At 40.9% G+C, this 144,179-nt stretch overlaps 2 protein-coding genes across 3 annotated transcripts; one reads left to right on the forward strand and one right to left on the reverse strand.

Annotated features, from left to right (window-relative positions):
• Positions 1-7,251: 7,251 nt before the first annotated feature.
• UGT8 (UDP glycosyltransferase 8) lies at positions 7,252-85,365 on the forward strand. 2 transcript variants are annotated; one of them, XM_045017242.1, is made up of 6 exons: positions 7,252-7,380; positions 38,719-39,542; positions 65,208-65,350; positions 75,158-75,234; positions 79,378-79,597; positions 83,094-85,365. In XM_045017242.1, the coding sequence occupies exons 2-6, from the start codon at positions 38,721-38,723 to the stop codon at positions 83,455-83,457; spliced, it is 1,626 nt and encodes a 541-aa protein (XP_044873177.1). In that variant the 5' UTR covers positions 7,252-7,380; positions 38,719-38,720; the 3' UTR covers positions 83,458-85,365. The 2 variants fall into 2 exon arrangements, with proteins under 2 accessions (XP_044873177.1, XP_044873176.1); XM_045017241.1 differs by lacking the exon at positions 7,252-7,380 and adding an exon at positions 23,734-23,798.
• Positions 85,366-90,517: 5,152 nt separating this feature from the next.
• On the reverse strand, positions 90,518-143,757 carry LOC123371835. Its single transcript, XM_045019696.1, has 11 exons — positions 143,306-143,757; positions 132,292-132,470; positions 116,633-116,697; positions 115,425-115,535; positions 114,696-114,797; positions 106,692-106,865; positions 103,120-103,209; positions 98,940-99,117; positions 97,730-97,846; positions 94,263-94,439; positions 90,518-90,838 (listed from the first exon to the last, which is right to left on the reverse strand). The coding sequence occupies exons 1-11, from the start codon at positions 143,407-143,409 to the stop codon at positions 90,834-90,836; spliced, it is 1,302 nt and encodes a 433-aa protein (XP_044875631.1). The 5' UTR covers positions 143,410-143,757; the 3' UTR covers positions 90,518-90,833.
• Between the last annotated feature and the right edge of the window lie 422 nt (positions 143,758-144,179).

Consider the following 144,179-nt stretch of genomic DNA (forward strand, 5'->3'; position numbering starts at 1 on the left):
CAAAACTTCTGGAAGAGTAATTTTGGGATGCACATGCATCATAACCTTTTCCTGAACTATAGGTAAAGAGTTATTGACCAACAAATTGATGTACTGGGGGTCAGTTTCCCTTCCAGTCATTTCACTGGACTTCCAAGCTGTACATAACCTGTTATGAAATTTGTGTGGGGATTATGCCTCACACTGCCTCGTGTTGGCTAGCAACATAACCCCTTCCTATCCTGGATGTATATTTTGCTCTAACAGGTGTACAGTGTTCTTAAATGGTTTTTCCCTGGCCTGAAATTCTGGTGGTAATGTATTCCACAAAGCTCTATCAACAGTTAACTGTAAAATCCTAACTAAATCCTCTTAGAATCATAGAATCATAGACCGAAGGGACCGTTATGATTGTCTAGTCTGATCTCCTGCACAACACAGGCCACAGAATCTCATCCAGGCACTTCTGTATCAAATCCCTAACCTATGTCTGAGCTATTGAAGTCCTCAAATCGTGGTTTAAAGACTTCAAGGTGCAGAGAATCCTCCAGCAAGTGATCCGTGCCCCATGCTGCAGAGGAAGACAAAAATCTCCCAGGGCCTCTGCCAATCTGCCCTGGAGGAAAATCCCTTCTCAACCCCAAATATAGCAATCAGCTACACCCTGAGCATGTGGGCAAGACTCACCAACCAGACACCCAGGAAAGAATTCTCTGTAGTAACTCAGATCCCACCCCATCTAACATCACAGGCCATTGGGCATATTGACCGCTAATAGTCAAAGACCAATTAATTGCCAAAATTAGGCTATCCCATCATAGCATCCCCTCCATAAACTTATCAAGATTAGTCTTAAAGCCAGATGTGTCTTTTGCCCCCACTGCTCCCCTTGGAAGGCTGTTCCAGAGCTTCACTCCTCTGATGGTTAGAAACCTTTGTCTAATTTCAAGTCTAAACTTCCTGATGGCCAGTTTATATCCATTTGTTCTTGTGTCCACATTGGTACTGAGCTTAAATAATTCCTCTCCCTCCTTGGTATTTATCCCTCTGATATATTTATAGAGAGCAATCATATCTCCCCTCAGCCTTCTTTTGGTTAGGCTAAACAAGCCGAGCTCTTTGAGTCTCCTTTCATAAGACAGGTTTTCCATTCCTTGGATCATCCTGGTAGCACTTCTCTGTACCTGTTCCAGTTTGAATTCATCCTTCTTAAACATGGGAGACCAGAACTGTACACAGTATTCCAGATGAGGGCTCACCGGTGCCTTGTATAACGCTACTAGCACCTCCTTATCTCTACTGGAAATACCTCGCCTGATGCATCCCAAGACAGCATTAGCTTTTTCACAGCCATATCACATTGGCAGCTCATAGTCATCCTGTGATCAACCAATACTCCAAGGTCCTTCTCTTCCTCTATTGCTTCCAACTGATGCGTCCCCAGCTTATAACAAAAATTAATGTAACCGAAACAATCTTAGTACTATTTCTAAACGTCCTGCACGTGGTGCACTGGATCTCCTTTTTTCATTGGCCCTGCCATCTTTGCAATGGCATCTAGCGTTTTTAAATTTGTTATTAGCACTTGTGTCGGAAAGGCATCACTATCTGATCCTGACGATTCCAGTTTCAAAATTGATTTTCTTTCTTGCTCTAAAAATTCTAATTCTTCCTTCTTTAAGGTTACAATGGGGATCTTCTGTTCCTCCTTCTTCAAAAGAACTTGTATCTCCAAAGTTTGGACAGCTGTTACAGTGGACTGAGGAATCCAATTTTAATCTTGAAAACTTCTTTTTACATGTTAAAGGGGTAGATGCTTGAACCTTTGAAGGCATGGAGTTGGTAGGTGGATATTCCATTCCTGTCCAGGCCTCCTGATTTAAAATGGCCATATGGGAATCAGAATGAAGTATGCCACTTGTTCTCTTCATAACTGATTCTGAATCAAGTGGCTTACATTGTAATCATCTGTTGGGGTTACAAGTTGCAAGGCCTCTCATGGGATGCATCTATATTTAAGATTGCCTTCCTGAATGTACCTGCATCAAGTTTTTTAATTCCCTGGGTTTCTTTTAATAAGTGACACAATTTAGGATGGGCATGCAGCACTTCCTGAGTTTTCCTCCTTTGGTGAACTTCCTGTAACTGAAATTCTCTGTCTTTTCCATATTCTGTTCCAACCATTCAACATACAACTCCTCATCTGACCTTTCACTGAAACTGCCTGCCTATTTTCCTTTTTCCCGTTCTTTAGCCCTGACAACCTCTTCAAATCCACCCTGTTCTCCCCTGAAATCGTCTGTGCCTAGCAGTTCCTCTTTTTCTGACTCTCCAGAGTGTTCACTAGTCCCTTTCTGTTCTCTTCCTGTCTGTGTCTAGCCCTGGACCAGGTAAGTGGGGGTGAGGGTCTATGTCCTAATGCTGGCTGGTCTTTCCCAGATCCCACCATAGCTACAGGAGTATAGGAAGTTGGATCATCTGATACTATATTAACAAAATATATAGGGGGTGGCTGCATATCTGTACACATATCTTCCTCACTCTCCATCTCTGGGACATCTTGGGCTTCCTGTCCTGTCTCACCCTCTATTTTTACTACCTGAAAATACGTGCTCTCCAGAATATCACAGGTTTGTTCCAACTCTTCAGGTCTTGGAACTAGTTCTGCAATTTTCACTTGCCCAAACATTCCTGGCCCACTGTTGCTTGATTTCTCCACACTGTAATCTCATCACTGTAGAGTCCCATCAGGGTTGCCATTATGTACTCTTTTATTTTATTTAAAGTAAATTTAGTGATGTTATATTACACCACTCTGGGTTCGGCTCCGGTTTCTACAGTTTCAAACTTAACAGAATGAAACTGCCTCTGGTGCTTTTCATAAATAGCTCTTTGTAATTGCTGCTTGCAGCATGTCAGTTCTTTTGCAAGACCATCTCTCTGATAAATAAGCATGGAATTCACTTCCAGTGTCTGAATAAGCTGCTCTCTCATTGCCTCACTAATCCTTTTCTCCCGGGATAAGGCTTGTTGTGCCTGATCCAGCTGGTCTATTTTCCTTCTCAGTTTTCTTCCTAAAATGTTACATGCAATATGTTCACAACCTATTGATATTCCCTTCACCTCCTGAAGTTTTCTCTTTAATGTTTCTTTCTTAAAAATGGAACAACTTAAGTTCCATGGATCTGGGTGGTCTTTGAGGTTTTGATTATTTGGAATTTTTGCTAACCCTCCATGATAAGTTTCAGTGTAGTCCCACGCAGAGGTCTCAAGGGGTTTCTGTGGGGCCACTGGGGCAACTGCCTGAACTGGCACCTGACCTTGTTCAATGACTGTCTTAGGAGTCCTCTATTAGGAAGGCGTCCCTCCCTTTCTCCCTATTGTCACTAAATATTCTCTGACTGAGAAGTGCATGTGGGGCTTTCTTCCCCTTCAACTGTTAGCAGCTGCATTACAGAATACACGGAGAGGAGGGGCGGAGATGAAGGTAACCCCACAATTTTTTTCTTCTACCCATATGCAAGTGCTGGCTCTCTCACACACAAGATCTATTTATCTATTTGATGATAATCTTCCCTCTTAAACATTACTCATCAGTAAGACATCTTAATCAATTTCAATAACTGCAGTATCAATGAGAGGATACTTCCTCTTTACATTTTACCTTGAACTCAGTTTTTACAATATCACATAGACAGATAAACGAAACCACATAGTAATGCAATAGAAAGCGCACAAAAAACAGGAACAAGCAAAACAGGAAGTTCCCTCTGTTAGTTACTGTGATCATGATATGATTCTCTTACCTGCATGAAATGATTCTTTTCAATTGATTTTTCACAAGTAGGGATACACAAACCATTCCCCTATTATCAAAGGTGGTCTTTTCTCTGTCTTCTCTTCTCTGTATTCACTAGAGTCCCATCAGGGTTGCCATTATGTACTCTTTTATTTTATTTAAAGTAAATTTAGTGATGTTATATTACACCACTCTGGGTTTGGCTCCGGTTTCTACAGTTTCAAACTTAACAGAATGAAACTGCCTCTGGTGCTTTTCTCAAATTTGGGGGTTCTAGGTACACATGAAGTCTAAGAACAATGACCACAGAAACAATCACAAGTACTAAGTCTTATCTGCATGATACGTTTTATTAAAGGAATAAGTACACTTTCTATGCATATAGAAATCCTACAAAAACAATGCAATAATTATAACTGTGGTCATACTCACCTCCTCAAAGATATTTTAGGGTCCTAAGGACCTATCGCCAATTTATCATGAGTAGAAGGATAGTTCCTGCTGGAGTTTTTCCTGTGGGTATTCCCACTTTTACTCAACCAGGGAACTCTTTATATATTGCAATTCTAACCATGCCTAACACCTTATGCAGAAGATGTCTGCCTGCTGTCCCTGATCTGTACTTTTACATCCCATGAATATTGGGCTGCCCCATTTTTTGTAGTTCCTCATTCTCATTAGCATCTACGCATGACAGGTACTCTGCAGTCAAGACAGACATTCAAAGCTGTTATAATCAGGTGTGTCATGGTCTCAGACAATTCATTGTGGTCTATTGCAATCCCCCAATGGCACATCTTTACAGTAATCTTGTGACCTTTGGTGCATAGAGTTATTACTAGGTGACCCATGCAGGTTAAGCATTCTTAAGCCTATGGCCTATTAGGGTTAAGCTAAAATCTTACAGGCCTATAGGCCTTGTGTTACATGGTAATTTTTAGTAATTGTTGTTCTCTTCTGGACCATTATAGCAATTTTCTTTAAAAAATAAAGGAAAAGAGATATCATGAATTAAAAAATTAGTATTTTTTAAATCTTGTAATTTTAAAACATTTTGGGTTATGACTTTTATGAGGTTTGCTACAAAAATAGTTTTGAAATAACATTAACATTTTCAAATGCTATTGCTGCCTCTGCACCTGCTGATCTGAAACAAAAAATTAAAACAAAAAGTATTCACTGCAGGTGATTGAGAAGACACGAGGAACTCTTTAAAAAAGGAATTACTAAGTATTTATTTAGACTTTTACTGCTCTACAATTAATGAGCTCCATCCATCGGTCGCTTGGTGGTGGTGGTGTCTGTAGATGTAGGTGGAAGAGAGAGAGCATGGCAAAATGTCTTTCCCTTTTATCATGTCCTTTCTTTTCTCTTTGCTTTGCCCCCCCCCCACTTTCAGAGTCAGGTGAGCATTACCTCATCTTAGTCCCAAACTGACCAAAAGAAGGGGGTGACTCCCTCGAGGGTCTAACACAGTAGTTCTCAAACTTTTGTACCAGTGATCCCATTCACATAGCAATCCTCTGAGTGCAACCGTCACTTATAAATTAAAAATACTTTTTAATATATTTAATGCCATTATAAATGCTGGAAGCAAAGCGGTGTTTGGGGTGGAGGCTGACAGCTTGCGACCCTCCATGTTACAACCTTGCGATCCCCTGAGGGGTCTCGACCGCCAGTTTGAGAGCCCCTTGTCTAACAGGTTCTTTTGTTGCTGCCTAAGCCAGTGTCCCTTGTTCCTGTGAGGCTGGGCTGGGTTTGACCCATCCATGCCTTGATGAAGTGTGAACTGCCTCTCTGTTCTTAGAAAGTTTTTGCATGGGCTTGCTTTAAGCCATGAGGATACATTTTCAGCCTCATAACTATATACATGAAATTATAACCTATAACCTTACTGTAACAATTGCTATACCATCACTATAACAACCATACTCAGTGGATTATGAGCCTTCCGAAGACACCTAACTTGACAAACTTTGCACTGGATACCACACAGTCATTTTAGAAAGATGAACATGGGGGTGTAGGGTGTTCTGAGGTACAGAGCAGCACACCATGGTACCTTACCTACCAATTCTCTTATTGTTTTTAAAGTCCATTATCCTTATTTTGCTGTGCTCTCTTCTTCCTTAGTTAAAGTCCCCCATTACAACTAGGTTTTGTGTTTTGGATATTTCTTTTATTTTGTCTAGAAATGTCCCATTCACCTTATTATCCTTATCTTGAAAATACCCACAGCTAAATCAGATGTATAAAAATTGATTCTAATAAACTTTCATGCTTCAGGACATAAGCCACCTACTAACTCAAGGTGCTAGGAAGAAACTTCCTCTACATCCATTATTCGGTGATTGTTCACTATAAGGTTTCTTGGATCTCTGCAGAATCTGATCCTAGCCAATATTGAAGACAAGTACTGGAGTAGATGTACTACTGGTCAGATTCAGACTAGTAATTCCTCTGTTCCTATCTACATTCCTAACTTTTAAAAAAACTTACATGTTTAACCATCAGTACTTTGGAGCACAATGCAACCAGCACAACAGCGCCATGAAACAACATGGTCCAGCAGCCAATTGGTTCTGTATCCTAAGATTCAGATAATTCTGGTGCACTAGGACTTGGAATTTTGGGTTGTGGGAGCTGGGGAGGGGAGGATCCAAAAATTGTCCAGCTCCATCAGGATGCAGGTGAAGGAGCCCTGTTTTTTCATCACTGCTGCACAAGAGTGCGTAGGGGGTCTAGGGTTTTTTTTTGTTTTTTTTTTAATATCCTAATTGGTTAGGCTTGTTCATGCAGGAAGTGGAATTTTGGGGACTGGGCTTTATCCCAGAGTAGCAACTGAAAGTCCAGCAGCAATTCTACTCTCCCTTTCAAGTCTTGTTTTCCTAACATAAAAGTTTCCTCCATGTGGCTGATACCTACCTCCTTTTGCTCCAGAGGGCTGCTGAGGGAACGGACAGGCTGATTGGAGAGAGGGAGAGCCGGTCCCGCCTGCTGGAGGCGGGGATAAGGGACTGCCCTGTTGTATTGGGAGTCTGGGCAGTGTATGGAATTGGAAGGCGCTTGATTTGGAGAGCAGATCTCAGAGTGGGGGAAGAGGGTAAAACATACTCGATTTGGCTGACAGAACGACCTGGTAGTTGCATCAGCTTCCCCCTCCCGGGAGCTGCTCAGTGTGTCAACGTGGAGAGTGTGGACATAGGCTCTAGAGGACATATGTCATTATCAGTCCATGTGCACAGCGTGTGTCAGGGTGGCTGGGGCACAGCGCTGAAGGGAGAGGCGTGGAGGAGGCAGAAGGACCTGATGAGGAGTTGAGGGGGGCTGAGTTTGGGTCCCCTTCCCGATCCCCAGATTTCAGAGCCAGCAGAGTCCCGCAGGAGACTGAGAGGAGGGGGCAGCCGGGCTCTGCCTGTCCTGGGGAGCAGCCGCGGGCTTTCGGAAGAAAACCCAATTTGTATCAGGCACGGAAGAGGCCTGGGACGAGTCAGACAACCCACCTCCCCGAGCCCGTTGTTATTCCGTGTGACAACAGCGGCAGCGGGGAACACCCGCCGCTGTCTCCCGCCCAGCGGCCGGAGGCGCAGTCCCGAAGCAAGGTAAGGGGCGGAGGGGCAGGGCTGCGGGAAGACCTGGGTTATGCAGGACCTCTGTTCGGGGTGTCCGCGGGGCACGGTGGGAGTGCGGGTGGGCTGGAGGGGGGCACACGGGAGGATAGGGGCTTGCAGGGCAAGGCTCGGACGGGGTGTGGTGGGACTGAGGGGCAGGTGCGAGGAGGGGAAGGGGAAGAACGGGAGAGGGGCTGGGGAGGGCTCACGGGGCTGGTTAGCCGGGAGGGGGGGGGGGGATGCGCTCGCGCCTCGTCCGGTGCGTCTCTGCAGCCCGCACAACTTCGCTCCGGAGTCCCGCCGGAGCAGCGGGGCAGGAGAGCGGGGGTGGCTTCGGTGCGCGCCGGGGATGCGCTCGGCCCTGCAGCAGCGGCTGGTCACCGAGGTGCGGCGATTTACTGCAGGTTCAGCGACGGGTATTGGCCCCGAAGCGAGCTGCGAGGGGTAGAGGCAGGAGGCTTTTATCCTTCCTTGCGGACATGCAACCCCCTCAGCCATCATATGGTACGGAGCGGGCGGGGGCACAAAGCCCCTCACCGAGGGCCATGGGCAAGCGAAGAAGGTGACTGGGCTGGGGCCAGTGGCCCATTGGCGCCGGCAGGCAGAGGAGGGGCACGGTGGCTCTGGGAGGTGTGCAGATCTGAAACGGGGATTTTCCTGCTGCTGGGTGACTTGTCTCAGCAGAATAAGGGGGTAGGATGGAAACTGAAACTGACTTTATTGGCGCCAGTGGACTCCCCACTGGAGGATAGGGGGCTGCGCTGGGTGTCTGCACTGGACTCTTGGGGAAGATGCTGGTGAATGCATCTGTGTTGGTCTTGGGGAACCCACAGCAGTGTTAATACAAAGGCAGGTGCCAGCTTGCTCCAGGGTGGCTAGGCCTGGAGAGCTTGGGGAATAAAGCCTGGGCTAGAAGTAGCTAAGGGGAAAGAAAGGTTCTGCCGCTGTCCCTGACTATGCCTGTTTTATGGCTGCAATAGGGGCCTCCCCTTCATCCTAGTCTTACCCACTAAGGAACAGTGTGCATTAGATGAGATTGTGGAGTAGGTCTAGGTTTATAGGAGCTTCAGTTTTATGTGATAAAATGTCCCTAATGAGACAATCATGCTCAGTTTGCATTTTAAATTAACGTTTGCAGAGGTGGTTTGGCCAGTCACTTTGACAATAAAGGCCAACTATTCCTGCTTGATTACATAAAATTAGGCAGCTTAAATCCTTATTTGGGGGTCTACCACAAATATTTAAATGCCTAAACAGATTTAGGTGCCTTAATGTACCTACAGTTGAACATTTGGCCCTCAGAGAGCGTCTCCTACGTGTGCTGCCCTTTCACTGAATGATAAATTCAGTTTAATCAAAATTGCCTTGCTGTTTAATAGAGTTCCAAACAATTATTTGATTCCTACCTGCCCTACGGCTAAGAAGGTAGTTGAATCTTAGGCTAGGTCTACACTGTGGGGGAGGAGAGTGTTTTGACCTAAGATACGCAACTTCAGCTACGTAAATAGCGTAGCTGAAGTCGGTGTATCTTAGGTCGATTTACCTGGCCGTGAGGACAGCGGTGAGTCGACCGCTGCCGCTTCCCCATCGACTCCGCTTCCGCCTCTCGCCGCGGTGGAGGTCCAGAGTTGACGGCAGAGCGATCGGGGATCGATTTTATTGCATATACACTAGATGTGATAAATCAATCCCCAATAGATCGATTGCTACCCGCCGATCTGGCAGGTAGTGTAGACTTACCCTTAGATTGGGAAGGAAAGGTTTTAATGAGTTTTGGTGTCTTAATTTGTATTAGCCAGGATCTTACTTCAGGGCTTAATTGCTTGTTGTGTAAAATGACTAACATTTAAATGTTGAGATTTAATTAAATATAATTTAATCCACGTGTCTTTGTCAATGTGTTTGGGGGGTGCAAATCTAGAGCAGTGAGGGGGTATTTTCCCACCTTTCCTGCAACCCTGGGTGCCTTACAATGCCTTGCTACTATAGCTCCCAGTCTGAGATGCTCACAGTTAGCAAGAAGCATGCAGGTCACACCCGAGTGTCTGTGTGCTTAAATAGCCCTGGTTCAGAAGCTCTAACCCCACCAACCTGTCTACAACCCCTCTTTGGCTTCCACCAGCCTTAGTTACAACCAGCATTCCAGCAAGATGATTCCAACACATCCCCAATCCTGACTTTCTCCAAAACTGTGTGCCCTGAGTATCCAGCCCTTTCTTGGACAGCTCAGAGAAATAATAAAGTTTGTTGATTCTCTAAAGAGGCAAAACAACATCACAAGTTTTCAGTTTAACTGGGACTAAATACACCCTTCCCTTTAACCACAGCACTGAGTTCGTTTATAGTAAAATGAAAAGTTTATTTACAAAATAAACATAAGATTAAGTGAGTTCAAGTATAAGGAATGAAGATAGAAATAATCACAAGTAAAACCAAAACAAAATAGTCTTTATAAGTATAAAATTTAATCTAGCAAGATATAGGCTTTGTTCTCTCATCAGTCATTCTTCTTCCTAGCTATGGCTGACTTTCCCTCAATGTACAAAAGTACAAGGTGCTGCTTCCCTTTTCTTCTAATGTGAAAGATCTTTATGCTTGGAACATGCCACCATGCAACATGCCCCTTCGTGGCTGAGCATGATGTAGCAGATCTTTCCTCATCTGTAGCATATGCTGAGAGCTCCTCCAGCATATGCTACTCCAGCAGTCTCTCTTCTTGTGACTCAGCCAGGTCACTTGAAAGTCTCTCCCCTACTGAGGTATCAGTGTCCCAAACAGACAGCAACCTACATGACTCTAGTCCACTAGTATGATGCCTTCTGTCCCTCCAGGGTTCCTTTTCTGGCAGAGTAGTGGCCCAAGTTTTTTAACGAGTCTCAGTGAAACTGGAACTATTACAAAAACAACTTCCTCAGGCTTCAACCTTTAATCTATCCAGGGTCCTCCACTTCTCTATTCTTCTACAGGCTTAACTTGTTGGAGTCTTGCCTCTACTCTGTCTATCCCAAGGCTGTTGGCTGGCCTTTTCTCAGGGCTACTCCAGGAGTCTCCGTCACTCCTGCTGAACTATCCTATCAGGGCCCATCCCAAGATGTAAACTCCCTCCTGAAGCTCCTCTTCAGTTGAAAGCCTGCCTGGGCTTTTTTCCATGAGGCCCAGGTCCTGGCCTTTTGTCAGGCTCATCCCTGGACCATGTTCCACACCAGTAGCTTCTTTGTATCCCTCTGGCTTCCCTTTGCTACTACTCTGAGTACAACTAGTGAGTTCTTCCTTCTATCTTCACCCCCTTCTACTTTGGGCTTCCTCTCTTTACAGGAACTACTCAGCAGCTTCCCCATGGGACTCCTCTTTAATTAGACCTTCCCCACCTTCAGGGGCAGCTCTAGCCATTTCGCCGCCCCAAGCACGGCGGCATGCCGCGGGGGGCACTCTGCCGGTCGCCGGTCCCGCAGCTCCGGTGGACCTCCCACAGACGTGCTTGCGGAGGGTCCGCTGGTCCTGCGGCTCCGGTGGAACTCCCGCAGGTATGCCTGCGGATGCTTCACTGAAGCCGTGGGACCAGCGGACCCTCTGCAGGCACGCCTGTGGGAGGTCCACCAGAGCCGCCTGCCGCCCTCCCAGCGACCGGCAGAGCGCCCCCCGTGGCATGCCGCCCCAAGCACGTGCTTGGCATGCTAGGGCCTGGAGATGCCCCTGACCTCATCCTCCTGGTCTGGTGGTCTATAGCAGATGCCCATCACGACATCACCCTTGTTGCTCTTGCCTCTAAACTTAACCCAAAGACTCTCAGCAGGCTTTTCTCCAGTTTCATACTGGAGCTCTGAGCAATCATACTGTTCTCTTACATATAGTGCAACTCCTCCACCTTTTCTCCCCTGCCTGTCCTTTCTGAACAGCTTATACCCATCCATGACAGTGCTGTAGTCATGTGAGCTACCCCATCAAGTCTCTGTTATTCCAATCACATCACAGTTCATTGACTGTGCCAGGACTTCCAATTCTTCCTGCTTGCTGCTGAGGCTTCTTGGGTTCATATACAGGCACCTAAGATAACTAGTCGATTGCCCTGCTTTCTCAGTATGAATCAAGAGGCCTCCCTTGTTGCACCCTCCTTCTTGTGTTTCCTCCCAATATTCCACCTCCCCACTTAACTCAGGGCTTTGGTCTACATCCCCCAATGAACCTAGTTTAAAGCCCTCCTCACTAGGTTAGCAAGCCTGCCTGTGAAGATGCTCTTCCCTCTCTTCATTAAGTAGATCCCATCTGTGTCTAGCAATATTTCTTCCTGGAACAACATCCCATGATCGAAGAATCCAAAGCCCTCTCTCTGACACCGCCTGCATAACCACGTATTTATTTCCACAATTCGATGGTCCCTACCTGGGCCTTTTCCTTCAACAGGGAGGATGGACGAGAACATGACTTGCACCTCAAACTCCTTTATCCTTCTTCCCAGAGCTACATAGTCTACAGTGACCTGCTCAAGGTTATTCTTGGCAGTATCATTGGTGCCCACATGGAGAAGTAGGAAGGGGTAATTGTCAGAGGGCTTGATCAGTCTCAGCAGACACTGTCACATCCTGAATTCTAGCTCCAGGCAAGCAGCACACTTCTCGAGTTATGGCAGATGGATGACTCTGTCCCCTTTAGAAGGGAGTCCCCGACCACCATCATCCATCTCCTACTCTTGGAAGTGGTGGTCGAGGAAACCCCATCTCTAGGACAATGCATCCTATGCCTTGCAGTCGATAGGGTCTCCTTCTGATCCCTTCCCTCAAATGACTCTTCAAAACCATTCTCTGCCATAATACCTGTGCAGACAGCCTGAAAATGGTTTCTTACCTCTATCTGCATTGCGGGTACATGGGTTCTCCTCTTTCTTCTTCTGGAGGTCACCTGCTGCCAATTTTCTTCCCCATTCTGCACTGCCCTCTCTGATTCTTCATCATGCTGTGCCAGCAGTACCAAATGCTGACTTCTATCCAGAAAGTTTTGATTTTCTCTGATGCAATGCAGGGTTGATACTCAGGTCTCTAGTCCTTTAACCTTCTCTTCCAATATGGAGACCAGCTTGCACTTCCTACAGACGTACAGATGAAGTCCCTTCTATCCTCTGGGAGAAAGACAAACATAGCAAATCCTGTGCAGCAGCTGGTCACAACAGCTGATTGCTCACTATCCACATTGTCTTCCTTCTAAGAGCCTCTTAAAAAGTTGTATTTACTGCTCACAGAAGCCTGAAAGGCAACAACTCTGTGGGAACTCCTCCCAGACAAACTCCCTCTGTTTGCTTCTCCTCTGTTTCTCAATTAGACAGTTAGGCCCAGGTCCTGAAAACTTTTAACCACATACATAACTTTACTCATAAGTAGCCCCATTGACACCTATGGGCCTATTTACATGAATAGAGTTATGCACATGCTTAAATGTTTGCAGCACTGGGGCCTGAGACAATGTATTTAGTGTAGGTTAGATAAGTGCCAATTGCCAAAAATAATACAATTATACTGAAAAGTATAATTGGCTTGTCCATTAGTGGCCTTTAATGTGGAAGCATCAAGAACCTCATTAAGGAAATTGTATGGATTAGAAGAACACTTTCCTTTGTCTGTCAGTTAACACTCTGCGGTTCCTTTGCTTACCATGCAGCTGCACAAAAAACGCTTAACTTTGAAGATCATGTGTTCCCTTAAGAAGAACTTTCAGCTAGAGGAGTATCCCAGAGATAAAGCTCAAGGACTGGGGCAGAAGGAGAACATTGTTTATTAAGGAATTTCCATTTGTGTGAGACTACAGAGAGAAACAGAGGCCTATAACAGCTGCTTCTTGGGACAGGGCAAAGTGCTTTATCTAAAGTTTCTGCAAGAGGTTGTCTGCATGCAGTTTGTTATCCTCTCTGTTCAAGGAAGCATTTTGTAAATAAACAAATTATTCAAGGAAAATGTCTGATTCTGCAGCACAGACTTCTTCTCCACATGGAAAAATTATCTGCAAACCTCCAAAACATGCTACTGCTTGGCAAAGGGGTAACAATATTATACTGCAGCAGCTGCTATGTAATAAGAAGGCAATAGCTGTATAATAAGATATATATATATTAATTTAACACCATTTGATCATCTTGAATTCTACAAATAATAATCAAATGGTGGTTAATATGCTAAAGAGATCTTATTAATTCTTGAGATGCCTTTAGATACACAAGTTAATAAATTAAATACCAATTAGCTTTTAATATCTAAGATCCAGAAATTGTTTAATAGATGTTTAGATACATTACTTGCTGTACCTTGAAATTATTAATTAGGATTTAACATATACTATCATATTACATTTAAATTAAATCCTTACAAGAAGAAGCATGACTAATGGGGACAGCAAATCTGTTGTAGAAAGTGTTCATGAAAAGTCATAGTCCTGGATTAGAGACATCTTGCCCTTAGATGGTTAGAACAGAGAATGTACATAACATGCCGCTAATCAGAAAATCTATTATGTTTCATCCAACTTTCCCCTTTTGTTAGTTAGGGACCTGGATACATTCCCACTCACAACATTCAAATACACATAAACAACAAAAGTGTGCTTAATGTCTTCTAAATATGTTAAGGCAGTTTAATGCCCCAAAGTGCTGAAAATCTAAATGGACCAGGGTTAAAGATGAGAGGAAGGAGATGCAATGAATAAGCAAAAAGAAGGAGGTGATGTATAGTAGGCATCTTGTTGAGTCTACGACTTGTATTTTTCCCCCACCATCACACTCAACCATACACACCACCACCACTTCCCCATTTGGCCCAGTGACCTTGGTTTTTTTAAGGTGTTTCTGCTGGACATGTAGCAAAGATAGTTGCTCAGCTCTGTAAAACAGGGCCTGGGGCAGGGCCAGCTCCAGGTCTTTTGCTGCCCCAAGCAAAAAAAAAAAAAGCCAGAGTGCTGCCACCGAAGGGAAAAAAAAAAAAAAAGGAGTGCCGCCCCTTGAAAAGAGCCACTCCCAAAGGGCCGGAATGCCGCCCATTGAGAGTTGCTGCCCCAGGCACATGCTTGGAACGCTGGTGCCTAGAGCCGGCCCTGCCCACCTTCCAAGTCCAGTCAGGTATATTAGTTGACCTCGGGCGCACACTAACCTTTTCACCACCAGTATGTTATACCAATATAATAAAAACCAGCAGGATCTTATTAAGAGGGATAAGGCAAAGATGCCACATTTATTGTAACTACCATAACAAAACAAAAGACAATGTTTTCCTAATTGTTTCTGTTACTACTTATTCCTTATACAAACACACACACACACACACACATATATTCATCCACACAATCATTCATTCAGGTTCTGTACAGATGTTATAGTTACCAGCCTAGATGTTGCTCATGCCAAGTTACTGGCCAGGTATCTTGGTCATGAGGATGGAGCCGAGTCTGTGTCAGATGCATCTGATGCTCCTGGAGGCTGGCAGCAGAACCATAGACTCAAAGTCCTTATTCTTTAGAGTCCAGTTTTATAGGGATTTTCCCTATGTTAGTTCATAGGAGTTGCTTCATTCTGCTGTTGCTAAATCAATCAGCAGATGGCTGGCTCCATGTTATTAGATGTTTTGTTTTTCCTTCCTTTGAGGTGTGGTGGGTGGATTCCAGTTTGCCCTCTGGGGGTCATCTGGTTGATCCCACTTGACACCTTCTTCAGCCGACACTGAATTCTTCAGGCTGGTGACTCCCTAACCATTCAGGCTTTGGCTACACTTGCATTTCAAAGCGCTGCCGCGGCAGCGCTTTGAAGCACTAAGTGTAGTCAAAGCGCCAGCGCTGGGAGAAAACTCTCCCAGCGCTGTCTGTACTCCACCTCCCTGTGGGGAATAACGGACAGCGCTGGGAGCGCGGCTCCCAGCGCTGGGGCTTTGACTACACTGGCGCTTTGTAGCGCCGCAATTTGCAGCGCTGCAGAGGGTGTGTTTTCACACCCTGCTGCAGCGCTGCAAATTTGTAAGTGTAGCCAAGCCCTCAGTCACATACATTCTCTATCTTAATCACATCTATTTCACTGTCTCTTTACTTTTTGGGGTGTTACCAATTTATGTGAGACTCCCTGTCTTTTAACAATCAAAGATAAAGTGAGATGAAAACTTACAGAGGGTGGGGGTCTCTATTTATACACTATAACAGCTACTGTTTTGGCTTACTTAGAGTTAATTAATGTTTAACAAGTTTTATACAAAGTATTTCTTTGAGCAGGCTTCACACAGACACAGCTGGTGGCTTGCAGGTTAGAATCACAAATTTACTTTTAACATAAACCTTTAGTTATGAGGCATCAATTAACAATAAGTCATTTTTCATATAAACCATGTCTAATATAAACCTTCTTTAATATCCCTACAAGTACAGGGTAAACACCCCAGCACAGTCCCCTTCCGTGCTCCTCATCTTATTCCCATTTCCCTCTTGAATTCACTTCCCATCCACACAAGCTTACTATGCATAGTCCCCACTGTGGACTTGGAGCACTGGAAGGGCAGAGTGTTCTGAAAAGGCCATTTGTTTACCATGTGATCCCCATTTTCTCTTCTTGCCTCTCATGAATTCACTTACCCTCTTATTCCCTTGTCATTGTTAAAAGGAAAGGGGGAAGCCAGCATGAGGGCACATTCTTCCTGTACCAGAGAAGAAATGGTCAGGAGACTCCCTGATGGGATACCCTCTCTCTTAGCATGCATAGCTGTTCATCTGACTACAGTTGGGAAGGCATGGAACCCACCCACTTCAGATTCTCCTGCCTGATGAGGCCTCATTTAAATCAGCCATGGGGGAGAGAGAAAGAGCTCTGGAGAAACACAGTACCCCCACCATAGAAGAAGAAGCAGAAAAAAAAGGAAAGATGTGGGCAGAGGGGAGAATCTCTTCCACAGGGTAGTTTCACTCCTCTGAGTTTGACCCTAGCAGGTTCCTTTTATTTCCTGTTTGTGATTAGTTATAGTGGGATGCTCCTTCTGCCATAGTAATGCAGCTGGGCTCTGGATCAATTTGTTAGCCTTCCTGTGAATGCCAGGTGTATGTGGTTATCCCATTACTATAGCTCTCATAAAATCTCTCAGTGACTATATTCTGAAATGTTGTTTGTCACCCTGGAGCAACTTACCCCGCTCAGTGAACTTCACCTTACATAACATTGTGATTTTCCTCACACCTCATTCTGCATCTTGTTTATATTGTATTGCTCCTTGCATAGTAAAAAAAAGTCCAGATTTAGCATCATTCCACAAATGTGTGTTTAGCTGGGGAAGGCCTCTGTTTGCATTTACTACGCTCCCTTTTCTGTTCTTCCGGCTCCCCCCACACTCCTAGCAACTACATGCATTTTGAACTCTCATCACCAGTGGACGGTTACAGCATGTGAGTTGCATCCTGCTAGCACTCACAACTCTCCAGGTGAAGTAAGCCAAAGTAACCATTTACACTACTCATTAATTTTCCCATTTCTCCAAATTATACCTTAACTTACACTTCTGCAGTTCCATTCAAAGCACCAGTCTTCCGTGGGTGTAACAAAGCAGAATTTAGTCCAAAATTGGTGAAGAAAGAGGCTTAAAACTTCAGAATGCTCTACCAAAACTCCTTCAAATCCATCCTATGAAACGTTAGCAAATGTAAAGAGAACAGCAAACAAAATATTCAACTTGGGTGCTTAAATTAGACAACTAAATTCATATTTAGGTACATAAACAAGTGATTTTGAAAAGTGCTAAGTGCCCACAGCTGTCAGGGGCTTCAAACATTTCTTTACAGATGTAGGTATCTAACCTGAAGCACCCAAGTCTGAAAATGTTGGTCAGGAGCTCTATAAGAACACCATTAAACTAGTAGAATATTAGAATTGCAAGTATCTTTTCAAAAACCCACTCTATACATTAAGATAAAAACAAATAGAATGCTAAGAATATTCTGCATATAGTGCATAGGAGTTTCTAAGAAGCCCTGAGTTTCTAAAAAGGGCAATGTATATTTGTTTTATTTATTTTAATAGTTATAGTAAATGTTTTACCATGCTGGAAGGCAGAGAGAATGTGTGCTGAATAATCCTGCTGTGTTTGAGGTGTGAGCTAGGGTTCCAAGCAGCTTGGCATCATTATGACTTAAGTGGTTTTAAGAACATGAAGCTGGGGAAACTTTAAGCATCTAAGGAATCTAAGTGCTATAAGGTTAGGGGGCAGCTGAGCAGAGTTTTAAGAGTAAATATCTCCACTTAAAATCATTGTTGGTCATGTGTATTATTTACATTATGCAGGTATTCTAGGTATTTTCCAATACAAAGTGATGGTGACACTTTGTTCAGGTTTTACATCCAAGCTGTCCCCAGCAGCCTCCTGCCCTACCAGCTGCAAACTCAGTTATTCTCCTCTTTATATTGGCTCTCTATCCTTGATACAAAAACTTTGTTTTTTAAATAAGCACGCTACATTCATCTCCCCTACATTTTCCCTCAAAAATTAACCTCCCTGCATCTTCCCAGCCTCAGCATCCTTACATGAATCCCTCCCGACATTCCTCGTTGATCTTCATTCACTGCTGACATCATAGATTGGCAGGAAGTGTACTGGGGATGTGAAAACATGCTGCTACATCTCCATCAACAATTGGAGTCTTTCTCTTCTGATGTGCAAGCTCAGAAGGGGTACTGTTGGGGCTCCTACTTTATATGTCAGAGGGGTACTGTTGGGGCTCCTACTTTATATGTCATTCTGATGTGGGAGATGAGTCTCCTGGACCAAGTGCCCATGGGATTTACAGTTGCTTAGTCTAGAGTGGGTGAGCAGTAATTAATAATATTACTGTGGCACCCAGTAATTGACTACTGTGAACATGAGCTCAATACTGAAACTTGCAAGACAAGGACACAGGTTCAAAATGACATTTGAATGACAAAAGTCTTCCATTTTTTAAAAAAATATGCTGCTAGGCTCAGTAGATTTTTCCAGAATCCAATAATCTTTTCAGAAAAGAAATATTTAAAAATTCACACAGCCTTAGTCAGCACTGCATCAGTCTCTAAAGTCTGCTCTCTTGTCATGACGACCTAGTCAAGCTTGAAATTTCTATATTGCTGTTTATTATAACTAACATGAATGTGCAAACCATAACATATTATGTATTTCATATAACAAGTACTAACTTTTAGGTACTTCATGTTCATTAGTTTTCATATTTAATACAATACTTTTTTTTAATATATGTAGGCTTAGATGAAAACTAATGGACATGGTGTACCTTACAAATTAGTACTTGTTATATGAAATATATAATACACTGAGAAGCAATATTTATAGAGGCAGGAAAGCAGGTTTATTCTGAGTAAGGGGCAGTTTCAAATCCAAGCTCTGATAATCAGAAATAAAACTTACGGGAATCTTTTACTTTTACTCTGTCATAGGAAAGTGAAAAGGTGTAAAGTATTAAACTAGTTCTGTTGATTTTTATCCTTCATGCTAAGGAAAGTACCTTTAAGTGTATAAATTCTAAAACAAAGTCAAATCAAGGATGACCAAGCTATAAGATATATCATTTTGAAATGTCCTACAGGATCAATGATTTAAGGGTTGTGTGAACCAGTGCCCTTCAAAAATGGTCTTCTGGAAAAAAAGTAACTTAGACTCATAGACTTTAAGGTCAGAAGGGACCATTATGATCATCTAGTCTGACCTCCTGCACAATGCAGGCCACAGAATCCTACCCATCCACTTCTATAACAAACCCCTAGCCTATGTCTGAGTTATTGAAGTCTTCAAATTGTGGTTTGAAGACCTCAAGCTGCAGAGAATCCTTCAGCAAGTGACTCATGCCCAATGCTGCAGAGGAAGGCGAAAAACCTCCAGGGCCTCTGCCAATCTGCCCTGGAGGAAAATCCCTTCTCAACCCCAAATATGGCGATCAGTTAAACCCTGAGCATGTGGGCAAGACTCACTTGCCAGCACCCAGGAAAGAATTCTCTGCAGTAACTCAGATCCCATCCCATCTAACATCCCATCACAGACAACTGGGCATACTTACCTGCTGATAATCAAAGATCAATTGCCAAAATTAATTGCCAAAATTAGGCTCTCCCATCATACCATCCCTTCCATAAACTTATCAAGCTTAGTCTTAAAGCCAGATATGTCTTTTGCCCCCACTACTCCCCTTGGAAGGCTGTTCCAGAACTTCACTCCTCTAATGGTTAGAAACCTTCGTCTAATTTCAAGTCTAAACTTCCTAGTCTCCAGTTTATACCCATTTGTTCTTGTGTCCACATTGGTACTATGCTTAAATAATTCCTCTCCCGCCCTAATATTAATCCCTCTGATATATTTATAAAGAGCAATCATATCCCCTCTCAACCTTCTTTTGGTTAGGCTAAACAAGCCAAGCTCTTCGAGTCTCCTTTCATAAGACAGGTTTTACATTCCTCGGATCATCCTAGTAGCCCATCTCTGAACCTGTTCCAGTTTGAATTCATCCACAACTTACACAAACCTTAATAAATAAAGTTACTTTAATTGATCTGAATTGAACAAGCTTGCCAGCAAGCATAATTAAAACATGTATTTTAATAAAGTTTTATTTCCACTACAGTATTTGACATACCTGATATATCTTACTTTGCAATTTTAATCATGTGATTTAGTAAAGTTTGGTCACTTGTTGTAGAATGAAGCAAAACAAAATAATTCTTTATTGCCCATTTAATGCTTCTAGATGCTTGGCTGTCATATTGTTGGGGACTCTGGTACCCCAAACGGCAAAGTTCATTGTCTGACCGCGAGAGACAGGCAACACCAGCAAAGTTCAAATATAATGCTCTTTATTGAAGTGTGCACACGACAATAGAGAGCGAGCTCGTCTCCAAAGAGAACCAGCTAACTTCTTTGCAAAATTACCTAGGTTTATATAGACAGCTCCGTCGCATCATCATAATTGCAATTAACTAGTTAAGTAGCCACCCCCCTTCTTTTGAAACTAGAAACTGTTACCATACATTCTTTTTTATGTTCTACAAGATTAAATGTTTTACATGATTTATGATACCTTAACAAGCATATTTTAAGTCCGTATAAATGTTAACCCTTTTCCCTTTAGCATGAGGGCAGGCTGCGGAGAGGGCTTTTAACTCTGCAGCTTGGGCACTCACCCCGGGAGAAAGAGCTTCCCTTATTGATACAGTCTGCCTATCAGTAACTGCATATCCAGAGTGTCTGATTTCTTCACGAACAAATGCAGATCCATTTACAAACAACTTTTCTTTTTCAATGTCCTTCTGCACCACAATAATGACAACCACTACTTCTAACTTCTTCTTTACGTCCTCCGCCTCTTGCTGCTTTTTCTTTTTTCCATTCATTCCATCCACCTCTGTTCCATCCGTGAACTTTTCCCCTTCCCCCGGTCATTGCTGCTGCCAACAGTGACACTTGCTCCTTAATATCCTTCTGCCTTTCCTTCCTTTTCTCTTTTTTTTTTCTCCTCTCTCTTATTAAATATTCTAGTAGCAACACTAACTACTTTAGACAAACTTTTCCCTGCATACCATCTGGATGCTCTCTAAATCTCTGCACATTGTGACATGGAAACCATTTTAACCATCTCCTTTCCATGATCAGTTTCAGGATTCAAATTACCATGCTTTCTAATTTTACAAATCAGTCGAGCACAAAAGTCAGAGGGGTGCTCGTCTGGACGCTGAACACAAGCAGTCACCTTGCTCCAATTTGGAGCAATCTCCCCTGCATTTCTAATGCCATTTAAAACAGCTTTCAAAAATTTATCCAACTTTGTCTTTTGAACTGGATTGTTGGGATTCCAATTAGGATCAGTAATTGGCCAAGGTGCATTCAAATGACCTGCAGATTTTTCTTTTACTTTTTGTCTTTCATCTTCTGTCATGAGAATATCTATTTACTGATTTACATTTGCCCAAGTGGGCACATGAGTGAAAAGGATTGTGCAGAACATTTGTTCCACTGCCTCAGGATTGTTTCATAAGTGAGGCATAGTGCACAGCCAGTTAAACAAATCTGAAGTTGCAAACAGGGTAAAACCATCTCATGTCCCCCAGCAACCAGTGGAACCGGATAAGTTCTCCACGGGACTTGTAATATCAGGGGTGTCTCAGAAACATTCTTCCTCATGGAGTTAAGTAACCTAGTGGGGGTCCACAAGGGCGAGGACGAGGGTTGCTGTAATATTGGGAGTGTTTGAGAGGCAGCCCCTGGCCAAGTTTGCAAAAGGCTGGCTGGAAGCTGCACAGAGGGAGTGGGGCTGCCTGATTCCTCTGAAGATGAGGGAACATCACTCTGAGCTCCCCCTTGATTCTCCTCTGTCCCTGAACTGTCCCTAACCTGCTTTTGAATCCTTGCACTCCATTTTCACAAGAGCTCTCCATACAAACAGCTTCAAAAACTACCCATCCCTCCATGGGTTTATAATTATACCATACAAACAAATAATTCATTTGTCCCGGGCTAAGATCAACCAAAATATTCCTTAAGGAGTTCATTCTATCTGTGGAAAAGGTTCCACACTCCGGCCAATCTTTAGTCGGGGACAAATGAGTGGTGAAAGAAGGCCATTGTATTTGACATAAATTTCTCATTTTAGATTTACCCAAACCAGCTGTCCCCGAGATTTCCTTCCAATCTCTGAGTATCAGAGACAACGGGGTGTCCCCCGGGCACTTACTGCCAAATTGTCCCATTTGGTGAAAGAAAGGGACTGTAACCCCTCTTTCCCCGCGTCGAGCGCTCGCTTACCTCTCCAGGGGACTCGAACACCTGGACTGGGACTCAAACCCTGGCTGAGACTCTAACCCAGACAACTTGGATCCTGTGCAAACCTGGACTGGGACTCTAACCCAGACCTGGACTGGGACTCTAACCCAGACCTAAGTTGTCAGAGATTCGAACCCCGGCAACCTGCACTGGGACTCAAACCCAGGCAACCTTGACCCTACTCAACGGGTAGGTGGACGTTGCTGGATTTCTACGAGCTTCAGCTGGTTCACAGAACTCGCCTTATCGCCAACGCAGAGATCAGATCACCAGGCAAAGCTCTTCTAAACCAGAAGATGCGCGCTGCGTTGCCTCAGTGTCCAATCCCCCGCTGGAGAGTCAGACGAGTCCCGGCGGAGTCGCCAAAAGTTGTTGGGGACTCTGGTACCCCAAACGGCAAAGTTCGTTGTCTGACCGCGAGAGACAGGCAACACCAGCAAAGTTCAAATATAATGCTCTTTATTGAAGAGTGCACACGACAATAGAGAGCGAGCTCGTCTCCAAAGAGAACCAGCTAACTTCTTTGCAAAATTACCTAGGTTTATATAGACAACTCCGTCGCATCATCATAATTGCAATTAACTAGTTAAGTAGCCACCCCCCTTCTTTTGAAACTAGAAACTGTTACCATACATTCTTTTTTATGTTCTACAAGATTAAATGTTTTACATGATTTATGATACCTTAACAATCACTAATCAATCTAAAATGTAATTGTTAGGAATAGACATAGAACAGAAACAGGGAGTACTGCACAGGGAGTCTGGAAGTTTGGAATCTTGGCTTCTTATGAGTTCTTTAAACAAATTGTTTTTACCTCTGTACGTTTGGTACCCTGCTAGGAATACAGTCCCTTTCTTATCTCATGGTTGCTTAACTTTGTGAGAGACAGACCTGCAACTCCCTGGGACTTTCCACTTATGAATTACCCATAAACCTCTGTTAGGCTGTTAGCTTGACTTTGTTCAGGTTGACACAACTAGCTTTGGGTTACATTTTATTTAGGCCTAACAATATGATGGTGTGAAATGGGGATAGCTTGTACCATGCTGGAGCTAGCTATATTAGAAACAAAATACCAGGGCATCACTTCTCCCCCTAAATGGTTTATTTTAAAATTAAACCTCAGTCTGAGTAAAATAAAATAATTATTGTTTTTTATCAAACCACTGCTGTTTCAAACTCTGTTGTTGATCCTTTCGGTCAAATTCTGCACTATGACCCGTAGAATCCTACTGAAGTATCCAAGAGCACATAGCCTGCATTCTTCTCAGCCCTCTCAAAGACGTAAACAAGCCTTTTAAAATACATCTACTGTTCATCATATTGCACTGTAACTTCTCTCCTCTGCCACTTCCCACAGAGTAGTGCTGCCATGGAAAGACCTATAATTGATGGAAATGTTTTAAATAAACTGCAACTTTTGATACTTAAGAAAAAGTTCCTAATTTTATACTGTCATATGCTAGTCTACAGGCTTCAGACATGTTTCCTCCCTCCCACCAGAGGGAGACAAAATACTGAGGCTTTAATACAGTATCATCTTCATTACACATGCCACTTTGGTTGTCAGCCTCCGCCAGATGAAGGTCCGTGTAACCCGTGGGAGTTTAGGTAGGCCTGGTACCCTCTAAGGCTGTGGGGTTTGCCATCTACCCTTGGATTTCCCTATGCTCCCCTTGTGCCTACAGCACAGGCTGCTGGTTCTTTACTTCCCTCTGTGCTTCTGCCTGCGTGGGCCAGGAGTGACTGGGATTGAGCTGCTTCTGTGTGCTCCGCCCCCCCCAGACTCCAGGAGTGGCTCAGAGATCTTTGGTTAGAAGTCTCTTCTACCTCTCACTGTTTCCTGATACGGTACTGAGTGTAATACACACACTCTCTCTGCAGGTAAAAGGCTTTCCTCTCGTCCCCCTCATTTACTCTCATTCCTCCACTTTACCCGGGTGTCTGATAAGCAAATGGTGGTTAATGGCGACTGACTTGTGTGCTCTGTTCGGTTATTAAATTATATTGGTTATATTTTTGGTAGTAGCGAAGCTTCACAAGAAAAATATTTTGCATGAAGGTGAATATGTTTTGGCATTATTAAGATAGTGGACACCTGATATTATAATAAACTCATTAGCCCTGAACCTGTGATCCTCAGTTTCATAAATCGTCCATTGACTTGATTATTAGTTTTACCCTGTGTGAACAGATCCAACTTTAGTAGAACACACCTTTAATCTTTTTGATAGCAGTAGTAGCCCATCTAGGCTGTTCCAACATTGTCTTCATTTCCTGTAATTCTAGAGCATGAAGTCTCATTTTAAGCATCTGTTTCGGAGAGTTACTGGTATTATGCTAGCAGAAATTATGTATCTCAATTATTATTAAACATTTGTATATTAGGACTATATCATGCTTTAGAAAATTTTGATTCTAAAGTATTTTTAAGGACTTTTCTTAAAACAATGTTTTAGATTACACCAGCACTTTTGGATGCAATTATCCAAGAGAGCTGCATGTTAGAAGTAAGCCTGACAGTTTTGGAAGAGAAAGAGAAGTTTGTCCCTCTAAGAATAATAATGTCACCACTGGCATGTCCCATCATGGCTGGACATGGTATAACAAGCTCTCCTTGACTACAGCACCCTGTTGCAGCTGCTCTAGTCCTTTAGTGATCTGCCTCATCTCATGACTTGGCCCTCCAGCCAATTCACTTTTTACCCATTGCAGGGTTATAGAGTCCAGTGCCCTTGCATCAGGTATTCAGCCACAGCTCTGGGCCCCAACATCTTTACACTCATGCATCTCAGGGTTTTCTAGTGTCCTTATCCTTCTGTGTGTGTGGGGGCGGGGGTGGGGAAGGGGGGCCTCACGCCACCTTCTCACAAGGCTGATAGAGAAACCTAGGCCTTCCCACTATAGTGCATCCCAGCCTAAAGACCCTTTGATAGGCAGGTAAAGTCTATCTACTCAGACCTGCTCCCGACCCTGTCACTTATACCTGTTACCAGGCATCCCCCACAGCCTCTCTACATTCACCCCTCCGCCAGGGGTGGGACTCGTGTGTCTCCCTTAGAATCCCTCAACAAATCCCAAACCCAAAATACAAACAAACTAACTCTGCCCTCCTTGAGGTTGACCTTTTATCTCTGTTAAGCATCCCCCTTTCTGTTCAAGGTCTCGGTCTCTTTAGAAGTCCAGATTCTTCCCTTTTACCTAGGCTCCTATTCTCAATGGACTACAGAGTTTCTTCCTATTGTCCATCTAGTCTGGGCATTGTCTCTTTATTCTAATCATACACCTCCTTACCCAGCTGGGGCTCCTCTTTATTTGTCCCTGGCCTATCTCCCAGGAGCAATCAGGTGCCTTAATTGACTCTCCAGTTCCAGTTAACCTTTTCATTATTATGAATGCTACATACTCCATTATAGCCCCTTTTAAGTAAGGTGCATTTAATACTGATTCTTCTTCATTATTTTCTTCTTCAATGTAAAAGTTTGTTTAATCTACCTCTAAATTTGTATTAGATGAAGTCAGGTAAAATTGGGTATATAAACAGCTGTCTACCCCCAAAAACTGCCATAAGTTGTCCGGCAAGCATCTCAAATCTTTATACAAAATCAGCTGACTCTCCCAGTAAACCCCCCTGGCAGTCAGAACAAACCGATCAGTGCTTTGACTGAAGCCATCAGATCTGTTCTCCACTTCCCACCTAGCAGATGTAATATTTTTATATCATGCTCTCAAACCCTGTATGCTGCTTCAATGGATGGATTGGGGGTGCAGCAGTTATTATTCAAAATGAGATGAATAAAGAGTAAATGCAATATTCTGTCTTCAGCTGTATGTGCAGGGCTCCCATTGACTTCTTAAAAGGCTCATTCAGTGACTTGAATAGGAGCCCATACCTGCAGCCAAGGCCAAAGTTTGTACCTATTCATTTTCATACCTAAAAAATTACAAGACAGAATAATACCCTGTTTCAGTGATCCACAACAAGATACATGATATGAAAACCTTAATATAAATCAATATGTCTGCTGTAGTTGCTGTAGGATCTTTCTCCCCCACACTGCACAATGCATTATTTCTACACTCCAAGGTTTTGTGGGTCTGTAGACCTTTGGTACCGTCATCCCTGTTAGAACTCCACTGGCTGCAGTAGAATGACATGAGAGTGGCCCATTTTCTTTACACTTCCGTAGCAAGTTTGTTTCTTACCCCAAATTGCAGATTCCTAACTTTCTCTTTAAAGCCCACTCTCAGTGGTTCTGAGTGAATTTAGTGCTCACAAAAAATACTGGAGTGACTAGACTGATTTACCTGTAGAACATGTAGAACACAGACAGCATCATTACAAACATAGGTTTCAAACCTGCAGATGATAGCTTGCAGGTGGAGCAGTCCAGCTGCACTTGCTCAGTTGCAGTATCTTGCCTTCCCTCATATCTGACCTGGTGGGACCACCTTTAATGGCAAGACAGTAAGTCAGTCTCCCTGTTCATTCAGTCATTTTCCTTTCTTCTAAGACTGATGATATGTGGTCTAATTAATGCTAATTTGGTGGCATTGCCTTGTAACACTCCCAATATGAGTGCTGCATGACTGACATTAAAACTAACCCTCCCCCCAAACATACTGTACAATTCTTTAATTTTTTCCCCCAAAGGTATTTTGTTTGGAATAAAATTGGAAAGTAAGTCCTTTTCTTCTTTTCTGTTCATTCCCCTCTTTTTGATGTCCTCTGCATGATGTATATGGCTTGTAACCTTCTGAAATGTCACCTGCTTTCTGTTTGACTACTGCACCTAACCTTTGGTTTGGAATGCAGGCATATGATTTCCTTAAGTGCCTTTATAAAGCCATTCTATCAGTAATATAGCAGAGAATTCAGGGTGTGTCAGAATCATTGTCCAATAAAATTTACACCACACAAACTCTTGAGACCAACTTCAAACCAGGATATAAGTGGGTGCACCTCTGCTTAAGTCAGTGGAATTGGGCCAAGTCTGAACTTGGCCCCTCACCCACAATCCTAAGGTATTTGAGGTACGATAAAATGACTGGCATCCTGCCCTTACTTCAGTTCAGCAGTTTTAACTATAGTAATGACCTTCAGTAATGACCTTCACATTGTTTCTGATGTTTAAAAATACAAAAGAAAACACATTTTTAAAACATATAAGCCCATAATGGCCTGACCTGTATTTCCTTAATAAAGTGGTGCTTAATGAGAGTTTAGCCTAATTTGCCTCATTCAGCCAAAATTCCTGTTGACATCTGTGGGAGTTTGACCAGAGTAGAGAGAGTGTAGAATTGGGCCTTTGACAAAACTTGTGACATTGAAATCCACTTCATCCTTTTTTAAAATTTCTTGTTCTACTACTCTGTTTAAAACTGATTTCTGTATTCATCTCCCTGTCTCATTTTTTAATTCATTGATTTGTTTTGTTTTCATTTCTTTTTCCATTTTCAAATTTTAACTCTAGCAGTATAAATATTATTATTACTAGTAGTCATAATAACAAGAATAATCCCTACCTCTTATATAGCACTTTTCATCAGTGCTTTCCGAAAGAGGTCAGTAGCATTCTCATCAACATTATTAGCAACTTTCAGTCCCTAGCTGAACATTTCACCTATGATCTGTTTTATAGTGTGATAAATATGCTCTAGTATATAGTACTTCCCTAAGCAGCATTTGCTGTCATTGGTCATAGAAAGTGAGTCTGCCAGTAGTGATGACATCGTACTGCTTACAGTTTTGTTTTTCGTAGCATGAAGGGTGACCTCTGATGGCAGCACTAACAGATACATTTACTGATGTTGATTCTGATTGTGTGTGCCCCTTGGGTAATACAAAACAGTCTGACCTGCAATACTCCAGCCCTGGGCCGGTCTTAAGCAAATGTTATAACACATACCAAATTATATGATGAAGATCCACTCTCCATGTTTGGAAATTACAGATTTACAATCTTGTAATGATATGTATATATGTGGTTGAGAAAAACACAAGTCTAATAAACACATTAATGATTAACCCAGTTGCCCATCAATACTATTTGTCCCTTCCGATCTGCTCCAAATCAGGGAATATAATTTGATTTCATTCCAGTTTAATATTTTAAATAAAAAGCCCCAAAAGATTTTAACAGCTCCACAAACACAATTTATATTCCTTGCTCTGAAGTTTTGATTTTATTTAGGAGATTATAGGGTAATGAGAAAAAACAACATTGCAGGTGGGTGTAAAGATTCAAATAGTTAAATCTCTCAGAGCTTTTCCAAAGCAGTGGCTGTAATTTGCAGCCTACCTAAATCTCCATTTTTTCTGTTTTATAACTGAATAGTATCTTGTGATACATGTCCACCAGCTTTGAGAAGAGTCTAATTCATTGTTAATCAGGATTTGAATTCAGATCTCTAGGGGTGAAAATCTAGTTTATTAATCTGATGCTTTTCTGAGCTCCTTTATATGCTCTGGTATTTGTTAAGTTGTAGCAAGTAACTCAAAATCTTTTTGTAGGGTGATGAGAGATCTAGGGCTAGAAAGATTGCTCGTTTGCTGCCATTGCATCCCTGCTGCTTAATATGAAGGGCACCTTTTAATCCATAGTTTCACTTCTTGCTGGCTAGATTTAAAAAATAAACAAAAAAATTAGTGTGTTTTGAAGAGTGAATATGAGTGGATAGAAGGTAGTGGCATTAATATTAACAATGCTTTCCCTGTTTTGCCTGCTGGTAAAAATTACAAGCAGGCCACTTTTAGTTCAGTCAAGACACTGCTTTTTTTGCCCTATTAACTTCTCTGGGAGTTTACCCGGAAGTGCAAGAACAGGATCTAAAGTCTAGATTTTGCAAGATGCTCTACGAAGCTGGACCTCTGGGATGATGTCAAGCCTGACTGATTTCAGTGGGGCTCTACACAGGTGAAAGGGGCCTCTGTGGATCAAGCTGTAAGTCTGGAGGTTGAGTTTGATTTCAAGTGGATCGAAGAACAGTGAAATTGTTATTGCAATACTAGCTGCTGCTTTATCCGTTTTGGGAAGGGGAGAGGTTTGGAGTAGTGTGTTTTGGGTTTTTGTTTTTTGTTTTTTTATAATTTCAAAAATTCATTGTTTTTAGCATTTTGTTATAAAGGAAATGTATTCAGAAATCCAGGAATTCTTCTGGTCTACAGAAAAAATGTGTTCATCTACCGGTCGTCTATGCTTGTGCTTAGTTTGCTTTAGCAGACCATTAAGATCTTCACATTCTTTATGTGTAGTAGTTAGAATGGGTTTAATGTTTAACCTTTTGATTATTCCAATATTTAACTTTCTGTTCCCACACCCCCTTATGCAAAGCACTTAGTTACAAATACTACTCCAATTTAAAAAAAACCCCAAAACTATTGGTTTCTTGCTTCCTTTTGGCTCAGGGCAGTAAGGGTTTAAATGCAGTGCTAGGTTTCTGAATAACTTTAATTTAAAAAACAACAACTATCAATCTTCTGGTTTACAGGGATATTGACAATCTGTTTAGGCCCACACATTTTCCTTATTTTATTGAAAGCAAATTCTAGGAAAAATCTTGGAAAGGAAATCTTTTATTTTAAATAATTATAAAAATGAATTTGAAGAAAAATGTGTTTGCCTTCATGGCCTTTTAATTAAGAGCAGAAATATTAGTGACTTGTTTGGGTTTATTTGTGTGTGCCTATTTTCTGCTGTATTCAGCAGCCTAGCATAACAGCCTGTTGACATTTAGATCAAATCTGCTTTGTTGGTCAGATAAGTTAACTTTTGAGAAAGAGGCATAGGCTAATGGCCTGAGGATGATAGGGTTGCCAGGCATCTGGTTTTCGACTGGAATGCCTGGTTGAAAAGGGACGCTGGTGGTTCCAGTCAGCACAGCTAACCAGGCCACTAAAAATCTCAATCTCATTGGCTCCGTGCGGCTCCTGGAAGTGGCCAGCCTGTCCCTCCAGCTCCTAGGTGCAGGGGCGGTCAGCCCACAGCACAGGCGTGTCCTGAGCACCAGCTCTACAGCTCTCATTGGCTGGGAACTGCAGCCAATGGGAGCTGTGGGAGCAGTGCCTGTGGACAGGGACAGTATGCGGAGCCCCCTGGCCACCACTGCGCCTAGGAAACAGAGGGAAATGCCAGCCGCTTCCGGGAGCCGCCTGAGGTAAGCGCCGACTGGAGCCCGCACCCCCTCCCGCACCCCAACCCCTCACTCTGAACCCCTTGGCCTGAGCCAAGAGCCCCCTCCTGCACCTCAAACCCCTCATTCCTGGCCCTACCCAGAGCCCACACTCCAGCTGGAGTCCTCATCCCCCCCACCCCAACCCCTTGGCCCAGCCTGGAGCCTCCTCCCACACTCCAAACTCCTTGGCCTGACCCCTCCAGCCCAGAGCCCCCTCTTGCACCCCAAACCCATTATCCCTGGCCCCACTCCAGAGCCTGCACCCCCAGCCGGAGCCCTCACCCCCCTCCTGCACCCCAACCCCTTGCTCCAGCCCAGTGAAAATGAGCGAGTGAGCAAAGGTGGGGAGAGTGAGTGTTGGAGGGAGGGAGTATGGAGTGAGTGGGGGTGGGGCCTCAGAGAAGTGGCGGGGCAAGAGTGTTTGGTTTTCTGAAATCAGAAAGTTGGCAACCCTAGAGTTGGAGCTAGAAGCTCCTAGATACTGTTTCTAATTCTGCTACTGACTAGCTGAGCTTGACATGTCCTGATGGAATCACTGCAGCAAACACAACTACGATTAGCCCTTGGGCTGCTGTAAGTTACATCAAAGGATAGAATTCTGCTTTCATGTACACCTGTGTAACCCCAGTGTCTATCCTTAGGCCCTGGCAGATACTGAACATCTCCAGTTAGGTGCTGAAATCCGTCAAAGACTCCCATCAAAGTCAGCGGGTATCAAGGGCTCTGAGGAACTTCCTGGAAATGCCCAGCATGTTCCAAAACTGGTTTCTCACAGAACACTAATGATACAAATAGCTTGAAGAGAAGCAGCATGGTCTAATGGATTAAGCATGGGACTGAAAACTGGGTTTAACTCAATTTTATCAATGGTTTGGTGTTTTGTTGCCTTAAATAAATCACTTAACCCCTCTGTCTCAATTTCTCGCATCTGTAAAATGGGAATAATAATATTTAACAGTGATGTTGTGAGGATTGATTAGTATGCAAACTGCTAAGTGTTAATTCATGTCTTGGGGCAGCTCCTTAGCTGTTCCAGAGTGTAATCCTTTCCAGTCCCCTAATCCTGAGCTGGCTCTGGGCTGAAATGGCCTCTATTGTAATTTAAGGAATCCAAGAGCTGATATTAGTAGCGTTTGCTGGAACAGTCTTATTAGGACATCTGTGCTGTCAGGAGATCAGACAGAGCCCTTTGTGCTCTGACATGGGTCTGGTACACTCTGTGCTACCTGAGGATTCCCCTCTGTTGGGGGAAATCATCACCAACCTCAATAAGGCATCTCTTTGGGATCAAGAGTATAGCCCTTTATGTCTAATATAGTTTCTGTTAGGGATTATGTATGTATTGTTGTTGGCAAACAAAGCTCATCAGTTGCAATGGGAGTTTTTGTAATACATTTTGAAACATTGTATAGGTACTGAAAAGAAGCACTACGGTAATAGTGAGGGGATTGTGTTTCTTCTGCATTTGTATTGACTGGATAATGGTTTCAAAGGAGGAATATTGTGTCATTGCTGCAATATTAATGTGCATTGCTAAAAAATGTGAATGAGCAATCTGTGGATATTTATTACATTTTATTTTATTTTTCATTGATTCTTTTTATGCTGCAACAGCAATATAACACTATTTGTAGTAAACAAAGCATAAGAATTAAGGTACTCTACATTGCACATATTAACACTGCAGTTTCATTGAGGAGTTCTGGTGACATTGTGTTACCATAACCCTCAGATGGAATTACAGCCTTAATTTATGTAGCTTTTGGGGGTACGTACGTAACATAATACATGGAAAAATACTCCCTTTGGTTACGTAGTGTACTTACTTCTTCACTGAGATTAGAGGGGATCTCTTTAGAACACTCCCAGCCTGTGCCAGCCCGTTTCTTTCATATTGATGTTAAGAATGTAAACACCTGTTTATTTCTCAATAAGAATATTATGCTGTCATGTATTATGTGTAATTTCATATTTGTTAACCAGACAAATTCAGATTGGAAATAGGGCTTACATTTTTAACAGTGAGGATAATTAACCTTCGGAACAATTTACCAAGGGTCATGGTGGATTCTCCATCACTGGTGATTACTATAAGAACGTTTATAGCCTGAGGAGATGTAGTTGCTAAATGTTTATAGTAATTTTATTAGATGCAGTGCAGTTAATCATTGATTTTATTATTGGCTATTTTATGGAAGAATTGATTAATAAATTTGTAGATTTCAAGACCAGAAGGGACCACTGTGATCATCTAGTCTGATCTCCTATATAACACAGGACACAGAACTCCCCCTCCCACCCCAAAATTCCTAGAGCAGATATTTTTAGAAAAAAAAATCCAATCTTGATTTTAAAATCACCAGTGATGGAGAATCCACCATGACCCTTGGTAAATTGTTCCGAAGGTTAATTATCCTCACTGTTAAAAATTTAAGCCCTATTTCCAATCTGAATTTGTCTGGGTTCAACTTCCAACCCTGGTATCACATTAAACCTTTCTCTGCTAGACTGAAGACTCTGTTATTAAATATTTGTATTTACAGACTGTAAACTAAATAGATTGAGCTCCTTGAATCGATCCCTAGAAGGAAGGTGTTCTAATTCTTTATTCATTCTTGTGGCCCTTCTCTGAATCCTCTCTAATTTATCAACATAACATCCTTCTTGAATTGTGGACAACAGACCTGGACACAGTGCAATTGCAAGACCAGGGTAGGCACATGTGCCCAATCCTAAACTACATCTTTGTCCTGGATTGCACCTGAGCAGCCACCAAAGTTTTGACATATCTATCTGTTCACACTGCAATTACATAGGTTTATCATCCGCACAGATAAACACAACCTCTCTTATACAGTCATGTGCTGATCTTGCAGTTAACAGAGGACACAGTAACCCTGTCAGCAGAATGATTCTTTGAGATTCAATCAGTGTGATCTCCCAAGTGATATCCAGTACCTTCTGCAGACCTTGGTATTATTTTTAGTCAAGATTGGGGCTCCAGAGAAAGTGAAATAATTCCTAATGTGTTAAGCAGAGGAACTGAGGTTGAAAGAAAAGTTTCCTCTACTTGTAGCCCAAAATATTACAGATTTATGGACAAGCAGAATTTGTGTGCAGCTGTTTATAGAAGAAGATCAGCTAATGACATGTTTAACAACTCAGTTTGTGCAAGCAAATTCACATTTGCAAGCATATGTAAAGGTGCTGTATGTCAGCTTTTAACAAAAACAAATTGTTTCTTTCAGTTTATGTATATTATACATTTTGGAAAATGTTTTCTGTTTATCTCCAGAGCAATAAAAAGGCAATGTGAGCACGATATCTGAATTAGATTGACTTTGACTCACCTTTGTGTGCGTAGCTTATTTAGTTAGTTTTACTGTGGTTGCATAAAATTGGGAGAAAAAACTGAAATATAAGACAATTAATATCCAAAAACATTTTAAAATATCCGAATTGTTCCTCTTTTCAGCACCAATAGTCATAATACTTGTACGTAAGTAGCTGCTGGTATATCTGATTTCAAAGAGATACTCTGAAGTATTTTTAAAGTTTTTAAATATAATATTTACATTGTTTGGAAGCTTGCAAATATAACTGTAGTTTTTTCTGATTTTGATGTGTTCAGTGAGATTTAAAGGTACTCTCTGAGACCAAAGGAAGTTAATGGAGCTTTTTCAAAACATGGATTAAAAATGATCCAGTTTAAATGGTTTTTAAAAAGTTTGCCTGGACATCATGGACTTGGCAGATCTAGTTTCAAACTGTATTTTAAAAATTGTTCTAGACTATAGACATGGGGCCAGCTAAGTAGCTGGTGTAACTTGGTGTAGTTCTATAAAGTCAGTGAAGCTACATCAATGTACACCAGCTGATCAAAAAGGCAAACTGTATTTAATATGGGTTAGCTGGAACTGTTGACAAATCTTTTTATAAAGTGGTTCCACTAACTCAGTTTAAAACCCAGTGCGTGATGGAACTTTCACTTTTTCCATAAAGCATAAAACTACATCTAAATATTTTTTTTTGCAGAATTCAGTCATATATTCACTTTGTTGCTTCTATACCAGAACCAATGATATTTAAACAGTGCTGGGAATAGGTTTTTCCAGTAAATTTGTGTTCGTTGTTCTAGCTGGAAGGTGGTGTAGCAGCAATGTGCAAAATGTTCTAGATCTTATAGTACATAAACAGAGTTTAAAATTTCTAGATGACAGATTGGTGGATGGACAGTTCAAATCAAATGGGAACATTTTTAAAAGAGCTCAAACTTAAGGCAGAAAACTGACAATCATCTGTATCACTCTCTTCCTGGGAAGCAGAGAGCAGGACTCAATATTTATTTAATCCCTGTGGAGCTAAGGTCCCATAGCAAGGAAAAAAGCTAACAAGCTTCTTGATATGGTTTACATTACTAGATGGTGTGGTGAGCGTATTTGTTTCTTCAAGCTAAAAGAAAACAAGAGGAAAAGATAAGTGCCTTAAATTTCCATTTCAGAAGCAGTTCTTGCAATTTACTCACTTTTTTTACATTTGTTTCTGTAATTGAATAGTAGAAAAAAAATCTTGTGTATCCATTTTTTGCTGGTGATAAATATTGTGTGAGGCTCTTTTCCTCTCATATTGGATACAAAGGCTACATGGATAGCAGTACAAAGCTTAGATTCCACCTAAAACTTCAAAACAGTGTTTAAATCAGAATTAAGTAGTGCATATGCCTTGTGCTAGTCTTCTGACTGTTGGAAGTTCCCCGACAAATTATGCTCACAATTTTTGAAAATCTTATTTAGGTGTGAGAAGGGAGAACTGGGTACCTTTCTTGATGCACAACATCATATTTTAGTGGCCCAAAGGCATTGCTATCTCATTTGTTGACCTGTATAACATTAAAAACAAATTAGCCTATGTTAAGGGAATTATAAGAACATAAGAACGGCCCTACTGGGTCAGACCAAAGGTCGATCTAGCCCAGTATCCTGTCTTCCGACAATGACAAAGCCAGGTGCCCCAGAGAGAATGAACAGAACAGGTAATCATCAAGTGATCCATCTCCTGTCACCCATCCCCAGCTTCTGGCCAACAGAGACTAGGGACACCATCCCTGCCCATCTTGGCTAATAGCCACTGATGGACCTATCCTCCATGAACTTATCTAGTTCTTTTGTGAACCCTGTTATAGTCTTGGCCTTCACACCATCCTTTGGCAAGGAGTTCCACAGGTTGACTGTTTGTTGTGTGAAAAAACACTTCCTTTTGTTTGTTTTAAGCCTGCTGCCTATTAATTTCATTTGGTGACCCCTGGTTCTTTTGTTATGAGAAGGAGTAAATAACACTTCCTTATTTACTTTCTCCACCCCAGTCATGATTTTATAGACTCTATTATATCCCCCCTTAGTCATCTCTTTTCCAAGTTGAAGACTCCCACTCTTATTAATCGCTCTTTATATGACAGCCATTCCATACCCTTAATAATTTTTGTTGCCCCTTTCTGAACCATTTCCAGTTCCAATATATTTCTTTTGAGATGGGGCGACCACATCTGCAAGCACTATTTAAGATGTGGGCATACCATGGATATATATAGAGGCAATCTGATATTTTCTGTCTTATTATCTATCCCTTTCTTAATGATTCCCAACATTCTGTTCACTTTTTTGACTGCCGCTGCAAATTGAATGGATGTTTTCAGAGAACTATCCACAGTGACTCCAAGATCTTTTTCCTGAGTGGTAAAAGCCAATTAAGATCCCATCATTTTATATGTATAGTTGGGATTACGTTTTCCAATGTGCATTACTTTGCATTTATCAACATTGAATTTCATCTGCCATTTTGTTGCCCAGTCACCAGTTTTGTGAGATCCTTTTTGTAGTTCTTTGCAGTTTGCTTGGGACTTAACTATCTTGAATAGTTGTGTGTCATCTGCAAATTTTGCTACCTCACTGTTTACCCCTCTTCCCAGATCATTTATGAATATGTTGAACAGGATTGGTCCAAATACAGACCCCAGGGGACACCACTATTTACCTCTCTCCATTCTGAAAACTGACCATTTATTCCTACCCTTTGTTTCTTATCTTTTAACCAGTTACCAATCCATGAGAGGACCTTCCCTCTTATCCCATGACAGCTTACTTTGCTTAAGAGCCTTTGGTGATGGACCATGTCGAAGGCTTTCTGAAAATCTAAGTACACTATATCCACTGAATCCCCCTTGTCCACATGCTTGTTGACCCCCTCAAAGAATTCTAGTAGATTGGTGAGGCATGATTTCCCTTTAAAAAAAACATGTTGATTCTTTCCCGACAAATTATGGTCATTATGTGTCTGACAATTTTGTTCTTTACTATCGTTTCAACCAGTTTACCTGGTACTGAAGTCAGGCTTACTAGCCTGTAATTGCTGTGATCACCTCTAGAGCCATTTTAAAAATGTGCATCATATTAGCTATCCTCCAGTCATTCGGTACAAAAGCTGATTTAAATGATAGGTTATAGACTACAGTTAGTAGTTCTTCAATTTCACATTTGAGTTTCTTCAGAACTCTTGGGTGAATACCATCTGGTCCTGGTGACTTATTACTGTTTAGTTTATCAATTTGTTCCAAAACCTCCTCTAATGATACTTCAATCTGGGACAGTTCCTCAGATTTGTCACTTAAAAAGAATGGCTCAGGTTTGGGAATCTCCCTTACATCCTCAGACATGAAGACAATGCAAAGAATTCATTTAGTTTCTCCGCAATGGCCTTATCGTCCTTGAGTGCTCTTTTAGCATCTCGATTGTCCATTGAGTAATATTACTCGCTGTTAAGCATTCAGAAGCCTTCTGCTAATAGAGGATCAAATGAATGGAGTGGCACACCCTCTCTCTGTCCTTCTCCATTTGTGACACCGTCTCTCTCACCTCCCTTATCCCCTGCATATATCAGAACTCAGGGGTTAGCTTTCTGCCTGCAAGAAACTCCTTTACACCCCAGGAATTTTCTATTGGCCACTTATGGCCAGAATCTGGCCCCTTTGTTCCATATGAAGTATATGGAACTTAAGCATTTGTTTAAATGCTGATCTGAATAAGGATGACTTAAGCACATGCTTATTGTCATACTTCGCACATGAGTACAATTGTTATGCTTGTTTGACATTTGCAGTAACATGCAGCGTGAAGTAATATGGGGAGTTGAGATGTGTTGAATCAAGGACTAAATTAGCAATGCAAACTTGCACATCTCAACTCCCTACGTTACTACAAATTTCGAACAAGCATAACAATTGTACTCATGCAAAGTATAACTTTCAAAGGCTCAGAATCCAGTCATATCAAAATCAGTTTTGCTGCAACACTCACAGGTACTTCTGTTTCAGGGAGGGCTATTGTTTGGACTATAACATTGTTTAAAAGATAACATTAATATATGTATGGAAAGTTTGTATGTGAGTTTTCATATTCTCCACCTACTGAGAAAAGCTTGAACCATTTTTGTCTCAGACTTAAAAACTAAAAAATATAAAGTCACCTTCACCAGAGGTCAGGCCTGGAAAATGCAGGAGAAAGTTTTTGAAGGCTATGGGCAGCTGTGACAACATGAGCTTACAATGGAAACACACACGAGGCACTGTTGCTCAACTGGTAATGAGTGCACATCCCAAAATCTGCCATCAGAACTGTTGGAATTCTCAACTGAGAGAGTCAGGAGTGCATTGGCAGAGATGGTGCTTCTAGATACAGAGTTGAGGCATGCTGGTGGGGAAGGTTGTAGTGCTAATACACAAGCTGTGCCTGTTATGTAGATAAACAGAGGAGTTTAGCCTCTAGGTCTTTGAATCCTTTATGAATATTAAATTCACTCAAAATACTTAACATGAACTGGCTGCAGTCATGCTAGTGCTCCAAAGCCTAGGACGATCTGGGTTTCAGAGGACACTAAGTTCTTGTTTCCCTTTGCTGTTGGATACCATGTATAATTCAGAAGCCGTGAACACAGTATCTTGCAGGAAGGTACCAGCTGCATTGTCCTCATCAGCTTTCCTGCCATATAATACAGGAGCTGTATCAGTATCAGAAGAAATTGCTTGCCCACCTGTATAACCAGATGGAAGGGGAGAAGGGAAAAGAGAGAGAGAAAAAAATTAAAGCCTAACAAGAAACTAAACACAACACTTGCTTCTTTTTTTAACTAAGTAGCTATCTTGTTCCCCGTGAATGCTACTAAAAAGACTTTGGGATAAAATGATAGTAAAGGTTATCATGGCAAACACTTGAAAATGTTATCAAGTAATGTTTGTTTATCAAACTTTAAACAACAGGTGGGATTGAAATCTGTTGAAATATTTTTTTTTCTTTTGTCATTTCAGCTATGAAGTCTTACACTCCAGTTTTCATTCTCCTGTGGGGCGCTGTCGGGATAGCAAGGGCTGCCAAAATCGTTGTTGTGCCGCCAATTATGTTTGAAAGCCATCTGTATATTTTCAAGGCCTTGGCCTCAGCCTTGCATGAGCAAGGTCACCAGACAGTGTTCCTCCTCTCTGAGGGCAGACACATCCCTCCATCTAATCACTATAGACTCCAACGTTACCCAGGGATCTTTAATAGCAGCACTTCGGATGATTTTCTTCAGTCCAAAATGAGGAGTATTTTCTCTGGAAGACTGACAGCACTGGAACTGTTTGACATCCTGGATCATTATTCTAAGAACTGTGACATGATTGTGGGCAACCAGAACCTAATGCATGTCTTGAAACAGGAAAAATTTGACCTGTTGCTAGTGGATCCTAATGAGATGTGTGGGTTTGTTATAGCTCATCTTTTAGGTGTTAAATATGCTGTTTTTTCCACTGGCCTTTGGTATCCAGCAGAAGTAGGCGCTCCGGCTCCTTTATCTTACGTTCCAGAATTTAACTCGCTTCTCACAGATCATATGAACCTTCTAGACAGGATTAAAAACACTGTTATTTATCTGGTTTCAAGATTTGGAGTCAATTTTTTGGTTCTGCCGAAATATGAAATGATAATGCAGAAACACAAAGTGCTGCCAGAGCGGTCGATGCATGATTTGGTTCATGACTCCAGCCTGTGGATGCTGTGTACAGATATAGCACTAGAATTTCCAAGACCCACGCTACCAAATGTTGTTTATGTGGGAGGAATCCTCACCAAACCGGCCAGTCCTCTACCAGAAGTAAGGTTTGCTGAGTTTTATGGTAATTTTTGTAATATCTGGATGAGTCTTATTTCTTAATGAATTTGAAATGTATTTAAGTTAAATGGTGACCTAATATCTTAAATTTTTAAAACTCATTTTTGTTGTTGTGTTAAATACACAATAACAATAATCGGAAATACTTTGTAGATAGAAACGCCAAGCATAAAAGCTGTTCTTTCATGTAGATGTTCTCTACTTTTCTTATGCTTGTTCCTGCTTTGAATTAGATGTTTCATGATCCAGCAGAGGGATCACAATGTATGATAGCTTGGCTGTTAGAAATTGAAGTCCTAGCTGAGTGCAAATGAATGTAGCAGAGAGATAAATGTGATCAGATGGACAATTTTACATACAGAGATTTCATTAATATTCTACCTCATCTTATTCCCAATTTCATGATGCTGGTATGTCATGTATTATAAATTATTCTGTTAGCTAGGGGAATAGAGGATGTCCTGTTTTATTTATTTATATATATATATATATATATATATATATATATATATATATATATATATATATATATATATGAGGTATGAATCAGAAAAGTTTGTAACAAGACAGAACAGCTAACCAAACAAGTGAGATTTGGTAACAGTGTAAAAGTTTAAAGTCTGAATAAAATAAAATACAGCCACAAAACACAGTAAAACTAAACTTCGTACAGAAACAGTGCCAGTGCTAGAGCTAGTATCATTTTTAGGAAACTGGCCACAGAGACCTGATAGTTCATAATGAAATTTAATTACTTGAGTGCATGATGTGCTCTTGACACATGATATCTAGGAATGTCTCTGTTTAGTAACACCATGATGACTGAAAGGCAGAACAAAATTTTTCAACAAGCTGTCGTTTATATAATGATTTACATATGCATTGTCACCTGTGGTTCAGGACTAATCCGTTCAATTAATGGATTCTGCTGGCTGGCCTGGAGAGAATATTGGACATGAGGAAGGATTCAGAATTGAGGTAGAGGAATTTAATGTACCTGTTAACACCCTCAGTTGCTTCTCCTATGGAACTAGTATATGGAAAGATGGGCTACAGAATAGGAAACTTGGTCAGGATTTCTAGATTGAAAATATTATATAATGATGAAGCCCTGCATCAAACAAACTATAATTGCGGGATATTGTGCAAACTAATGAAATAATAGTTTACGTTTTTAATATTGCTTCTAAGTTCATATATGTAAACTATTTTAACATTTCACATGATTGATATAAAGAGTCATTTTGAACTCCATTAGTAACTGTAAAAAGTAAAAGACTCCAGCACCTGCTAGGATTCACAAGAAAGGCAACCATCTTAAGAACTTGGGTACCTAAATTAAAGGTCTAAATCCTCTGTTGCAACTGAAATACATTCAGAGCAACAGCATAAAGGCCGGGGGCAGAGGTAGCTCCAATGACTAGGCTGGTTTCTAGTATAATTTACAGTAGCCTCAAAGCTTCTGTAGTATATACACAGATGCCCATAACTCCAAGGAGCCAGTCAGGCACCTGGGGAGTTGTTGGATATAGGAACTTCCTGGCCTTGCTCAATTTCTCCTAGAATGAACTCTTACATGGGATGTTGGGAAGGTAGTGGTGTAGAGCTGCTGCTTGGCTTTGTGCCACCTGTGATTCCTGAGGAATCCTCCAGGAGTCAGATACCTTATGTCAGCTTCCCAGTGGCTCTGGGGCATTAGAGTGGACCTGAGCGTTAGAGTCAGGATCCCAATAAGGGCAGTCAGGGGCAAGGGCAAACCTGAGGCCAGAAGTAGCAGAGGAATTCATTGTCAGGTCCAGGCCAGGGCCAATACTAAGGGTCTGCGTCTGAGTCAGGTTTCGGGGTCCAAGTCAGGAGGCAAAGTCCAAATCAAGCCAGGAGTTCAAGAGCAAAGAACAGTTATGGCAGCCCCAGAGATCCACACTGTATCCTGGACAGTTCCTGGAATGCTCCTTGGGTTTATGTCTGGCAGGGAGCCAATCTGGAGCCATGGGCTGTGTCCTCAGTGGATTCATGGGAAGTGGCATGCAAGCTAGTTACAGTTGCTGCTGGGTGATAGCCTAGAGATGTCAGCTGCTTGGTAGCACTACAGGTGTGGCTTCTAACCTGTGGGCCTTATAGTTGGGTCCAGTGTCCAAATTTGTGTTCTTAAAATAGGCACTTATATGCCCCCTCAAATGCCAATTTTAATGCTCAAGTGTAGATCCTAATTTAGACATACATATTTTGAACATTAGTTGAACAGCTGTAGGAAATTCAGTTGACAAGGTTTGTTTTATTAATAGTGGAAAGGTTGTATAGTGAAACCAACTCATTTGTGATCTGTTATATGGGAGAGCACTAAATTGTGAGCTCGGAACTTCATGCAGCAAAGAATAATACATGTGCATTACAGTCCTGATCATGTCATCTCACAGCCTCTGTGCTACTCAGAGGTACAGGAGGCCTAAAGGAACAGACCATTCATATGGATGCTACAGAATTCAACTGTCTGATGTTGAACCAGTCCTCAGTTAGAAAAATGGGCATGTTTGCACATAATATTGCAAGGGAGGGAAAGGGAGAGTTGTGAAACTTATTTAATTCAGCCAGAATTTTGAGATTTGTGTATCTAAAGGCAGCTATAGGCTTAATGTTGCCACATAAGTAATGTGGGCTTCGTTGGTATATTTAATAGACCTAGGATAATCCTCTTGCCCACTACAGGCATTGTGTCTAAGTCAATACAGTTGAGTTGGTCCCATCCCGCTGTGTGCAATAATGGTTTAAAAACTGAATGAATGGCCAATGTGAAAAGGTGACTTAGTGCCCAAAATTGGGTATATAAAAACAGCCCTACAAACAGTATGTGATTGATAATCACATATAGAACATCTTAAATGTAGGTCCGGATCCATTTGGTTCTAAAACTGAAGAAAAATATTAAGTCTATGAAGTGTGCAGTAAGTAAATGTTGCAATTGAGTTTATTCAGCTTGAACTTTTTTTGGAGGGTTGGGGGCATTAGTTAGATTTTGTTGAAGTGATTTGAATTTCTTTTCCACAACCAGTTGGTCCCCTGCACTCAAGGTAGGACTAAGTAATAACTTGACAGTTCCTGAAAAGTGTTTCTCTAACCTGTTCTTAAAAACCTCCAATGACGGAGATTCCACAACCTCTCTAGGTAATTTGTATGAGTGCTTAACTACTCTGACAGTTAGGAAGTTTTTCCTAATGTATAAACAACCTTTTATGTACTTGAAAACTGTTATATCCCCACTCAGTCTTTTCTTCTCCAGACTAAACAACCCCTTTTTTTTTTTCAATCTTTCCTCTGTACCTTGAATTAGCCCTCATCTATCACAGTGTCTGCCCCCCAGGTTTTGCCCAGTTCCCGTGGGAATCAGAGTAGTAGCTCTGTAGAGGCTGCTTTCCCCTCCTCTGCGTTACTACCTGCCATGCCTTACACTACATTATTCCCCTGTGCAGGAAAGGCCACTTTGGCCTTCACTGTGCTTAATTTGGTCTTTCATTTTACACATTATTAATATTAAAGATAGTAATTAAAAATAAATTGGCTGCAATGAAGCTGTGCTCATTTTTACTAGCTAGGGATGTGGGCCAGCATGTATAATAAAGGGTTAAACACTGAAGGCTAGATCTTGCAATCCTTATTCATGTGGGTGAGCACTTACTGACACAGCAGTCCCATTTAAGTCAATGAAACTGCCCACGTAAGTGACTGTTCACCTAGGTCAGTGATTTTCCACCTGTGGTCCACGGACCCCGGGGGTCCTCAGACTATGTCTAAGGAGTCCACAAAAGGTTGTCGTTATGATAGAACAGTGGTTTTCAACCTGCGGTGCATGTACCCCTGGGGATCCGCAGACTGTTTCTAAAATTCCCAAAATGTCACCTCCATTCGACATTTTTTAGGGGTCCACAAATGAAAAACGATTGAAAACCACTGACATAGGTGAGTGAAAGTTATATGATTCACCTGTGTGAATTACCAATTTAGAAATATAATAATGTGACTCAATGCCCGATGTCTGTACTGACAGCTCCATAAGTAATGCTGGGAGAGTCTGATTCATAGTTTTATTTACACCATCTTAAATATTGATCTCGATTTATTTGGATGAAAACTGAATGAAAATAGAAAAATCTATGTCACACAAAGTATTTCTTTGTAATTGTTGCAAATAGACATTTCAAAGGATTTTGAAACAGTTTTTGTCAATGCTTATCCATACAAAGAATTTTAATATCTGGAGTCCAGACTGTAGACTAAAGAAGATGTGCAATAGAGATAGGGTATTATCTGGGTTATACATTCTAAATGGTTCTTCTCCACTCGTGGTGTGTCTCCTTTTAAATATGTCTAGGAAATATCTAATTTGTAGCTACATATAGAATACCTGAGAAGGTATTGTTCAAAGAAAGTAGTAGTGTTCTGCCCTGGAAAAATTTCTAACAGCCCACAGTCCTTTGGCATCTCATCTTTTAAACATACTGTTTTCCTTTTGTGGAGTAAAGCTTTGTAGGTCATATATCCACAAAGACAACGATAATTCACGCACTGTGGCAAAGAACATTACAGTCCTTCTCTAAATTTGCAGAATAGTCCCTAGGTTGGGATTTTGTGAGATCTCCTGCTGAAATAAAAATGTCTTTGCCCCATACTAAGTTAGAAAGAATAATAGGGAAGTAGTATATTTCTTTGCTGCTTTGCAATGTGGAGCTGCTGATTTGAGTTTCTGTAAAATATAACCAGTTCTAAACATACTGAATTACAGACACCCATTTATAAAATCTCCAGTTTGAAGGTTGGAGGTTAACCCCTATGTTGACTATCTTAGGAGTCTCAACAAGCTGATTCTCTATCTCATTTTGTACCATATAAAATTGCTTCATATGCTATTTAGTTCTTTTTTTATAATAAACAGGTAGTGTAGTGGGATGACTCATTCATAAACTCACATTATCACATGTACAATACAATATCCTGTTGAGGGCAATGTGAGTAGATTCATTCTTAAATCATCACAGCTAAAGACAGAAAAAAAGTCCAGTCATTAAAGACATCACTGAATCAATAGGATCTGCACAGTATTACTCATATAGTGGTTCCGTGTTGCCAGTGGTAATAAAATTTAGCAAACTAACAGATAATATTCTCCCTTCCCTTTTTCTCACCCTTATTCTATTTCTCTCAGGGGGAACTTCTTAAGTTCAATAACATTGGTTAATATTAAATAAAATAAACAATGGAAAATTCTGAATTATGACATTCTTTTAAAACGGTTTGTGTTAGTTAGCCATTAATCAGCAAGATAAGATATGTCCTTGAATGAGTGTAGGAGCCTAAGTTTATCCCTCTTTAGTATTCTTAGTCAGGTATAAGGACCAATAATTAGAAGTATCAGATTCATAATGAAAGAAAAGGACATTGAGAATGATCAGGGAGCCTATCTACAGGTAAAGGATCATAATGGATTTCATATAAGCTCACTTAAGTGTACAGAGACGGTAGATTATGTGAAGAGTCTAGGCTTCTCTCAAGCAATACCCAAAATTTAGGTTTTCATATTATTAACATTATGAGATGAACTCTATTAACTAACATATAATCAGAAACTATTGTTATATATATCAATTTGCCATTTAATTATATAGCAGCATTAGTTTAACACAAAATAATGTTTTAAGGCATTTAGAGTTAAGATATTTTTAATCTGATTTTCCAAATTTTAAAGCTTCCTCAGAATTTTTAAACATAAAGCTTTGCATTTCTTCAAAGATCCTGAAGGTTCTTGAATCTAAAGTAATATATATATAACTATATAATATATATATTATATTATAGCTGATTTTGAAGTAGCTTTCTTGTTGGATTGAATGCAGTTATGTGCTGCTGTGAGAGGGAGGAAAAATCATAGAAAAATGAGAAGTTTTTATCCGAGTAAGTAAGATCTCTCCTTTCTGTTGTAGCTTATAAAACCGATTGTCTATCTACATTTCTGAAGGAGGATCACTACATATCAGGGGTGAAGGCTGTTTTGTGCCTAATAAGCTCTGTTATTTTAACATTCTTTTTACCTGTAGATCCAGTAGTTTTGGAATCCATTCAGAAAAAATATTTCGAGTACTTAACTATCCTTATAGTTATAAAGTTTTTCCTAAGATTTACTGTTCCAGTTAGATGGTCTAAGAAGGACAGCAGAGACTTTTTCATTTCTTGAGTCATTACTGTAGTCAAATTTAAGTTAACTTCCTGTATAATCTTGGAGGCCAGATCATTGGATTTTACATACTGCATAGCTCTGCCACCTTGACTCTTTTCCAGAGCTGTTCCCACTCTTTTAGAGTTGTTAGTTTTGATATTAATAGAAATGCCTTTCTGAATGCTCTAAGAGAAGGTTTAGCGAGATGTATATGTGATTTTCATTAGTTGAGGGGGAGGGGGGAATTAGTACTTGAAATAAGGATTTTTTAAGAATGCTGATGGAAGCTTATGGAGATATTGTAGGTGCTGTACTGCCTCATGTGACCCCCTATTACCTGCTCCTAAAATAAATTTCCATATAAAATATCTTCCCACCAATTGCCCCATTCTGACATGCTGCGCTCACTGGTTCTGTCTGTTGGTTTAATCTTCTTAGAACCCAGAACCTTAATATGATCACTTTCTTCCTGTCATAAATTCCATATTCCCATATATTCCTTTCTCACTTGCCATTTCAGAATAGCGTTCTCAAATTTTTGGATTTTGTGGGAAATCTGCATTTCAGCTACATTAGACTGTTTGTTTCACTGCTCTGCTAAGTCAGGCAATGTTCCATAGATCATCAATCCAACACCAGTCCAAATAACCTGTGGCCTAAAGAAAAAGTACCCTGAATTAGGCACCAGAAGTCTACCCAATCTGATATCAAATCTACTGACTGTGGTTTATATTTCAGTGCACTACATATACCTTATTATTGACAAGGCCTCAAGCTGTACCTGCAGAAGCAGTCAAATATCATTCCTCTCTTTTACAAATAAATTGACAGAGGATTCACAAGATTACTGCAAACAAAGCTGGCAATATATCCTGTATCTCTAATATGGCAGACTAATCTCTTGTCCTCTCAGCCACATTGCATCTCCAAGTGAATGCGTGAAATATGGGCTTGGCTATGATGGCTGCAGCTAATGCTCTAGCAAATAGACCACAATCCTCTGTGAAACCTTGGAACAGAATTTAAGATTCCTAATTTCTAATACTCTACTGCTGTCCAACAGATAGTCATGTGAGCCACTGGCAAATTTGTACGTAAAGTATCCCTCTGGTCCATAGGTATTAGCAGAAAACAGAATCTCCGTTAGCTCAAGAAGTATCTGTGCTGGGACCTGAAAATTTAAGGTTCAAACTTGCTGATGCTCAATGTGGGTAAAATTCATTATGGTTACACATGACAGAACTTGTTTTTTCCATTTTTTTTGTTTAAAAATGGTTTATTTAGTTGTGCAGCGAAAAACCATTTTTATAAACAGGTCCAGAGATTAAAAAAGTGAAATTAGGTTTTTTAAAAATCTTTTTTTACATTTTCAGTAAAACAGATATACAAATAAGAATTCATATTAAATAGTGATACATCTAAGATTAATATAGTGCAGTGGTTCTCAAACTTATTTGATTGAGCCCCCCCCCTTCTTTGTGTCAGTAGTCATTTACTGTCCTCCCTCAAGTACATATACTGCTACCCGGCTCTGAAGGCAGAGCAGAGAGCAGTGGCTGCTGGGCAGGGGCCTAGCTCTGAAGGTAGCGTCATGCTAGCAGCAGTGCAGAAGTACGGGAGACAATGTGAAAAGTGGTATTTGTCATCACTTTTCACAGCAGACTTAGTGCCACATTTGCTACCCTTACTTCTGTGCTGCTGCTGCCACACTGGGGCTGCCAGAGCCCATCTACCTCCAGGTGAGGGGCTGGGGGAAGGAGACCCTGAGCCCGGGCTGCCTCCTGCTGAGGGAATTGGGTGGTAGAGGGGAAGGAGAACCTGAACCTGGGTGGCAGGGCTCCAGCTGTCAGCCCCAGGGTGGCGTGGCTCCAGCTGTCCCCTTTATTCCCCATCTCCGGGGTGTGCATGGCCCTTCTGCACAAGCCCCAGCCACCCAGGGCTAACAGCCAGAGCTCTTTAAAAAAAAAAAAAGCACACAGCTTGCACCTCCCTTGACACATTCCCGCGTCACCCTTGGAAGGCCTGCCCCATAGTCTGAGAACCGCTGATAATATAGTGAGTGAAATCCTGGCCACATTAAAATTGATGAGAATTTTCCTATTGTCTTCAGTAAGTCCAGGATTTCACTCAGTATTTCCAAAGAGGTACTTCACCTCCAACTTGATTTTTAGATAAAATATAAGTACTCACAGAAGTCCATACAAAAACATTTTCTTTGAACATCTAACACTTGTCTCGAACCATTTTCAGTTACTCAGTACAAAATGAATGTCAGCATAATGTTACATATGACTTGTCTTAGATTTGTAGAAGACAAGAGGACTCCAATCTGGTGCTTCCTGAATGTCTGCCTAATGAATGGCTTTCAGAACAGTGACTTTTTACACCTGACATGAACTACAATGAACAACAGGTCATGAGTTAAGGGGACTTTAGAAGTTTTAGCTGAGTTCTTTTTCTGTCAAATTGGAAGTTTAATGTCATTTTAACATTATTTTTTGTATTTAATTATAAATTCCACTGATAGGATAGGAATTAATGACATCTTAATGGTGTCTCCTTTCTTGTCCAAGAGTAGCACCAATTCTTTTGGTCCTTGGTTTTATTTTTAGGAGCTGTACAGGCTGGGTGAAGGCAGAGAGGTGCTTGTGAGAAAAGGGAATGGGAAAGAGAGATGAAAAGAGGAAAAACTGGTGCAATTCAGGGCCTAAACAAGTTAGTACTGAGTAGTCAATGAAGAATAGCATCCAAGGGTAGGGCCTTGTTGGTTTCTGCACGTGGACTTAGAAAATAGAAAGTACACCCAGAAAAGTGCTTTCAGTTTTTGTTTAAGACTGATTAAATATCTGTGGAAAAAGATTAAAGGTTCCAGAGTTCAACTTACTTTATGAAATTAATTGGGACAAGAGTATATCTTCCTGGGAAATAGGGTGACCCGGAGGAACTTGAATGGCAAGAATTAAATGAAAAAAGAAAGCAGACTGTATTCATTTCATTGATGCTTAAAAATTAAATAGCACATGGGAACAAGAGGCAGAACACCAGACATATATCCTTGTTGTACTCTTCTACTGCTGTATTTTGTGTGCATCTATAGTGGGATGAAACTGCCCAAAATGCTAGCCTCTGAAGATCTCTGGTGGATAGAAGGATGATATGGATGTGGAGAGAAATTCATACGTTGACCATAGTTACCATATACACACACCATCTTCTCCTGACCTTTTCTCCTTTCCACATCCCACCTCACAATAACAAAATGATGGAATAATGCCACCCTTCCTCCCCATACTCAAATGATATACCACCTCTAAGTATGTAATGTGCTTGAAATCATAACACTTTCCTGGACACTTAGCCACCATTCTGTTTGTAGCTGTTGCTTATTCTGAATCAGGAATGGTTTCCTCTTTTGTCTTACACGATAGGGCCCAGTTTTGTTCAGCAACACTCAGGCACCCAATGGAAAAACTTGCATTTCACAGTGCAGCATTTAAACAAATACAAGCTTCTCTGATTTAGAATACACCAGGAAAGTTAGGAAACTAGAAAATAATAATAATTAAAAAAATACAGCCATCTACATGCTTCTTTATTATTATTTCTTATTTGTATTACTGTAGACCCTCCTCCATTGTGCTAGTTGTTCTTTGCTTAGGAATTGATAAAAATAAAATAACTATAGATTAACTGACAACTTGTTACTGAAAATTACTTTAATTGTACTTTCTAAATTAAATCTGTTTTTTCCTCTGCTCTAAACAGTATTTTAGCATTTAAAAATTATATAAAATATTACATAGTGTGTATGTGTTTCCATTAAAGAATGATTGTCCACAGCCATATTCAGAGAGCAGACATTGATGCTATTACACATTTGAATCTACAAGCTGAACAGGGAAAGCTTCTGATATTTAAACTCAGTTATGTTTGCATATGTGAACTTTGTTTATTTGAAACAAAGCTCAGTATTAGGCACCACTGGTTACTGCCAGCTGGGACCTCACCCCATAGCCACAGCTGTGCATTTAACATTTAAACCAGCTAAGAATGGCTAATTAGAAAATCAAACTGAACAAAGCTCACACAGTAGTGTCAGCACAATACCATTTTTGTCTGTGAATGATAAAACAGATTTTTTTCCATATAATAATAATGATTGGAGCCATAAGTGCTTATTCCAAGTGTACAAACACAGACAGAACTTTAGTAAAAGAATATTACACACTTAAACTCCTCAGCCTTCAATAATATAGTCTTGTGTAGAAACTATTCCTCATAGACAAATATAAAAAAGAGCAAAGCAAGGTCATAATAATATCTGCTCCTTTATGAAATGCTGGCTACAATAAATACTACTCATATAGGGAAAGGAGATGACTGCCTAAGCAGTCTCTTTAAAGAGAATATATGTGAACCTTGAGGAAATGAATTAAAAAAAACATATCTGGCTTCTGCTGGAGCTAATATCTCCTTTGAAACATGGGAGACCAGGATAAATCACTGATTTTAATCAGCAAGCAGGAAACCTTGATTTAAATAATTGATTTTTAATCTTGTTTTGCATTTTTAAATTTTAGTTATTTTTCTAAATAAAGGTTTCGTCTCATTAGCTGATAACCATACAAACATGTTGATATGCAATCAAATATAACTTTTATACTAAATTTGATATTTCTTTTTGCTAATCAGTAGGATACACTATATAGGTATTTATTTAGGCAATTCTGGAGTTTAACTTATATTTATATACATTCTTAATTTTTACATTTATTATGTTAGAAAATGGTCAATAATGCATTTATTTAGTAGAAGATATTTTTTACTTAAGATTAGTTTCAAGCTTCATTTAGAGAGAGTGTAAAATTCAATTAAAAATGTTCAAACCCAGCATTTTAAAATTGTTTTTATTAGTAGAAAAAAAAAGACTTAAATGTGCCGGACAACATAAGGAAAAAAATAAGTTTATCAAAACATGTTTTTGTATTTAAAACTAACTCATGTATTATACTAAGGAAGTATTTACTGAAGTTAGTGAAGTGAAGGTCTGGGAAAGCCGCCATCCCCTGCCCAGGAAAATGTGAGATGCTGTACATCAGGTGCTACAAGCAATGTTGGACCTTAGAGTGATAGAAGACTCTCACAATGGTTGGCAGAGCCCCACTGTCCTGGTGTCCAAGACAGATGGAATGACTCTGTTTTGTATAGACTTTAGGAAGGTAAATGTGATATCCACATTTGTTGCCTCCCCCATTGACATTTGATGCATATCCCATGCTCCGAGTCAATTAGTTGTTAGAGTGATTGGCGGCCACAACAATACATCTCGACCCCAGATCTGACCAAAGGCTACTGGCAGATTCCTCTAACAAGGTGTCTCGAGTGAAAATGTCATTTGCAACACCTTTTGGCCTGTACCACTTCAAGACTATGCCCTTCAGCCTTCATAGGGCTGCAGCCACCTTCCAAAAGTTGAGGACACAATCCTGTGACTGCACAGCCAGTATGCAGTAGCCTACATAGATGATATAGTCATTTACGGTGGTTATTGGGAGACATAACTTGAGCATACAGTGACAGTCTTACAGGCTGTGGAGGTTGCCAGCTTCATGGCGAACCCAGGACAAGTGCCGATTGGGGTTTCATGAGTTGATGTATTTGGGAACACCATTGAAAGGGGCAAACTTAGGCCTTTAATCAGGAATGTCCAGGCCTTGACAGACTGCCCTATCCCATCAACAAAGAGACAAGTTAGACAATTTCTGGGTCTGGCCCAGCTTCACCATGATATCCACACCTGTCACTGATCTGCTGAAGAACTGTAGCCCCAAGAATGTTGCCTAGTCTGAAACTGGCGATTAAGTCTTTAGGACCTTGAAAGACCTCCTGAGCAGTGAACCAGTCTTCTTCCACTGTGACTTCACAGGATGGTTCATATGCTACACCAATGCTTCCAGGGGTAGTATTATGGTATTACCTACTGGGAAACACCTTCCTCTTGATTATGGATCACACACCCCTCTGCTGATTCAATTCCAGATCGCCATGGACAACTGCCAGCCATGACATGCCCGAAGGAGAGGGATAGAGCAGTAGGAAGAGGCCTGGGAAGAATGTTAGCTGGATTGCAGGTAGTGGAATCCTGCATTATGGTGCTCAAGAGGGTTGAAAACCAATGGAATGAGAGGGCTTGCGTTCCCCTACCCTACCCCATTACCACTAGGTGGTGCTGCAGACTGTAGCCACTAGGCAGGGAGGCTCATCTCCACTCACAGAAAGACAGAGAGGAAGTCGTTGTGGTAATGGACCAGGTCATGAACAAGTGATTAGGTTCCAGGACAGAGAAGAATGGATGGATTTTTGATCTGTTGTCAGGGAAAGAACTGCAAGATTTGGTGGTGAGCATAATGTCAGGGAGGAGTCAAAGATTTCCTTCAAGTTGCAAGACTGGGTAAGTGAGCGGTGGTGTGAATTGTGTTAAAGAAGCAGGGTAAATGGAAGAGCTGAGGAAGGTAAATAAGTAACTTGTATTTAGCTTACCGTATATACTTGATCATAAGCCGGTTCGTTTACAAGCTGACCTCCCCCAAGATGGATAAGTAAAAATGGAAAATTTTTATAACCCGTTCGTAAGCTGACCCTATAATTCAGAGGTCAGCAAACTTTGGCTCCCGGGCCATCAGGATAAGCCACTGGTGGGCCAAGATGGTTTGTTTACCTCGAGCGACCACAGGCATGGAGGTAAACCTAAGTAAACAAAAGTGTCCTGGCACTTACCTTGCTTACCCTGACAGGCCGGGACAGCAATTGGTGGGGAAAATTTTTTGGCGGGAGAAGCTGGGAGTCAGGGGAGTAACCCCTGTGACCATCCCCCACATCACCCCACCCTTACCCAGGACCCCCACACTCTCCCCATCACATCCCTTCCCACCTTATCTGGGGAGGGCCAGGAGAGGATGTCTCTTGTCTGGCTGGAGCGGCTCCAGCAGGCTGGGCAGCGCGGCCGCAGCCTGCTCCGGCGGGCCAGACCAGGCGGCGCGGCTGCAGCATGTTCCAACGGGCAGGGCCAGGCAGCGCGCCTGCAGTGTGCTCCGGCGCCCAGGTGGCATGGCCACAGCTTGCTCTGGGGGGCGGGGCCGAGCAGCATGGCTGCAGCCTGCCAGCCCTGGGGCTGCAACTGCTTCGGAGGCTGCGGGGAGAGCAGTGTGGTGAGAAGTGGAGAGACCCTGTCCCCGCCTCATCCGTTCTGTCTCTGCTGGCTGTGCTGCCTCTTCTTGCTCCCTCTGTTGGGGGGAGGGGCTGGGTCCCACCTCTCCCTCTTTGTACCCATTCATAAGCCGACTCCCGTCTCTGGGTCTCTGGTGCTTCCCTTTTTTACTAAAAAAATTCAGCTTATGAACGAGTATATACGGTAATTTGTCTGTGAGACATCTAGGAGAAAGTGCCAGAAAGTTAGGTTGCTAATAGTCTTCCTCATTGTTCAGGAAGAAGTAATATGTGATCTACGTGTCAGTTCTGGAGAAAGATAATTTAGGATGAAGGATTTAACCCCAGCTGATTGTAATTGTGGGAATGTCTTGGTGGATGGAGCTTCCAGAATCTTGAAATCTTGGTGGATGGAGAGGTGACTGGAACCAAAGCCAGGGAAAGAGAAAGTCCTCCAGATAATATATGTATGGACTGAAGAAAGGGGTTTTCATTGTTCATTATTACTGCGTAATCTAAGTGTAACTGAATGCTTGCTTTTCCACATGGCAAAGTTTAGTGTGATCTTCCTGTAGCATTGTGTAAAGTGTTCAGTGTGTAGAATGTGTACTTTAGTACTACAAGAGATATAGTTTTTTATATATATTGGAATGGGACGTAAAGAACTTGAAAAATCATCATGTGCACAGGGCTGGCTCCAGGTTTTTTGCCGCCCCAAGCAAATAAATAAATAAATAAATAAAGCTGGAGTGCCGCGCCTTGAAAAATGCTGCTCCCAAGCACATGCTTGGAATGCTGGTGCCTAGAGCCTGCCGTGCGTGTGTACACCAGAGAAAACTTGAGTTTCAGTTGTTCATGCTTTTCACATGATACTATGAGAAGATTCTTTTTAGAATAGTACTGAACTTGCATAGTACCATCAGGCAAAATAGCAAAAAGTGTTCGCTTTTTTTGTCATTGAGGACCTTCTCCAAACCCCAGTGAAGTCAGTGGGAGTCCTTCTGTTGATTTTAGTGGGCTGTGGGTCAGTCTTTGACTGCCCATGCTTTTTAAAAGATTTGTTCCATCCATGTTATGCTATTGCATGACAGATGTCATGATTTCAAATGTTAGTGGTATACAGTTTTCCAGTAGCTGCCAATATGCTCTTCGCACATGTTATCTTTTTCTTTCCAGTACCATAGAGTACCAGATCTATTCAGTCACTGCATATGCCAGACAAACAGATTGAAAAAGGAACAAACATTTCCTTCCCAACACACTTTTGCTTTCTCCTTGTAAAGCTTAGGTAGATTCTACCATAAATAATAAGAACATATAAACATAATATGAATCTATATGGAGACATGGATACCTCTCCCCTGTCCCTATCAGCTTCCTCCACTAACCTAATTTTACAAAGCTTGTTTTTACAGCATTCTTTGGGACTAGAGCTATTGTAATTGTCACTGCAGATGTCTATCTTGATGTAAAAATATCATGTGATTTGCAGCCTAGCTCTAAGACTCTTTGTGTGGGAGAAGCAGGAATAAGCGAGTGCTGAAAAGAGCCGAGTATGTATGTGAATAGGGAATGCTGGGAACCTAGTTCCATTAACTGATGCCTGTTTGTAGTATATTGTTCTATGCCTCCACTTCAGCCTCCTGAAACAATCATTGCTCATGTCAGGAGAAAAATGTGAAAAGGAAGAGAGTGAGAGAATAACTAGAATTAGGATCCTGGCATGTCTATTCTTTATGTAGCTCTCTGTGTGTCTATCGTACAAGGTGCCCATTACTTTAGTATCTGTGTGCTTTTATGTGCTTGTAAAATGTGTTATATGTTATCCCATTGTGGTGTTTAGATGCTGCTTGTATTATTAGAACTGGGAGCACTGGCTGTTGGGAGGACCTTCTCCAAACCCCAGTGAAGTCAGTGGGAGTCTGAAACAGGAAACAGGAAGGAGTGGGGAGGAGTTGAGGAGGCTGAGTGGGAGTTACAGAGGGTGCAGCTGCAGCTTGGTAAAAAAAGAGGTTTCCATTGTAAAAATAAAGTCCTGTTGAAGCTTGTTAGTACCTTGCCTGATTTGATACAACAACCATAAACATGAAATAACAATCATGATTCTGCCACAAAGATGCTGAGAAAACACCAACTGCACAAATAGCTCTGTATGTCTGTTTTTCCAAGGGTGAGGAATCATTTGATAGGGATAACAATCAAAAACTTTTTAAATATGTTGATGGAATTTTTTGTTTGTTTTGTTCTTTAAAAAGTAATCAAGTGCACCCAAAGGGCATGTTCCATTAGGGATGTACCGCACTTGTTTATGAAAGCAACTGAGCAGTCTTTAGAGTTTTTCTTAAGAAGATGTTGATATTTTTAATGCATTAGGAAATCTCAAGTTAAAATAAATATAAAATATATGAACAGCTGATAGTACATTGCAGATGTGGGGGACAGGTGAATGGCAATGAAATAATATCTTTCTCTATCTGTCTTCTCTGTCAAATCCCAAAAGGGATGAAAATTCGAGTATTACTTTATGATACACTGCACCCATAACTCGTAGGGATTGGCAAACCAGTGGGCATAATAAATAATAAAATGAGAGAAGTTGAAGTTTATTAGAGTTGGTTGAATAATTCATTGGGATTTGTGTGTGTACGCATGTTTTGGCTTTTTTTTATTGTATACTAAACTTTATTTGACCATCTGTAATAGATATAAACTTAAAACTCAGTAGAAAGATACTGAGCTGAAAATCATAAAAGGTATTGCAGAGGCTTTTTCGTTACAAACTGAATGGGATGAGGGTTTCTGGAAGCAGATTTGTATGTAAACAATTTCTGCTGACTGGATATTATCATGACCTCATGCCCATAAAGAACTCTCACTGGAGTAAAGAGGACTGTAGAAGGACCCTTCAAGAATGTTACTGAGTTAAATTAAAGCAGACAAAGGAATGTAGTGTGTTTGGAGGATGTCTGAACTGATATTGAGGAAACTCTGAAGAGTGCAGAGAAGAAAATGCATCACATTTCCCTGACCTAAAATAGTTCCTGCTCTACATAAATTGAGCACTCAGATCACTGAATTTGCAGTAGCTCAGGACAACATGAATACCATTTAAACTGGATTGGGGGGAGGGGGAAGTATGCTGATCCACCCTGAATGGATTTTGAAAGCCAGGAACTAAAGACATGTCAACACTACAAAATTAAGTCATCCTAAATTACATGAGCATACAGCTGCCATAGTAATTACATCACTTGTGCCTGTGTACACTTTGTTCCTTGGGTTGGCGGTGCATGTCCTCATCAGGTGTCCTTGCACCAACTGAATTGTCAGTGTGGGGAATTGTGGGGTGGCTTCCGAAAGCCAGCAACAGTCGACATTGTCTACACTGGCACTGCATTGACCTAAATACATCCACACTGACTCTATGCCTCTCGTGGTAGTGGAGTTATGTAGCGGGTGAGTTGCATTGGCGGAGCAAAATTTTAGTGTAGACACTTACAGAGTTAGGTTGACATAAGCTGCCTTGCATTGACCTAACTCTGTAGTGTCAAGTGTCAACCAGGGCTAAGTGTTTGCAGAAACACTGGTCCAGTGACTCACTCTGGCTAAATGTCAGTGATTTAAGACTCTTTGGCCAGGTTTACATTATAAACTTGCCATGCGTCTGACAAAGTGGGTATTCACCCATGAAAGCTTATGCTTCAATACATCTGTTAGTCTATAAGGTGTCACAGGACTCTTTGTCACTTTTTAGAGATCCAGACTAACACGGCTACCCCTCTGATACTATAAACTTACATCGGTATAACTACATCACTCATCAGTTATACCAACCTAACATCCAGTGTAATCAGTGCTATGTTGATGGGCGTGCTTCTCTCATCAACATAGCTACTGCCTCTCGTGGGAGGTGGATTAACTACACCGATGAGAGATACTGCGCTGCTGTAGACCTGCTCTTAGACTGCCTGCAACCTCACAAAATTAGGAGGAAACTAGTGTAACCCCTTTGGGGTCTAGAGAGCATGGCCCCTTTAAATCTTTTTCCCAAGGGGGAGGGGGAGAGTAAGAAAAAGGAGGGAAACTCCAGGGGGAGGGCGGGAGCTGGAGGGAGAGAGAGGGGAAGCAGCATGGCTGGCCCTGGAGAAGGAAGCAGAGAGAACCTGCCGGAGGCCTGAGGAGGACAGGCCCGATCGGGGACAGCCCAGGACAGGAGCCAGGAGGAGCCCTGTGCCGGGGGGAATCACCCAAGAAGGACAGGCCGGAGCTGGACCCAGTATCACGGCTGCCCGGAGCTGCCTGGGGCTGTGAGTACTGGGGCTTGTGACTCTGCACTGGGAATAAGGAGGGAGGCTGTTAGATAGTTAAGTGGGGAGGTGGTCGCTCTGTGTGGCTTTGCAGAGAGCGGCAGAAGAGGGCACCGGAGGGGTTTGCTGGGGAGAGTTCACTGGCGCCGAAGACGACCAGGAGCACCAAAGACTCACCACCGCACTGGAACTTTGCTCAGGCCTCCTGAACTCTGTGCGCAGACACATTGCTTAGTGTCTGCCCCTCCAGCCTGTGCTCCCACTGGGTCCGTGGGGCCTTGGTTTGCATGCAGTCCTGTTTTACTGCTCCCCCTATATTTCTCCTTGTTGTTTTTCTCCTCCCAGCCCTCTGTAAATAAATATCTCCCTTTGTTATGTCCATTGTACTTTTCCTGTGGGTGGGTGTGTTCACTCTGGGGGGTTGGAACAGGTGCCCCTGGGGTGGAAGGGATTTCTCCTGCTGCATTCCTGCGCGCGCTGTCTCTTGGCCAGAGCTGCCTGCAGAGCAGACTCCATCTTGGCCACGAGGGCACTAAAGTTACACTTGGAGAGCAGCAACTGAGATTTGCAGGCTGGACTGACACAGGAGGGGAGTCACTGCCAATTAAAAGGTGTTGGGATGCATGCGTGTACCAAAAAAAAATAAATGATGGCACTAGATAGAAAAGTAGTTGGTGGTGTTAGTGGGAAGAAGCAAAGAGCAGGAGCTGTAAGCCACTAGAAAATATCTCCCAGTGGAAAAGTTTTGCCAAAAGCCAAAGAACATTTTTTTGTGTAATGGCTTAGGATTTATTAGGTAAAAGGCATATACAGCCCTTTACAATGTGCTCTTGGGGTTGGTAATCTGAGTTGCCTCTTAGAGAATGTCAGAAAGAGTTTTATTTATCATCTCTTTACCAGACAAGACTGTTTAGTGAAATGTGGAGAAACTGTAGCTGGAGAGAGAGAGGGCTCAGGGATAGTGCAGGGAAATTGGCTTCACTTGCTGTTTCTGTCCAGTTGTGTGAGACCCTCTTGAAATTGACATTTGCCCCTTGTCTGGAAAGCACTTGAATAAAGGAACTTTAAAATGCCCCAAATGGGGACAAGGTAAAAAATGGTTGCAGACAGGCCAGGTCAGGGATCAGGCAGAGTTAACTGAACTTGGAAACAGAATGAAATCATGGCCGCGCTGAAGTCAATGTGAGTTTTGCCATTGACTTCAGTGGGGTCAGGTTTTCATTCAGGGCATTTCTCTCTCTGGTTGCAGGGTGAAAAGCAAGAAAATACTTTGAAAAATAATGTGTATAACTTAGGAGAAGAAATACTGGTTTTGTAACAGTGAATTTTCCTGTTTGGTAACATGTCATTACTGTTTAATGTTCACAAATATTTCTGTTTTTATTAAACAAACATATAGAATCATGGAAGGAAAGACACACAGTAGAGGCATTTCTGTGTCCCAGTCCATAACCAGCCCCGCAAAGCCCCGCAAAGCATATATATAAAGAGCATAGATGGCATAGGGATGGGACTGCAAGTTTACATTAATGACAAATGTGGGTGTATCAATAAAATAGTGGCACTGATGCTGCAACCTTAAGAATGCAAGTTATTCAACTGGGATTACTTGGGTGATGAAGGTTTGACAAGATCCAGCTCAGTATTTGTATTTTACTCTAGTAATCTTGCATGAGACTTGTGTTAGGGGTGCAAGATCAAGAACTCAAAAGAGAAAATTTCTAAAGATAAGGCTGTGACTGCAGTGTCACAGTAATTATGTTGGTAAAGCACTGTTTTTCATATTCTAAGGGCTCAGTTCATATTCTGTTTTTTAAAATTCTAAGTGTTAAGTTGCACATCTTAATATTTTATAATATGCATTAATAACAGAGTAACAGAAAATACTACATTTGTGCAGTGTGCTCTGTTAATGTTTAGTAAACATCCATAACTGATTTGCATACTTCATTTTGCAACCTTAATGGCGTGTTAACACTAATTGTTTGGATTTAATTTCCTACTTTTTAAATAAAAATACTAAAGAGATAATGGGAAACAATTATATTTTTTTAAAGAAAAAAAGAAAATCTAGGGGAAAGCTATTGCAATTAATAAACTTTGCAAGGAGAGTGTGTAAATTCTGGTTCTGCATTTCTTCAGCTCATATACCTGATTATTATTTTTACATAATATTTATCTGACAGTAGTGCCCAGAGGCCCCTGTGAAGGTTAAGGTCCCATAGTACTATGCAAACAGATTTAAGGACACAGTCCCTTCACTGAGCAGTTTACTATCTAAGAACACAATTTATCTGTTCTATTATCTGTAACCCATGCGCAGCACTTCTAATTTTCAGCACCAGCCTGTGCTGAAAGCGGGGCTGCAGTCCAGGAAAGTAGGACAGCAGTACCCCTGAGTATGTTCCTTAGCTAGAGGCCTATGTAAGCCTTAAACAAATGGTATTAAGGTAAATCTGAATTCAGAGATCAGGATTCAGGCTCACCGGGTTCAGGGTCACTTGGACTTCTCCTGGGCTGACACAGGTAAGAGCAGCCCCTTAGAGCTATGCCTAAAAGAATACGATTGTTCATTATTATTTGGCATCTTAGGGGACCAACCAAGTTTCCAGTGAAATCAGTGGGAGCCTTTTCATTGCATTAAGTAGTAGTTGGATCAGACCTTAAACAGAATAAAAGACAGAACAGCCATATAATGAGTTAGATGCTGTACAAAATTTTAGAAAGACAGTCCCTGTGCTGAATTGCTTAAAGCCCGAGTAGACAAGACAAATGTTAAATTTTGTTTTTACCTAACACCACTTGTATTATCTGTCTTGTCTTGCTGGATTTACCTTTGGTTTACCTTGTAACAAACACCATAGCTGTTCACTGCCGTTCACATATTGGAAGTCATGCATCCTGTCCAATAGGAACCAGCTGTCTAATTCAGCCTAGCATAGGTACTGCTATCTAAGCAACTGTTAATGTTACTTTTATTTACTTTGAATCTCCTTAATTACAGAAGATAAACTCTTCAGGATTTCTCTCAAGGATATGACTTCCTGTTGCTGGAAGAGAAAAATAAGTGAGCAATAGTGCCAGCTATGGTGTTTGTTGTCTTTGTTATAAGGGAAGCCTGTCATGTTTGGAATTCTGTTGCTTAAGGTCAGTTAAAGTAAATATTCCGTGCCAGTGTCTGTGTCACACACCGTCCTCTTCTGCTTGTGTAATGGCATTGGATTGAAGGGGAGAAGCATAAGAGTGCCTAGTTGTAACATATAAATCAAAGAGCATGGAGATATGGTTGACACTGTATAAGTAGGGCCCTACTAAATTAACAGCCATGAAAAACGTGTCATGGGCTATGAAATCTGGTCTTTTGTGTGCTTTTACCCTATACTATATAGATTTCACAGGGGAGACCAGTGTTTCTCAGAGCTGGGCAGCCGGAGAGTAGCAGCTGTTGGCTTGGTGACTCGCGCTGAAAGCAGTGCCCCACCAGTAGCAGTGCAGAAGTAAGGGTGGCAATACCATACCACTGCTGCCTTCAGAGCTGGGTGGCCAGAGAGTGGTGGCTGCTGATGGAGGGTTCAGCTCTGAAGGCAGCAGTGCAGAAGGGTGGCAATACCATACCATCCTTACCTCTGTGTTGCTGCTGGCAGCAGTTCTGCCTTCACAGCTGGGATACCAGCCAGTAGCGCAGAAGTAAGGGTAGCAGTACCGCAACCCCCCGACAATCACCTTGTGACCTCTCCACAACTCCTTTTTGGGTCAGGACCCCTACAATTACAACACTGTGAAATTTTAATTTAAACATCTGAAATCATGAAATTTACAATCTTTAAAATCCAACAACCATGAAATTGACCAAAATGAGCCGTGAATTTCGTAGGTAATAAGTATAAGCAATGCAAAGTTCCTGTGGTCTTTCTCTTTCTCTCTAGTTCTGAGCATAATACTTTGCATTTCTCTAGTGCCTTTCATGAGATCTCAAAGTGCTTTTCAGATGTTAATTAATTAATTAATAAAGCCTCAAAACATCTTTGTAAAGTTAGTATTCTTATGTCCATTTTCTCTATGGTGAAACTGAGGCGTAAAGAGTTTAAATTAGTGGCTGAGGTAAAAATAGAACTAAGATCCTCTGACTTGCTGTCTTGTACTTTGGATACTTAGAAAAATCCCAATTATAAGAATACATATATACTAAAGAGTTATATCACTGACCTCCTGATCAGAAAAAGGCCATCTGAGTGCACAATATCCAGGGAAGTCAACGAGACCTCTAAGTCTTATAAAACAATAAAAATGGATGACTTCAACTAACAATATATGAACTGGTCATATGTCACAATTGGACAGGTTTAAAGATACACCTCACACAACACCTCGCATTACTGTTTCTGGAACAGCTTGTTCTAGAACACACAAGAAGGTGAGGCTATTCTCAATTTAGCCCTAAACAATACACAGGAAATGGTTACATTGAGCTATTATATAAAAATTACCACAATTTAATTAAGTTCAACATTTTCAAGGGAAGAATTATACCAAAAATTAGCTCTGCAACACTAAAGTTTAAAAAGGAGGGCTTCCAAAAAATGAGGAAAGTAATAAAAAAGATCAAAGTATAGAAATTAAAAGTCTTAGGCTCAGGGTGGAGGCTAAAGGATACAGTAACAGTCACAGAAAGAATGCAGATCCCCAGACAAAAAAGAATCAGGAAGGCAAGGGAAAAAATATGGTTAAGTGGCAAGATGTGACTCAAACAGGCATTCTTCAGAAAATGGAAATCATTTTTTCATTGTGTAGCAGGAGGCAGTTCACTGGCCATTGGTATACATGCTGTATTTTATTGGATGTTAGTTTTTGTGGTCTTATGTCCTAATGTGTTAGTAAATTATATTTATACTGTTTGAGGTGCTGTTGACAGAACAAGCTGCACAGTGTAAACAGCCCACTTGATTTTCCTTTTACTCAATTCTCATGCCCATTTCCTAATGCTGTGTGAGAATTGTAATTGTGGGCCTTATTATAAGTCTTATGAAAATAGCAATGAATCATGGTTCCAAGAAATTAAATAGCATTCTGAAGACTAGGATATCTGAAAGGCATTGGTATCGGTTTATAACACTGCCTGACATCAGTTAGGATCTAAACAGGATTTGAGTTTGTGTTTCCAAAAGCAAAAGGCAAGTCTATTTAGCACACTGGCCTCCTGGTCTTATCTACCTTTTCTTGATATCCTGATGACATTGTTCTTGTTTGTTTTGGATTTCTGTTTAGCTAGCAACTCTTCTTTTTCTGATCTACAGAGATATTTTTACTCTGACTCTGCAGGGCTTTGCTATCACAGTATTCTTGGGAAGTTTTATCTGCTGGCTTGAGGTTATATAAACTTTATTTCAACAAAGTCAACTGAGGGGTTCAAATTTTGCTGTCTCTTTTTTCATAGTTTAACTGTTACAGTAAATAGGCAGATGACCCGTAATGGAAGAAAAAAGACTCTTACTGTGGAATTCCAGTGAAAACTAATACTGTACATTTCAATTGATTATTTTACACCCTGCATCAAAAACCGGGATCAATCAATAAGGAATTCTCCTGTGCTTCCTTCCTCTTGTTTATACAAACACCAGCTTGACCTTATTATACGTTTTCTACTGACTATAACAAGAACAGGACAAATTACTTAATATCACCTTTGTGTTCTTTTCGAGGGGAATGTGTCCAATTCTGAACTCTGGAAGACTTTTTGCACAAAATTCCATCCAAAAAATCTGACTCTTTCTGCGACTCCACACACCAGCTGTATTTAAAAATTACTTTTTCAATATTAATTACCCGAAACTGCTAACATGTGCTTATTGTATTAAAAACTAAGAGTGCAATCCTGACTCTATTGAAGCTAATGGCAAACCTCACACTGAATTCAGTAGAGCCATGGTTTTACCTTACTCGGTGGTGAAAATAAACATTAATACTGTTGCTGTTTTTCTTATGACTAAATCCTTTCCAACAAGTGACTGATGAATTGTGGAACAATTCTGATATCCATTATGATGGATTGTTTGGGAAACATTCTATTGCAGACTCTTCTTTAATATTAGTAGTATTTTCTGTCACATGCTTCTATGGGAATATATTATATTTGAAAAGTAGCAGTTAACATTTCATATAGCATCCAATACAATTATTAGCCATTGAAATACTACCTTTCATAAAAGGTTTGATGCTGCTTTGCAAATATAACCACTGAAAGTTCCAGTCAGTGCCATAAAGTTCTGCTGATTGTGGAAGAAGTACTGTCACCTTCGCCTCCTTACACAGTAGATTACAGATGGACTGCTACTTGCAGTACATTTGGAAAGTGAAAATGACCTTGACTTAATAAAAATTAGCATGTGTTGTATTGTTCATTCTCTCTCTCCCCCCCCCTCCTCGCCCTCCACCCAATTGCCTCTAGTTATCAGCAAATTGAGTTTATTTGATACACAGTGGAGACTGGCTTCTCCATTGACTGAGAATGTGACAGTGTTATTATCTAAAACATTTTCAAAATGTAAATCCCTCTCCCCTGTAGGCAGGTGAATGTCCCACAGTAAAACAGGCTTGTCTAATGCCTAGTGGGCACAGATTACTTTGAGCTACTGCCATGCCTAAGGGAGGGCTGATTTTACTTGGGTTCATTAGTGGAGGTACTGAATCATTCCCTCAGGCAACTGGTCCATGCCCTCTTCCCTGCCAGTGCCACCTGCTTTTGGTGATGGGCAGATCATCTGTGCGCCCCTTGGTGGAGAGGTGTTTTGTTGACACGTGGCCAGACTTTCCATTATTGGAAGCCCTGTGCCCTGAAGTTCTGAGGGGCAGAATCTGGATTAACCTGGAGATGAATGGGTGCTTGTGCAGTAATTACAAGGTTTTAATTGTGCTATGTACTAGAGAAAGCATCCCAGTCTGTGCTACTGTTCTTTCAGTAGGTAATGTTTGCATATTGTTTATCTTGTATCATATATGTACTTTAGTAACAGAACTGAAGAACATTGCCTTTGGTATATTTGTATATTTTAATATAGTCTTCATAGTGAAATTCTGATTTAACTGCAGTCAATGTGGTGGTTTGCCTTTGACTTCAATGGTGTCAAGATTTCAGCTTTGGTTTTTAACTTGTGTAGAAGGTTTTGATTGTTTTGGGGCAGTATTATTTTATAATATTGTTATTTTATGTCTTTGGAATGCTGCACATGGCTATCTAAATAAACTAAAGAAGAGTTCAGTGAAGTTCAAAGGTAAAGAAGTATCTAAGCCTAGGATCTGGCTATTCCTAGTGATTACCAAAAATAAAATAGCTTGTGAAGTGAACATTTTGTTGTTCAGTAATGTTAACGCCAGGTTTATAAGAAGAAATTATCTGTTTCTCCAAATCCCTAGTTCTCTACTCTTTTGTACTTATAATAGCCTAATAAAATATCTTTGCCCTTTAAAAAAACCCTCTATTTAAAGTTCCTTCCCTTCTTTGGTTAAGGCCAAACCTTGGATTCTGGAGTTTAGTTTAGGGCTTTATTCATATGTTGCATATATCTTGTTCTTGTGCATTTGCAAATACACAACTATGTGTACCTGTCTATCTGAGATCAGATGCAAATCTGCTTCTATATGTAAACAATATTTGTTACCTTAACGAATTAGGAAAGACTCTCTTGACCTGTGATATTGGCTGTTAGTATAAAGGCATTAATTAAACCCAAACTAGGGATAAATTTAATATTAATAACTTTCAAAATATCAGTTATGTAGTCTGAATCTCTTGGTTATTATACAACCTAATTTCCAAAATTCAAATGCCTCGTGAAGCACTGCAGTGACTGACAGACAAATTTCCAGTATGCAATGGTAATTTTATTCTGATGCTTGTTTTACAATGCTCAGTGCAAATGTTTGTTTCCACAGGATCTTCAAACATGGGTGAATGGTGCTAATGAAAATGGCTTTGTCCTTGTCTCATTTGGAGCTGGAGTGAAATATTTGTCAGAAGACATAGCAAATAAATTAGCATATGCCCTGGCAAGACTTCCTCAGAGGGTTATCTGGAGGTAAGAGCTACAGTATAATACATGTCTGAGGTAGATCTGAAGGTTTCTCACCTCACATTTGGGCTGTCCTGGTTTGAAAGCAAATTGAATTTGAGATACACAATGTAGATAGGCAGGATAGCAGGAGGGACTTAATTCTTTCATGAAAGGTGATATTTATTGCCCTTTTATAACCTCCCTCCCCACTTTCTCACAGAAGCTGGATTTGCAGCACTGTCCTTGTAGTCAGAAACACAGCAGTCTCCTAGCAGAGTGCAGTTCAGGTTATATTCAAGCATTGGGATGTAAGCCAGAAAAAAAAATAGAACAATACGAGGAACTTTGTGAGGGTATGTATAACATTTGAGGCTTTTAAACATAACTGCTAGCTAAAAACCTCATATTAGGAATTGGGGATGATATTATCCTATTGACTTAATGTTGGGGATGGGGCCAAAGAAACAAACATGACAGGAAGGAAGGAGAAAGGGCGGTGTGTGAACAAGAACCTTTGTTCAGGTAGGAAATTCTTGTCCTCTGAACTGTCCTTCTCTCTCCTTTGTCTCCATTTGTCTCAATCTGTCTGTCTGTCTTCCTTGCCTGCAGCTCCCTGTTGTTTGTGTTGCCCCTCATCCTTGTCTTTATCTTGCCTGTTAAACACAAAGAGGGAAAGAGAAATCTCTCTCTCTCCCTTTGCTTGGCTGGAGTGATTAGTAGATCACATGAATGTGGAGACTCCTCTGTGTAAGCATAAGGCATCCTCACCCTCTCACTTGGAAACTTAGAAATCTCCCCCCAGGTCTCAGACTGGTCCATAGGTACTTGCATTCCTTAGCTTGCTGCGTAACAATAATTAGGTAGGAGCGGGTGAGAAATTTTGCATTTCCAGCATCTCCTGGTTTGAGCCATAGAACCACTCCTTTACTATCAGTGAAAGCACTTTTGTTAAATGCAAATGTTTAAGAGCACACAGCTGTGCAACACAACAATTTAGAACAGGAAATGAAGAATATTAATCCTGAATCTCCCTTCTGGAGTCTGCTCAGGATGAGGGAGCAGCACTTTATATAAAATATATCAAATTGCCCTTCTCCAGGAGAGAAACATTTCATTGCCTTCTGGTAGCTGTTATTCCTGCTGTCATTATTAATGGACATTTGTAGTTATGTATGCTGTATTTATTCTTAATTATCATGATTATTACTAAACAGCATTGAACAGAGTGATCCAGTGTTCTGGCCCCTCCCTGTCCCTTTCTTTATGTTGAAGTTTTAATTTTGTCTCAAAAGTGACAGGCTTTGCACAGTATTCTAAAACATCATTGCCCGTAAGAGAAAAAACACCAAGAGGGCACAGATTATTTAGAAAACAACAGACAGCTTGAGCATAATGCTTCTCACTCTAAGGCCTGGTCTACACTAGGACTTTAATTCGAATTTAGCAGCGTTAATTCGAATTAACCGTGCACCCGTCCACACCAGGAAGCCATTTAATTCGACATAGAGGGCTCTTTAGTTCGAATTCTGTACTCCTCCCCGACGAGGGGAGTAGCGCTAAATTCGACATGGCTATGTCGAATTAGGCTAGGTGTGGATGCAAATCGAACTTAGTAGCTCCGGGAGCTATCCCACAGTGCACCACTCTGTTGACGCTCTGGACAGCAGTCCCAGCTTGGATGTTCTGACCAGCCACACAGGAAAAGCCCCGGGAAAATTTGAATTCCTTTTCCTGTCTGGACAGTTTGAATCTCATGTCCTGGTTGGACATCGGGGCGAGCTCAGCAGCACCGGCAACGATGCAGAGCTCTCCAGCAGAGGAGTTCATGTAATCTCTGAATAGAAAGAGGGACCCAGCATAGACTGACCGGGAAGTCTTGGATCTGATCGGTGTGTGAGGCGAGGAGTCTGTGCTTTCGGAGCTGCGCTCCAACAAACGGAATGCAAAGACCTACGGGAAGGTCTCCAAAGCCATGAGAGACAGAGGATACAGGCGGGATGCAACACAGCGCCGCGTGAAAATCAAGGACGCCAGACAAGGCTACCAAAAAATCAAAGCGGCAAACGGACGCTACGGAGCCTGCCACCACTGCCCCACCAGTGAGCATGGACTCTGACGATGGGACAGTGTCGACGGCCAGTTCCTCGGCGATGTTCGCGGACGGGGAAGATGAGGAAGGGTTTGTGGAGGACGAGGCAGGCGAGAGCGCTTACAACGCTGGTTTCCCCGACAGCCAGGATCTCTTCATCACCGTCACGGAGATCCCCTACCAACCCTCCCCGGCCGTTAACCTGGACCCTGAATCAGGGGAAGGATCAGTCGGTAAGTGCTGTAACCATGTAAACTTTTATTATTAATGGAACAGGAATCTGAACTATGTGAAAAGGAGGTCTATATATATGGGGACAGAACAGAAATTCTCCTGGGAGATCTCCACGAAGCTCTCCTGGAGGTAATCGAAAAGCCTCCGCAGGAGGTTCCTGGGGAGAGCTGCCTTATTGGGTGCTCCATGGTAGCACACTTTTCCGCGCCAGGCTTTCATGAGGTACTCAGGGAGCATTGCCTCCCCGAGCACGGCTGCATAGGCCCCTGGTTTGTGCTGGCTTTCACGCAGCATGCGCTCTCTATCTCCTTCAGTGACCGTCCTCAGGGCGATCTCGCTCGGCGACTCCTGCATCTAATTAGGAAAATTACCGTAATGTTACGCCTGGTCCAAAGTATTTTTAAAAAATCTCCGGACAGACGGCGTAGCAGAGAGTCAGCACGCTGCTGCGTGACAAGCGTAACGGAAAGCCAAATAATCAAATGGACACTCATAAAGGGAGGGAGGGGGGGGACTGAGGATGCAAGCTATCCCACAGTTCCCGCTGTGTCCGAAAATCATTTGCATTCTTGGCTGAGCTCCAAATGCTTCTAGGGTCAAACACAGGGTCCGCGGTGGTTCAGGGCATAGCTCGTCAATGTACAGCCACCCCCCACCCCCAGAAGGAAAAGGGAAAGAAATCCTCTCTTGACTCTTGTAAATGTCACCCTTTGTGTACTGAATGCTGCTGGTAGACGCGATGCTGCGGCACGATACGGTAGCATCCTCTCCCCCGCCTCATGGGTGACTGATGGTGCAAAATGACTGGTACCCGTCCTCATCATCAGCCTTGCGGTAGATGGTGTAGTGCAATAGGACTGCTACCTGTCCTCGTCATCAGTAGACGGCCTGCTAACCGTCTTCATCATAGCAACAGGGGGCTGAGCTCCATCAGCCCCCGCCCTTCATGTGTAAAGAAAAGATTCTGTACTGCCTGGACTATCATAGCAGCTGGAGGCTGCCTTACCCTCATTTCATTTCCCTAACAAGTCACTGTTTCTTATTCCTGCATTTCTTATTAGTTCAGCATACAAATGGGGGGACACTACAACGGTAGCCCAGGAAGGCTGGAGGAGGAGGGAAGCAACAGGTAGGGTTGTTGCAGGGGCACCCCCTGTGAATGGCACGCAGCTCGTCATTCCTGCGGGATCTGACACAGAGCGGCTGTGCTCTGTAGTTCTCTGATACACTGCAACCCTAGTACAGTTGCCCCATATTCTAGGCGGGACTGTTTCTATTTTTAGATACCATAAAGGAGGGATTGACTCGGGGAGTCATTCCCAGTTTTGTCTTTTGCGCCCCCGGCTGATCTCGGCCAGGGGCACCTATGACAGCAGCAGAAGGTGTAGTGCAATAGGACAGCTACCCTTCATCACCTTGCCAGTTTACATTGGCTGATAACCATCTCTGCTGTCATGCAAAAGCAAATGAATGCTGCTGTGTAGCGCTGCTGAATCGCCGCTGTCCGCGGCATCTAGTACACATACGGTGACAGTGACAAAAGGCAAAACAGGCTCCATGGTTGCCACGCTATGGCGTATGCCAAGGCAATCCAGGGAAAACGGGCTCGAAATGATTGTCTGGCGTTGCTTTCCCGGAGGAAGGAATGACTGACTACATTTACCCAGAACCACCCGCGACAATGAAATTTGCACCATCAGGCACTGGGATCTCAACCCAGAAGTGCAAGGGTCGGGGGACACTGCGATGGGGTAGAACAGGGGCAGAGTTTATGCTTTCAGGATTGCCTGCTGCAGGAGTGCGGACGAGATAGGTGCTGTGCATGGTGTTGTTCACAGACACAGACTAGACTGTGTTCATTGTTCGCAAAAATGTATCTTTGCAAGGAATTCACTCCCTTTCTCCCATCACACAGCTTCGACTGTCTCCAGACCTGCCACAGCATCCCCCTCACAGAGGCTGGCAAAGATTAGGCGGCGAAAGAAAAAGACACGGGACGAGATGATCGCTGAAGTTATGGGGTGCTCCCGAGCCGAGGCGGACCAGCAGAGCCAGTGGAGGGAGACCCTCTCTCTGTACCAGCGCTCACACAGCGAACGGGAGGAGAGGTGACGTGAGGAAGACAAGCAGGCGACTCAAACGCTGCTTGGACTAATGAGGGAGCAAATGGACACGCTCCGGCGCCTTGTGTATGTTCTGCAGGACCGCAGCCAGGAGGACAGAGCCCCCCCCCCCCCCCGCAGTGTATCTACAACCGCCCTCCCCCGCCACAAAGTCCCATACCTCCCGTCACCCAAAGTAACCAGAAGAAGTGGCGCCAGGGGCCGTGAAAACTGTCACTGCACCCCAGCAGAGTGCTCAAGTACCCAAAAGCTCTCATACCCTAATTTTTGAGAATTCCTTCCCTTCCTGACTCACCCTAGCCCCAATTCCAGTTTCATCCCCTGACTGTCTGGTTAATTATTAAAAATACTTTGCTGTTAATTACTGTTTCCGTCATGCTTTTTTACAGAACGCTGCGTTTGAAGGGGTGGGTGGGTGGGTGGGGAAGGGGGTAGGGTATTGCATAGGACAGTCACCTTTAGCAGGGTACAGAGACGGGGGCAGGATCAGCAGCAGGTCACACACACAGTGCAGTCAGTAGGCACCCTGGTCGGTATGGGAGGTGGTTTGCAGGTTCTGTGTGGGTGGGGGGGTACTTGACTTTGTAGCGGGGGAGGGAGGTTACAGATCTCATGCAACGGTCCCTGTCCTGGACCACAGAGCCACGCAGCAGAGGAATCTGTATCCGTCCTCCCCCGCCACAAGGCCACATAGCCCCCGCACACAGAGTCCCAAAAAGGAGGGATGGCAGGCTCCGTTGAAACAACCAGTCCGGCACTGCAGACCGCTCTGGGAGCAGGAGCCTGTCATTCCTCGAGTTTAGAGGCGGTCTTTACATCACCGCACACCCTACCCAGCACAGTCTGCGTCCCAGTTTCAACCCTTTAATGCAAAGTCATCAAAAAGAAACCTTTGTAAAGTTACAGTGGAACATGTATTTTATTTTTAAACGTGTGTTGGAAGTGGGGGAAGCGGGGTGGACGGGGTATGTAACTGCAGATCCTAGTCAACAGTAACTTGGTAAAGAAACAGGGGCAGGTTCAGCTTCTCTGTAAAGAAACTGAACAGTCACAGGTCACGCTGCTCGCTGGTACTTGAAGAGTTCCTTGTCGCTGTGCAAGGCGCCTGCATAGGGCTTCACGAGCCAGGGCATTAGCGGGTAGGCTGGGTCCCCGAGGATCACTATAGGCATCTGCACATCCCCAAGAGTTATTTTGTGGTCCGGGAAGAAACTACCTTCCTGCAGGCGTCTAAACAGACCAGAGTTCCTGAAAACACGCGCGTCATGAACTTTGCCTGGCCACCCGACGTTGATGTTGGTAAAACGTCCCCCATGGTCCACCAGTGCTCGCAGCACCATTGAAAAGTAGCCCAATTTCTCAGCAGCTGACTGTGGAAGAGGTGGACGATAAGGTGCGAGGAGTTGACAACGGCCATAACTGCAGCGGGCTCCGTGCTCGCAGTGCTGTGGCGCCCGTGCTGTCACTGAGCAGAAAAGTGCACGAACAGATTGCCCGCAGGCGCTTTGAGGGAGGGAGGGAGGGCGTGATTGACAGTTCAATGATGACAGTTACCCAAAACTACCCTCGACACATTTTTTCCCCAGCATGCATTGGGGGGAAATCCCAGAATTCCAATGGGCAGCGGGGAGTGCGGGAACTGTGGGATAGCTTCCCACAGTGCACCGCTTCCAAATTCGACGCTTGCCCTGTTACTGTGGACTCACACAGTCGAATTAGTGTATTTAGTGTGGATACACAAATTCAACTTCATAAGGTCGATTCCACAAATTTGACTTAAGTTGATTCGAAATAGTCTTGTAGTGTAGACATACCCTAACTCGCCCTCCCCTTAGGGAGCTGTTGGTATTCAAGAAGGCAGCAGGTTCCTGCAGCAGTTCATTTCAGCTTGAGCTGGTGAAAATGGCCAAAGACACAGAGTAGATCAGCTTTGCCCTTTTATAACCTCCCAGTCTCCTATGTCAGGAGAATCCCTGATCGGCCTTCTTAGGTGATCACAGACCCCTACCAGCTGACTTGTTGCTAGGTGACCTCTTCCCTGACAAACTAGTTCTTCTGGGCAGGAGGAAAAAAAAAAGAATATTTTAACCAACTCTATTTACAAGCTTCTCTCTACTAAATGGCTTTTGGCGCAATATTACAAGGCTGCTGGTCCAGTAATTTTTTTCTTTTGTGGGATGGGTGAAAAAGAGATGAATAGCAAGAGAAATGATCCACTGTTTTCTTGCTTGTCGTGGTCTCCACTTCAGGTTTAGACGCTCAAGTAAGTGAACTGATTTTCAGAAGACCTGAACATCCAGGTGCTCCCATTGGCTTTACTGGGAGCTGCTTAGTCCTCAGCACTTTAGAAAATCAGGCTACTTAATTAATTAGGTGCCTAAATATGAATTTAGGAATTTTACGTTACATACCCATGTTCTTCTGATCATTCACCTATGGAAGTCTCTTCCTGAGTTTGAAGTGAGTGTGCTGCGCAGAGGGCAGTGGAAGCGTTTCAGAGACATACTGAAAGTACATCTTAAAAAGGGAGGCACCAACCCAACAAACTGTGAGGACTTGGCGCGGAAAAGAACACAGTGGCACCACACCATACACCAAGCCACAGGGGGAAGTCAGTTTGAGGAGAACAGACGTGCTCATGAGACAGAGAAGTGACAAAGGAAGAAAGAAAGACTACAACAGTTCAGCCAACAACTATGTCTCCTCCAAGATTACACCTGTCACTTCTGTGGGAAAATCTGCAGGGCAAGAATTGGGCTCCTCATCCACTTAAAAACTCACCAATGAACCTCCTTGGCAGACATCATCATCACATCGAGGGATAGCCAAAGAAGAAGTGGATCTTGTATAACTGACCTTTTAAGTGGAAAAATACTTCTGCTTGTCATTACCCTTTTCTGTGTTAAATGGGGAAAGAGAAGGAGTATGATAAATAAAAAATTACTGTTAGGTAAATCTCTTTTATTGCTTCCCTATATATATTCTCCATGAAATTGTAGCCAAAGACCATGACATAATTTATTTTTTACTTTATATATTTTTGGTAAATAGCATAGCTTATTAAGAAATGCACAGAATGTGCAGCCTAAATAGTGCAAGCCATACCATGATGTATTATTTATTTAAATGGTAACATGAGGGTGTTCCTTCTTTTCCAACTAACAACTATATTCTGGGTGAAATAAACTCTGAAATCAAAGGTCCTTAACCCAAGATATGGCCGAGCAAACAGGGAGCTTCCCCAAATAGTTATTATGTTCTGCTTTCTCTCTCCCTTCTATTAAATGTGTTACAATTGACTGCTATAAGTCCCTAAGCACCTTCATAATTACCAATTCATATTCCTACAGGTTGGGATTTTCAAATCAGTTTAAGGGAGTTAAGACACCCAACTGCCTTTGAAAATCTTAGCCACAGTAAATATGGTTGCCTCTCGTTCTGATTCCCTGCCTGCACCCAAGTCTTTGTATTGTTAGGGCCATGGGGAGGTTGCATGATTGCAAAGGGAAGTCACACATTGAGCTGTGTTTGTTATGGATATGTTGATGGGGAGTTCTGAGTAGAGGGATTTATATAGTAGTAGCCAGTCAGAGTAGCTTTATTAATATTTTCTCATTCAACAAAATGCCCATAGAGAGATTATACAAACATTCTGCTCTATTTAATAATAGACTTCAGCTAATCAGAGTATTAGGGATACACCGTGCCTCAATGGGTCACAGCTGAGAATACCAGATTGAGGGCAAACTGCTGAGAAATAGGGCAGACTCACCCCCAAACTGGTGGTTATTCTATCATTTGTTAATGGCTTGGTATAATCTAAAGTAAACTTCTGTCTCCGGTTAACACCGGTTAACAAGAAGTAAAAAATGCAGCCTCCTTAGGCATTCCAGCACTTATTTCACCACCCAGACACTAGATTTTATGATGAGTGGTTATTGATAACCAATTTAACCAAACAAAGGGTTTTTCTGATCCCAAGAGATCAGCCACATACCCAGGTCAATATATAACTCAGATCTTACCCAATAATCATGCTGTTGCCAATCCTTTAGTAATTAAAATCCAAAGGTTTATTTATAAAGAAGAGGAGAATTAAAATGGTGACAGAAATCATACATACAGGTGATTGCAAAGTTCTTATATTAGATTTGAAGCAGTGATGGAATAAACTGCTTGTTTGCAAAAGTCTCTCTGGAAATTACTCAAATGGCTTGGGGGTCATCAAATCCTTGTTTAGAGCTTTATCCAGTCCAGAGAACTGAAGCAAGAAGTGAAGACAAAATGGATTAAAATCCAAAGGTTTATTTATAAAGAAGAGGAAAATTTAAATGGTGACAGAAATCATACATACAAGTGATTGCAAAGTTCTTATATTAGATTCGAAGCAGTGATGGAATAAACTGCTTGTTTGCAAAAGTCTCTCTGGAAATTACTCAAATGGCTTGGGAGTCATCAAATCCTTGTTTAGAGCTTTATCCAGTCGAGAGAACTGAAGCAGGAAGTGAAGACAAAATGGAGATGTTTCCAGCGTCTTTTATTCCCTATACCATGTGACTGGAATTTTACTATCCCAAACAAAGCTCGCAGTCTGAGTTCATCAAAAATTACAGGCAAAAGATGGAGTCCAAGGTCACATGTCAAGTCACATACTCTTACATGGCTGTGATGACTCACAGGAGCAGCCATTGCCCACTTGGAGGCTAAGGCGTCCACAGGAAGACTTGCTGTGTGGGATAAGCTTCTTCTATGCCCCTTGTGAGAGTCAATTGCCTTTGAATGGCCATCAACACAAAGCTGTCTGGCTTCAGTGATGATTTTACCTGGTGGGTGTTCCCCCTGGAACAAACACATTTGGGATATAGATCTACAGCCAGTATTCATAACTTCAGATACAGAGATGATATATGGATTTAAACAGCATAATCATCTTTAGCAAATCATAGCTTTTCCATTGACACCTTACATGACATACTTTATACAAGGTTTGTTGCAATTGTCTAACAGTGGCAATATCAATTATATAAATGGTCATGTTTCAATCATACAGCATCACACAGGGATTTGTATGGGTATTAAATAAAAAACTATACTGTCATTACACAAATCAGACACACATATTTATCTGTCAACCAGAGTGTAGGAAAACTAAATAACTGAAATTACTCTGTAGTTATTGGTCAATTACTTTGTACCATTGGAACTATCTGACCTGCTGACACAAATCCAATTCCATGTAATGGTACATAAATAAATCCTTTCACCATGTGAATGACCATTTTTAATATTCAGGGATCATTTGATTTGAATGTATGTTTCAAGTCTATCAGTTTCAGAACTTTTGAGAATTTATTTTGAAAGATTGCTGTCTGCTGTGCATTTTAGGTTTTCCGGAAGCAAGCCGAAGAATTTAGGAAACAATACAAAACTCAGAGAATGGTTACCACAAAATGACCTCCTTGGTGAGTACAAAATGTGGTGAAAGCTTGCTTTTTTTAAAAATCAAAGTATATTCAGTTGACAGTGCTGTAAAATTTGTTACTTTAAAACAACCAACTTCTATACCAGAAATAGTGCGGTAAGAATGTAGAACTCAGAATGAACTCAAGGTAAATAAACCACTTTTTATGCTCTGAGTGCAAAAGAAAAATAATAATCCTGTGCTAATTAGTGAAGTTTGTCATGTATTAAGAATATAACTGAAGGAGAAAAAAACATAAACAGATTTCCATTTTGAGTTGCTTACAACTTTCTGAAAAGTTCTCCATTCCATCTGTAAATTTTCCATGGTGGTTCTCAACCTAGAGGGATTTGTTTGCTTGTTTTACATGTTTGCTTGCTTTTTGGCTGGGGGAGTTTCAACAAAATCCAAACCTTTAAAATTTGAAAATTTAAATATGCCACTTATCTGGAGGACTTCTCATGCTAATAATTTACAACCAACCAATACCTAATTGATTTCAGTGTTTAAAATCTCAAGGAAAACTTTTTCAGAACATTATGACACTAAAGATCAGGTTTAAAGATTCCTCAGTTTCCCCATCACTAAAGTGGTAATTGATTAATGTTTGTAGAACTCTTTGAGTATATAAAGTGCTAGCTAAGGCAAATTGATTATTATTATCATTGGGTTGTCATAATAGTTGAAAGACATTCATTTTTGGTTAAATAATCAAATGGCTTGAAATTAGGGCCTCCAAAAGAACCAAAGACTGTGCCATCTTTAATTAAGCGCTTACAACATCTGTGGTGTCTGACAGTTGGATTGCTGCAAAGTTAGTAATGATGTTCCCAATGAACAGGTCAACAACTGAAAATAATCATGGCTTTGACTCAGTCCATGACTTTTATTGGCCAGAATTCTGCAAGAGAATTTGACCACTTGGAAAACCACCCAGGAATACCCAAACACAAAATTTGATGAATTCACTAATTTGATGAATTCATCCCTTCAGTCACTTGGCAGTTTCTCTTACACAAAACATTGCCCATCTCCTATGTTTCTTAACTCCTCCACAAATGCATGTGCCTGGACTGTCGTGTAAAGTCACCACCACAGCCATGGCTGTTGCTCAGAATTAAACAATTTTCTTTCTTAAACACAAGGGCTAAACTAAGTCAGGTGTATCTTCAGTGGCTGTTCACTGTCTTCCCTAGTCAGATAAAGTGTAAATCAATAAATTATTATTATTTTATTTATTTATGCATTTATTATTTGTATTGTGGTAGTGGCTAGAGGCCTGGTTCCCTAAGGGTGGGCTCTATATAAGCATAAAACCAAAATATGTTCCTTGCCCCAAAGAGCTTATAGTATGTTACACGTTTTATTCCTTTTACCTCAGTAAAAATCCCTTTATCAGTCCAACAAAACATAGTCCTGATCCAAAGCTTTTAAAGTTGTTAGAAAAACTCCTATTGAATTCAATGGACTGTGGATCAGGCCACATCTGAGCAAAGGGAAACCTGTGGTCTGTCTGCACCTATATGTACGTAATATACCAGAGAAGACACAAATTCCTTACTTAAATTGGGATGAAAGAGGACGCCAGTGGAGTCTGCTTTAAAGCTCCTGTCTTGAGCCCAGACCATCCTCTTGGTCAGAGTTGCTGAGGTCTATAAGTTCACTGTCCTCCTCTCCTTCCCCAGTCTCATCTCTATGTCTTTCCCTAATGGTTGGTTCTATTAAAACTAAGATGGCCAAGTAGTAGGTCATTCATAGAACTTCATTAGTCCACCTCCAAGAGAGCTGACAGGACTCAAGAGATAGGTTTTATTTTACTTTTCTTTTAGTTTCTTAGCTGATTTAAAAAAAATACAGGACTTTTTGGCCTTCAAAAATGGGACAACCGCACTGAAGAAAGCTTTATACATTGCAGCAAAGTGTATAAAGATGCATCCGACGAAGTGGGTATTCACCCACAAAAGCTCATGCTCCAAAACGTCTGTTAGTCTATAAGGTGCCACAGGACTCTTTGCTGCTTTTACTGATCCAGACTAACATGGCTACCCCTCTGATACATTATACACTGCAAAAGTTATGCAGTCATGAGATAATATTTTAAAAAGAGAAGTCACTTATGTAGAAATTTACTAGAATCATGCTATCTTGAAACACTGCTCTCTTGTAACTATTAGTAAGTTGAGTACTATATGTTGTTTGCTTTACCAGCAAACACTTCAAATATGCAGTCTTTGCTGATGTTTTCAGTGAAAATTCAGAAACATACAGACACACACACAATTGATCGAAACCTTAGGAATGTAGATGTGTGGCAATATAGTTATATATTTGCTGCTTGTTCCTACCAAAGCATTATCAGGCATAGGATGTGGATTACAAATTGATAACAAACTCTCTCAGTTTATTTATCAGGGTATTAAGCCATAGCTATGTTATCTAAGCACCCGAGAAATAAGAAGTCAAACAGCTGTATCTCAGACATAAGTTTCTTTTTAAAGAATGTTTAAGATTTATTCCCATGAGCTTTTTTACTTTGTGTCAACAGTGTATGAAAACACTGCTGAGCTTAGGACCCAATGAAAGCTTATGGTTGCTTCTAGGTTACTTAGAAGTTGTTTGCAAAACAATGCCAATCTAAAGATTCGTTCTGAGGAGTAACTTATTAAAAAGTAAGTAAGTAAGTGGGTGGGTGGGGGTGAGTGAGAGAGAGAGAGAGAGAGAGAGAGTATTAATTATAATGTAGTGATGAGGCAAATGAGTTTTAACTAAAGAAGTTTTGTTGTGGTAACCACATTGCACTGAATGAGTCAAATTCTTCTATTTAATACAATAATATATTGTTACTGTTACAGTCAGACCATTTTACCCCAAAGAAATTAATTATTCTGTCACTAAAGACTCCTATTTTTTATTAATGGAGGTAGGCTGTTCTCAGTGGTGGCGGATGACAGAACAAGAAGCAATGGTCTCGAGTTGCAGTGGGGAAGGTCTAGGTTGGATATTAGGAAACACTATTTCACTAGCAGGGTGGGGAAGCACTGGAATGGGTTACCTAGGTGGTGGAATTTCCATTCTTAGAGGTTCTTAAGACCAGGCTTGACAAAGCCCTGTCTGGGATGATTTAGTTGGTGTTGGTCCTGCTTTGAGCAGGGGATTGGACTAGATGACCTCTTGGGGTCTCTTCCAACACTAATATTCTATGATTCTCTGAATTCTTGGGGATAAGGGATCTTTCCTTGGTTCATTTATAATGCAAAGTTAGCATGTACCAATGGTAATAATCAACAACAGTCAATTAAAAGTAATCAGCTTTTGTCCCTCATGAAACAGATGTTTTATTTAGATAAAAGTAAATACAAGGCTTTACAGGATGCTCCAATTCAATTCTATTATTCCTTCAACTTTTCCAGCAAATCAGAGTAACCTGAAACCACTCAGTGCTACTTTCCACTCTAAATAGAAACCTGTGGAAAGGATACCTGGAATGTGCATCTTTGTGCTGCACTGGGGATACCATGTGAATGTAACTTCAGGGTCTTCTAGAGTCAATCTAGTCAGAATCCCTCAATATCATACTTACCATTTATATTAGTTATTTTAAACCACGTGTGTGAAATGAGATTTTCATTTTGTTGAATATACCCCATCTTGTATGTTGGACTATAAGGAATGAAAAAACACCAATTGCAACATTTCTGTGGCCTAAATTCAAGCTGGTACTTGAGCACATATGTAACTTCAAGCAATTGTGTGCACTTCCTGAACTGAAGTCATAGAAATTTGAAAGGAGCTGTGATATACTCAGATTTATTAAACCATTTTATACTATGCCTCACAAAATCTTATTTGAAAAAATCGTTCACATTGGTTTGGACAAAAACAGAAACTAAGGATAATGATAAATGGCAATATATTAATTTGGCAGAGAGAGGCATCCAGGAGGGAGCTGGTTTTGTTTAATCCATTCACCAATGAACTGGGAAAGGGTTTAAAACAGCACACTATTCAAATAATACTTGATTGGGAAGAGTTGCTGAATGTGGTAATTGGTCTTTTCTATTTCTAATTTTGGTAATTTTATGTTACATAATATACATGTTTTTAAAGCATTTTCTTTCCTTTACGTCACTTCTCCTTTCTGTAGGTCATGCTAACATTAAAGCCTTCCTTAGCCATGGTGGTTTGAACAGTATTTTTGAAACCATGTACCATGGAGTGCCTGTGGTGGGAATTCCCCTCTTTGGAGACCACTATGATACTATGACCCGAGTGCAGGCCAAAGGCATGGGAATATTATTAAACTGGAAGACAATTACTGATGATGAACTATATGAAGCACTGGTGAAAGTCATTAATGATCCCAGGTAAGGAAAAAAAATTTTAATTGTCATTGTAGGTTAAATATTTATGCAAATAAGGATTTGTATGCACAAATATTTATGCAAATGTAGATTTCTGCACACAGCTGTGTTCCTGCCTGGTTATCCAATATGCACAAAGAAATTCAGGCATTATGGATACACAAAAAGTCATTCTTTTAAAATGTGGTCCTATACATAATGCAGGCAAATCTTTCAAATAATTAGTACTCTATCTGCCATATTAAAAATCATTATCCTCATTTATTTTTCTTGTTAGCACGTAAAGTCACCAAATGAAGATCCCTGACCATTAATCCTATATTTCTCAAGGACAACAACCGGCTCTTTCCCCACACACTTTATCCTTCTCTGTAAAGCAAAGCATCTGTATACCTGTCTTGATGGAATCACTATGAATCAGTAGTAACATGTAGAATGGTCATTTTTTGCTATGTTGACAGAGAGATTTAAACATATTTTATGCATATACTTGGCTCCATCAGCTGGAATATTTGAATTGTAGCTGATCCAAAATTGTTGTCTGGGTCCTATGGTATAAGGGATACAAAAGAGTAATCTTGCCTTGTCTTGTCTGCCCACAGCTTGGTTTAGAATAAATAAAAAGTTCTTTTTTCTCATCCCAGAAGCAGATTTATCTTGGGGCAGAGATGTGTCATTCAAGCTGATCAATAAAATATTATCATCTCTACAAAGAATTATGAATCTGAGGTCTTGAGTTTCTCTCATAATTCAGCTGGACTCAATAATAGCGTGGGTTCATAAGCTGGCTTCTATGTTGGCATGTCTAGAACTGCAGTTGTCAAGTTTTCATCTGCAGACACTTCAGTTTGGCACATGTATTAGTCACTTCAGTCTGATTCTATTTGCTTACCATTACTCTTATATCTGAAGTCCTCTCTCACTTAGTGGCTAGAGGACAAGTCTTTCTGGCTGAATTTGCTCTTGGATGTCCCCTTAATTTACACAGTTGTCATGACAGACACTTTGGACGAAGAACAGGAGTACTTGTGGCACCTTAGAGACTATGTACATTGAACAAACTGGACAGTCTCTGCGTAAAAGAATAAATGGACACAAATCAGACGTCAAGAATTATAACATTCAAAAACCAGTCGTAGAACACTTAAATCTCCCTGGTCACTTGATTACAGACCTAAAAGTTGCAATATTACAACAAAAAAACCTTCAAAAAACAGACTCCAACGAGAGACTGTTGAATTGGAATTAATTTGCAAAATGGACACCATTAAATTAGACTTGAATAAAGACTGGGAGTGGATGGGTCATTACACAAAGTAAAACTATTTCCCCATGTTTATTCTCTCCCCCGCACCCCGTCCCCCCGTTCCTCACAACTTCTTGTCAACTGCTGCAAATGGACCATTTTGAGTACCACTACAAAAAGTTTTTTTCTCTCCTGCTGGTAATAGCTCACCTTAACTGATCACTCTCGTTAGTGTGTGTATGGTAACACCCATATATATATCTTCCTACTGTATTTTCCACTGCATGCATCCGATGAAGTGGGCTGCAGCCCACAAAAGTTTATGCTCAAATAAATTTGTTAGTCTCTAAGGTGCCACAAATACTCCTGTTCTTTTTGCGGATACAGACTAACACGGCTGCTACTCTGAAACTTTGGATGAAGTATCCACTTGTCTTGTAGCAGAGAGAGCTTTCTCTTTTGACAGGCTGGAGACTGGATGGTCTGGCATGTTATTACTATTCAGTGACAGGATGAAGGGCAAGATATTAAGGATCCAAAGACATAATAGCACCACAGAGGCACATGTAAACAGAGTGGCATGAAGAACATTGATGGGGCAGCCAAAGACTACTCTGTCTCTTGTGCACAGAAGGCATTAACTGTTCCTATTGACCTTTTATATTGAGTGAGTCTTGCATTCTAAGAAAACACTGACTGATTCAGAGTTACTGTCAGCCAGAGGAATGGGAATATCACCAGTTCATATCTACGATGATTTATCAAAAATGCAGAATCTGTGAAAGGGCCCTGATGGCTTCCCAAACAAACAGAAAGGCAGAGGTATTCTTTTCCAGATTTTAGAGACCTTTATATCTGGGGGTTCCACCAAGAATACGGCTTCTCTTCTGTCTTCATCTGCAGGGTAGAAGAAGTTACATCCACTCTGGGCTTGCAGAAAAGAACCTGGAGAAGTCACATTAACAGATAATAAATTACTATAAGCTGTTAGCAACCTGTGGTGAACAAAAACATGTTGGTTTATAGCGTGAGAGATTTCACTTAGTCTTGTTATAGTGACAAACTCATGCTGTCATCAAGACTACTGCCGTTGGTGACAGCTCACATTCTCAGGGAGTGTGCCTGTGTTCACACTGTAGCTAATGTAAGAAAATCAACTGCTAAACCGAGTGATTAGAGTATTGCTAAATGCTACCTCTTGTCCCATGGTACTTAAGAGGAGGAATATTCATGTGTTAGATCCTTATTCCAAATGCATGTTATCATTTGTAGCACATAGACTATTCCTAAATTAAATAGGTTGATGTTCTAGCTAGTTGTCTAGTGCATTACACTGTAGGAGCTTTGGACACAACTTATCGGGTTGATAGGGACAGTGTCTGTGGATGATACTTCTGTTGTCTTAGGGCAGGACAATGCTATGAGTAAATAAAATAGTCAGTAGAAGTAGGGTATTAATGAAGGAAAAAATACCTGCGTAGGAAGTTGCAAAGGAAATCTCCTGAATCCCAGTTACATCAGCCTTCCACTGTACAACTATCTGATTTGAAGAGGGGAGGTCCCCATTAGTAATCTGTTTGTCCTGAAATAAAGGGAAAAGGGAATCCCCATGATCAGGGAATTCTGATACTAAAAAATAAATTAGAGAACTGCATCCCAAACATGAAAGATCTAGTGTCAAACACTATAAAAATCCGTTCAGACCATGTTAGAGACAGGGCATATCACTTTATTCTACATCTCTCTAATAACTGGCAACATTATTTTCCATATTTCTTTGGACAGGAGTATAAATGAACAATATATTGGACAGAGTATGTGTCTATTTTAGTGGGAGGGGGAAATGTCTCTAATTTGTTTTGTTTATTTTTCAGTGTGAATAAAAAATTCACCCCATACAGAAGGCCAACAGAAGGGCAATGCATACTAAAGTCCCATTTAAACCCTTCTGCTATCTCTCTGCATGGGTGAATTTTACGCCATATTAACATATGTACAGATATAAATGTAGGTACAACTATTGTCAGTATTTATTTTTCTCTGAATACTTTTACTATTGCATTGAAGAGGACTCACCTGTCCTATAGTGCATCTCGAACACCTGCCAGCTGCTGTTCTTTGTCATTCTCCTACCAAAATACCCCAACTCAGTATGGAGAAATTGAAGTACATCTCTCTGTTCACGTGGACACTTGTCATTTGAGAGCAAGATAATATTTTTAATTTGTCACATTGTTTGTTTCTTTCCCACAGCTACAGGCAACGGGCCCAAAAGCTGTCTGAAATTCACAAGGACCAACCCGGGCATCCTGTTAATCGGACAGTGTACTGGATTAATTACATCCTCCGACACAATGGAGCACAACATCTACGTGCTGCTGTTTACACCATCTCTTTTTATCAGTATTTCTTACTGGATATTGCCTTTGTTGTACTACTTGGTGCTGCCTTATTTTACTACATTTTGGCCAGGATAGCAAAGTTTATCCACAAACAAAGCAAACATCTTTGGTCAAGTGATGAACATAGCACCATTAATGGACATTACCACAACGGGATACCAAATGGCAAATACAGAAGAAATGGTCACATTAAACATGAAAAAAAGGTGAAATGAGCCAACTACCCCATGTACAGTAATGAATCAGATCAATAATTGAATTTTATCGCTGTAACTTAGTCTAACAACTACTTAAAGTAAAACATCAGTAAACAGTTCTAACACTCCCCTACAGTATGTAATCTTATATGATGAGATTCTACAGAACTAAGAAACATCTTTAAAAAACAAAACAAAAAACACAACCTAAAATGCAAAATGTATTTTATTCTTAATACTGATGCAGAGAGGTTATTTTGACACTGAAGTTTTTAGACACCGTAATTCTCTGAAGTAATTCAATGACCATATTTATGATTTCCCAGTTTTTAAACCTGAATGTGTGTGTCCCAGATAAGGAAAGGTTTCCTTTTACTTGCAAAAATTTTCTTATTTTTATTTTAAATATATATCTAGCCCTCTTTTAGCTGAGAGAATTTTAGAGCTAGATCTGTGCTGTATTTGTTAAAGGTTTGACATGTTGCCTAAGAATGATGTTTCAATAAAGTCATCTTTCCCAGTGTTTGACACGCAGCAATTAAGTTGCAGATTGAGAATGCAACCATAAAAAAGAACTTTCTCAAAACTGAACATTGAAGAAAAATGGTAAAAAATGTACTACTTTTCTCCCCGATAGGCTACGTAACTCTTCTGTTCTTTGCAATTACTTTAGAGAAAGGGATTTTGATTAATCTAGGATAAGTTGTAAATGTTATATTTATGTATGTTTTATTTTTATTTTATTTTATGGGGCTTTATTTGCCTTTCCCTACATAAATAATTTATTCCACTGGAAGAAATGTAGGGGAGTTTTAATTAAATGAATAAAATGGCTCTGTGGGTAGTATGCATAATTAAGAAAAAAAAATTTTGACCCTGAGCTCAGTGCAGAAGGTTTGCCATGGCCCTTGAGCAGTGCAGAATCATACCACTATTTGGGGTTTGTTTAAGAAAAGTTGAATATCTTTCCTAATAATAATTATTATATTAAGTTTTTTTTTCTAAATCACAGTGTTGTAGATGTTCTCTTTCAACAGTTCTATCTGGAAAAAATATTAACTTATGTTGGTCTGGACCACACAGTCCCTGACATAGTTGCCAGCACTAAAGTCTCTGAACATGGGATGGGTTCTCTGGGTTGGTAACCAATGCATGTTTAGAGGTTTTATGTCATGTGTGACATTAAACCTCCCAAACCAAACACAGTTCATAGAGATTGTCTCTTCTGCTCTCCACTATGGCCCCATCCCTCAACAATCTCTGTCAATCATTGTAGCTGACATGCAACTTTTTTGGGTTTGAATGGAGAGTGGGGATGCAAAGCACTGGTCATGAAATCAGAGCTGTCTTGCTGAACCAAAGTTGGCAACTATGTCTTATTTCCATGTCATTCTGTTTACTTGGAATTTGCACTACACACGTTGTGAGTGTATGCATTGTTTATTTATAGTTTGAAGTCCCACGAATGACAGAGGAAGGAAAGAAGCACATTTATCTTGTGTTGTTCACTAACATGGGAAGAGTTGTGAAAATGACAGAATGCTGAGATCATCTTCATACACAGTGACATTATATTTCATTATCATTCCATCAGGAGCCTCTCTTCTATAGCAATAAATAACATTACAAATATGTTTCTAATATATGGTACAGATATTTGTACTTCTTTCTGAATACTTGAAGAAAAGGATGTTATAAATAAGCCGATTAGATATTTCTTTTTACAATCTTATCAGTACATGGCAACTAAAGGAACACATTGAGGCGATGAGTGGTGGGATGGTAACAGGATTTTGAGTGTATGACTGAGTTGCTTTTACTGTTTTTGGTATAGTGACGGTACAAAAGCACTGACCGGATGATTAAGCATAATTTAATCTCCACTGTGATAAAACTTATGCAATAAACATGGATTTAATAGAGAAATACTGTTGTTGGAAATACATTTTTATTCAGATGATTCTTATTTGTCTGGTTTTGTGTATATGCATTAACTCATACAATGTGTGTATGTATAACTGTATACAGGCAAGACTCATCTTACGCGGGGGGTCAGTTCTGCAGTTAGCGCGTAAAGCAAAACCCGCGTATAGTGAAACACTCATTGAGTTGAATGGCGGGCGGAATCGCCCGCACTACATATGCAGTTTTTATATTGTTGTTTTTCTTTTTTCCCCCTGTTTTTGCCAACCGTGCAAAGCTGAATTCGCGCATGTTAAATGCGCCTAAGTTGCGACTTGCCTGTATATGTATATTAAAATATATATATACTGCACTGGTCTTTATGTACACTTAAGGGCATGGTATGTATGTGAAACTCCAAACGTAAATATGTTTTGTGAGCATTATTCTGTTCCTCATAGTAAAAAGCCCATTACTGGCAAAGATTATAGCATTGATTTCAACTGAATCCCCAGCCAGATTAAAAATGCAGTAGTCGAAGAATTTCCAACATTTATACTGAACTCTCCAATAATATACAGTTTTCAAGAGCTTTTTTAGTGAAGCAAATTTGATTAGTAAATAACTTAGTTTTATTTGGCCATCTATAGGGGAGAACCAACAAAAAAAGAGTGATAATATATTGAATCAGATATTGGATTTCTAAATAATGAAGTTTTCATATAGCAACACATTTCATTTCAGTATTGTAGTGTAGACATTCATTTATTAGACATTCAGTGACTTTTATACTAAACCACTGCCTATGTGTTCCTTTGAACTAGTCTTTTGCACTCAGTAGGACTGACTATGTTAAATTATAAAATTTAAAAAGATATAGGGGAAAATATCACATTGGTTTTACAGAGGTGTTTATTAAAATGTAGAGCTCTGACTAGCTAAAAAGTGTTTCAGTGTGGAGTCTACATTTGGTCTGAGGTTGAAGGTATCCTGTATTTCCTCATACACCCCTCTTCCCCCATTACAAGCTTTCCTGTCAGACAAACTTTTAGTGGTTGATCGCATCAGTTGTACTATTCTTCCACAAAGCAGCTCTGGCAACGGTAACAGTGTGAAACTGGCATGAGTCTAATCAGTTCTCTTCTCAGCTCTTGCTGGCACGGGGTAGTAAAAGGGGTCTGGCCCTCCATGGCCTTGCATATTGTGTAGTATTTACAGCTATACAAAGTGAGTACAAAATGGGTTTAAACCACTACAATCTATGTAATTGAGGAGATTTTTTATTTGGAGCCCTTTACATTCACTTTGCATAGGTGTAAATAATTACATGAGCTCTAAGGTTGTGAACAATCAGGACCAAACTCATTAGGCAGTAATAGCATGGCATTATCTAGAGGGAAGTTGAGAAAAGAGACAAATGTCTATATATATAATGAAGGATATATAGGAGATGCAGAAGTTGGAAGCTTTTAGAAGGAAGGGGAGGAGGGAAATCTCAAAAAGGAAGCAGAGAGACTGAAAGACAAATAAACGGCTAATTATTCAATCCTTGGTTGGAAACTGTATTTGAGTTTCTTTTGGCTGCCATCCTAACTAGTGGTGATATTTGCATAGGCAAAAGAAATTGAGGAATAAAATCTCTTTCCAAAGTGTTTGATTGCCTCCTGCCATAAATTGGCAGAATATGTGGGGAGGAGATCCTACAGGCAAAAAATAAAGAAATACCACCAGCGCTAATGAAGAACAGGAACTGACATACTGCCATCTGTAAAGTTTGCTCCTTACTCCCCCTTCCCACTCCTTAAGAGAATATGAAGCTATAACATACCTGAGAGGTTCTGAGGATGTCAGAAAAAAAGTGCAGATCCTCCAAGAGTGAGTTCAGCCATGAAATTGCTGTGATGTGCTTCCTCTGATTATTTCTGATATGTACTTTGTTTATGTGCAAGCAACTCTCGTTAACTTCTATAGTGATAACACACATGTTTTAAGGGCACATTTTGGTCATTAGGTTAAGTGGCCTCAACCACCATATATGTCACAGCTGAGTTGAGGGGGCTCAGTACCTGCCATATACAGAGGGTGCACTTGAAAGTTCACTTTAGTTTTAGAGGTATTCCTGGTATCAGCAGTATTCTCAATTTTAAATACAGGGTATATGTATGCTGAACTTAAAATATCAACGAAGTATATAATGTACCATAAGAAATGCATGTTGTGCCTGTTCTTAATTAAAATGGCAGTTTCACACTGGCTTTCACAGAGGAGTGGGAGGGTAGCTCCTCTGACATTTGAGCACTTTCTAAATACTTGTACCTTGCACTCTTTGGCCAAGGTGGGACACCCAATACAAATTCTCCATTGGTAGAATTAAGAACAGTCATCGTAGGCACTGTGACAGCAGCACATGGTATTTACATGGGTTGGGATTTTCAAGGAAGCCTAAGAAAATTAGTTATCCAAATCCTACTGAAATGGGATTTGAGCAACCAGTTGTATTAAGTGCCTTAGAAAATCCCAGCAATATTTGGTTTTACATTAAAAAAAACAGTCAAAGGCTAAATTTCTTGCCTAAAATGTGACTGTTTGATCAATTAAAAAATAAACCTGTAAGTGATTTTCTTTCCAGTAAGATCTTCCATAGAAGTAGCTTTTGGAAGATGGATATTAAAATATATTAACTTTAGGAAATAGAAAATAATTGTACTGCCAATTCCCCCCCCCACACACACAAAATTGATTTTACAAAATTAAAAATGCACCATATTGTTCTTATCTATTCATGACATTTTTTGACATTCAAGTTATAATGAACTATTGTCTATTTATTTTTCTCATTTGAGTTTATAGATTTAAACAAGTGAAAGGTATTAATTATTATTAGTCAAATCTGCACATCTAAAATGAAGAGAACATTAAAATGGGTAAGTAAGTATGTGTACCCAGATTTGGTAGATATGCTGAGTACCCACCATTCAATATATACAGTGGCCTCACCTTTTTGACAGTTTTCAAAATACTATAGATTGTGGTGATATTCTCTTTGGTTAACAAGGAGAATACGTCTGAAACTGGTAATACCTCCAGAACTGGCATGAACTTTTCAAGCGTACCCACCGTATACAGCAAGTAATACATACACTCAGAACCTTCTAGGAAGTGTTCAGTACCTCGAAGGATTGGGCATTCCTGCCCCAATCCTGCAATTGCATCTGCCTGTTTAGAGTCCCACTGACTACATTAGGGTTTCGTCCCTCAAATCCTCCACTGATTTCCAGGGGGTTGCAAGGCACATAAATCAGGGCCAAATTTGGTCTAATGTATTCAGTAATAGTACAGATGAAAAGTCAGTCCCAATGCAACTGTATAAACTGAAGATCAGCTAATTTCCTAATGCCAAATCCTGGTCACTGATTTCAGTGGGAATACTTGGGCCTAGGTGAAAATATGAGTAATTACAGACCTCTGAATTTGTTAGGAATGACAGACAATTTCATTTGGTTTGAAGTCCAGTCATTCTAAAAGGGACGCCTTTGGGTTTGAGTTGCTTAGGCTATGTCTTCACTACCCGCCGTATCGGTGGGTAGCAATCGATTTCTCGGGGATCGATATATCGTGTCTCATCTAGACGCGATATATCGATCCCCGAACGCGCTCCTGTCGACTCCGGAACTCCACCAACTCGAACGGCGGTAGCAGAGTCGACATGGGGAGCCACGGACGTCGATCCCGTGCCGTGAGGATGGTAGGTAATTCGATCTAAGATACTTCGACTTCAGCTACGTTATTCACGTAGCTGAAGTTGCGTATCTTAGATCGATTTCCCCCCGTAGTGTAGACCAGCCCTTAGTTTTTCCATGAGATGTGTGAATACCTTCCATAAATTATAAACTTGCTTGCATTGTGTCTGGGAAAACATAACCTTCGCAACCAATGTGATGTTCTGAACAACTGATGTTTGGTTTATAGCCTTTACTCTGTTCGATCTACGTGTAGGATTATACTCTGCATATTTGCCCCAGCCACCTGCCCTGTATCACAACGTTAGAGCTGGGCGCTGCTCAACAGACATTCCACCAAAAGGATATACTACCCTCTTTATATGATTCTGCCTTCCTGTTATGACAGTGCAAGTATAATTTGTACTGCAGTAGGACCAAATCTCATTCCCTTTTAGAGATCTATCGGGGCAACATGGAATTGGTGCATACTATGATGTTCTTCCTGTGTTTTAACAATAGGCTCCCCAGAATTTCCTGTATATATTAGGGTGTGTGGGTGCATTAGGGTGGATGGATTGACAATTATTCATTCATTTCTCATTGAAATGCAAATGCTTTCTCGAAACTAAGGAAGAAGGCAACATCTCAACAAAGGGCCCAGCCATGAAAACATATCAGAAGTCCCACTGAAGTTAATGCAACTGTTCTTGTGAGTCAAGTCAGGTACGGACATTTTTGCAGGCACAGTCCCAGGCCCAAACCTACTATACCGCACTTTGCTGAAATATTTATACTGTGTTTCTGAAAAATATACTGTGGAAGCTAATAGTAAAGTACAGGGTTCAATTTGTAGTTGTTGAATTAAAGAATTCTTAGGAGTAATGGGGCCTGTAGGTATCTTCCCCAGGAAAAGACTTTAAAATGCCAATTATTTGGTGCAATCTGGTCCATTCCAAAGGAAAAGAAACATGCTGTCTGAAATAATATTACAAGCATATAGCTAAGCAGTCTCTAGCAAGAGTAATTTAGCTGTATCCAGAAAGAGGGTAACTCCATCAGAGGCAAATAAATCATTCCACAACTGTCCTTTCGATTTGATAATGACAGAATTTGAACCCAGAGACCCAAGGAATCTCCGAGAGTCCTCTCTAGCACGTCATTGGGTGTTGGCAATCACCATTTTGAACATGCAAACATCTGAAGAAGCCACACCTGACACATTGTGATCAAAATATGCAGTAATTTCTGCTCCATATCCCAGATCTATTATGTGGATGATGACAGAAGGATTTCAGTCTTTGATATGCCAAGTAAATAGTATTACAGTGTTAACTGATGGGGGTGAGGGGCTGGGTAAATGAGTTATCATCGACTATCTGTTAGAGCACTTAAGGAATAATAAAGTAGAAGTTATATACTGAAAAACTTTAAAAAGACATGCTCAAGTTGCATAATAATTTTTAATACTAAACCTATGGTTTTAAAACATTTTGATCAATAATATTTCCTTTATCTTCCTTTTTTGTCTATGTACTTACAATTACAAAGTGAGTTAAACATTTTGAGAAGTCTCCTTCTCTAGCTATTCTGCAACACATAGCTACTATGGTAAATATGGTGTGCATTTTATCCTTATATAATTGATATTTTGCTGTTCCAAAAGAATGACCAATTAAAAAATAAACCTGCAAGTGATTTTCTTTTCTGTAAAATAAAATAAAGATCCAGAACATTGCGTGCATCTCTAAGCCTTACAAGTAGTCTTCTCAGTTATTCTGTAATACAAAAAGATTCACTGTTAGATGGGGTCATATTTTAAGTACATTGAAACAGAAGTTTGAAAGATAAGTTTTTCTTATGGTGAATTCAGCTAAATGTAGCTACTCTAAATCAGAGAAATGTAGGACTAGAAGGGACCTCTATAGGTCATCTAATCCAGTCCCCTGCATTGAGGCAGGACTAAGTATTATCTAGACCATCCCTGTGTAACCAGTTCTTAAAAACCTCCAGGGAGGGAGATTCCACAATGTCCTAGGTAATTTGTTCCAGTGCTTAACTACCTTTAAAATTAGGAAGTTTTTCCTAATGTCTAACCTAAATCTCCCTTGTTGCAATTTAAGCCCATTACTTCTTGTCCTGGCCTCAGTGGTTAAGATGAACAATTTATCCTCTTCTTTATAACAACCTTTTATGTTCTTGAAGACTTTTCTCATGTCCCCCCTCAGTCTTCTCCAGACTAAACAAACCCAGTTTTTTTTCTGAATCTTTCTTTGTAGGTCATATTTTTTAGACCATTGATCATTTTCGTTGCTGTCCTCTGGAATTTCTCCACTTTGTCCGCATCTTTCCTGAAGTATGATGCCCAGAACTGGATATAGTACTCCAGCTGAGGCCTTATCAGTGCTTAGTAGAGCAGAAGAATTACTTCTCGTGTTTTGCTTACAACACTCCTGCTAATAGATTTCAAAATGATGTTTGCTTTTTTTGCAACAGTATTACATTGTTGACTCAGATTTAGTTTGTGATGCACTATAGCCCTCTTGTGGGGCCAGTACCCTGGTCACCATGGGCCGCAGTGAGGGTGTGATAGCCCTGCGGCACGATAGCCCTGTGGTGCAGCCACTAGGGTTGCGCCCTGCCTCAGGAACGTGTGGGCCAATGACTAGAGTCAGTGGGACTCCCCTTGTCTGTGGGGAAGTGTGGCTCAGTGGCCAGGGTCAGTAGGGCTTCCTTTGTCTGTGAGGAAGCATGGCCTAGTAGCCAGAGTCAGTGGGAATCCCCTTGTCTGCAGGGAAGTGTAGTCCAGTGGCCAGAGTCAGAAGGACTCCCTTTGTCTACAGGGAAGCATGGCCCAGGGGCCAGAGTCAGTAGAAGGCGTGGGGAAATGCGGTTGGTGGGAAACCACCCAGAAAGGGAGGGCAGCCAGGTAGGGGGATCCGGGCCTTCCCTGCTTCACTGTGTACCAGCCCAGGGCCCTGGTAGTGGCAATGGGATTTGTCACGTAGTCAGCGGGGAAACCACCCGTAACACGCCGACTACTGCGGGGACGCTGGCTGGTCCCTCCCAGGGCTGCTTCCTACCTTGACTCCTATAGCTCAGTCTGGGTGTCTTCAGGGTCTCGGGGTGCTGTGGCTATAATCTCCCTGGGGCGTCTGTGGGTGCCTGGGTGCCTGCCTGGGCCGCAGCATCTCCTGCTCCCTTGGTATGGGCTTCTGGTTGCTCCTTGTCTGGAGCCGGTGAGGTGTGTCTTCCCTCCTCGGCGGTCAGCCCCAACTGAACTGGGCAACTCCCTTTTATACTGCAACAGCAGTTGGAGCATGCCCAGCAGGGTTGAGGAGGCGGTGCTTCCACAGCTCAGAGTGTTGCCTTTACCTCTTTCTCTCCAATGCGGGGCCAATACACCCCGTCACAAAGCCCCAGATCCTTTTCTCCTTCCTAGACATTTTCTATTTGTGCAGTTGATTAGTTCTTCCTAAGTGCAATACTTTGCAGATGTCCTTATTGAATTTCATCCTATTTATTTCAGACCATTTGTCCAGTTTCTCAACATGATTTTGAAGTCTGATCCTGTCCTCCAGAGAACTTGCATCTCCTCCCTGTTTGCTATCATCTGCAAACTTTGAAAGTGTACTCTCTATGCCAATATCTAAATCATTTAGGAAGATATTGAGTAGAACTGAACCTAGGACAGATCCCTGGGGGAACCAACTTGCTCTTCCAACTTGACTGTGAACCATTGATAACTACCATCTGGGTATGGTTTTCCAACCTGTTGTCCATCTACCTTATACTAGGTTCATCTGGGCTATCTTTCCTGATTTCTTTATGAGAGGTCATGTGAGACAGTTATCATAACAGACATTCTTATTAGAACAATGTAGACAAATTTGTAGTTATATAATAAACTGAAAATATCAAATTTGAGAGAATAGGAAACCTTTGTGTTCTGGGATGGCCTTAGGGCATCATTATGGCCCAACTCCTCAATTCCTACTTAGATAAATAACCCTACTGACGTCAGTGGGAATTTGGGACATTTTGGTTGGAGGATTGCTTGATTAAGAGTTGCAGGAGCAGTCCATATGTACCATAAATGGCAACACAATTGAAATATTCACATGACTAAGATACCAATGTGTTGTGCAAAGGAAGGCCAAAGGCAGCAAGCTATATGTGCAGCTTTGAGGTATAATGGCACTACCTGGCGTGTGTTACTGATTTTATTTAATGTCCTTATTGTTATATGTCAGTTAAGTGCATTTTAGTTTAGTTAAGTGCAACTAGTTTAAGTGCATTTTACATTGCAGATGTTCATTGGTATCACTACATTTTAAATCAAGTGCAAGTTTTTGAATATAGGTAAGCCCTTAGAGGAAAAATCTCCTCTCAGCTACATGGTGAATGTCAGCTCCAGTATTCTGCTCTCCCGACTTAATATATTGATATTTTTTCATGTGGGGAAAAGCAGAATTTTGGAATCAAATGCACCACAAAGATTTGAGAGGAGAATTTTGCTCTTAAATTATCTTGTGCCTTTTTCTCCAGCTATACTTCCAAGGATTGAAAGTGAGAACCCCATTTCCACTATGCAGAAACAAACTTCCCAAAACCTCTTGTCTTGAGTCCTCAGTCATAATTATGAAAATGTACTTAGGGTAACATTTCTCCTTCTATAATGTGGCCATAGTGTTGGAACTCAGAAAGTAATAATTGTAGGGGCTGGCCTCAAAACCCCCAAATGGCTGTGGCTGTCAAGTAACAAAAAAGGATTGTGATTTCATTCAAGCTACAGTTGGGCCCAAAGAAGGACCTAAGATCTGAAACTTGTGAAGTCTGGAATAAGTTCATATCCACAGCTGAACTGTGACACTCTGTTGGAACCCTGAACCTGAACAACTCAAACTCTGGGACAGTTCAGATGTGATTCCAGATCCAGGTTCATGACTTAGGTCTATCTCTAAGGGTGTGTCTACAATTGGAAATTTACTGAAATAACTACTCTGTATTAATTATTCCAGAATAAAAGTGTCCTCATAGGCACTAATTTTTGAATAATTATTGGAGAACAGATATTTCAGCAAATTCTCAACTGTAGACAAGTCCTAATGCCATCTTTCAGAAAGAGAAAGAGGTGTTGGATGGAAGGGAGAAAAAGTCTAGTTAAGAAACAAATCTCACTGGTTTTTAAAAAATCCTTACCTGTCAGCTCAAGGGCTTTTCTCAATTCAAGGTAGGAGTACATCTTATTGTTATCATCATCAAATTCTTCCAATTCCTCTTTCTGAGGTGCATCTTCTCCCAGGACGTTTTCTATCTCAGTAAATGTCAGGTATCCATTTGCATTTTTGTCGGCACCATAGAAAAAGACTTGGAGGTCTATTTGAATCAAAACAGTATATCACAATGTGCAATCTTTTACATTTTCACCTAGAATTTACACCAGAATAATCCATTCAAAATCAAGGATTGGGGCCTCAAAGGATTTCTAGCGAATCACTCTTTTCAATTATGATTGAGAAAAGAGCTCTCTGATGCAATAGATAACCATGTTGATAAAGTTAGGGTTTTACAGCCACAGCCCAGGCTGGAGGGACTGTTGATGGGGCACACTTATTTGACCAAAATTCCTTGTGGGGCTCCAACGGAGCATATGCTACTGCAGCAGCTCTGCTACCCTTGCAGTAGGTGGAGTGTGCATTCCTACTCATGTTCAGTGGAGTCCACTGGCTGGTGGTAACTCCATGCATGATGAGTTAAAGAACCCTAGTAAACATACTAGCCCTTTACACCATCCATATTGTTTCATATTAATTTTTATCATTTCCCTCTTTTGTTTCATTCCCCTGATAAATAACCTCTCCATTTTATAAACCAATCACCGGGTAGTTTATTCAATTAGATAAAAGAACAAACAACAAAAATAAAACAAAGCTGTTAGCGTTTCTCCTGCATATGACTGATTGCAAGTGGTTGATGCAGCCCCCAAAAGAACATAAATGAATCTGTTCTAATTTCCAGTGATCTTATGAAAGAGAATAAATTATTATATGATAAAATAAAGCTACTTCAGCATCATGTACATTATCTTAATTATAGAATTAGGAGTTTTATAGACATATGCATGGTATCTCAATCCTTGGATGTTTACAAGATTCTATTTATTTAGAATATGTATTGGATGTCTGGAATGGGGCCAAATTTGGACTCCTGGTGAGCAAATCCAGTTATTAGTCATGTCTCTGATATCTGAAACAAAAAAAGAATCTTCTTGTCAGCATATACAAAATGGGAAGTCACTTATAAAGGTTGTAAGATATTGGTGTGCCTGAATGCAGCTGTAGAGATGGCTTCTCCCTCCTCTGGAGAAAGCTTTTCTACTGCAGAATATTCAAACCTGCCAGACTGGCATTATATAACCTCCTGCTTCAGGGTATTAGATAATCAGTTCTGTGGAGGTCAGAAAGAATTCCCTTGCACCCTTCATTCCACCTCTCCATGACCATTTGGCCCAGAGCATTACTGATTAACACATTTTTCTTGTCAATATAAACAGTGAGGTGGTAAAATCTACAGATGACATTACATTATTTATGTTATTTAAGACTAGAGATGATGGTGGGGAACTACAGCAAATAATAACAAAGCTAGGACTTTGAACAACAAGGGCACGTCTACACTACCTGCTGGAATAGTCTCGTCTAGATGCAATACATCGATCCCCGAACACACTCCCCGTCGACTCCGGAACTCCACCAGGGTGAGAGGCAGAAGTGGAGTCGACGGGGGAGCGTCGTTGTCGATCCTACGCTGCGAGGACGTGAAGTAAGTCAAAGTTGATCTAAGATACGTTTACTTCAGCTACGCTATTCTCATAGCTGAAGTTGCGTATCTTAGATCAATCCCCTCCCCCCCAGTGTAGACCAGGCCCAAGATGGCAGATGATAGTCAATATATCACATGGCAAGTGCAAGGCAATGTACATTAGAATGGAAAGTTTGAACCATTGATGATTTTCACGTTAACTATGACCAGTCAGGAAAAAGACCCTGGCATCACTGTGGACTGCTCAATGGAAATATCTGCTCAGTGCATAGCAGTAATCAAGAACCAAATAAAATCAGTGGTATGAGCTCACTTTGATTTCTCTGTTAATCTCTGGCCACCTCCAAATGATAAAGCAGAAACAGAATAGGCCCATAAAAGTAAAAATAAAATGTTTAAAGGCATGGAAGGAATTCTACCTGAGAGAAGATTTTAAAAAATAGTATCTTAGTATTAGAATTGAAGAAATTGTGTTACACCAGTGTAAAACTGATGTGATATCAGAATCAGAAATATCTAATAAATATAGAAAGGAGATGACAAAGAGGTGACATGATAAAAGAAATCTGAAATAATGAATGATGTAGGGAAGCAAAAGTGAACTTGTCCATGTTCTCTTTCTCATAATACAAGAACAAAGACAATTAAAAAGAAAATTAAAAATCCACAAATTTAAAATGGGTAAAATTAAATAAAACATTTTGCACAATACATAATTGACCCATGGAATTTATTGTGCCTTGTCTCTCTAATATCCTGGGCCCAAGACAGCTACAGCAACATTCTTACAATATGTGTTAACTACTTATGCTAAATAATATGTTCCACTTTGTATTTAGCTGTGACACTCTGAGTAGCTTTCCCAGACCTGAAGAAGCACTCTCTGTAGCTGGAAAGCTTGTCTTTTTCACCAGTATAGTTAGTCCAATAAAAGATATGACCTCACCCACCTCTTCATTGTTGTTCTAGGTCATTTATACCATCTACAGGAATACTCTAAGCACTGTCTTGCATTGAAACTCATTAAAGCATTTTTGGATTGTAATGAGGTGGTGTGGTTCCTTGCTGCCCTGGGGAGAGACTAGTCCCTACGGACACCAGAGTGGGTGGAGCCAGGGAGCTCTGAGCTCGCCCACCAGAGGGTCAGGCGTGGCACTGGAAGTATAAAGGCCTGACCCCAGCGCTCACTGCGAGAGCAGCCGCTGCTACGGCCCCGGGCTGGGACGCATTGGAGTGGGAGGGCCTGCGCCCCCGCTGCCACCCAACTCGCAGGTGGCAGTCTCCCCCTCTCCCAGGCCCTTTGGAGCCAAGGGGCTGGGCTTACTATTATATACTGTTGTTACTTAGTCCCTGCCTGAGGGCCTGAGCGCCCGACTCACCAGTGCCCACCCTGACCTAGGGCCTGGGCTGAGTGTGTTTATTTTTGCCCTCACAAAGGCCGCAGAGGAAGACTCCCATGGCTAGACTAATTCCCCACGAGACATTTTCCCGAATTTAGTGAGGCGGTGTGGTTCCCCACCACCCCGGAGTGTGGCAAGCCCCGGCTAACCTCACTACAGGGATACATAGATCTTCAAAATAAAATTGTATTGTGCAGAGCTGCTGGGGATGTAACTCTCCCAGATGCTATCTCGTTAGCTGGAATGAAATTCACCCTTGTGGAGGTAGGGCTTACACAAGATCTATGTACCACTTAAGTCCTATTTTGAGGTGTTTTGGTGGCCTTTTGTCCAGGGGTGAACTTCAGCCCAGGTGAATACTTCCAGGTGGGATTCCTGTGGGCTCCTGACATTTATTCTTTCTCCTTGATTGCAGATATTGTCTTCCAACAACAAGGATCTCACCTGTAAGTTTCTTTATGAAAGGGATGTTTATTTTGTCCTTCTTTTCCACTGTCTCTGGCTCCATGGCTTCTGTCTGATGACCCAGAAGAATTGGGTGTGTTGGGTCTTTCACTGGTGCTACAGAGAACATAACAGCAAATTATTTCATTAAATTAAAACTCATGTGAAATTATTACTTATTATTACTAAAGGCAGAAAGACAACTGTTGCATAATTTATTTTCAATGACATAATTCTGATACTGAAAAACAACCGTACCCAGTGTACACTCTCACCACCTTCTTTTTGTTTTCTGAAGTTATTCACTCATTGTTTAGGGACATAGTAAGTTTAATGTTCTTTTATTCTTCATACAATGTGGTATGTGGCTATTGCTAATAGCTAGAAGTAAGCATTAAAACAGTAGGGACATATTCTCAACAGATATGAATAATTTTTGATTCAGTGAAGTCCACAGAGCTCTGCCCATTTACAATGGCTGAGGATCTGGCCTGTAATTCATAATAATGATATGCAGATTGATGTGAAACTAATAGCAATTCAGATGATTGGCGTGCTGGTCAAAATATGAAACTTAGTTTCCATTCGGTGGCTTGTAACTTTCTTGATCAGTACTTTGAAGGGTATTTGTAGTAACTGTGGATCCAGCTGGCATGTTGGAACAGACCAAGATGGGTTACTCTTTTTCTTTACTGTGTGTGTTGATTACTCATTTATGCTGAAATAAAAGCACAGGGCTCACAAAGAAAAGTTATTGATTATCTTTATGTCTCTTTCAAGCAACTTGGGGGTGGGGATCATTGTTATAGTTAACCAGTTAGAGTCACTAACACAAATACCGTGAAATAATTTTAAAGGGATGAACTACAAACAGTATTTTGTACCTATGAAGTTAAAATAGTGTAACGGGTAATTTAACATCAAGTTTCAAGTCATAAACGAATTACAATCGGAAATCAAAGAGTGTTTTCTCCCTCATGTACAGCAGAGCAAAATTACTCTGGTACGTTCTGTAGGGTTGTTGTCTTCCTTCAAAACACCAAGTGCATTGCTCTGTTAAGGATTGTATCAGTATGTAAAATAACTCAATACAAGGTTGCCTGAAATTCATCCAATTCCTGTCAATCTGCTTTATCTTTCCAAATGTATCTCTATAGTGAGTGTAAATAATGGGTTTAAACGTTAGTCTAGACTGAGGTATATGACCCACCATAATTTGGGGAAGATGGAGACAAAGTTGAAGGTGTATCTTCTCCTGTTTCCTTTAAGAATTCAGATGTGGACACATAAGACTTTGAGCTTCCCATATCTGTGTGGTTCAAGAAGTTCTCAATAAAATAGAAATCATCTTTAAGCTGAGAGATCTGAAGGAACACTGAATCCAATCCCTGTCAAATAAAGGACCGTTAATAGATAGGCCATGTATTACGTCCATGAAATACTTTACCAACTCTAAAACAACATATCATGCAAAGCCATCTAGGCTTCTTCTCTGCAAGTCCAAAGAAGTTTAGCAGACACAAAATTCAGTCCCCACTTTCATTCAATAGAATAATTAAACTCTTGCAGTGTTTGAATTCAGGCACTAAAGTTAGGTTCAGATGTGACTACTGAGTGAAAGGTACTGAGGCTCTTTCATCAACTACTAGGGCACACCTCTATTTCCTTGCATAATTCTAACAAGCCTGTTGGTAAAACCTGTTTAATAGGATGAAGAAACTCACTGCACTCATGGTAACTTTATTTGGGATTTTTCTGTTGAGCAGTTTTGGAGTGATTATAAAGCAGACCCTACTTCTGCACAAATTAATTGGAAATCAAAGAGTAGTGAGTCTAGAGAGCTGGTATCATGATTCTTTTTATTTTGAAAAATGAATTACCCAAAAGTGGGCTTTAGACATCTCTATATCATGAGTTCAATGCTCACAGAAGGTGCTGGGTTAAAGTTCTGGAGACTTTGGGCCCAAGTCTCATTTAAACCTCTTTAAACTGCCTGAGTGATGACCTGAATGCTTTGACTTAATTTATCAACAGAACGAGTACAACATGGCTAACAGAAGTTCCTTACATGGCCAGCATTTTCCTCAATCCTGACCACCTCTGAAAGTGACAGTCATCATGCCCATTCAGTCCTTAACCTCTTGGTTCAAACTGCCAACAAGGGAGACAACTGTGATGTGGTTCCATTCAGTGAAGCATGGCTAATTTATACCCACTGATGGTCTGGCCCCATTTGTTTACAGTGGGCATGATACAACAAATGGACTGAGACTTTTCCTGTGGACAGTATGTTACAGTGCTAGTTTATTTGGTGCTTCTAAATGCAAATGATTGAAACATTCAATGTCTTGAATATGTATTTTGAGCACAGCTAATTTCAATGGCTACAGGCTAAATGGCTACAAGTCCCAAGTTCTGAAAAATCTTTAGGGCTCCAGTGACATCTAGTGGTGAAGGCAATTTTTTGTGTTTTCATTAAATTAGCATTGGATTTCATTAAACTGCAAAGGAGAAATCTTCAAAATCCTTTTGCTTTATTGGAAATTAGGTACAATCAGGCACAGGCACAGACACGGCCAAGTCAGCTGGTTGTTAGGCCCATGCAGGTCTATTTAATAGATTGTTTCTGTGGCAAGAAACTCCCCCTCTCCATATGTTTTATGTAAACTTAACAACATAAGGGAACAGAACCCGAGCCAACAAATTCACTCATGTACCTCATCCTCGGAACAAGCTAATTCTGCAAAGCTCAGTCTGCTTATGATAAATACTCTGGGAACAAGCTGTGACTATTCCGCTTCCCCTTCTGTCCTTTTCCTTCTCCCTTCCCAACTTCAATGAAAAAATAAACTACAATCCATGGAATTAACAGAACTGTGTTAATTCTTCACTGTGCTCATTGGCTTTATGTTGTATCCACGTCCCCTAGATTTCATGTGTGTGTGTCTAGACATTCTAATCCCTTCAGGGCAAGGATTGTGTATTTTCTGTGCACATAAAGCACTGATCTGTTCCATGTTGTATTTAGCTAAAACACTCCAAGGTCTGGTCTACACAACTGACCTATATCGGTAGAACTACGTCACTCACACCGCTGAGTGACATAGTTATACTGACCTAAACCCACCTGTAGAAAGCGCTGGCGGAAGAGCTTTTTCTACTCTTTGCTCCATGTTTTGGCAGTGTGCGGCCTCACCAGGAGTGCTTTTGTATTGTCAGTGTGGGGCACTGTGGAATAGCCCCTGAAAGCCAGTAACAGACAACAGAACAGTATCTACACTGACACTGCATCAACATAAGGACATCAACCTTGACTCTACACTACTCATGGAGGTGGAGTTATTAAGTCGGTGCAGCGGAGCAATTACATTGGCAGGAGCAAAATTTAAGTGTAGACATTTCCACAGGTAGGTCAATGTAAGCTGCCTTGTGTCGATCTAACTACATAGTGTAGACCAGACCTTAGGAATTGCAAACCTGAAATTAGTCCCTCTGTTACCTCCATCAGCCAGGCCAGGCCACCAGGTCACTGCCATTCATCTCACTGCTGCATACTCTGACCCTTCTGACAGTAGGACATAGAGTACTCAGCAACAGCTTTAAGCAATTTAACTTTACTATCATTTCCTGCTTAGCACATTCTATTTTTCTAAGGGAACATGTTGCCATGTTCTAGGGAAACAGCTCCTTTTCTATGTATACCATCACTCGTGGACGTTTTACAGAAAGTACATGTAACGTTGGGTGGGTGTGTGTGTGTGGGGGGGAGCTACAGCCTGTTTAGCCACTGTTCCTTTTGATGAAATTTCCCTATAGGTTTGTTTTCCTTCCATAATGCGCAGTACTGGGAACAGGGAACAGGGAACTCTGTGTGTATGTGTGTGTTTGTGTGTGCACATGCGATTTTCCTGCCCAAAATAAATCACCACCTGAATATGCTATATTTATTTCTATATCCTCTGCCTCTGTCATAAGTATCCATTCACAATATCCAAATTTCCTTCTCTTGGCATCCAAAATTCTAAACACTGTGGTGCTGCAATATATTGGAAAAACAAGTCCCCATCCTAGGCAGAATACAAGGGCTACAATTTCAGCCCTGAGATTCAGCTGCTCTACTTGAATTGTGCTTTTGTGCTTTATGACATCCACAGAAGCATTTCACTGAATTGCTGCCTTTGTATTCAGTCACAGATAGTGCTCAGTATTACCCTGCATTTTGCATAAGAGCATCTTTGAACATATCCCCAGTGGAATTCTAAGAAAAGACTGGCTGGGACTGGATAGAGAGTAATGATATTTTCTTTCCCAAGGTTTGGAATCCATGCCATTTCACTTGAAAGTTTTCATGCAAGTAGTCACATTCTCTTGCTAGGTCAAAATCACGCATACTCAGGTATCCAAACCTATACTGCTAATAGCCCAGGCCCCTGAAGCTTGAGGGTACATCTATACTGCAAGGGGGACAAAGAAAAGAAAAGGAAAACAACCTGTGGCTTTGAAACTTAGACGCTAGGTCAAATGCCTTTGGCTTGCAGGGCTTTCAGTATGGGGCTAAAAATAGCAGTGTAGACATTCCCACTTGGTCTGTAGCTCTCTCCTTCACTGGGTTTAAGAGCCAGGGCTCGAGCCAGAGCTGGAATGTCTACTACTGTTTTTAGTCCCATAGCAAGAGCCCTGCAAGCCCAAGTCATTTGACCCAGGCTCTGGCTCAGTGCCACAGGGTTTGTTTTGTTCTTTTTCTTTTTTGCAGTGTAGACATATCCTCAAGTTTCAGTGTCCTAGGTTATTAGTAGTATAGTTTTGGGTTGCTTCTTAAGGAAATATTGACCAGAAATACATGCAGTTTTAATTAAAGTTATAATTCCTCATCCATAGACAAAAAACATGTAACCGCTAAAATATATCTAAGCATTATAATGAATGAATATTTATGTTCTGGTAACACCCCAAGGTCCAAATCTTCCTTTCCATGCTATAACTGGAGTGGTATTAATGGGTCACTTCAGCTTGAATGATCCCTAAGAATATGTATTAACTACTTATGCTAAACAATCTGTTCCACCTTGTATTTAGCTGTGACACTCTAAGTTTCCCAGACCTGAACAAGAGCTCTGTGTAAGCTCAAAAGTTTGTCTCTCTCACCAACAGAAGTTGGTCCAATAAAAGATATGACCTCACCCACCTTCTTCTCTCTAATATCCTGGGACATGGCTACAACAACACTGCATACATAAATATTTGATGACAGTGGCTGTATTGAGACTTTAGTGTATATTCCTGCCCCACACTCCACTCCTAAATAGCAATGTTACAAATAAAACATTGGGTAGAGGAAGTTATTTTCTGTTGCAAATCATATTTTATTTCTGAAAAATTAACAAGCTAACCTCTTCAAGGCGGTTTTGAAGGCTATTCAAAGCCTCAGTGGCATTGTTAAATTGTTTTTCCATGACATTCATCTTAGACTCAAAAAGATTCTGCAAGAGTTAAAGAAAAAAATGTTAAGCAATATTTTAAAAGATAAAAGTAAGGAAAAATCCATTGGATTAAGCATTCCCAATCATACAGAAAGTACCTGTAAAAGGTTACATATCTCTGAGGTACTCTTGTAAGGTGCAGCTTCTTTATATTGCAAGAAAAGCAACTGTAATAGCATAGGAACAAAACAATAACATCTAATGGGCAGCCAAATTAAACTTTTAGAGGTACGTTCGAAGTTTGCCTCTTCATTAAAGATGACATGCTGAATAAAATTGTATGGCTGAAACAAGGGCTCCATTGAAATCAATGGAATTTTTGCCATTGACTTCAGTGGGACCAAGATTTCACCCAATATGCATTGTTTAGATCCAGAGCAGAATTAGGCTAGAGGTCTGAGTTTCAGCTCTGGACTTGAATTATCAAAATCTGTGAGATCTTCTTGTGAGTTTTTAACAAAAAGTGGAGGAAGTCTCATGAGATCAGTCATTCTTTTGAGATTTCAGACACATTCAAGCCAGCATTATACAAGTAACCAGTTCAGGTGTTGCATACAACCTGGGTTAGGCTTGAATCAGGGGATTTGCATTCTGAATTCCACACAATTCAAAGTGATTTTTTATTTGAAGTTCTTATTTTGGCTGATCCGTAACAGTAGCCACCTGGAAAGTCATATTACAATAAACTGTGCAATTGAGAGACAATTTTGCAGCAATTCAAGTGACAGATATGATCTCGCAGTACAATTTTCTCTGCATTTTTGGTGGTAACTGCAGTTAGACTATAATAGTTCTCTATTTCAGGCTTAACCCCACAGTATGGGTGGAGGAAGTTCCACCCCTCAGATCATACTGGGCATCTGCTCCAAGTGCTATGCTAGTATGAAAGGGAGCAACCCTGCTCAGTCAGGGCCGACTGCCAGAGAGGAAGGACCTTTGGTGGAGGCTTCAGCTAAGGAGCCGTCACAGTCCTTGCCTGTGGGAGCCAGAGATCCTGAGATCCAGACTGCAGGTCCGTGCCCAACAGAGTCCCAGGGAATTACCTGCGCTGAGGAGCCCGGAAACCCCGATGCCCCATGGACTCCACCTTCAGGAAGTGCAGTAGGAAGTGACCCAGGGAGGGTGAGCGAGTGATATCTCCCACCCACGTGAGGTCAGCATGTTTCAGTGGGATTCCCCACTGACCCAGAGGAGGACCACCCCACCACTGTTGGGGCCCGGTGGAATTGGGTGGACCTGGGACCCCTACCTGGGTCACCACTCCTTATATGTGAGGGCTGCTATATTGACTCTGGCCACTGGGCTACACTACCCTGAACTCAGGGCCTACAGTATTGACTCTGGTCACTAGCCATGCTGCCCTGAACTCAAGGGCCACTGTGTTGACTCTGACCCTTGAACCTGATCATGGTGAGGCCCAAGACAGTCTGGTAGACAGTAACCATGATGTCAGCACACCCACTGTCCACCCTGACACAAGGTGGGGTGTGTACATGTAATGCTGACTGACCCTAGTCATCGGTGGGCAGGATTGAACCTGGGGCCTTTAAAGCTTAGTGCATGAGCCTCTACCGCATAAGCTAAAAGCCAACTGCCTGTTAACTAAGACTGTAGAGCAGACTCATTTTATCTTGCTCTCTAAGTGGTTTTGGTGCCACTAGATGGGACAGAACACTACACTCCAGAAGGTGTGAGAGTTACACATACACCGTGACAGGGTATTTACAAAAACTAGAAAAATATGACACTTTATTATTTAAATTAGAGTCATAGTCTCAAATAAACTGAAACACCCCCAATTATAGTATAATAGCATTAACATATAGATAAATAAAGAAATACATATAGCATATAAGATTAGATATTAAGAAAAACTCTCTAACTATAAGGATAGTTAAGCACTGGAATATCAAAGGAGGTTGTGGACTCCCTCTCACTGGAGGTTTTTAAGAACAGGGTGGACAAACACTTGTCAGGGATTGTGTAGGTGTTCTTCGTCATGCATCAGCACAGGGGCTGGACTAGATGACCTCTTAAATCAGCCCTTCCAGCCCTACGTTTCTATAATTCTGAGATTCTATAATGGCGTCCACACAGGGTGAAAACAAAGACAACCTGCGGGAAAGGCAAGCCTGAGCAAAGGCAAAAGGTGTGAGAGTAGGAGAATTTGCCATTCCAATCAATATGATCAGAGAATAGAACAAATAGAAAACAATGTTTCCTGAGCATGCTCCATTACCTGGATTAGACTTGGGGGAAAATATCAAGGTTAGAAAAGACAAAGGACCTGATTCTCTTCTCACTCATGTAATTCTATTTACTTCAGGGGAGTTATTTCTGAATACACTGGTGTAAGTGAGATGAGACTCAGGGGTCAAATCCTGACCCCATGAAGTCAATGGGAATTCCCTGCTGTGTCTTTTAGTTACAGATTCTTAAATTATCATTGTAACCCTGGGTTAGCAATTGTCAGCTCTCTATACTGGCCTGATACACGATAAGGCAAAGACCGCATCGCTCCTTTAAGCGGGCGGGGGGAATTTGTCTGGGTGGCCGAATGAAGAGAACAGTGCTTTATGGCTGGTGGGAGAGTTTAAAAGGGAAAGCCCATGCGGTGAAGTCCCCTTTCATACGCAGCAAGCTGAGGCAGCATCCATCCTCCCTCCCCTTTAGGTGGTGAAATACCAGGTTTGGTCTAGACCTGTTGTGGGCATTGCGCTTGCTACCCCGTTTAGGGGGTCTTGGAAGGAATTTTCCCCTTACCACCAGATTGGCCTAAGTGGAGTTGGGGTTTATTCACCTTCCCCACAGAGAGTTCAGGAAGGGCTTTGTTGACATGTGGCATGAAGGGAGTTAGGCTGTATGTCATAACTCATTATTTAAGTGTGGGGTGGATTTTCAGTGCGGATACTCCCCAGGAAAGGGATACAGTGACCGGATACATGGCTTGGTAAAGGACTTAAAAAGGAGGTGTTTTGTTAAAGGAATGGGACTGGGGGAAGGGAGATTTGGGGTTCCTATGATTGGTATGGCAGGGAACCAATTCCTCTTTCTTATAGCCCACATTAGCCCTCCTCCTTCCAAGGTGTGTGTGGTGGGGTGGATAGTAATGTCCCAGCAATGGATTGGTTTGGGGTCCTGGATGGAAAAAGAGCAGGAGCTGCTAGAAGCATCCTGAGAAGTTATTGAATGAACATGGAGTTAGTGCACTGTACACTTTTATCTGCCGGGTAGTCCCAGACATCTAATAAGAAAGTTATGGCTTGATTAAAACCATACCAAATGTCTCTTGTCCGCCTTTCAGTAAAGCCAGACAACGACAGGGTACAAGGTTAACTAAAATTTACATTTACAAAAACAATAATAATTTTTGCACTGTTAGTGTAGAATTTAAATATCTTCCAAGCTGGAAAAGGGTTGAACATTATATTGTAAAAATGTTTGTCAAATTTGTCAAGCGTGCACTGCAGAACAATACAGACCTGTGAGTTTAGAGAATGCATTAGAGAATCATCTCTTCCCTCCATATTGAGGAACTGGCCTGTGAAATTAAGCATGTGGTTTTGCAGCTGCATTATTCTGCCTTTCATTTCTTGGACCTCCATTGCTGTAGACATATTCAATTTATGAACACACGCAAGTAGATAAGAAGTCCCCTGTGACAAAAAAGGAGGTGGAGGGAAGAAGGAGGTTAAATTAAAGAATGTGGAATTCTATCATTAATTTAGAAAATCCCTTGAGAAATACAGATGGAGCACTGGATCCACTTCATCTTCTTGGTTGCTAAATATCAGAGATATTCTGTTCTCAAGCACAAGATGGAATCTGTTATTCAGCATTTGAATCCAACAGCTAAGTATCTCACTTCATATAATCCTGCTTTTGCGGTACAAGAAAATGCTTACGCCATTTTCTCACGTTCTCATGGCAGTTTTGTACTTTAAGGCTCAGTTCATGGTTCATTGTGTATCACAGTATCTCTTTTTGCTGAATCTTGTATTTTTATATTATCTAAAAATTAACAACATTTTCTAAACAGGAAAATAAATAGGAATATCTCTTCATTTCATGCTGAACCTGATAGAATGATTGGTGATGAGCCATTTAAACTAGCATTGCCTCAGGACAATGCCAGTCTGCAGCAAAATGGCCTGGTATGAACTCCAATCACTCTTTAGGGCCCAAAGTTTAATTTCCTCTTGTACCTGCCACTCAAGGACCAGATACAATCACAGTCTCTGCATATCCCCTAGCATATTGTGGTTGCAAATCACCCCAGTATCATGGCCACTCCCCATCTGTACCATCCCATTCAAGCCGGACTTTCAGCGGAGTGCTGGAGAATATGCACTTCCCCTCTGTGCTGGAATGTTGAGGGAAGAATTTTGTCTTCTCGTGCATGGTCACTCCTGCAGCTCCCGCTCAGGTGGTCATTCTCTGCACAGCCCTATACTCAAGACAGTGCTGATTCCTTAGTCCTCACTGTGCTGCTCAGTCACTGACAAAGCATAGCACAACTGGAGAGCTTCATTCCCCCAGTTTATAAATATGTTTCAATTATTTTTGTTTATTATTATTACTACCTCTACTGTAGTAATGGCTAAGCACCCCAAACAGGTATTAGAACCCCATTTTACTACTAGCTGTACACACAAATAACACAAAAATATGTAAATCAAGAGACAAATGGTATGGGTGATGGAGGGCAGTGTAACAGTCAAGATGGGAAGAAAAGGTGCATTTGCAAAAGTTAGATATTCACTGTGCTTAGCAGTCAGTCAATTATATTAAACTAATGCAACTTTAGTATTTTCTGTGGCTTTGGTATTTGCAGAAGTTCACAGCCACCAACCAGCTGGAATTGGACAGGGGCTAAACTGTGCCCAGGGGTGCACCACAATGGGGGCAAGATGAGAGCTGCTTGTGCATTCCCCAAAGATCATCAGGGCACAATCTGTTCCAATGAGAAATACTGCATACCCTATGCACTTTCAGACTATTGAGCTGAACTAGAAATATTTAGAGGATCTACCTATATGACACTGGTTTGAGTGCAGCCTCTGTGGATTTAGTCAAATTAATTCCAGTCGTCAAAACCTTTTCAGAAATATATTGTTGTATTCCTGATTAAAACAAATCTAGCAGTATTCCCTCAAATGTTCACTTCTCAGTTCCATTAGTAATTTCCATCATGCTCTTTTCTGAAGAAGTCATCAGGAAGACTGCTGATAATAACAGGCTATAAATGGAAAACAGATATCTTAATTCTCAAGAAATTGGACACATTGGCATTCACATCAGATACAAGCAAGAGTGAATACAAAAGTTCCAACATAATAAGATGTTTTCAGTAATATCACCATTTACAAGATGTACTTTCATGTCTCCAAGATTAATCAAATAGATTACAAAGAAAAGGTTCATTTACTCTAGATGGATAGCACTTTCTAGAATAAAATGTCATCGGATAGATTTCATTTTTACATAGATGCCACCTTGTAGAGAAAAACTCCAAGATGGATGAATACATACTTCTCTACCTGAAGGTTTGACAGGTCTTCCAAGATGACAGAAATCTCATGTGTTGTAGCTAGCTTATCGGTACCTTTAACGCTCATCGCCTCATACAAAGGTTTGAAAAGTATCTCCCTGGCATACAATGTCTCAGCGTTTGTTTGGTTTGAGCTTGTTATTAGTGGAGGTGGGCTCAAATAGAATGGTGGAAACAAACACTTCCAAATCCTGGGAAAGTTTAGGCTCAGATCCCAGGCCAGATCCATACTCTGCAACTGAGTCCTATATCCAGTTCTTACCATGAAAGTTGTAGTGGTGTTCCCCTTTAAATCCATCATAAGTATGTAATCTTCCTGGTTGATTCAGTCAGTAGTGCAAAAAGCTCTCCCAAAATTTAAAGCCCCAGGTTGTACCTCTGGCAGCAAAATATATTTGCACCAGATCTTGGGTATCTGCATCTGAATGTGCTACCCTAAAGACAGTAGAGAAGATGGCACCATTTTGGCACTCAGTCGTAAAAGGTGCTGAGCCCCAGTTCAACAAACATTTAACAAGTGTTTAACTTTGAGTATGTGAGTTGCTACATTGTCTTTATTGGGAACACCCGCACACTTAAAGTTAAACACAAGCTTACACCTTTTTCTGGCCTGGGCCAGAATGCTGAGCACTTGTAGGATCAAGCTCTAAGTCAATAAGGTTTTAACATTGTATTTATCATAGTGTATATGGCAGGTACTGCAATGAGAATTTCCCGTTGTCATGGATGAGATCAGCAAGGGTTTTTGGCACTAATGTACTAAATGGGGCATCACTGTGTAGAGAAGATGACATTTCTCAGTAAGATGACACTTACTAGATATTTTCTCTTTTGATAAGCAACAAAATTAACTGAAACAATTTTTCTTTTCAGTATTACAGTATAACTTTGTAGGTATCCCAAGGTGCCAGTGTGGATCCCATAAAAATATGGGGAAAAAAACTAAAGTGAATGGAAATGTGAATTGAACCAATGAGTTTGTTAGATGTCTTGGGGGGAAAAACCATCTGTTTTAAAAGAATAGTGAGGATTAGACTCAAACACACAAAATCAAAGCTCAGTTAAGGCTGCCAATGTCCTTTATGTAGGTTCTTGAACCTTCCTCTGAAGCTTCTAGTACTGGCCACTGTCAGAGCTTGGGTTCCAGACTAGAGTTATTCAATAGAAACTTTTTTTTTGTGAAAAATGTGCCACCAAAACAGTTTGTGAATTCATGTTAATTTTGCCTTATTGTTTGTCAAAAAACCCCAAACTCTAAAATAATTTTTTAAAAAAAATTGTCAGTATGTCAATAGTTCTGCAATGAGATGTTTAAACTTTTTGATTCAGAACTACGTTGTGTTTTGAAATTTCCTTTAATTTTTTTATTATTATAAATGTTAAAAATGCTCAGAAATGAAATCAAATTTTAAAGTTTTGTTTCAGTCTGAACTAATTGTTTCATTTGACCTCAAACAACAAACAAACAAGCTACGTTCAGTTCCTAGCTCTGCCACCATCTTCTTTTGTGATCTTATATCAGTCACTTATTCTCCCTCTCTCTGCATTCATCTGTAAAACTGAGACAATTCTACCTTTGATATGGATAAGAGAACCCACATGGCAGGTCTGGGGAGAACATACTGGGTAATGCCAGATGTACTTTCTATGAGAAATCAGTTTTCTCCTACCTGAAATGACAGCTGAAAGGTGACACTGAAAGGTGACATTGCCTGTTATTACGCTGACACTGCCACTACTCAGCATGCCAAGAAAATGAAAAATGCTAAGTGAGGTGAAAGCAGAACAAGGGCTACAATCTACAGGCCATTTCCTACTGTTTTCACTTTGTACATTTACTTGTCAAGAGCCCCACAGGTGGTATAAAGGAACTCTGTTGAATTAGTTTTCCATAATAAACTGGGGATATGTAAGTAACACTATTCTAATTGCAAAAATCACTGCACATGGCAAATGCCTAATGTCTGCAGAAGTGCTCTGAACTACTCTATGAATACCAAGACCTCACAATATTATCAGTGCTCCTGCAATGAATCCCTAATGACAGCTTACAGAAAATAAATATCCCTCTACCTACTAACAATTTGTGCTCATTAACCAAAGATTTCCATCTGCGTTAGTTAAGGATACTGGCAAACATCTGATCTAATTCCTTGATGCCTTTCCTCCTGAAAATAGCAAAATGGAACATATGTTTCCAAATGTAGGTTTTTGACATCTTGTGTGTTTTTTTAGATAACTGGGAATAGTGTAGCTCTCTACAAAATTAGAAGATGTAGAATGTTATCACACTTGAATGGAACTAGACTTAACTAAAACCATGATGAATAAATATATTTCAAGCAGAAAAGGGCATACACTCTCAATTGCTACCTAAATTGTTTTAAGTCCAGAAAAAATTATAATCTTCTCTTAAAAAAGAGTTAAAGTTAAAATAGGGGTAATTAACACAAATGGAAATAGGCGCTTTATAGCAATGGATGGCTAGATTGATATTTCAGCAAATAACTGTTTGCACAGAAATAAGAATCCCCTGTTTGCTAGTGTGACAGATGTTTACCTTACAAATTCCTGCAATATGTGTCTATCCTTCAGTGCCCCCTACAGCCACCTGCTGCAGGAAGTAAAAGAATCAACTATTAAGAATGCAGAGAAGGGTGCTCACTGTGATGGTCTTAACGTTTCGGATTCGAGGGAAAATATATAAAGTGGCACCACTAAAAGTTGTACATTTATCATCAGATGTAGTTAAGTTTCACATAATTCCCATTCTAAGTATAGGCAATATTGTGAATATCATGGGGAAGGTAAATATTTCAGGACAAACAACGTACTTTTAAAATCATGTTCATTGTATAGGGACTGCACCTGTTTCCATTGATTTCATCTTGAACAGAATGAATCCCACTCAGTACTACAAGAGGAGGAGCAATGACATCTATGTTAAACCTTCATGGCACTTTCCATTCTAAAAACTCTTGAAGCACTCTAAAGACTCCATGTTTTATGTGGGACTTTGAAACCGGGCAGAGGGATAACCCTGGGGCAAGGGAGGTACTTTTTGCTAATCTCATGTTTTCAGTATTCAGATTTTTCCAAGTCAAAAGCTGTCAACAATCACAATTTTCTCTCTCAAGTTTGCATAACACAGCTTGCTTTTAGCACAGCACATACCCTGGTGTCTTGCTTCAAAATTTCACACACAGCACACATTCCAGACAGAATATAGACAAAATGGAGGAAAAAAAGGAGGAAAATGCTTATTTCCCCCTGCTGAATTTCCTTCATTAGACTATCTTTTGGCTTAGTGGAAATGCCCTGTGCTGCGAGCCAGGAGACTGTGAATTCTAGACTCCGATCTTCTATTTAAAATGAGGATTCATATCCCACTGAGAGATTACATAAACTGGGACTAGACCCCACATCAACCCTCACGATTAGTCTATCTTGTCTCTGAGAGTGTCCAGTACCAGATGCTTTAGAAGAACATTCTGGACTCCTTCCATAAGCATTTATAGGATAATCTGCCCACAGGAAAATTTTCTTCCTCATTACTTACACTTTGGCTTATTCTCTGAAGCAAGAGGGTTTTATAACACTTGATTTTGTTTTTGTTAATCCTGAGTATTGTAACTCTCAGTTCTTGTTATCCATATACATGTCCATTCCTTTCTTGAACCCTGCTAAGCCTTTGGCTTCAATGGTATCTTGTGGCAATGAATTCCACATATGCATGCATTGTGTGAAAAAAGTTTTTCCTTTTATTGGTTTTACATTTGCTCCCTTTCAGTTTAATTGAATCTATACTTGTTCTAGTATTATGAGAAAGAGTGAATAGAAGTTCCCTATCTAACTACTCTATACCATTCATTTGTATCATATCCCTTCTTATCTACTTCCTCCATAGAGTTAACAGTCCATCTTTTCATTCTCTTCTCATGTGCAAGTTTTTCCATACCACTAAATCATTCTTGTCCTTCATCTTTGAATTGCTTCCATTTTTTGGGTATCATACACATGCATAAAAGGTAAGTATGATAGGTACATCATATATAAGAGCTAGGTATTATTGTAATTAATATTAATAATAATTCTGTTTATTGATTTCATTAATTTTATATAATACATTCAAATGTTATGATAAGGAGAACGTATGACCTGGTTTTCTGAATTAGTCTGTGTACTTAAAGGTTGGAGGTAACAATAAAGAAGAAAGCTTTTAACTCAACAGTGAATATGCAGTGCTGAACAGACTTAGAGATGTACTGCTGATAATGTATTTGTTACCATACATTTGAACCCAATTGTCAAACTTGCTCTGATGGCTTAAAAAACAACCTTGTGTATTCACTTTCCAAAAGAATTCACACATGCAAAGTTTTGTGCATAAAAAAAAATGTAGCTAGAGAGTTTTGTGACTATTCCTTCAAATATGTATTCACATAACTTTTTGTGTTGGAGGCTTTTGCACTACCATTTAGAAAACTAGGAGTCATTTAAGTTAGGAGGTAGAGATAATAGTATGTGACTAAAGTGACCAATCACACAGCACAAATAGTGAATATGCAAACTAAAAGTCAGGGAAAGAAGCTTGTAAGCAATCTATAGGCTGTCAGAGGAGTAAATTAGTGGCTGCAGTAAGGTACTTTCCCTCTTGAGTAAAGGGGAACAAGAGAAAGAACTATAACTCACTGAGTCACAATTTCTTCTCAGGGCTGCTCCTGCCCCTTTATAAGGCTAGAAATTAGGTCTCAAACTAGCCCTAAATCTGTTAATCTGTTTTCAAGAAAGAGCACTCCTGTTGCTTGGGGTCTCTGGATCCTGAAGCCCACTTTGAGGAATAATTATTAAACTAGTCATTGAATAATTCAGAGTAACGAAGAAATTCATAAAAATCCAAGTCTATTTGCAGATAATTTACAAACAGAAAAAGGGCTAAATAAGTTAAATAAATTATTTATTACAAATAATTCACCCAACTCCAGCCCTAAAGAGCAGTGAGCTGGGGAGAGACCTGCTCTTTGTTCCACAAGGTACTATACAGGCTGGCAACCCAAAGGCATCTTTCATTTTATATAAACAAAGCTGTAATCTAATATCCAAGGAAGGTCACCAGTCTGCTGCCAGAGCCTACTTGTGCCTTGGCATCAGTAACAAAGCACATCCAAACAAATGGAACATCATCAAGACATCATGTACCAGGGATGTTACTATAATAGTGTCCTCCACTCACTGGCCCCAATTCTGAAGCCTGGCGAGTTGAATGTGATTCAGAATTGTAAGGAGATGGCAACTAAAGAGTTTTATACTATATCTGTAGTTCCCTGATCTTGGGGGCCAATTTGGTCCCCTGCATACCTTGAGCAGTCTTGAACTGGCTCAAAATTACACTGGTTAACAATGGATCCCAAGAAGCAGCACTCTGGCCTGAACTGTCAATAAGGTAGGGGTCTAAGGGAACAAGCTACACCACTCGTAGTTTTCCTCATGCCAGGAGACTCCACAATTAGCCTTTTAGGCCAATGTTATGGTCCATTATCCTATTGGAATGACACAGAAAACATGGAGTGAGGTCCAGGGCCTGGCTCATTCAGCATAGGTATAAATGACTCTATAGGGTACAAGGCAGAGAAGAATCAGTTCCCAGGTGGGGTTTATTTTCCTACACTCTGCACTTTGTATGATGTATTTGTTAATTTTTCTAAATGTAACCAGACATCTCATTAATACCATTAATGAGAAGCTATTGACTAGCACTTTTTGTCAAGATTCTTGCTGTGAGAATAAATGATAGGTAAATAATAGGCCATATAAAGCTTGAGAAGCCAAAGATCCTGTAGGAGCTATGTGCCTGTTTAGGATTAACCTACATCATTCAGTTTGTTGAAATCCCAATTCCCCTAATGAAGGAATCTGTATGGATGCAAAGAAATACCTGGATTTCTTCCTCAGAGCTATTTTCACTGTTGTGCTGAGCCAACATTAATTTCATTTCTTCAGGTTTTTGGGAAACAATCATCTCTATGGATTTCATACCCTAAAATCATGAAAAAGGAAAAAAAAATCAGCAACATTGCTCACAATTATGGAAATCTCCTGATGTAATTTCCATCATCAGTTCACTACAGTCAACAAACACCGACTGTGAGACTATCATTCGCTCTTAGGTAGCTATGCTGGAATATAAAGACATATACCCCAGACTCTGCCCTAGTGCACAACCTGCCTGGATCAGTACTGTGGAAACAGAGGAGAGAGAAAGCTCCATAAGGTTTGTGATCTCCCCATGCCCTTGGATCTATTCTCCTCCCCTAAAATACTGGTCAGAAAAGCAGGAAATGAATGGCTGCAGTATGGAACTTTCTCTCTGCAGGAAGGCGGAACAAGAAAAAGAACTGTAACTCCCTGATTTACAATTCCTCCCCAGGGCTGTTCCTGCTCCTTCTATAAAGCTAGAAATGAGGTCTCAAACTAGCCCTTAATTTTTAAATCTCTTTTCAAGAAAGAGCGCTCCTGTTGCTTGGTGCCTCTGTATCCTGAAGCCTACTTTGAGGAATAATTCAATGAAGACTAGATTTCCTGGGGATCAAAATTGCAGTCCCTTGAGAGGACTGTAACCTCTGGAGCTAACCTCTGGAGCCAGCTAACCTCTGGAGCCACTTACCATTTCTAACACATCAACTCTTTGTCTCAGGGAGACAGTGTCCTCAATGGAAACATCACTTCTGGGGTCTTTGGTTTTGGGAGTGGATGGTGATGGTTTCAATTCATCAACCTAATCGACAACAACATTTACCAGACATTATTTCCCTGTTATGAAACATCAAAGCTGGCAAACAGCTCTGATGTCCCTCTCAATGAGGCAGTTGTGCTTTTCTCAACTATAGAGATGGATTCATCAACGTAGAAGTTGTTGCACAATGCCAGCCCTAGACAGGGTCACAGATTCTAAGATTACATGGAGGCCTTCTCAGTGGAAGCAGAGATTATCATGGGGATGTTTTCACAGTTTTGCAGAGCATGCAGGAGCTCCTATTCTGATGTTCAGAGAGTTCTGTGTTCAACTCTCTTTGGCAGAGGGGATGTGTATGTGCGATGGTCTGTTTTCCCATAGACTCACAGAATTTACACAGTCGAGTAGCTTCCATTAATGATTAAAAGAATTTCATGAACAATGCCCTGTGTATCACTAAGAAAAACAGAGCCCTTTTTGTTTACCCTCCCTGAAGGTAAATTTAATTCAGATGAATCCAGGGGATGCTCCTGATGCTCCTAGGAGTACACAAAGCTCCAAAGATGGCAGAGAGGAGGCAGGGAAATGGATCTCCAACATCTTTGCACTGGCTTGTAGAGACAGGCACCCACTCAAGGCTGCACCCTGTGAAGGGTATAGCAGGAGAGCGTTGCCTCTGCATACCTATCACTCCGAATGCCCACTAGTGCTTCCCTTAGGGCTTCCTGACTCTAAACTGCCCTAAGACTGGCCTGTGACTATAGATACAATTAAGCCCTTAATCTGCAAGCTTCTAAGAAACAATGGAAAGTAGAACCAACAGTAAGAATAAAGGAAGCCAAGTACTATATGCTATCCCTTGAAAATATCTTCAAAATATGTTTTAATCACCAATGCAATTACAGCAAGGCCTTATTCTCCATTCATCAGAGGCAGCTGTATTGACTTTACTCATTTGATGTACCCTGATTTATGTGAGACCCAAGATCTTTTTGAAGGTTGTTTTTACCAGCATAGTGATTCAAGCCCTTTACATTAATTAAGTACATTCACACTTCCCACCCATCTATTATGTCTTCTGTGCAACCAACTATTCCCCAGTAGAAATCTAGTATGGAAAACCATGAATTCATCTTTACCTTCTGGCTCAAGTCTTTTTGTTTGGATTCTCCTCTGCTGTTTGTTTCCACATCCTTCTGCTCAGCTGAAATGTCATTTAGAGTGGATATTTTATTTAAGAAAGGAAAACAGTATGTTTCAAATAATTTTCATAAAATTGGATGCTGCATGAGCTAGAAATGTTTTCTCAAAGCCATACAAGATGCATATAAACGTGGAATTATTTAAGGCTTTTAATGTTTATCTATAGCTAGAACAATATGAGATAAGCCAGAGAGAGCAGCTTAATATGTTCTAAGTGTTCACATCTAAAGAAGGGTGCTTTTACAATTTCATGTGCATATGTGTAACAGAGACTATATCTATTTTACTTTCAGTCATATGGAAATTTCTCCTTGAATAAACTGAAAATCCAGCACATCAGAAACTTTTGCCAACCAAAGTAATTTAATTCCCACAATACTTTAAAATAGCCTTTGCTGCACATTCCATTGAATGATGATCATCAGTGATCCCACCGGAAATAATTAGACACAGCAGAAGCTGAAGTCAGATAAACTGGAACTGAGGGTGTGAGAGGACCCTATAGCTTGTGGCTGATTTAAAACAAACAAACAAAAAATCACAGGTATGCAAAAAACTGCATAGGATACAAATAACTGATCGTACTGAGGTGCATCGACAGAAACATGCAGAGAAAGTCGTGCAGGCCTTGCACAACATTATACCTAGCTCAGAACAGTGCTATTCAACTCACACTTTCATGAGCACTAACTTCACCAATGAACAACAGCACAAATGATGCGTGGGATAACTTTTCTTCCAATCAGATTTCAGCATTCCTCAGTGCTAAAATAGGTCTGTGCATTCCTGTGGGCTAACAGAGATGGAGAGAGGAAAAACAAGACAAACAGGTGGACAGACCCTAATAGCAGCACATAACTATGAGAGAGAATACTGCATGTTCCCCTATCACATGCTTGAAGGGTCTCCATTGGTTTAGGGAATGTCTATCAGCATCTGAGTGGTCTGGCAGGAAACAACTACTATTTATCCTTCTACCTACTTATTACTAACATATCAATCACTGTAGTATTTAAGACCCTGATTCCGTGAGGTACTTAGGCATATGTCTAAAGTTAGTATATCTCTAACTTTAATTTTTTAAACCCATTGACTTTTAAATCTCATTGAAATTTAAGCACATACTTGAAGTTAAGCACATTCTTAAGTGTTTTTCCAAATTGAAGTCTAGGTGAATTTGTCCCTATATGTTAATACATGACTAATGGGGTGAACTGTAAACATGCTTATCATCTGCAATGTTTTAAATATCAGGCAGAGGCACCAAAACATAGTTCATTTCAGTACTGGCAGAGACTTCCTCTGGAAAAAACTCTCTCTTTAAGGGGAGTACTTAGATTTAAAAGTATCAGGTGTGGGAGGTATGGATCGGATCCTAAACCACTGAACAGCATGCATAAAATTTGGATCCATATCCAAATGGTGTGTCCTGGGTCATTCTATATATGTTTGTGGGTGTGCTATAAACCTCCTTAACATTGTCCCCATGAAACCACCTACTGTGTAAATCATATGTACTGCTAATGCTCTAACACATTCTCTTCTATTAAGAGGAAGACTGTATAGCGGTGTGTCCTTTGTTTTTAACACTTGTGCACCAGAAATTGTGTAGTGTTCTGATGGCACTGAAAGGAAAGGATAGACAACACTTTCTTTAATGTGAATTTAACCTGCCAGATATTGCAATTCCATGCTGTACTGATACATGCCAGGGATGGGAGGAATATATAACAGAAAATACATGTGGAGAGTACAGTTCTTGTTTGCAAAATAGTCTTGATATTTCATATTAGGCCCAAATTCACAAAGGAAGTTAAACATGTGCATAATGTTAAGCACATGAGTGTTCCTATTGACATAAAGCGCCCACTTGCTTTAAGTTAAGCAGGTACATAACTACTTTCCAGAACCAGAAGCCTAATTTGGAAAATGGAGAAAAAATATACAAATTAGCATTTAAAAAAAAGTGACTTTGTAAAGATGACCAAACTCTGCAGTGTTTATTCTGTGGCTCTTCAAGATAAACCTCCCCTGACTTCAAGGGGAATTTTGCTTATTTAAGAAGTAAGAGCAACAAGATTTGGTAAGACAAAATCACCTGGCAAAAGTATAAAGGTGAATGGGCACAATAAGATAACAAACTGGAACAAACCCAATTATCTCACAAAAGCTCATTATTCTTTTCAAATTAAAGGAAAAATTCTCCCCTTTTCAATTAAGTCATCTCATTTCAGTGGAGCTTTTCTTTTTCTTTTAAAAGAGTATTAAATACATGCTCAGCCTCTGCTAATTTGCTCCCATGAAGTGCAGAGAAAGATTTTTATGAAGTCTGAAAGACAAATGTATGAACTCATAACCACTGTGAGCCACAGCAGGAACAGAGGGAATGGTGGATTTTCCTTCGACCCTTTTATCCGCTCTGTAGGTGGCGGTTCCACTGATGGGAATTAATACAGAGAGTTGCAAGGGATGTGAAACTAATAATTCAGAAAGGCAAAAAAAGGAAAGAAGAAATAATAGCCCTATCCCTTGCTCATGGCGATTTTGCAGATCGCTTCCTAAATTACATCCATTATGTGATTTACTAGGCTCTCTCCTTTTATCTAGAGTCATCAGGATCAAAACAGTAATAAAGCTCTGTTGACAAGAGCCACAAAGCTGACTTTGTTCTAAGAGTCCATCTTGAATTTCTGCTTGGTCATAGTCAGTGAACAATTAACCACAATGAGACTCTCGGAAAGCAGGCTTTAGTAGAGAAGGACTGCTGGGCCTGTTCACTGTGGCTACGGTCTGAAGGCTGGTACTATTTTGAGTCTTGTGATGATGCAGAAGGATTATGCAACCCCCACCACACTTCACCCCACACCAATGCATTTCCAAATGGCTAACTTCACTGGCAGACTAAAATTGTGCTGTAGCTGAAGAAAGCAGAATGAATATGTTTACAGAGGGTGAACCTATAAACTACACATATTGCAGGCAAAGGGCGGGGTGGGGGAGGTGTCACACAATGTTTACAGGTTTTCTGGAAACTCATGACAACTTCACATAGATTATTCAGAATTTGCATTTGACCAGTTTAAGCATTTAGTTGCTGCTCCCTGTGTCCTTGGCCCTGTAAGGTGATCAGATGGAGTTCAAGATGGAAAAGAGCATAGGAATTCTGTCCTCTGTTTTTCTTTTAACTAATCATTGTAGAAGAAAGATAACAGGCTTGATTATGCTCTTGCATTGGTGTAAATTAGAAGTAACTCCATTTAAGTCAATGAGCCTGATGTCAATAGCAGTTACTTGTATTTTGAGGGGGCAGAATCAGGTCCATTGGACTTACACTGCTGTCAGCAAGAGCAGCATTAGGGCTATCATGTTTGACAAGTCTTGACACATATGGGTACATAGAAAAAACTAAATTGGGTGGAAGGTTCATCATATCTCTCTATGAGCCATTATACAATGAGACTAGTGGGCAGCCTCTAAATAGGAAAACCCTCTAACTAGTAGGGCATATTAGTATATAAAAAGTGAAAGCAGGATATCTCCCTGTCAGTTGACAAGTCTTCTAGTCAATACAACCTAACTGTCTTTATGACAGCTTATAACATAAGGGAAGCTATCTATTTAAAATTTTAATTTTGAGTATTCAGAGAAAAAAGTGGTGATTGTGAACTCCAGGGTTCAGATTTTCTGTTGCTCTTCACCTCGGACAGTTATTTACATCAATGCAAAATAGGTATCAATCATTGCCACTCTGATTTAGTAGGTTTCACACACATTAGGCACATGCAGTACAAGACAATGGGAGATCTGGCTCCATTTGTATTAGTACTAAGTCGTTTTTCTTGTTTTAAAGCCATTTCATAGGAATACAGAGTTCATTCTTTATTTGTTGGCATGCAAGTGGTTGGAATTTTACACCAAAATGATACTATGAGCCCAATTCTGATTTCACTTGTCAGTGTAAATCGAAAGTAGCTCTAAAGAAGACAATGCCATTATATCAGGGTGAGACTTGAGTAAATAAGCTTAGGGTCAGGCCCAGTGACTTTAACATATTATGATATTACCAAGTAACTTGGTATAGTCTGACATTACCAGGAATACATTGATGAGTGTTCTGTCCCTGACAGTGATCTGAGTGCAGGTAGATTTCTTAGCTCAGTGACTTCCTGAAAGGCTTTTGGATAGTTCCCAAGAGAAGCCCCAGAGTGACCTTGCACAATCTGATTGTCAATTAAAATGATCTCCTGACAGTCATCGGCAATTACAGCACATTGGGTACAGGCAGGGGATCTAGGTTTATGTCTATGGAGCTTTGTTATAAGTCAGCATATTAGAACAGGTAAAGCCTAACTTTTTATCTATGCCTTAATGCTGCACCACCATTTTTTTCTTTATGATACTGACTCCTTTGCTCACCAAACAGCCACTCAACTCTATAGGAGCTGATGAGGGGTGGGGTAGGGAGCCATCAGCTTCTTGCTGAACTGTCATCAACAAGTATCCTGATCCTGACATTTCTCTTCACTTGGAGTCAACTGTTGGGCAGCGCATGGTGTAGTTAGCACACCACAGAGCCAGGCCTTCCGTCTGGAAAACTGTATTTTTGATGATATTGTGTGCTGATAACTTAGGGAATGTGCGAGCACAGATGTTGCACAAACTGGAAGGAGAGAAAGATTGCTGATAAAACTCTTCATTACATCTCCCAGTCACACACTGTATCTTCATGCTACATGGTCAGTGCTCCTAGCATGCCCCATAGGCCAACATTTTCAAGCGTAGGTACCTAAAGGTAAGCACTTAAATAAAAATGTCCCATTTTCAAGTGTGTGGAGACTTTATAATTCTCATTGACTTCATTGGAAGCTGTGAGTGCTCAGTATCTTGGAAAACCAAGTCACTTTGATTTAGGTGCTTAAATATGAAGTTACGTGCATGACTTTAGGCACCCACATTTAAAAATATCGGTCTTAATGATCACCGCACTTATTCTGAAACACAAGATAAATTTATTCAGCCACAAGATGGCACTGTACAGAATGAAAAATAACAACTAAACTTGTAGCACTCAAACAGCAAAGGTATTAAAATTCTTACATCCTTAATGACTGTAATGGGCCAAGATATGACACATCAGACAGAATCCCAGATAATGTGTTTTTTCAGAATCTATTATTGAGGGTGTTTTTATATTAATCAGCCACATATAAACCATGGCCGTTTACATAAGAATCTCCTTTTCTTTTTTTGTCTGTAGTACTCCTTTTGAGACAGAGCTATTGTATTTCTCACCTCCCCACATAAAATATGCCACTTGGTCAGACTTCGAGAAAAGATTAATGTCCAAGAAGAGTGGATGTTTTCCTCTTCAGATCCCTTGGATTTATTACTGTGTGTATATATGGCACTTCCACATCAGTTGTTTATAATAATAAAATTATAAAGTTTCTATGCATAATTACCTCTTATGCAAATCTTTTCACCTGAAGATCTCAAAGCACTTTACAAAGGAGGGAATTAATTTTACAGATAGGAAAACTGAGGTACAGAGAGATACACAAGGTCACACAATGAGTCAGTGGCAGAGATAAGAATTAGACCCCAGGTCTCTTGATTGCCAGTCTCATGTCCTTATACACTGGACTCTATGTGCCTGTTTAAGTGGCAGAGACTACAGAATTATAGGGGTCTTATAAGATTATGATGATATGAATGAATTATAGCCCTTTTTATTATGGGTTGCCATCCCCATTACTCTAGTAAACTCTAGAAATATTTTTTTCCACATGCACAATCTTGTAGAGATCCAGTGTTAAACTCAAGGATCACTTTTGAATTGAACTACCTAAGAACATTAGGAATTTTCAAGTGTAATATCACTGTAAAAATAATCAACATTTCATTTTTAACACAGTAATGTGGAACTCCCCATGCAAATAAATCCAGAAGAAAATATTCCCATAAACTGTCAAGAGTTATGTTTCTTTTTCAAAAGAGTGGTTCCACAGTAATAACTCAAAATGCCATTGCAACAATTACACAGCAAGATTTTCTTGTTTTATTTGTTAATAATGAGCACTTAGATACATTTGTGGTCCACAGGATGTGTGTTAGGATTCATCAACAATCTTGTAATTCACCAATTTAGTATCTTATCAACCAGACCTGCTACATCATTAAATAGGTTCCAGATTTTATGGCTTTCAAAGTTGGGGAGAATTTTAAAGGGCATAAAAATTTAAAGGACAGGGGAGTTTTATCCCTGCTTAAAGTTAGCTGTTGCATTTCCCCCAGATAACTGACCTTAATTCTAAGGTCTCAGTCCTTTAATGAGAATGGCTCAGTCCCCCAGCCATTCTACCCTTAGCGCCCTTACAGAGCCTCAAGCCTAGGGAGTCAGGTGGGTCTGAGATCCTGAGCTGCAGCCCCAGCCACAATGTCCACACTGCTATTTTTAGCATGCTAGCTCTGGCCCTGTTCGCACCAGTCTGTCTACTCAAGGCGGGAGGCTTGCACTTAGCTGGAGTATAGACATACCTACTGACTTCAAGGGGTGTGTTCAGTGCAAGCACAGGGCTATAGCATAGCTCTTAGCCATTTGGTGACACTTTCTATTAAGGGTATTATAGATGGAACAAGGCAGAAGCTCCAGCAGGCAGGAATAGCTGCAAAAGCAGCCAAAGCAGGGACTGCTGCACTGTAGGAGGGGGGATATTTAGCCTGAAAACTCTTCAGGACAGGAACTGTCTCTTACTTTGGGTATGTCTGCCCTATAGAGCTTTTGCCTGTGTGTTAGCCTAAACTCACCTATCATCCGCACACAGCCCCCGTAAATCTGGGTTTACATGTGCTTTGCACCTAAGCTTGCTTGCCAGGCTGAGGGTATAGGTTAGAGCCCAGGTTTTTCTGTTAGAAGGATGCAGCTAAAACCCAGGATATGGAGCTCAGATTTTGATAGTCCTCCAAAGCCATCATATAATTTCTGAGGCTGTATTTCCCAGCCATTCTACCTACACACTTCCCATTCTTCTCCTTTGTGCCAGAAGCCATCTGCTGGTTATATACACTGGGTTGGCATTTTAAACCCCTCATTTTTGTACAGCCTGCTCCATTTTTGCTCAGCTTAATTCATCTGAACAACATGAGAAGTTGCTGTCCAGGAGATCCTGCACGTAGTGTATTCTAGCTGGCCAGAGGATTTCACTAGGGTACTGGTTGCTGTCTGCTGTGAGTACAGCAAAGAGCATGATTTTAGGAGATGTACCTGAAACCAGCATCTGTACGAGAGCATCTCCAAGAGGCTGGTGATTGTGCAAATGGCTATTTAGTGTCAGGGGAGAATTAAAACCCTCAAGGGCACCCACCAAAAGGCAAAGAATGCTAACAGCAAACCTCACAATTCCCCATCTACCTGTCCCTACCATGAGGAGTTTGACCAGGTACTCAGAATTCCCCCGAATACAGAATCCACCATCGTGCTTGTTTGGCTTTTGAGGTAGAATGATCTTAGTTTAAGACCAAGGAACGAGAAGACAAGGCTGCAATCGGAGGAGATCCTCATAGCAGAGGGAGCGGAAACAGATTACTGAGCTGGAATAGACCCCAGAACAGACCATGTGGCCACCTGAGCTGGCAGATATATATGCTATGGAGGCTTCAAACTTGATTGGGGCATTTAGGGAGTGCTATAATAATATTAATGAGGTGCTTTGTGGCTTAGGAGACAGACACCACAGGTGTTTTTCTGATGCTCATGGTGTTGGAACATTAAGTTGCTACTCCAAATATTCACAAGAACCCTTGGCTTTGTCATTGGCACTGACACCAAAACAGTTTTCATCATCTGAGGTTTTTTTGGTGGTTCTTATTATTCAGCATACATTGCCTTAAGTGTTACTGGCCTAGAGGAACTTGATTTATTAAGGCCTTTGGTTCTTCATCCAGTAGGTGCTAGTTTATTATTTTGCATTTGCTTACAAATTATCAGTCTCTTCTAAATGAATTTGAAGGTGCCAAAGAATCAGTGACTATTTAGCACCTTCTGGTGTAATTGGAAATGTGTCAGACACCTAATAATAATATACACTTCACATTTATCAGCATTATTTACAAGGGCAAACTGAAAGTCTGGGGCTGTTTGTTATTATTTTAAATCTGTGGATTCATTTAGCATGGTGTAAGTGAGGGAACAGAGTCAGTGCTGGAGATAAGCAAAGTGGGGGATGTGAAGTTTCCCAGCACAGCTCTGATAATTCACCTTAATCCTGGCTTGCATTGCCTATTCTGTCTATTCCTGGACTTTCCTCGACAGAGAATCCTGCTAATTATGCAGAATTATGCCAACCTGTGTAGTGGTTTGGAAATGTGGATTAAGGGCTAGGATGAGGCCACAAAATTATAGGCCACTTATAACAAGAGAAGGTGCTGAAAATACAGCTGCACTTGAATCTTGGAAAAACAAAGGTCTTTCTGTAAAGCATGAAGCATACTTTTGGAGCTAAGTACATGCTGATAATTAATGTGCAAGGGACTGAATGTAGTGGTATCAGTGCCAGGTTTACAATGGCTGCAGTGGCTCCATGGAGCTGGGCCCATGCTCAGAAGGGGCCTTGGCCTGCTCTGCTTGCACTGCGCCTCGAGAACCCACCAGCCCACTGGCTATCCCCACTCACCACTTGCTCCTCTTGGCCTGTCCGCCGGCTGGCTGAGGGCTCCTTTCCCCTCGTCCCACCCCAGGCTCCTCTCAGCCTCCTGGCTGGACCCCAGTGCACCTCTGGCAAGTGCGTCTTGAGGGACCCCAGCCGGGGCAGGTCCTGGCCTGGCTGATTGTGCCACTCCCGAGGGGCTGGAGCGATTCCCGGCCCCAGGACCAGGCCTGGCTATGCTGCTGGCTCAGCCTGGCAGACACAGTTACCTCCCAGCAGGGCCGGTGACTGTGGCCGGGAGGCAGGGCGTGGGGAGTGGGTCTGTGGGGAGAATGTGGGAGTTCTGGGCTCTGAGAGGGGGGAGGATCTGTGTGTGTTGGGGTACTACAGAGTGGGGGATCTGTAGGTGGTGCTGGACAGTTGTGGTGGGGTGGTGGGCAGAGCACTGTGCATTTGTGGGTGGGTCTGGGTGGGTGCTGGGCATAGTGAGTCCGGGTGGGCTCTGGTCATAGGGAGTCAGGGGGTGGTGGGTGGTGGGGGGCTCTGTAGTGTGGCATAGGCCCACCCTGAGGGGAAGAGGCCACTGTGCATCTGGCAACTGCCAGTTTGTAAATAGTGCCCTCGCATTGAGTGGAGCAAGGCCGCCCCTGCAATGCCATGCCCCTGGCTGGCCCCTCGCTCCGGGGACTGACTTTCCGCGCCATGCTCCATTGCCCACACAGGGGCCCATAAATATGTTTGGCGCCGGCCCACAGAAGGTTAATCCGGCCCTGAGTGGTATATAAATTATACATAAACATCTACGCTAAAAGAACGTCCAGGTTGCAAAGTCCAACACTCAGAAGTTAAGAAATGCCAGATTTAAGCTTGCCTGTGCAATGTTAGTTCAGATAAGCAGCATGTGTGCATTCTAGTCCAGTCTTTAATTACATGACCACATACTATTTTTTCCACAGGACCCCTCCCTCAGTCTATGCCCAGGATGGACAGTGCTTATTGAAAGAGAAGCTACTCAATATTTTTTTTTCCTCATTGTTCCATGTGTGATCCCAGTTCACCATCCAACCATCCTCTGAAGACACATTTATTTATTTCCTCATAGGCTTTCTATGGTACTCATCGCTATAGTGTCTGAGTACTTCACAAACATTAATTGTTTTGTTTTCATGACACAGTTTTGAGATGAGGTGGTGGTATTGTTACAGATGGGGAACTGAGGCACAGAGACATGAAGGTAAAAAGTGTTGACCCATTTGAGGGGCCTGATCTGAGATGAGTTGGGTCTGACTTTACAGTTCCCAATGGCTTCAGTTGCAGCTGTGAGTGCTCAGCTCTTCTTCAAATTGGAGCCCAGGATCTCAGGTAGGGTACCCAGAAAATGAGGAGCACACAGTTAGTGGCCACCTGTGAGAAGTTTGATTTAGGTGACTTGCCCAGCATCACATAGTAATTCTGAACAGAGACAGAATCCAACTCTCCAGGACAGCATTCAACTGCCTTACTCATGAGGACCATCCTTTCAGTTTTAAGATTTTTTTTACGGTAGGCAAAACTCATATTTCTCTAATTTCATTCTTGGCTGATCCATTTTTGCTCAAACTCCCCAAAAATTCAGTCTGTGACAAACACCCAGTATGGAGAATTTCAGTCTGAATGATTACGGTTTGGCAAAATTATCAGCAACTGCAAACAGGGTTTTGGAATGGGAAGTGCTGTGCTGGGCAGCCTTACATGCAGGAAGCTCTACCAGCTCTGCCTATAATAAATACTGGAAACATCTAATTAATGCTCTCAGCCAGCATGGCTGGATGTACTGTATAGATTGCATCTTGATTGGAAAGAATATTTCGATTATGCAGCTAAATCAGCTGTTTGTTTCTATCCTTGCAGTAAAAGTAGTGTTCACATTTTCATCAGCTAAAAGAGTTGAACTTCCAAGGAGCAATTTATGACATTTTGTAGATTTTCTATAAAACTTAGTCCAATAGCAACAACATAGATTGAGTTTAATAACGTCATAAAAATTGTGTTTACTTCATACCAGCAACTAAAATAATAAATGTATAAGAGAGGGGTCAAATGAAATAGAAAATAAAAATAGCTCCCATCTCCCAGAGAAACTGATAAAATAGGGGGGTGAAGTGCCTAATCCCACTAATTTTCAGTACCTAATAACAAGCTGGTGTCTCAGATGCTAAGCACATTACATTGTACTGCTCTGAGAGGTATTCTGTTAATTCATCAGAAAATTATAGCTACAAATTCTATGAAATGTATTTTTGCTTAGATCAGAGTGTACAAAGCAATAAGGTATTTCTCAACTATATGACCTTTATAGTAAAAAGATGCATTATTTCTAGTATGTATCCCTGAGAAGCAAAGTGATCCCATGACAAAATATTGTATGGCCAGGAGCTCCCAGCTTCACCATTGACACATTGTTTGGCTTTGGGCAAGATATTTAATTTCTCTCTTCCAACTTCTAAAAATGCAGTGGCCCAAATTATGCATGCAGAAATGCACTTACTGCAATTAGCCATATAAATGTTTAGTTAGATGCTTAAATTATTGTTTGTGTGTGCATTTTTTTGATTTCTAAGTGTGATAAATGCTCTCACAGATACTGTAGCTTTCTCACATATTTTCTTTGCATATGGGCCTCCTATCTCTAGTTCAAAAAATATGTCACTGGATATTTCAGCTTTCCTATCTGAAAAATGTGGATAACATGATTCTTACTTATGACACAAAGGTGCTGTGAGGCTTTATAGTTGAAGTTTGTACTGTGCTTTGATTATGGCAGGTGTGTACAAGCAATAAAATTTATCAAAAATACCCTGTGGGTTTAATTTATTTCCTTAAGAATTGCTAAATATTTTATAAAGGAGTGTTGTTTTTTCTCCAGTGCAAAGCAAGATTTACTCAAATAGGGGGAAATAAACTCACTGATAAAAATGTAAGGGAGCAATATAACACCTCTAGTCTTGAAGACAAAATTCTTGGATAAATATCACATTGACAAGAGGTGCTAAACTGTTGTAGAATAGTGTTAGCATCCCAGAATTTGATGGTAATAAGTTGAGCTCTTTTGTATTAAGAACTGAATACCTGATTTACCATGCAAGCTTCTATCTCAGCATTTGGCTTCTTCAAATGTTATAAACGAGCAGAGGCGGCTCTAGCTTTTTTGCCACCCCAAGCACGGCAGGCAGTCTGCCTTCGGCGGCTTGCCTGTGGGAGGTCCCCGGTCCCACGGATTCGGCTGCTTGCCTGCGGGAGGTCTGCCGGTCCCGTGGCTTCGGTGTACCCACCATCGAATTGCGGCCGAATCTGCAGGACCAGCGGACCTCCCGCAGGCAAGCCGCCGAAGCCTGCCTCACTGCTGCCCTCTCAGGGACCGGCAGGGTGCCCCCCATGGCTTGCCACCCCAGACACACATTTGGAGTGTTGGTGCCTGGAGCCGCCACTGTAAACAAGACTGTGTGATACTCTTGTACTTGTCTGCTCTATCTGTACAGAGCCACGTGTGTGTAATGTGAACTGGCTATGGACTTGAAATACCAAACAAAAGATAAAAGCAGCAAAGAATCCTGTGGCACCTTATAGACTAACAGACGTTTTGCAGCATGAGCTTTCGTGGGTGAATACCCACTTCTTCAGATGCAAGTGGTGGAAATTTCCAGGGGCAGGTTTATATATGCAAGCAAGAAGCAAGCTAGAGATAACGAGGTTAGTTCAATCAGGGAGGATGAGGCCCTGTTCTAGCAGTTGAGTGAAAACCTAGAGAGGTGGTTATCCTCCCACCAACAGCACAAGAAGAAGAACTCCACATGGACTCCTCCTGAGGGTCGAAATGACAGTCTGGACCTATACATTGAATGTTTCCGCCGACGTGCACAGGCAGAAATTGTGGAAAAACAACATCGCTTGCCTCATAACCTAAGTCGTGCAGAACGCAATGCCATCCACAGCCTCAGAAACCATCCTGACATTATAATCAAAGAGGCTGATAAAGGAGGTGCTGTTGTCATCATGAACAGGTCTGACTACCAAAAGGAGGCCGCCAGACAACTCTCTAACACCAAATTATACAGGCCACTTCCCTCAGATCCCACTGAGGAATACACTAAGAAACTGAACCATCTACTCAGGACACTCCCTACGTTAACACCGGAACAAATCACCATACCCTTAGAGCCCCGACCAGGGCTATTCTATCTACTGCCCAAAATCCACAAACCTGGAAATCCTGGACGCCCCATCATCTCGGGCATTGGAACTCTCACTGAAGGACTGTCTGGATATGTGGACTCTCTACTCAGACCCTATGCCACCAGCACTCCCAGCTATCTCCGTGACACCACTGATTTCCTGAGGAAACTACAATGCATTGGTGACCTTCCAGAAAACACCATCCTGGCCACCATGGATGTAGAGGCTCTCTACACCAACATCCCACACGCTGATGGAATACAAGCTGTCAGGAACAGTATCCCTGATGATGCCACAGCACAACTGGTTGCTGAGCTCTGTGCCTTTATCCTCAGACACAACGATTTCAAATTTGATGACAATATATATCTCCAGATCAGTGGCACCGCTATGGGCACCCGCATGGCCCCACAATATGCCAATATTTTTATGGCTGACCTGGAACAACGCTTCCTCAGCTCCCGTCCACTCACGCCCCTTCTCTACCTACGCTACATTGATGACATCATCATCTGGACCCATGGGAAGGAGACTCTGGAAAAATTCCACCACGATTTCAACAGCTTCCACCCCACCATCAACCTCAGCCTGGACCAATCTACATGGGAGGTCCACTTCCGAGACACTACGGTGCAAATTACTGATGGTCACATTAACACCACCCTATACCGAAAACCTACCGACCGCTATGCCTACCTTCATGCCTCCAGCTTCCATCCTGGGCACACCACAAGATCCATTGTCTACAGCCAAGCACTGAGGTACAACCGCATCTGCTCTAACCCCACAGACAGAGACCAACACCTACAAAATCTCCACCAAGCATTCTCAAAACTACAGTACCTGCACGAGGAAATAAGGAGACAGATCAACAGAGCCAGACGTGTACCCAGAAGCCTCCTACTGCAAGACAAACCCAAGAAAGAAACCAACAGGACTCCACTGGCCATCATATACAGTCCCCAGCTAAAACCCCTCCAGAGCATCATCAGGGATCTACAACCCATCCTGGAGAATGATCCCACACTTTCACAGGCCTTGGGTGGCAGGCCAGTCCTCGCCCACAGACAACCTGCCAACCTGAAGCATATTCTCACCAGTAACTGCACCCTGCACCATAGTAACTCTAGCTCAGGAACCAACCCATGCAACAAACCTCGATGCCAACTCTGCCCACATATCTACACCAGCGACACCATCACAGGACCTAACCAGATCAGCCACACCATCACCGGTTCATTCACCTGCACGTCCACCAATGTAATATATGCCATCATATGCCAGCAATGCCCCTCTGCTATGTACATCGGCCAAACTGGACAGTCTCTAAGGAAAAGGATAAATGGACACAAATCAGATATTAGGAATGGCAATATACAAAAACCTGTAGGAGAACACTTCAACCTCCCTGGCCACACAATAGCAGATCTTAAGGTGGCCGTCCTGCAGCAAAAAAACTTCAGGACCAGGCTTCAAAGAGAAACTGCTGAGCTCCAGTTCATCTGCAAATTTGACACCATCAGCTCAGGATTAAACAAAGACTGTGAATGGCTTGCCAACTACAGAACCAGTTTCTCCTCTCTTGGTTTTCACTCAACTGCTAGAACAGGGCCTCATCCTCCCTGATTGAACTAACCTCGTTATCTCTAGCTTGCTTCTTGCTTGCATATATAAACCTGCCCCTGGAAATTTCCACCACTTGCATCTGAAGAAGTGGGTATTCACCCACGAAAGCTCATGCTGCAAAACGTCTGTTAGTCTATAAGGTGCCACAGGATTCTTTGCTGCTTTTACAGATCCAGACTAACACGGCTACCCCTCTGATACTAAACAAAAGATATACAAACATGCACAGAGAAACACTTACTACCTTCTATCCTGTGTCTTAAAATAATAATCAGAATGATAAATGCTGCAGAATGCTACTTTCTATTTCTTACCATGTCATTTCTGTGCTCTCAATTCGCCTGTTAAAAGTTTAACCACAGGCCAGGTTTGTTTCTAACACCTAGTGACCAGAAACTACAGAGGACTTTGCCAATTAAGTCAGCAGAATCCCCTATAGAAAGTGCTTCTTCTTGGATACACTAAAGGTATGTCCCACATATTAGCTGTGTCTTATAGTAGAATGCTTGTGGCAGAAGCTGGGAGAGAAGTACTAGGTCCAGAGCAGTGGAAGCTGTGCTAAACTTGTCATCTGGAAGCTGTTCATTGAATCTCTTACAGTTTAGCTGGCAGTACATGGCTGTGCCTGGTAGGAATCAGGTTGTAAATCCAGAGTCAGGTTGTTTGGCACCCTTAGGGGATGATATTATGCAGAGATGTCTTATCCTATTGGGTGGTTTATACATACTGCATTGCTCTGTGGCACAGATTCTATGGGACTGGCACAGAGCCGCCCTGCAACCTTGGAGAAGGTTCTCTGCTCTTGAGCACACAGGCCTTGGCTACAGATCACCCATGGGGAGAGAAGAGTAGTGCATGTTTTAAAGGGGAGAAAGAACAGCCCAGATTAAAGGATGAATGAAAATTGGATCAGACTGGCCCAGAATGTAAAAGTAAAAGAGCCTCCTGCCTCATAACACAGCAGTAGGGTTTGAAGTTCACACAGGGCTTGATATGGTGCCCACTGAAATCAATGGGAGCCTGCTTTGAAGCCCCCTTCAAACTCTGAGTAGAAAATGATACAACATTCATTTGAAGTGAATCCAAAATATAGCATGATTTTCCTTTCTTACCATCCTTCTGTGTTGTAACTTGCTTCTGCTTTACTGTCTCCAACTCCTGATGCAATTTCAGAACAAAGAGACTCAGAAATACCTGGGAAGTTAGCAGCAGCGCGATAAAGAAAACATGACAGAGTCTCTGTGGGTGAAAACGGGCTGGAAACTCCTTACTGCTTTTCAAGCATGTTTTCCTACAAAAACATACATTGATGTGTTATTTATAAAACTGGCTGAAACATCTGCACTTACAGCTAGACAGCAGGCAACAGTGGTACTTTCTTCCTGTAGGTTCTCAGCAGCTTCTGAATAAATTATACAAGGCAGAAGAGTAATAAAACCAAAGAAATTGAGCTAAATATTCATGTCATGAATATGTGTGCTTACTTGTTTACACCTTGCAAGGTGGAACCATTAGCCCAACTCCTGCTCATCATTCTTAAGTAAAATTCTGGTGGCTCCAACGTGGATTATCAGAGTGCTGTGTAAAATATTGTAATGATCAGTGCAGACAGCGTCTCCACCAATAGATGTTTCTGTATCTTTATCGTAGTGTTAAGTTATTGTCTTGTTTTGAAATGATGTTGTTGTGTTAGTTAGAGAGGGTGTTAGGAAGAAGTTAAGTATTGCTTGTGTAAGCATGAGTTGGTACTCGCTGCAGTGTCTCAATAATTCCCCATGATTTCTAAAAGCAATGATTACAACTGGTGGCTATGGATCCAAGATAGCAAAAGCACTTTTGCCTGAGTAGAAGTTTACTGTTTATGCATATGAGACTGGAGTCTGAGTATTTGACAGACTTTGAGCTGTTGCTCTCTGTAAATAAGTGGTCTGATGAGAAAGCAGCATGATGTTTGATGGTGTAAGTAAAGAAGAACCTGCTGCACCAAATCTGGAATTGGCAATGTAGAGTGGGCCCTATACCCAGGGGCAAACTATGACCAAATTCAATGTGAAAAGTCAGTTTATAAATGGTTTAACAGGAAAACTTCAGAAACTGCTGGTGAAGCATGATAACACACTAGAAAAACCTATAAACCAGTTTACATGCAGTATTACAAATGTGGAAGCAGAAATTGGGGTTTCCTTAAAGGCATCATTTGTTAATTCCCAGCCCCAGGTGACTCATTTATACCAGATGCAGCAATTAAAAAAATGATTGCTAGGGAAGTGGCTGAAAAATTGGAGGAGGCCCAGGTGCAAGCTATTCACAGATGTCCCATGTCAAGACTGTTTCTTGAGTGAGTTCCAGACCAGATGATATTTACAGGCAGTGTAGAATTGCTGAAGAAGAGGGAAGCCTCATCAGAGAAACTAGAAATTGCTGATACAGTAGGGCCACCATCAGCAATTTATACAATAGCTCATGTGAAGAGCTGCCCAGATACCTGTTACTATGTGACAGGAGACATTGACGGCTGGAAAACCACAAAGCTGTTGGACTCCAGGATAAAAAATAAATCTGATCCCTGGAGAACATCCAGTGCTGAAGTGGAAGAACATTAATAATTACTAATTCAACTCCTGAAGTATAAATCGCCAGCCACTGCAGATGACAGGAGAAATTTAGCTCCTAGTGAACTTGGAGGCTCTGCTTATTAAATGGACTTTTGTTGTGGTGACCAGTATTTGTAGTGCTGTTGTATTAGGAGTGGATTTCATCCGAAGGCATCAAAAGAACTCCTGGAAAGTTAATAGAACAAACTTTTCCTGAATAATATACAGATATCCCGACTGGATGTGGTAAGTATGGACTGTAGGGAGCAACTCTTGAGGCCTGGGAGGTCTACAGCATGACAGAGATGAATTGCTCCTGTGGTGTCTTCAAATAAAATTGTGGTGAAACCAGGTCAATGTGCAATAATACCCCCAGGATAGAAGACTTCTGCATTGAACCTGTAGGAGTGTTTGATACTATGAGTATCCAGTCTAGATTGCTTTCTATCAATGTTCTATTTCAAACGGAACCAGTGGGGGAATTTTGGGTAAGAGTAATTAATGTGACTGACCAGGAGGTGCAGCAGCTAGTGAAAAATCAGACCATAGGGACAATGTCCAATGTAGCTGGTGTCTCAAAGCCTCTCATGGGGCAAAACTCAAGAGCTATGAAGCAGGAGGGGGAGGTTTAGGTTGGACATTAGGAAAAACTTTTTCACTAGTAGGGTGGTGAAGAACTGGAATGGGTTACCTAGGGAGGTGGTGGAATCTCCTTCCTTAGAGGCTTTTAAGGTCAGGCTTGACAAAGCCCTGGCTGGGATGATTTAGTTGGGTTTGGTCCTGCTTTGAGCAGTGGGTTGGACTAGATGACCTCCTGAGGTCCCTTCCAACCCCGAGATTCTATGATTCTATGATTCTATAGGACAGTCAGTAAAAAAGCTAGGAATTGACCTAACAGAAGCATCTGTAAAAGGCAATGAAAGAAATTGATTATAACAGCTGTTCTTACAATGTGCTAGTGTGTCCCCCAAGAATAAGGAAGACCTTGGGAGATATGTTTTGGTGCAATATCCGATTGTGATTAAGCCCAGGAGTGTTCCTGTGATACAGCCCCCACATTAGAGTCCCCTGGTGTTTCTGGGAAGAGTGAAAGAAAAGCTAAATAGCATTCAGGAGGATGGTCTGACTGAGAAATCACCATCACCTTGGGCATCCCCAATTGTAACTGTGAAAAATTACAACAGGGATTTCTGGGATATCTCTTGACTAGAGTAGACATACTTCACAGACAAGTCAAGATAGCTACCACCCACTTTTCCAGATAGCAGACACCTTGGATAAAATGCCATTAGCAAAATATTATAGTTGTTTTGATCTGGTATCTGGATACCATCAGATTACAGTGGCAACTGAAGACCAAGATAAAACTGCCTTTGTGACACCTTATGAACAGTTCAATTCTGCATAATGCCTTTTGGACTCATGATAGCACCAGGGATGTTTTAGAGGGTAGTAAATAATCTAAACAAAGTTTTGAGAACTAGATAAATCCTCATCTATTTAGATGACTTCATTTGTTTCCATAAAACACGGGAGGAGCATTTGGTAGGAGTGGAAAGGATTGTAAAGCTTTTTTAGAAGTCAGGGTTTAAACTTGCAGGAAAGAACTGCATCAACTTTCTGAGACATGTAGTCAGTGATGTCAACCCCAAACACTGAATGGTATAAAGGACTGGAAGGCGCCCACAAACCTAGAGAAGGCACAACTTTTTGTAGCTCTCTGCAGATTCTACAGGAGATTTTTACCAGATTTCATAACATGGCCAGTGCTGTTAAACCAGCTGACTAAGAGCAACATTGTCTGTATAGAGGAATACCCAACCCCCTCCTCAATTACTCCCTTCCACCCTCCCACCCCCCCATGCCAACCCTTCTTGAGTCACTGAAGGAAGGACACCTAAACCTTGCTGTGCTTATATTCCTGGACCCATCCCAACCATTCCTGGTATACTGTGATGCCTCAAAGATTGTTGTTGGATTTGCACTTGAACGAATTAGATGAGCTTGGTAGTCACAAATTAAATGAGAGAGAAACCAAGTATTCAGCTACAGGACTGGAATATCTGGTTTATTGTGAAGGCCCTCAAGTCCTATCATCCATCTTTATGAAATACAGAATTCACCTTGTACACAAACCAACCACAGTGTCCTGCAGTAGCTCCCTATGAGGTACAGCCCAAAAAGTGGCCTGTGGAGATGGATTCACAAACTGTGTGAATACATATTCACAGTTCACTATAAACCTGGAATGCAAAATATGGTTGTAGATGCTCTAACTGAGGGCAGTGAGAATAGACTCAGCCTGGTCTTATGATGACATTTAGCAAGAGTAGTCCAAGACCCTGATTTATGTTTGGTGCACCACCAGCTCTGCTGAAGGAAACCCAGACTGGAGATGTTCAATGCAATTCAGAAACAATTATCCATTGATCCAGCTACCAACTTGCTGGTGTATGAATATAAAAGAATTGTCTTGCCAGCAAGCGTACTGCACTGGAGTGCTTGCATGATAATGAAGCAGCAGGTCACTCAGGGTATGAAAAACTCTGAGATAGGTATCCAACAGATTTTTATCTGGGCATGGGTGAAGATGTTAAGGATCGAGAACTTTCCTGCATTATCTGTCAAGAAAGGAAAACAGCAGCAAGGAGCGCCAGAACTCTTTTAGGAGAAATGCCCCAATTTTCATAGATTGACTTGAAAGGCCCACTACTAGAAACACCAGCTGGAAATTGGAATTTGCTGGTAGCTCATTATATCTTTTTAAAGTATATGATGGTCCAAACATGCCAGGCACAGTATTCCAGGAAAAGGAGACTTACGCTCTCATCCAGAAAAGAGAGAAGGTGTTGCTCTACAACTAGAAAAATGTGTCAGGAAAAAAATCCCAAACATACTCCCTTTTGGAGGAGACCTCACAGATTACTTAAACTAAACAATGACTCCTTGCTGATACAAAAAGCAAGAGCATATCTCTTTGTAGTTCACCAAGAACTGGTGTACAGGTTTACTGAAAGAAAGGAGAGGATAAATGTGGAGTATTCAGAGTTCAGAGAATAGAAAGGACCACTTTGATCTTCTAGTCTGACCTCCTGCAGAACTTCCCTGAAATAATTCCTGTTTGAATGAGACAAACTCTTTTAGAAATACATCAATCTTGAATTAAAAATGCTCGTGATGGAGAATCCACCACAACCCATGTTAAAGTTTTCCAATGCTTAATTAGCCTCACAGTTAAAATGTATGCCTTATTTCCAGTCTGAATTTGTCTAGCTTCAACTTCCAGCCATTGGATCTTGTTATATGTTTCTCTGCTAGATCAAAGAGCCCATTATTAAATATTTGTTTCCAGTGTAGATGCTTATTGAATGTGATCAAGTCACCCCTTAATCTTTTCTTTGTTGACCTAAATAGATTGATCTCCTGAGTCTATCAACGTAAGGCATGTTTAACCAATCTTTTAATCATTCTCATGGCTCTTCTCTGAACCCTCACCAATTTATCAACATCCTTCTTGGACAGATATCAGATATGATATCTTGGATACCAGAATGATGCAGTATTCCAGCAGCAGTTGCACCAGTGCCAAATATAGCGGTAAAATAACCTCTCTACTCCTATTCAAGATTCCCCTGTTTATGCATCCAAGAATCACATTGGCCCATTTGACCACAAGCATTGGGAGCTTGTGTTCAGCTGATTATCCACCATGACCCCCAAGTCTTTTTCAGAGTCACTGCTTCCCAGGACAGGGTCTCCCCTGTAAATATGGCCAACATTCTTTGTTCCTAAATGTAAAGGAAATATTGTTCGCTTGCACTCACTTTATATATACTACTGGTATGGACTTTATTCTGTTTTCACATAAGGAAAGTCATGATGACTTGTACTTAAGCTAACATTGAATCCATGACAGACAGTTCTAGTAACTTCATATGTAAATGCTGGATTGAAACAGTCACTAGACGTTCCATATAACACCAGGGAATTGAATAAATGCACCACTCAACTCCAATGGGCTCCCCAGTGCTATTTCTGCCTATAAATGCTATACTTAGAACTTCGCTGAGTTATCTGTCCCTGGTTATACTTGCTGTACTGGACAATCCACTGATGTTTCCCTTTATAAGCAAGGCCTTGTATACTTGATAGCAAACCGGACCTAAATTCTGTGGGACTGCATTGTGGCAGGATAGAAATTCTGTAACAGCTTATGGTTTTGAATGCATTAACTACAAAAATGAATAATGCAATCAGTACAGTTTTCAATAATAATAATAACACCCAGCTCTTACACATCTTATTTAGTAGCAATTACTTAGTAATCTGCTGTTAGCTGGATATTAAAATCAATTTATTTTACTGTTCCCTTATTCTTTACCTATGCTACATTTTTTTTGTATTGACACCACATAACTGCACTGAAGAATTTTTCAAGGAGGAACCAGTAGGTTTTTCACAGCTGGCGAGGAGACAGATTCTGTAGCAAAATTCTGCATCAAAGGGTAGATTCTATATCAGATGCCATAACATGGGGCCCTGCCTATAATAAGATTGCAGCACATAAAATGCTGCCCTGTGGAGCTCCCCTGGAACAAGGATGTATATAAATGCTGTACTCAGTCACTCTCTGAGAGCCCCCTGTGTATTTTTTTCCCTTTCAAATGTCAATGTGGCTGAAATGAAATGTGAGAAGGAAAAACTCGCTGATGACTCATTTTTGTTAGGACTGCTGTTGCTACAGCACCTGAAAGGCTTTATAATCTTGCAGGAACAACACAGCAGGTTAATTTCCTGTGGGGGTGGGGAGAGGTTTTCTCTTCTGTGGAATTTGTGTTTTTAAATGGTGGAAAAGGATCTTCTTTTCCTGTAGGTATTGATTAAAAATATTCATAAAGAATGGAATGTGGTATATACCGTATGTGATAAGTACTTCTAGGACAACTTGGAGAGGACCAAGTCAAATTAACCCCCCCCACCTGTGTGGTGCTATGTGTGAGTAAAAAGCAGTTGGTTTGGTTATTGACTGCTGGAAGAGTGCATACTGTGTTGTAGTGGGACCAAAGCAGATCACCTGGGAGAATTCAATGGGTTTTTAAAAAAAAATCTAGCCACAAGAGCACCAAGACTTAGTTCTTCTTGTGTAAGTGTGGAATAACTTTATTACCATGAATGGGGTTAGTGTGCATTTATGCTAATGTAAATCTGGCTGTATAAGCTTAGATGGCAATCTAATGCATAAATGATTTCCTGCATTGTAATGACTGTGGCTCTGCTGCAGAGTGAAGGGAATCAGGCTGTATGGAGCCTATGCAGGGCTATGTTGGCTCTGTATGCAGTGAAATGAAAGTTTGGTGTAGGCTGCCTAGATGCTGCTGTGCACTGGGGGCTTCTTGGGTTGGGCTGGTGCAGTTGTTATCACCAGCCATTTTTCCTCACTGAGGTGAGTAGCTACTCATTCTTGAGGCTGAAATAGCGTGATGGTCTGAAGCTGGATTCCCTTTCCTTCAGCTGCTGAGCATACAGCCTTGCTGCTCAGATTGTGCAGTGAGAGAGGACTTTAGGGTTAATTCTAAAGCACTACTCCTCTGTAGATACCTTAATGAAGTCACTCTGGTAGAAGGTGGCCCAGCAGTTCACTGGTAGCACAGAAAATGGAACCAAGGTTTCACTCAGGCCAGTTCCCTACCCACTGTAGCATCCTACATCTCATATAGTTCCTTTTGGGCTGTCTCTTAATCTTGTTCATTCACTACAATTAAGTAACTTCAGAGTGTAGCTCAGCAAATAATTTTTTTCTCTGCTCATTAAGAGTACATGCCTGTGTGTATGAGAGAGTCTTTTTTTCTCTCTCTCTTTCTTATCCCAGCTCAATAAGCAGGCAGGATAGCACAAATATTGTCTATTTGTCCCTGAAGGACAAAAATCTCATGAACAGCTTATTCACTTTAACTGTTTTATTATTCTGGTCAAAATATATTTATTTCTACTATCTAAGGAATTGTCTCCAACAAGAATTTAATATGAATGTTTTACTCGTCTTGGGAATAAAGGGTATTTTTTTTTATATTGTGCGAAGTCACTTCTGCTGCTGCAAAATGTGTATAAGACACTTCTTAAAGTATTTTACCCCAACTTTGGGCCAGAATTCATGACTGCACAAGACAGTGGAGAATAAGGCCAAAGAGCTACACTTCTGCTCTTTACTGAACATGAGGTCTGTCAAGAAATAACTTCATTAAACAGATTCATAAAGGAAGAGTCTTTAAAACCAGACAAATTCAAATGAGAAATAAGGGCACATTGGTTGTGATTAAACATTTTTTAACAGTGAGGGTGATTAAACATTGAAACAAACCAAAGGAAGTGGTGGATTCTCCATCTCTTGATGTCTTTAGGTCAAGACTGGACACCTCTCTGCAAGATAGGCTTTCATTCAACACCAGTAATTTGGTTCCATAAAGGGCTAATTGGGTGATATTCTTTGGCCTGTGTTATGCAGGTGGTCAGACTAGATGATGTCATGGTTACTTTTGGCCTTAGAAGCTATAAATTTATGCCACAAAGGGAAGTGAGGTGCCCAATATCAGCTGAAAGTCTTCGCACCTTTGAAAATCTCTCCCCAGTGATAACTGCTAGCTGTCTTGAGCAGTAATTCTGAAAGGGCAGTCAGTATCATCATCCCCATTTTACTGAGGGGGAAACCGAGGCAGACGTAGGTGAAGTGACTTACCTAAGGTCACCCAGTAGGCCAGTGGCAGAGCCAAGAATAGACCCAAGGTGTCCTGAGTCTTAGTCTGGTGCTGTTTTCTAGGCCAGACTGGATCTTGGGGGATTGTGACATCAGCTCAGAGCGCAGTATCACTCATGAATGTCACTAAACATTTTGTAATATTCATTTTATTATGCCATCATTGTGTTTACTGTATTTTACTTCCTGTTCTGTGACTCTACATTTTCACTGTCAGAAACAATACATAAGTATATTAAAGAAGCAGGACTGAGGTACAACAGCTCTAGTATAAAATTTTGCAACCTAAGTTTATTTTTAAGCAGTCTGGTTTCTAAATACACAAAACTTTTATTTTTTTTTAAATGAAATTGAAATGAGATCTACAATTAAGTATACATATAGTTAAGGATCCCTATCTAAAAGTTAATGTATTGTATCTGTGTGCTATACTAAATGTACCCAGTGCTTCAGTTAGAAAGGTAAAAAAATCCAGTTCCAATTTTCCTCTGTCCCTGTCTTTCTCAAATGGATGGAACCCTCTATCCATTTGACCCTACTTGTAGAATTTCTTATATAACACTTGTCACCTCTTGATAGTCATTGATATAGTGCTGCTGGGTTTGCCACACCTCATGGGAAGGGGTTCTTGCTAACATGTGAAGGAATAGTTTTAAAATAGCTTAATTGCAGGATGATTTCTGGACACTGAGAGCAACAGGCTGATTTATAATCTGAGATGCCACGGTTGTCTTAAATTCCTGCAGGACAGTCAATGGATGAAGCTTTTAAAGCACAGCTGAAACTTCCACAATCTTGGAGGATATATGTGGTTGGGGTTTGTTTTTTTGTTTTTTTTTTTGATGCTCACAAGGGGCCCAAATGTGATCGTGATCCAGTGTCACTAGACACTGTGTTACTTCTGAATATCCATTGCATGCATTGGTGATCACAAATCCAACAGCAGATTTTGTGAGATATATCTTATGTATGTCTCAGACTGCAGTAATATAGTATATTAAGTTGTCTGCCAGTCATATTCAATCTTTTCCCTACAAATCTAAGTGTCTGCATAATTAACCCATGTGAATCCATGGTCTTGGTTCTGTATTTATTTTAACATGGATATAGAGAAAGATTTCTAAAATGTTAACATTTCAGCACTTTGGCTGTATCACAACAAAGGTATAACCTCTATGCTCTGTTATAATCCTCTAAAAAGATTAGGGTTTAGTTCACCAATCTGAATTTTTGCTCTGTAAGTCTGAACAGAAACAAATGTTTTCACAAGCACCACATTCAGTGTTGAATCACATATGCTGCATGGCTAGAACCCTTAGACATTATTTATCAGGAAGACACTCAAAGGAAAAGATCACATCTTTTAGCTGCATCTGGTTATGGGTTTTTTATACAAATAATAGTTGAAGGCAGAGTAGCATACAATGTCCAAAACAAGATGACAAGCTCTCAAAAAGCAATACTGAACATTTTCCATAAATAAAATGGGTAAACAAAGCATTTGCACAGTGGCATACAAAATTAGTGAATCTTTCTGAACTAAGGATTTAATAAAGCAGTTACTTCATGCAATGTATTAAGTCATGATTAGATTTTTTTCTGTAAATGTTGATAAAAATTGATTTCACTGTACATACACAAACTGACCAATATTTCCATCAATAATAATCAAAATGTACACCCAGGAGGCAAAGTAAGAAAAATGCTGCTTGAGAACCTTAGGGCTTGATTTGTATGTGATGTTGACAATTTGTGTTCTTATAGTTGTAAAGTTTTGACTTTTTGAATCTCAGTGTCTACTGGCATTACATAATTATTGCCTCCATAACTTCCCGCAACAGTGAAAATTTTAATTGATAAAAATTGAAAAAATGCTTAAAACCCATAACTTTGTGCAACTGTGAAAATTTAAATTGATTAAAAACAAAAAGCATAAAAATAAACATTGATATCTGTCAAAATTATTTAAATGAATTCTGCCAATACTACATATATTATTTATATTTTCTTTGGTCTATTATAAATATTTACATGTTACTTTGTTATTGCAACTATGTTTTCTCCCACATGGGTGACCTGTAGACCCAGGGTGTTTTTGGTTTGTTTTTGTTTTTAAAATGATTTCACCTTCCATTGTAACATTTATATTCCCAGAGTTCAGTCCAGTACTTCAATGCAGAACTGTCACTATTGTTTTATGCAGACAGGAGGGATTTTCCAAAATCAGAGATGACAGATCTCTCATGCTACCAAAAAAGCTTGCAAAAAAATCCATTCAGTATTCACTGAGTTAAAATGAGCAGTGCTCTTTATTCCCAAACTGTATCCTCCTAAATATCAAATCTATATAAGTATCAGTGGTTTCATCCAAAGTACTATGCCTCTGACGTAAATAAAGGGCAGACACCTGGAGATAAATCTTCCAAAATGACCTTATAGCTAGTTAATCAATGTATCACAACAAACCTAGAGCCCTTTTATTTTCTCTGTTGTACATTGCCTTGATCCATGTATAAATATTGATGCCAGTGTAAAGGTACAAGAACTTGTAATCAATATACCTGAAGAAGTGTTTCTTATTGATCTACCATTTGCTAGAGACAGATGATTTTTTTTTTGGTAAATTACACTTCCATTAAGTCTGATAAACCTTTATCCCATAACTGTGTGTGGTAATAGAATATCAGAGACTGCCATAGTAAGACCTAAAAAGGAGAGAGATATTTAATTCCGAATCAGTACTAAAACAAAAGCAATTGTTTTATATGCCACATAACTCACCCATCTTGGGGATGGTGCATCAGCGCCACTTTACTTTTATCAAACTCTTCCATGTCAGAGTCCTCATTTAAGAGCACATATTTCTCATGCTTGCCTGCCTCCATTATTTTAATTAATTTGTAAAACCTGTGAAAATCTCTGCTGATTTATTCCATCCCTGCTTATAAACATACCACTGTAAACTCTCCTAGCTTTTGCCTCCTAATGTAAAGAGTTCAGTAACAGCTTCAGGGCTGAGGACTTCTCTGTGTGAGTTCTCTGACTCTGAAAGGTGATCCTGCTTTGTAACTCCTGGAATGCTTGGGTTGCCTCCAGTCTTCTTCTGCTAGCTCCTCCTTTCACTTTCACAAGTTCCAGTCTCAGAATACAGAGATAAGATTAGGTTAGTTTGCAAGAAGTGGGGGAAAGTAAGAAAGAGGAAAGAGAGAGGGAGGGAGGAAAAAACACTTTCTTTGTCTCTCTCTTTTTTCTTTTTCCTTTTTTTCAACTAGAAAAGCGAGAAAAGGTTTTATTTTAAAAATGAGAGAAACTAACATTTCTCTTATTTTTCATCCCCTTTTCAGAGGAAAAAAGAGAAAAGATAGGGAAGGGAATAAAGGGAAGGGAACAAATAAAAAATACCCCAAATATTTTAAACCAAAAGTTTTGTTTAATTTTGAACATTGTTTTCAATCACATGCCTGACAAATTTTGAAAGAAATAAAATGTATATAAAAAGTTTTCTTTTTCTGGAAAAAAAAATATCCAAACCCTAGTACTGCCCTAGGTTAACCTGCCCCTGCCCTACCTCTGATTACCATAAAATATGGGTGAAATCCTGTGGAAGTCACGGGAGTTTTTCTATTGACCTCAATGGAAGGAAGATTTCAACCTC

This window comes from Mauremys mutica, chromosome 5 (genome assembly GCF_020497125.1).
Source record: "Mauremys mutica isolate MM-2020 ecotype Southern chromosome 5, ASM2049712v1, whole genome shotgun sequence".
Lineage (NCBI taxonomy): Eukaryota > Metazoa > Chordata > Testudines > Geoemydidae > Mauremys > Mauremys mutica.

Excerpts from the sequence above, each read along its gene's own strand:
- UGT8 (XM_045017241.1), top strand. The coding sequence starts at position 23,768 with ATGAAGGTCCGTGTAACCCGTGGGAGTTTAG. Across the intron at positions 75,235-79,377 it reads ACCACAAAATGACCTCCTTG|GTCATGCTAACATTAAAGCC; the intron begins GTGAGTACAAAA and ends TCCTTTCTGTAG. Across the intron at positions 79,598-83,093 it reads AAAGTCATTAATGATCCCAG|CTACAGGCAACGGGCCCAAA; the intron begins GTAAGGAAAAAA and ends TCTTTCCCACAG.
- LOC123371835 (XM_045019696.1), bottom strand. The coding sequence starts at position 143,409 with ATGGAGGCAGGCAAGCATGAGAAATATGTGCTCTTAAATGAGGACTCT. Across the intron at positions 132,471-143,305 it reads ATGCACCATCCCCAAGATGG|GAAAACATGCTTGAAAAGCA; the intron begins GTGAGTTATGTG and ends ATGTTTTTGTAG. Across the intron at positions 97,847-98,939 it reads TCCATCTTCCCCAAATTATG|CACCAGTGAAAGACCCAACA; the intron begins GTGGGTCATATA and ends TGTTCTCTGTAG.